The sequence below is a fragment of the Cynoglossus semilaevis genome, chromosome 17 (assembly GCF_000523025.1).
Source record: "Cynoglossus semilaevis isolate Cse_v1.0 chromosome 17, Cse_v1.0, whole genome shotgun sequence".
NCBI lineage: Eukaryota > Metazoa > Chordata > Actinopteri > Pleuronectiformes > Cynoglossidae > Cynoglossus > Cynoglossus semilaevis.
Window position 1 is genome coordinate 835,968 of NC_024323.1, and position 122,333 is coordinate 958,300.

General features: G+C 38.5%; 10 protein-coding genes across 13 annotated transcripts in view; 2 read left to right on the forward strand and 8 right to left on the reverse strand.

The window, feature by feature from the left end:
* ntf4 (neurotrophin 4) overlaps window positions 1-5,541 on the reverse strand; it is a 15,256-nt gene extending 9,715 nt beyond the window's left edge. The window contains exon 1 of the mRNA XM_008329177.3: window positions 4,964-5,541. The gene's annotated coding sequence lies outside the window, so the exon portion shown is untranslated. The remainder of the gene's footprint in view (window positions 1-4,963) is intronic.
* Window positions 5,542-26,803: 21,262 nt separating this feature from the next.
* On the forward strand, window positions 26,804-43,276 carry slc1a9 (solute carrier family 1 member 9). Its single transcript, XM_008329179.2, has 10 exons — window positions 26,804-26,951; window positions 30,104-30,256; window positions 30,481-30,734; window positions 31,866-31,965; window positions 33,145-33,271; window positions 35,451-35,684; window positions 37,146-37,340; window positions 38,099-38,233; window positions 40,739-41,171; window positions 42,923-43,276. The coding sequence occupies exons 1-10, from the start codon at window positions 26,804-26,806 to the stop codon at window positions 43,094-43,096; spliced, it is 1,953 nt and encodes a 650-aa protein (XP_008327401.1). The 3' UTR covers window positions 43,097-43,276.
* A 6,484-nt stretch (window positions 43,277-49,760) lies between these two features.
* On the reverse strand, window positions 49,761-57,526 carry LOC103392567 (potassium voltage-gated channel subfamily A member 7-like). Its single transcript, XM_008329198.2, has 5 exons — window positions 56,195-57,526; window positions 55,998-56,036; window positions 54,864-54,933; window positions 54,081-54,790; window positions 49,761-51,285 (listed from the first exon to the last, which is right to left on the reverse strand). Exons 4-5 carry the CDS (start codon window positions 54,744-54,746, stop codon window positions 50,335-50,337), a joined length of 1,617 nt encoding a protein of 538 aa, XP_008327420.1. The 5' UTR covers window positions 54,747-54,790; window positions 54,864-54,933; window positions 55,998-56,036; window positions 56,195-57,526; the 3' UTR covers window positions 49,761-50,334.
* Window positions 57,527-58,387: 861 nt separating this feature from the next.
* On the reverse strand, window positions 58,388-74,316 carry bcat2 (branched chain amino-acid transaminase 2, mitochondrial). 2 transcript variants are annotated; one of them, XR_003052423.1, is made up of 12 exons: window positions 74,163-74,316; window positions 70,075-70,146; window positions 68,238-68,438; window positions 67,182-67,292; window positions 64,588-64,707; window positions 64,306-64,469; window positions 62,321-62,463; window positions 62,144-62,229; window positions 61,844-61,984; window positions 60,548-60,622; window positions 59,585-59,847; window positions 58,388-59,537 (listed from the first exon to the last, which is right to left on the reverse strand). XR_003052423.1 is itself a non-coding variant. In XM_008329180.3 (11 exons), the coding sequence occupies exons 1-11, from the start codon at window positions 74,178-74,180 to the stop codon at window positions 59,806-59,808; spliced, it is 1,173 nt and encodes a 390-aa protein (XP_008327402.1). In that variant the 5' UTR covers window positions 74,181-74,316; the 3' UTR covers window positions 59,567-59,805. The 2 variants fall into 2 exon arrangements, 1 of the variants encoding a protein (XP_008327402.1); XM_008329180.3 differs by lacking the exon at window positions 58,388-59,537 and having other exon boundaries at window positions 59,567-59,847.
* A 3,766-nt stretch (window positions 74,317-78,082) lies between these two features.
* Window positions 78,083-85,746, reverse strand: hsd17b14 (hydroxysteroid (17-beta) dehydrogenase 14). The gene is made up of 9 exons (XM_008329181.3): window positions 85,529-85,746; window positions 85,371-85,409; window positions 84,899-84,996; window positions 82,620-82,686; window positions 82,008-82,099; window positions 81,737-81,841; window positions 81,578-81,645; window positions 81,343-81,439; window positions 78,083-78,317 (listed from the first exon to the last, which is right to left on the reverse strand). Exons 1-9 carry the CDS (start codon window positions 85,608-85,610, stop codon window positions 78,171-78,173), a joined length of 795 nt encoding a protein of 264 aa, XP_008327403.1. The 5' UTR covers window positions 85,611-85,746; the 3' UTR covers window positions 78,083-78,170.
* A 2,637-nt stretch (window positions 85,747-88,383) lies between these two features.
* ifi35 (interferon-induced protein 35) lies at window positions 88,384-95,946 on the reverse strand. 3 transcript variants are annotated; one of them, XM_008329183.3, is made up of 8 exons: window positions 95,708-95,930; window positions 94,432-94,590; window positions 93,676-93,792; window positions 93,442-93,592; window positions 91,893-92,002; window positions 91,368-91,551; window positions 91,064-91,173; window positions 88,384-89,151 (listed from the first exon to the last, which is right to left on the reverse strand). In XM_008329183.3, exons 1-8 carry the CDS (start codon window positions 95,789-95,791, stop codon window positions 88,945-88,947), a joined length of 1,122 nt encoding a protein of 373 aa, XP_008327405.1. In that variant the 5' UTR covers window positions 95,792-95,930; the 3' UTR covers window positions 88,384-88,944. The 3 variants fall into 3 exon arrangements, with proteins under 3 accessions (XP_008327405.1, XP_024920470.1, XP_024920471.1); XM_025064702.1 differs by lacking the exon at window positions 88,384-89,151 and adding an exon at window positions 89,202-89,846 and having other exon boundaries at window positions 95,708-95,946; XM_025064703.1 differs by lacking the exon at window positions 88,384-89,151 and adding an exon at window positions 89,202-89,795 and having other exon boundaries at window positions 95,708-95,943.
* A 5,216-nt stretch (window positions 95,947-101,162) lies between these two features.
* rpl27 (ribosomal protein L27) lies at window positions 101,163-102,224 on the reverse strand. The gene is made up of 3 exons (XM_017040422.2): window positions 102,020-102,224; window positions 101,822-101,932; window positions 101,163-101,255 (listed from the first exon to the last, which is right to left on the reverse strand). Exons 1-3 carry the CDS (start codon window positions 102,100-102,102, stop codon window positions 101,207-101,209), a joined length of 243 nt encoding a protein of 80 aa, XP_016895911.1. The 5' UTR covers window positions 102,103-102,224; the 3' UTR covers window positions 101,163-101,206.
* Window positions 102,225-107,746: 5,522 nt separating this feature from the next.
* Window positions 107,747-115,607, reverse strand: rundc1 (RUN domain containing 1). The gene is made up of 5 exons (XM_008329184.3): window positions 114,906-115,607; window positions 112,525-112,683; window positions 110,610-110,808; window positions 110,429-110,524; window positions 107,747-108,611 (listed from the first exon to the last, which is right to left on the reverse strand). Exons 1-5 carry the CDS (start codon window positions 115,293-115,295, stop codon window positions 107,758-107,760), a joined length of 1,698 nt encoding a protein of 565 aa, XP_008327406.1. The 5' UTR covers window positions 115,296-115,607; the 3' UTR covers window positions 107,747-107,757.
* A 614-nt stretch (window positions 115,608-116,221) lies between these two features.
* Window positions 116,222-120,420, forward strand: LOC103392554 (protein O-linked-mannose beta-1,4-N-acetylglucosaminyltransferase 2-like). Its single transcript, XM_025064791.1, is given in 2 exon segments — window positions 116,222-120,286; window positions 120,288-120,420. Coding segments are annotated over 2 exon segments (996 nt in total). The 5' UTR covers window positions 116,222-119,407; the 3' UTR covers window positions 120,405-120,420.
* Window positions 120,421-120,425: 5 nt separating this feature from the next.
* The window catches only part of LOC103392569 (radial spoke head protein 6 homolog A-like), a 4,587-nt gene continuing 2,679 nt past the window's right edge, over window positions 120,426-122,333 (reverse strand). Inside the window, exons 3-6 of the mRNA XM_025064507.1 lie at window positions 121,852-122,328; window positions 121,617-121,761; window positions 120,930-121,047; window positions 120,426-120,825 (exon numbers count right to left, since the gene is read on the reverse strand). Coding sequence (XP_024920275.1) covers window positions 120,600-120,825; window positions 120,930-121,047; window positions 121,617-121,761; window positions 121,852-122,328 — 966 coding nt within the window. The 3' untranslated portion in view covers window positions 120,426-120,599. The remainder of the gene's footprint in view (window positions 120,826-120,929; window positions 121,048-121,616; window positions 121,762-121,851; window positions 122,329-122,333) is intronic.

A 122,333-nucleotide genomic window follows, 5' to 3' on the forward strand; every position in this document is an offset into this window, starting at 1 on the left:
AGTTGTTTTTGTTACTGTCACATGTTCAAACAATTTCAATCTTAAATCTTTGACTGTATCTCCGATCTGATCAATCTCATTACAAGGTAATCTTAATTTTTTTGTCATGATCTTTTTCTGCATTTTTTACTTCAATGAAGACATGTTAAAGCTTGTCCCAGATACTGTTATGTACTTTTAGGAAGCTATCATATTTTCTGCTACTAACTTAGTCTAAATGAATGAAAACATCGGAAGGGGCCGAAGGGTAAATTCCATGATGTGTGACACCTTAAAAAAAAAAACAAAAAAAAAAAAAACAATAAACGTCAAACTCCCCTTTCAAACTTGTTATTCATCAAGAACATTCTTAAGTGGCAACTTTAAACAGATTATCTTTATGCTTTCAGCTATTTTTCACAATTCTTTAGCCAAACTTTTCCTCTATCTGTATCTGTATATCTTGGAATTGAAATGGTATTTTAAGCTTGTATTAATGCAACAATGTATGGTGGACATAGTTCTGGATCTGAGCATGCCATGGAAATGATAAATCTGATAAATCACTTTTCACAATTTATTTCTGAGCATGCCATGGAAATGATCTGATAAATCACTTTTCACAATTTATTTAACAATATCATTCTGACAGCTCCATTACATAAAACATTCTGTATTGTGTGAAAGGAAATCTAGATTTGTCTATCTATCTATCTATCTATCTATCTATCTATCTATCTATCTATCTATCTATCTATCTATCTATCTATCTATCTATCTATCTATCTATAGTAAAGTCCATGCAGCAGAGTTTCTTAACCTAAGAAATAAAAAGTTTTTATAATCAATCAAATAATAATCATTACATTTTCAAAATAAAACATCTTCGAGACTCTATTCTGTTAATACGTATCAGAGTCTGAATGACCTATTATTTTCAAATTAGATTTTCTTTTGCCAGATTATCTTGAAATAAAGAAAGTAAATGGATATGACTGGACTTTCTTTGAATGAAGTAAATTAGTAAAAAAAGAAGTATGTTTTTTATTGTGTCCCACTGTGGCCCATTAAAGTATATGTATTTTATTGTGTCCCACTGTGGCCCATTACCAAATGACCTATGGACTGCTACTGGTCTTTGGACCGGGGGTTGGGGACCCCTGATCTACACAGTCTTCCAGTTACAACCAGCCTTTCGAGGGGAACTGTATTGCTGATGTGGCCCTCGGTGAAAATGAGTGTGACACCCCGCTCTACAGGCCCTACATGACTTTCACAAGATGGCCGCTTCTCTGACGTATTGTAGCAATGGGAAACGCAAAAAAAAAAAATGCATCGAGTGTGTTTGCCTTTGTTCAAAACGACCAATCGCTTAGCAATATTGGCTAGCATGTGAGGAACAGACTGCACAACAAAAAATGCTTGAATGTCTCTGTGTCCTCTAGAGAAAACGACGGCGACAAAACTGTTTTTAAAGACAGGCAAGTTTTCGAACCCAACATTAAAGGACGCAGTTACTTCGAGTAGCATAACTTCACAGTTTCGCGTCGCTGAGAAGCGCAGGGATCTTTTCGCTCACCAAAAGCAGGCGAAGGAGCTGTAAGCCATAAAATAAAAACGGATAATTCATAGTAAAATTAATAATTAAACCAGGGTAAACTTTAGTAGCATGGAGACATAGTATCTGCCGCGAAAAGGCTAGAGACACTCAGCTGTGGTTGAATCAATAATACGTGTTTATAGCCACAATCTGTACTGAAGTAGTGACGCGTCTTTTGTAAAGTAGCCTACTCTATTTGTACTCATTAATTCACAGTTAAAGCAAATTAATTGCTTTTTTTCTTTTTTGTGATTAACTTAAGTTAATGCTACGATTGTATGCATATGTTTGACCTAACGTAGTCTCCTCAACCCCCCCTTTTAACCAAACGAAATTAAAATTGTTAAAAATGTGGTTTTCATTTATCAAACTATTGGGAGAAGTCACATCCACAGCATGAATTTTACTTGTTTGTTTAATTCTATGTTCTTGGAAATGTTAGAATAAATGTTGTTGGTTTTTTGGACCTAATATGACACTAAACAAAATTGGAGCTCAGCAAGGGACATTGAGAGAAAATAAAGATCTTCCAAAATATAAATATTAATTAGAGAAGTCTGTTATGTCTTCCATCAAGACTTAACCCTAAATTTGAAAAAAGCTGAAATGTGATAAATAGGCACAATTCAATTCAAGAGTAGAGTTTAATCAAGAAAAGAATAGTACTTAAAACGTAAATATAGATTATTTCTCCATTAATTCACACATTAGAATACTGTAAGATAGGTGAAAAAGAACAACATAGTTATAACCAACCTTTTCTCTGTTCCTTTATAATTTGTGTCTTTTTGGAATGTAAATGATTATTTTACATCCCAGATGAAAATTTTATGGAAGGCAATTTAAAATATGCAAATTGAAGTGGATAATTTTGCAATATGCAATCTAAATTGGGGTGTTTATGCTTTCTGGAAGCAGCAGGTCTCTAATCGAAACTTGCACCTCACATTACATTTTCTCTGTTTCACAAGCTGATTGTCTTTAACAATTTTGGTTAACTTTGAATTAAGTTCTAACCATGTGACTTATAACAGGAAGTATATTTGTATTTCAGTGGACAAAAGCCTTATTAGCTATTTCAACAAAACTTTATTTGTTGGACAGACAGCTTCCTGTTAAATCCGCCTGGACAAATACCACCTGTAACTCTTGGATTTTCTTTTTTAAAGATATTTAAATATTTAGAGAATCATGCATTTCCTTCCAAACAAAGTCCTCCCAGCATATGAAGCTTGTTTATTTTGTCACGAATGACCTTTTTTCTGTGCTGCTGGTGTGTCTGCTAAAGCAATGTGTCATAGTGAGCAAGCAGTCACATATGTTTTGAGATCCTCTCGTGCATTCCTGGAGGCATTACAATCCAGCATTTAGCATTACATTCTTGGGTCCTGCACAACATCTTTTTAAAATGTAATGGAGTAATCATCTGAAAAAGGCAGCCTAGCTTTATCTTATCTTATCTTGATAGTAATAGCATTGCATTACTATCTTCTTTTAATGATTGGAAAAGGTAAATCTTAAGGACAAAATAATGTTCAGAGCAAGAAATATAGGTAAGCACTCAGACCTGCTGAGATGTTCTTCGTTTTTTCCCCCACACTGTACTAAAATTATAAATCATGTTTTTTTTCTCCTATTCGTTTATTTTCTATCACTCGGTGTTTCCATTGTATATAGATCACTGAGAAAAAGAGAGAAGATAAAAATAATTCTGCTGGTATTTTCAAGGCCTTATCAAGAACATTAAAATTAAAGCACCATAAGCTGCAGGTATGTTGTAAAGGTTATGATTTTTCATCACCTCACCTCACTTGACTTGACAGCCAATGCAGACAACTGCAGTGCTGCCAAAAACAACATTGTGAGCAACACGCCTGCTGTGTGTTTCATTGAATTCATACCACCCATTCACCCAGTCTGTACTACGTTAATCCTGTTCAGGGTTTCCGTCAAAACACATACAATCGACATGTTTTTGGACCTTATGCTTGATGACATAAAAAAAACACTAAGAAACAAAAACATGCAATGCTATATATATTCCACCATGTGCTGTGTACAAAAAATAATAAATACTGAATTGTAAGTGTAAAAACAGGTTTATCAATGTAAGTAGGTTTAGACAAAATAAATAAAAATTATAGATTTAAATAGTTCGAAGAGGGCATTTTCATGAAAATATTTATTTGCAAGTTTTACATTATAAAATGTAGATACATATATAACTAAACATATATATTCTATTTAGTACAACAAATTATAATAATAATTATAACAAAATATTATCATTTTTATACACATTTGACATCAAAAACATTTCAATAACACCTACATTTTTGAAATTTAAAAATGTAACGTTATGCTCTAATTTTGTATTTCTATATTATTTGAAACTACATATTACTAATTACTGTACTGAACTCTAACAGAAAAACAGCTCCCCTTTGTGGCAGGCAATAAAACAAGCACTATATGTTGGCATGTCAGTTAGGATTTTAAATCACAGATATTTACATTACTATGGATTTCTAACCTGAAGTCATTTGGGTTATTATAAGCAATCTTTTAAAATCAAGAGAGTCATTGACTGTAAATGTATGACGGTGTGCATATAGATAACATTTTTGTTTCACGAGAATGTAATTTATTTTTCAACTACACTCTTATACTTTTATATGATTTATTTATGGCTGAGATTTTTAGGTTATATTTTAATATATTTTTGGTTACCTTAAAGCGTTACTAAATCGTTTTGCTAACCTTGAGCTTTAATTGTACTTGTGTTTGCGTACCCATTGCTTTGTTAACTTATATATATGTATATATATATAAATATTTAGTTTTAATTCACATTACAATCAGTTGTCATGTAAATTGCACATTGTTACCGGAAACGAATCATTATACCTTTTCACGCAGGTACTGTATATAAAATGAGGCATATGGGGAGAATGTCGACCAAAGTTTCCCGTCTTGTTGACAAACCTAAAAATGTTTACTTTAACTGAGAAGAAAAACAACCGACATATTCACATTTGAGAAACTAAAACGAGAGCATATGTATTCCTCTTGCTAAAGACAATGCTGTACAAAAGCTAGAAATTGTAACTTTTTTGTCTATCTTTCGAGCAAATGTTGTTCTACATTTGCACAGGATTTAAAATAAATGACTGAATGTTCACCGCCACAGAAAATACTTAAAAAAGAAAATGAACATGGAGGCTGAGAAGCTGCTGGATAGTTCTCTAAATATCTGGTGTTGTTACTTATGTTGTAAAGCATGTAAGTATGAGAACTACGCAGAAACAAATAACTCATAGTGTGTGTATATTAGGGGTACACGCAGAATGACAGTGTGCTGGTGTGTAGTTCAGGGACATGTACCGTTTAGGTGAGATCCGGACCCCGCGTCCTTCCAGCTGACACCACATTGATTAAAGAGTCCTGTCGGCAGTTGCTCAACTGGTTAAAAAAAAAAAGAAAAAGAAAGAAAAGGATAACGCTTTCTCACACTCTTCGCATTTATCACACCAGAGGTTTGAAATTATGGACACTGGCAAAAGTTCAGCCAGTTAAAAAAGCGAAGTAGAAAAAAAAAAGGCAAAAAAAAAAAATGTTGAGAATTAAAACCATACAACAGTCTCGTTCCCGTGAGCGCTTTGCAAACTCAAAAGAGTACTTTTACTTGAATGTGCCTTTAAGTATAGATATCCATTAGATATTACTCCTCTGTGAGAAAACGTGCCTCAGTCCCGAAATATGTGAGTGAAGACGAGGTGAGGCAAAAAGATTTAACGTATCAACTCCGCCTGGTTCACGTAAAAAGTCGTCACTCTGTCAAAGTTGTAAAAAACTTTTCCGGGGATCTTCCAAAATAAACCCAGTGTCGCAGGATTTTTACGACCGTTTAAGGGAGACCGGTAGTGGTGCTTTTATTTGCATACCCCCAAAGATAGTATCCTGCTCTGTGTCAAGTTAGCTCCCGCCAACTTGACAGGCTAACGGCTTAGGTTTCTAAGAAGCGCAAATTCGAGATTTTTTTTTACTCATCGTTTGTTCTTCTAAATTCCAACCTTATTTACATAGTATTAAAACTTTTTTTTTCATTTTTAATGCATTAAGTTGTCTAGATAGCGTTAACATCACCTGTATGTCGTGTGATTACTTTTCTTCTAAATCAAACATGCAACATGTTGGATTTTATTAACAACTATTAAAACACAACATCCAACTAGCTAGCACCCAACTAGCATCCAACTGGCCAAGTCTAATAAAAATATTCGGGATGAAATGGGAGGATTAAAATATATACTGTGCAGACAAGTGGCTATTCTATACAACATTGTGTACAACCCCTTACCTATAAATCACAAGAAACATCCATAAATTGCTTTGTGTGCACAAATCTCCAGATCTCCACCTTACTGTGATATAATTACACAGCGTTAACTGCTGCAATTATTGTAAACAGGCTGTACTGAGACAGGACATGGCGTGATTCGTCAAACGAGCTTGATTGCAAGTACAATGGTGCAACCTGATCCACTTGGCACAATCCAACAAGAGGATGTCACTTTGTGTTTTATTGCCAAACCTGAGTCTGGTTCCAAATTGCTTTGTGTTTTCCTGTGCCAGATATTTTTGGGGTGTGCTCACTTTCTGAATATTTTGTCTGGTAGGTGTTTGCTTTAGGGGATTCTGTCAGGATAATTCAAATGACCTCACTGGCTGTTCTTATCTGTTGTAGACTTAAGGGCACAGAGCACGCTATGTTCGAATGGATTTTTAAGCAACTGGATGATAGATTACAAACAACTTCTTTACAGTGGTTCAGTGATTCTTAGTTATTTTCTGTCATGCCTCCCCTAGGGGGACAGAATGTAGATGTAAAATACTATTCAGAAGCTGATAATATGTATTCTGTTATCCGTAAAAACCACTGCATGAGTTGCTGCCACCTAGTGACTGGAGGCATGTTTATCATTCAAAGCATACCAGCAGCAGCCCACTTTAGTTCCAGTGCGTCATATTCCATTGAAGGTCTTTTACGCCCAACTCTCCGTCCCCCTGGCACCTAATTGCATCCCCCTAGGGTGTCTCGCACCACAATTTGAGAAGCACTGCCTTATAGCTAGATGTTTTCCAGTGGTAACTGTCAGTCTTTGTGAATGACTTTTTCATGTTCTCCCCATGTGTGCGTAGGTTTTCTTCAAGCACTCCCGTTTCCTCCTACAGTCCAAAAGCATGCAGGATCAGGGTAATGATTGTCTCTATGTGAGTCCCTGTAATGCACTATTGCAGGTCGCCTGGATTTAAACAAACCACTGGAAAGTCTTGGTTTGGACCTATGAGCCACGATAAACGTAGTCTTGGCAAATCAAATGTTTAAGCTAGAATAAAACCAGGGGTCATCAACCTTTATGAAAACTGAGAGCTTCAAGGGCACTTGTTTGATACAGACTTCCTGAACAATGTTATAATAATACGTTCTGGAACATACAATAATAGACACTCTTCTTACCATCGTCATTGCACCCATTTGAATATCAATGGAAGTGTAGCTGAGTCAAAAAGCACAGTAACAGTACAATTTCTGACCCTCTTGTCAACTAGTTTTATTTTTAGTTCTCAGCACATTGGTGACCCCTGGTCTAAACAATGTCAGCTTACAATTTGTAATATTCAGTTGATGCCAAAATTGCCTCAAAAAATAATTTTGTTAAAATAATATATTACCTCCCCATTACAATCCTTTTGGGTTCCAGGTGTTGATTCATGGTGCTTGATAAAAAAAATTAAAAAAATCTTGTTCTCCTAGTTAGCCATAGTCAATGAACAGAGTAGAGATTTGACTCTTCAAAATGACTCTCACTTTAAAAAGAAGTTATCTGTACTGTGCATTTAACAGTTTGTCAATTTCTATATAAGGAAATTGAAGTCTCCAAATATGGAAACATTTATGAGCGTTTCAGGTAAAGGAACTTAATAGATCTTGGCAAATGATCAAAGTTCCCTTCACTAGACCATTTATTAGAGTTCCAGGTAAAGAAAGTTAATAGTTCTTGGCAAATGTTCAAATTTCTCTTCACTAGACCTGACTTGGGCAAACGTTATGACTCATGGGCCACAGTGTGAACTAAGATAAATTACATGTAAAAGTCATAAATGCTAAAATGCTAAAAAGCTTTTATCATTCTCTACGCCATCTATTGGGGAAACATGGGTATTGCAGGGGAAAGGCAGAAGTATAATGATATAATATAAATAAATTATATAATTTGGAAAGGTTTGGTGGGCCAGATTAAAAATACCCCGTGTCTAGTGTTTGTCTGTAGAGGGATGGGGCGTTGGAGGAGCCACAATTTGTTAGACATGGCATATTGTGCCAGCGTACACTGCATAAAGGTAATGATCCTGTTTTACATAACCAGCCAATCATAGGGCACACTTACAACTTACCAACCTTAATATTTTTTTCTTAAATAAATCGTTTTAGATGTTGCCAGGTGTACTTTATATGTTTGGAGTGTGGGTAAAATATGGGGATAATATGAAAACTAAAAACAAAACAAACAAACAAACAAACAAAAAAACCCAGAAGGTTTGAGCCTGCAAGGCAACAGTACCACCCATACAGTACAGTATCACTTTGATTGTAACAGTAACTAAACTACCTTCTTTAGATAAATTTTTTTTTCAGTATTGTATGAACAAAGTATTTACTACTGTAGCTGCTGCTGTCAAGCGCTCGACTTGTTGACAGAACAACACCACTAAGCATTTATATCCCATCAACCATGATAATTTAATAAATGTGATTAATCAAAATGACTTGCGAAGAAAAAAATACCGACTCACATTTTGGAGCTATATTCCTATAATAATATATTAAGTGTAAAGTATGAAATAAAAAACAACAACTTTTAGAGGCAATCCACAATGTGCAATTGCAAGTCACAACTTGCATGCTTTTACTTTGGAATCTGCATAGTAATTTGTGTTTCTAAATTATGCTCTGCAAAGGTAAACCACAATGTTCGGCAAAACGATTACAAAACACTCTCATCTATAGGCTGTGCAAGTAGAATTCTAGACCTTTGGATTTGCCTTCTAGCTATCTGTTTAAATGCTGATGAGGATCATCGTCATCGTCGTCATGCAATTCTGAGCAGATTTCTTACACATATTAACAGAAATGGGCTCAGTTTATGGACTTAAATACAAAACCTGATGGAGTGAAGGCACATTCATGTGCCCAAAAATGGAGAACAAAATATCAAGCACTCTTATTTTCTAGAAACAAATTTCTAATTTGAATTCCTTATACCATTACCCAGCCATAAATGGACAGATGTTTTGTATAGTAATGGCTTGAAGTTCACAAGAATTTCCCAAAAGGAAATTGGTTCTACTACATTGTTTGTCTACACAGAAGTGTTTCCTGTCTGAACTTGTTCTGGGTGCACTCGCATGTTTTACACATTTACCTTTCATCTGGAAGTAAAACACTGATTTGTCCTACTGGTTGATCAAAAGTTGAAACATTCTGTGGTGTGCTTTTAAAATACTGGGAACTGAGATTTGGTATGAATCATGGGATGTTTACTGGAGACATGGCTGCCAGCAGGGTGACCTAAAATAAACCAAACAGTTACATTTTAGTTTTATAAGATTTATTGTATATAAAATCTTAACAGCTTAAACAGGCTAAATCAGGCATGGGCAAACTAAGGCCCGGGGGCCGGATGCGGCCCACTTAGCTTTTGAATGTGGCCCACCAAACGTATCCAAATTATATAATCTATTTATATCATCTCCCTTTTCCCTGCAATACCAACCTTTCCCCAATAGATGGTGTAGAAAAGGCTAAAAGCATTTTAGCATTTTAGCCTTTATTGCATGACTTTTGTCTTAGTTCACACAGATGCTCCATCTTTTTGCTCCTGACCCGGCCCTTGCGTTCAATTTTAAGACAATTGTGGCCCGCGAGTCAAAAAGTGTGCCGAGGCCTGGGCTAAACTTTATCACATCCATATACACGAAAGGCGCTCTCACAACATTCTACCAGGCAACGTTAACTAAACTTTACACATTCAGTGTATAAAAAGTGCTAAATAAATCATATTTAGCACTTTTTATACACTGAATGTAGCCCAAAGACCCAATCTCCTCCCACCTCACCCACATAAACACACACTTCATAAATCACTCACTTACTCACTCACTCACTCACTCACTCACTCACTCACTCTCTCACTCAGACAGACATACAAACATGCAGGTGAGGAACGATTTACTGGTGGGCCATCCGCACCAGGAAGTTTTGGCAAGTGATACTTTTGCATAATTATTTAAAAAGCTGCCATATTAATAAGTCTTTTTTTTTATCACAAAAAAGGTGTAAAACACAAACATTTACCTGCTGTTGTTTATCTTTATCTTCCAGAAATATACAAAACAATATACAATATATGGTTTTGTTTTACATTGATGAAATTTAGCTAGGAATCAAAACAGTAAAAGAGTGCGGAACTTGTGGTTCCATAGTGTAGTGCAGGCATGGGCCAAACTATGGCCTGGGGGCTGGATGTAGCCCGTTTGACTTTTTAATACAGCCCACCAAACTTGTCCAAATGATGTTATTAATTTATATTGTCATTACACCTCAGCCTTTTCCCTGCAATGCCCGCATTTCCCCACTAAATGGCGTAAATACATTTTTGCATTTTGGCATTTTTGCATGACTTTTACATGTCATTTACCTTAGTTTACACGAATGCTCCATTTCAATGTTACCCAAACGTTCTTTCTGGGGACCCATATTTTAAAAGTCACACACCTTGCAGTGGTGGATTAGTGGTTAAGGAAGTGGACTTCCTTCCGGAAGGTTTCAGATTCGAGTCCACTAGCTGCCAAGTTACCCCTGAGGAGCTGTGGATGACAAGTTGTTCACTTTCCTTTCCTTCGGGGCCCAAGTCAATAGTCATTATTCGTAAACTTCTGGGAAACATGATGTGAAACAACCCAAAAAAGAAATCTGAGGGTTGCGACCCAGTCTTTGGGAAAACAAAAAACTGAGGGTTGCGACCCAGTCTTTGGGAAACAATGCCTCATCTGACTCGGTCCCCCCGTCAAATATTAGGACGCATTGTGGCCCGTGAATCAAAAAGTTTCTCCACGCCTGGTGTAGTGGTTAGCACACTTACTTCGGAAGCAGAGCACAGATACTTCTGGGTTCGATCCTGGAAGAGCTACGCACTTGACGCCTACCCCTTTTAGGCGCCAAGTGTGTAGCTGTAGCTGTAGCTGTTAAGAGTTTCCCAAATGTATGATCAAAGTTCAAATAGTTATTATTAGTCACAGCTTAAACCCTGTGAGTTAAAGTGACCAATATCTGTATAGATAAAAAACATTTCCAACCAAACTCCATTGTGTAACAGTGGAAGCAGCCTTCATAAAACCTTTTTGTTGGCTCAAACACCATACTACAAAAAGTATCCCCCTTGAACTTGAAGATTTAGGTCAGCCGTTTTGACTTATGGGTTCTAAAATTTGATGGGGGGCCGGGTCAGGAGCAGAAAGATGGAGCGTTCGTATGAATTAAAATAAATGACACGTAATAGTCATAAAGGCTAAAATGCTAAAATGCTTCAAGTCTTTTCCACGCCATCTATTGGAGAAATGCAGGAATTGCAGGGAAAGGGCAGACGCATAATGATAATAGATATTAATAACATAGTTCGGACACATTTGGTGGGCCTGATTAAAAAAGCTAAACGGTTTAGGTTCTGACCAGTGTCTACATAGATTTTCTTTTCAGAAGAAACTTGTCAAGTAGACCAGGGTGTGATGCAACAGATGTCTGTGGAGGACACCTGGCCAAAATGTATTTCAACAGTTCCTTGGAGAAGTTGAGTCTGCTAGTTGACTGTTGCTGACCCAATAAAACGTCCCATCATTGCACTTCATCGTCCTGAAAGGCCTTGCTGAAAGGAAGAGCCACAAATTGACAGGGAAAAGAGACTCTTCCTCTCCTTTCCTTTCCTTTCCTCTCCTCTCCTCTCCACTCCACTCCCTTCCCCTCTGTTTCTCAAGCAATGCCTTGTTCTTCTTTAGTGAATAGTAGCTTCAATCTAACTAAACCCTTTCCCCTTCAATGTTTAAAAAGATGAAAGGATAAGGAAAAGAATGGAAACAAAAGAGAAGAGGGTTGGGTTACAACCCTGCCCCTGTGAGACTGCTCATAAAAGAGTTTGGGGATGGGAGAGGAGATAGGGACCAGAAAGGAGACAGAAAAAGAGGAGTGTGGAAGAACGTCATAAAACAGGTTTTCCAGATGGTGTGACACTACAACTGCTGTACAGCAAGGTTGACCAAACTCCTTCTTTTTTCTTTTTCTTTTTTTTACAGTAACAGATTCTTTCAAACCAATATCCTTGGACAAAGCGGAACCGGAACTCCCTTCTCGACTGATTATAAAAAAAACCATTTATACAAGTATAAACATTTGTAACTCTAACCTCGGTACAAAAGCAAAAGTAAATTTGTCAATTTGAGAACTTACTGAATCGGTTTGCCATCAACCTATCCACAACAGACACATGTACTGAGCAACGTCTCGCTCTTAGCATTCCTACCTCATGGCATTTAGTGTCAGTCACCCAGAATCCTCTGAACCCTCCCACCTTTTTCCCTATCTCGTCTGTGTCTCAACTTGTCCTGTGTGCATTTGGATATTTCTGCCTCAGGGAGCATGGGTGAGAGTTCAACAGAGAAGGAGAAAAGGGAACAGGAGAAAGTTGTTTCCTAAGTATATGGACAGAGTGATGGTGAAATACGAGTTGATCAAAGGTTTACTCTTTGTTTTTCGAGTTAAAGTAGCAAGGCCTTTTGGTACTGTATCTTCAACAAAATAAAAGTCAGAGGTTCCCAAAGTTTGGGGGGTGGGGGGCCGTGATCCCTGGGGAGGTGGAGGGTGAGGGGCAGTGCCATTACTTGGGGGTGGATGGAATGAATAAATGAAATATAAAACAAGAGACTAGAAAAAAAAACCAAACAAAATCTCACTCCTGCCAACTGACCAAAGATGGCAATGCTAGCATAAAATGTTAAAAAAGGTGCATAAAAACAGTTACATTTAAAATTTGTGAATTAAAAAACAAAATGTGTGAGTGTGTCCTGTTTTCTGAGGGTTGTGCAAAAATTTTCTTACGAACCAAAGGGGCGGCCCCAGCACTGTGTTAAGTGAACAAAGGCAACAACAGAAAATGTCTATGAAGATTCTTAGTCATTCAGGTCAGGGTCAAGGTTGAAGACTTCTGTTAGGCAACTGGACGTGAAATTCTCTCAAAGAAGACATTTCACCTCTCATCCAAGAGGCTTCTTCAGTTCTAAATGGTGGTGGGGGAGTACAGCAAATATATACTCTGGGTGTGACAAAGCTACTCCCTTGCTTTGCACTGAGCAGGTCTTTTCAATCGGTTTTAGTGTAGAACCATTTTAATATGCAGCTTTTAAAAAGTTCAAATACGTACAAAATATCTGGGCTGTCAAACATATAGCCCGCGGACTTACTTGGGGGTTTAAACTGGCCTGCTTGATGAATTTTGCAAGTGAAAATTTTTTTTTTCAAATTATATTTCATTAAATATGAATATTTTATAATATACTTGTATCTATTTGCAGGAAAAACAAATGGGGGGAAACATGGACTTATTATTGTTTATAAATAATTATATTATGATTGTACTGGTCTGGTGCACTTCACATCCAATCAGGCTGTAAGCCGAAATGATTTTGACACACCTGATTTATACATTTTCCAAGGTTTTATGTCAATTTGAATTTAAAGGGGATTTTAAAAGAAAAAAAAAAGTTGCCTTAAGGGCAATAAATACTTGAAGTGAGTTTGAGAAAGGATTCAGTTATAATGCCTCTCGGCAATGATTTGATTCCTACGGGGTCCAACTTCTCCTTATCCTAAAATCTCAATTAAATACATTTTATTTGTACTTTATTGTTAAAAAAATAGACATTATAGGAGAATTTCAATTTTATTCCCATCATCAGTGAATAAAAAGTTATTAATGTTGTGCGGTACTCCTCTTTTCTATACAATCCGACTCTATTCGCTTGGCCTCCCCAAGTTGCAAGTCACGGTGGAAAAGATGCAAAAGGTCAAAGGTGAGTCAACGAGTCAGCGGTATAGTCTGGCCTTTTTTAATGAATGCGTCACCCCCCCCCCAACCTTTTTAGGAGGCTTTGACTCTGGCTTTATTTCCTAGCAGACATGTCTGGCACTAAAGGTCAAAGAGGAGAAGTGGCTGGGTCTGGAGGCAGACCACACATACACAGTTAAACAACGCATACATACATACATACATATAGACACACACGCGCCCACACACACACACAGAGAGAGAGTGCAGAACAGGCATACACACATGCTTGGCCTGTACTGACACTTTGCAGCTGACAAACAAACAACACATGCGCCTACAAGTCCTTCCTGCGTGAAAACTGAAATTAGTGTATGGAATGTTAACCTTCGGGAAAACGGTTTGGGTGGGAGAGAGTGCGAGAAAATGACAGGGAGAGAGGGAGAGAGAGAGAGAGAGAGAGAGAGAGAGACAGCATACTAGCTACAAAGCCCTTTTCGGGGAATAAAGAAATAATAACAGTGATTCTGGTTATTGCTTAGTGAGAAACTGGCCCAAATGGATGTAGAACGCAATCACGGCTGTTACTGTTTCAGCAGGGCAGACAACCAGACTCTGTTTACATTTCTGTGTTTATATGTGCTAATGTTGGGTGAAGATGCCTAAATGGTACAGAGAAAAAAAAAGTACAGAGCTATCGTGTTGCAGAGTAGACCCTGGGCAAATGACCAGACATGCACTGCTGATTTAAGAATTAACATCATGTTATTATAAATCACAGAGAGAGAAAAAAAAAAGGTCATTTCTCATTCAATTTATAAGTTCAGCAAACGCGGTGTTCTTGATTCCCAGGTTCAAAGTCTTCTTCAGTACGAAATTGTTAATATCTTGTAAATTACAGTTCCTTTAAAGGGCAAGTAAACGGAAATGTATTCAATAGGAATCTGGTGATACCACATCAGTAACTCCTGCCAAAATCCAATCTCCCAATCGTAATTTCAGGCCTATAAGCATACATTCATACCACTAGCAATCAATGGCTTTTCTGGTAGGCTAATGTGTGCTTACATGTGCGTGGGGGCATGCAAGAGAGAGAACGATAGCTAAAGTTGACAGCAGTTTGAGCCCTGTCATGTTGAAAGCGTGAGTTGGTTATACAGGAGCTGTTAACACACTGTTTACGTTCATAAAATCAGCCACCGGGTCACCTCGACCCAAAGAGTAACACAAGGGTTAAAATGACTCGAATCATTCTACTTACCAAAACATCTAATTATTTCTGTACAAACTCCATCGTCCGCTCTTTCCTTAAGACAGAGATTCCCAAAGGGCAGAGGGTCCTCCTAGGGGTTCACAGTGCCATTGAAGGGAGGTCTCAGATGGAATGAATGAGTGAAACGTAACACAGCATATCGTCCAATGCTGTAAATGTATAACAAAAACACATTGGTTGACAGCGGTGTAAAACGGATAGCTGATAAAAAATATTGCGTTATTTTTACAATTTTCACTTTCGTTTTTGCTGTCGGCAGTTCAGTGGGAACTCCTGCCAACTGACCAAAGTTGGCAATTTTTTGGGCAAAACACAAGTTGGACAAGTTTTTAAGAGAAAGCAGTTTGGGAACCCCTATGTTTGATTAACCTACTCCAAAATCGGAAGGGTGAAGCGTTGGCGTGTGGGTCTTGTTTTAAGGAGAGGGTTGCAAAATTCTTTTATTAACCAAACGCATCCCCCCACTTTGGGAACCCCTCTGTTTGATTAACCTACTCCAAAATCGGAATGTTTTTGGACTGTGGTAGGAAACCATGTTCTCTGAAGAAGCCCCACGCACACAGTAGGTCACTTTTAACTGTGCAAAACAATGTCTACTGGCTGAATAGTATGAGAAGTAGACTCAGTTTTCAGAGATATTGGTGTTAACCACCCACCCACCCACTTTTTTTTTTATTTCACTCACCCAACCCCGTAGTACCTCATCATCTCCTCCCCCCCATCTCCTTGTGTCTCTTCTCAGTGTCTTATTACAGGATCTTGTCTATCAATAGTACCTACACTTTCATTTACATGCAACAGTTTTCTCTGCAGTCCGCTTCAAAGTGCTTGTACTAGTATGAAACTATATTCCAAGTAGTACCCCAGCGTGGTTGTTAGTTAAAGTTAGTCTTGTTTTGACATCAGCTGCTGTTCTACGAGACGGCCTTTGTATTTGTTCAGTTGACTTTAAAATATCAACCAATCAAAAATGGTTCAGCAAGCAGTGTCTTTTACTATTAAGTTACTCATTTTGAAATATATAACAAATATACTGTATATATTTGAAGTTAGGCTTTATATGTTTACCTTTATACCTAGTTACATTAAGTTTTTCATTTTTGTGTAAATTAAAAGACAATGAGTTTGTTATTTGATTTAATATTGAGGTAGTTATAGTAAAAAGTATATGTCTGAAGAGTTCACATTTTCACCTTTGTACATGGTTTTCTAGAAAATCAATATAAATAATAATAATATTGATAATGTCAATATTATTATTATTCATATTCATTTTTATGTAAGGAGACAATGTGTATGTTATTTAGTTTACTTTGTAGTGAAATTTTTCAAGTTTTGTCTCCGCTAATGTAAATGATCACTTTGTAGTGATTGTAAAGTTTTGTCTCCGCTAATGTAAATGATCATTTGTTTACTATGGTAGTTTGTTGAAAACCTTTCGCCATAACTGTTGCAGTATTAGGCTGCAGTGGAGTTTTCATGCCACTGATACTGTATGTTGTTCACGCGAAAGATGGCACCGACGTGCATTTCTTATTCAAGTTATTCAAGTGCAGGGTTATTCTTATGTGAACCCACTATGAATTACGTCACATTTTTTACATCACATTTTTTACGATGTAGTAAAAAAAGACACCTGCACATTTTTACAGGAGCAATGTTGTTTGTACTAATCAAGGGGTGGTGTATTTATTGAACTATGTAGCCTTGGTTGAGTGAAACAGATAATAAATTCAAATGTGTTTCACTATTACATCATTGAAAAACACTGACATCAGAAACCAGGCTTAACATAAAATAAAACTAAATATGTTGATTTTATGTACATCATTATGATGTTGTCTGGTCTTTGTTTTGTACTGTTAAAAATGTGAAATCTTCCTGAATGTCTGTGTTAAAACCCAAGGAAGAATTATAAGAATTAAGGAAGTGGAAGTTCCACTTGTGCGCCTGTTACACACTGACACCAGTGATATTTACAGTATAACTGTCATGTGATCCTTCAGGAAAGTTGAAGTCCAGATTTTTTTCAATTCAGTACAGAGTCAGAGCACCCTCCTGTGGATGGAAAGATAATGGTGAACCCCTTTTTAGTTGATTCACTGAAATTTGACTTAATCTCAGATTCTGTATTTTTTAAAGAATCTTTCTGATCATTAATCCAACCAATTTTTTTTTATTATCAGAAACTCTTAATCCTGTTTGGGCAGCTTTTCTCATACATTTTTTTAATCAGCTCTGCGTATCCTTCTTGTTTCAATCTAGATCCCGCTGTAGTACCAAGATTTATTAATCTTGTTGGTGTGATTGTCCTGTATATGTACGTGTACATGCCCATGTGTTAGTATGTATCCATGTACAGTATGCATGTAAATGTGAGCTTGTCACCTGGATGGTAAAAAAAAATCGGGCCTGTTTAGTTGAAGACAACACTGAGTTACTAGCAGGAATTGAAGAAGGCACTCACAAAGATCTTCTTCAGCAGCTCTGATTCTCTTTTTTTAATGTATTGACAAACAAAAGAAAAATGTTTGCAGTAAATAAATAATAGTTTTTGGACCAATTATTGAGAACAGCACAGAAGGAGGTAAAACATTGCCTAGGTAGGGAAAAGACACCTCCTCAGGCCTGAGGTGCAACATTCCTAGGACAATCTTCAGTTTTCCCACAGAACGGAGGTGGGTGTAGGCCAGCCTGTGTAAGGTTGAGTGTAAAATACAAAATAAAAATATTTTCAAATCTTACCTCATGTATGGACAAAAGCTGCATTGCTTTTATTTTGAAGTTGTTTTTTTCTAGGAATTCCTAGATGATTAGGAGACTACAGCTACAGTGGTTAGGAAGACAGGTAGGAAGGTGCTAGGTATGTCCTCTGGGCAGATAAAGGAGGACAAAGCGACCAGGTGGTGGAATGATGAGGTCCAGGCAGAGAATATATGAATGTATACAAATAAGATGCATAATGCACACAGTCACAAGCTGGGACTGGATAACTTTTGGCATAAAGTGGTCATATAAAACATCCATCCATCCATTTTCCCCCGCTTATCCGTTACCAGGTCACGGGAGCAGCAGTCTCCATGACCGCCACCCAAATCACACTACACCGTACCAACCCCCCTGAACCTTCCTGCGGGTGGTGAGTCCACTGGAAGGTACCAACCGCCCTAACTGGGATTCGATCTTGCCCAGGAGGTGAACGCTGGGTTTCCACACCTATGACAAAGACAGACACTGCCTCTGGGCCAAAGTGCCACCACATAAAACTTGATCATTAAAACAAGGAGTGGACAAAGTCAAACATCTGCTGGAGGTACAAAAAAATTGGACAAATGGCTTGGTCCAAACAAAGTGTAAAATACACTGCCTGGCCAAAAAAAAAAGTCGCCACCAAAAAAACTAATACTTCGTTGGACCGACTTTAGCTTTGATTACAGCACGCATTCGCTGTGGCATTGTTTCGATAAGCTGCTGCAATGGCACAAGATTTATTTCCATCCAGTGTTGCATTAATTTTTCACCAAGATCTTGCATTGATGATGGTAGAGTCTGACCGCTGCGCAAAGCCTTCTCCAGCACATCCCAAAGATTCTCAACGGGGTTAATGTCTGGACTCTGTGGTGGCCAATCCATGTGTGAAAATGATGTCTCATGCTCCCTGAACCGGTCTTTCACAATTTGAGCCCGATGAATCCTGGCATTGTCATCTTGGAATATGCCCGTGCCATCAGGGAGGAAAACATCCATTGATGGAATAACCTGGTCATTCAGTACATTCAGGTAGTCAGCTGACCTCATTCTTTGAGCACATACTGTTGCTGAACCTAGAACTGACCAACTGCAGCAACCCCAGATCATAGCACTGCCCCCACAGGCTTGTACAGTAGGCACTAGGCATGATGGGTGCATCACTTCACCTGCCTCTCTTCTTACCCTTAGCTAAATCCAGGTGGCGACTTTTTTTTTTTGGCCAGGCAGTGTACATACATTAGAAGAGTTCTTAGGAAAATGTAGTTTGGTGGTTCACTTAAGGCGCAGAAGGATTAACTGACAGAGTGGAGAACGGGGAATCTTCCTTTTTTTGTATTATTATTATTATAATTATAACTTAAGCTATCGTCTTTAATAAACAAAAAATGTGTTTTTTGGGGTTTTTTTGACTGGTATAGTCAACCCAAAAGGATAACATTTAAAGCTAGAAAAATACTGGGATTGAATTGATGACTCAATGGGGTGGTAGGATGGAAGAGATAGAGATAAAAGAGGAGAGTGAGATGAGATAGTGTGGCTTAGAGCTTAAGGCTCTTTTGATTAATCTGTGAATTTACTCTCATATGACGCAAAGACTTCTGTCCCTACTTGGGCTACACATCCACTTTCAACCTCTCTCAGGGTTTCTCCTCCAATGCTCACTGCTGACTGGGAGAACGCTTCTCTAAGAAAGTAAGAACTGTTATCTACTCCTTGACTTTTCTCACAAACCATTTTTCATGCATTCATTTGGTAATATATAAATATATAACACAGATTGTTTTTCCTTGATTTGTTTGGGGGCGGGTAATTATACTTACTTACCTCATTTATTTAGGGTTCATATATCTATGTGTTAAGCATGTTGGCCTTTTGGGTTGGGTTGTTGTTTCAACAAGAATGCAGTTTGTTAACAGCAATCTGCAAATGGAAAGTTGAAACTTTTCCAGAGAGAATATATGGGGAATCACTGACAATGGAGGATATGGATTTACTATGTTACAAAGAGAAAGCAGAATAAAATTCCGGCCTAATGAAAGATATAAGAATGAAAGATTTATTCGGGACTCATTGACAATTTGAAAAGAGAAAGGGGGGAAAAGGCAGTGGCAGAAGAGAAAAGACTTTAAATAACACTAGCATTAGAAGGGTGGAGAGATCAGATGTAAAAGTAACAGTTTGTGCTTCACGAGTTTAAATAACAGATTAATGCAGCCGGATTATCAAAGGAGTGTTAGGCATGTGGAAACACACACACACAAATACACAAACACACACACAGAGCAAAAAAAAAAAAAAAAAATTCTCGATTAACATTTTCTGTTCACACTCTTTGTTACATTTGAAACGTAGTTACAATTAGTTACACGTGTCTCCTATTTATTTTTATAGATGAGTATCACTTTCATTTTTAGAGATAGAAAATGAATAAAACAACAATTCCATGTTTTCACTTTCATAAGTATACACTTACCAGAACTATAAATTATTATTTATGTAACCCTAGATCAGCATTTAAGAATTATAAATTTATGTAACCCTAGATCAGCATTTAATTATATAAGACATGATATGCATTTCAATAACTGTAATTAATGTATGAGTGATTATCATATGATTGGAGCCCTAATACAGACATACTTCCACATTGCATAAATCCCCCAAAACATAAATGTCACATTACTGGGCTATTTTTTTTTTTTTTTTTACACATTACCGGGCTATTTATTTATTTATTTATTTTTTTTGAGGATTTTTCATGATCAGTCCAGATATTTTCAAAATCTTGAACATGAAAAAAATTTAACGAAAAATTTCAACATTTCAACCAAAAACATATTTTCAACAAAAATATGCAATGCTATTACTCAAAACACATACACATGCTAGGTGTTGCGATGGTATTTAAACTCCAACCGCGGTGTGTGTGAATAACAACGTGTATGTCCTCGATTTGTTTTCTGTGCACAAACAAGCACGCTGACCAGACAGATACATTTAGATAAATTAAATAAATTTCACTACAATTTAGTAAAAATAAATAAATGCTTTCAAAATAAAAGCCACATTACTTTGACTTGATTTCAACAAATAACTCTATCTGCAGGACACAGTCTCAGAGATAAGGAGTACAATGCCCAGGTCTGCTTTAAAGCAAATCTCTTGAGGTTCTGTTTTATTTACTGTTATTAACATGCTAACTTCTTATTAATATTTTATTATTTTTTTAGGTTTGTAAATCTCTGTTTTGGCCTCCTTAGGATTCTAAATATTCACAGACAGATATAAATAAACGTCCCAAATAAAAATTTAAAATTCATCAGATCTAGGCATGACAGATGTGTGTAGTGCTACGTTGACCAATATAATGTGCCCGAGATGGTCGGGAAAGGATTATGTTCAAGCCCTTTGCAAACAATCAAAGACTGAGCGTAATCCTCTCAGACACATCGCTATCTGCTTACAAACACACACAAATGCGGACATCTTCTTAGTTGCAATATATATCTAGCCAGCTTGTTGACTCATAATTAAAATCTATGGTTATAATCTTGGACAATTAAAACATTTTATTTAAAGCTCCATGAACAAGGTACTGTAAATGTAATATATATGTATAAACGCAATACTATATGAGAATCGGAATAAGCTTTTTTTGCACAAGTATGACACACATTTCTGTTCCTCTGAGGCTTAAAAAGGATACATAATAATAAAATAAACTCATCAGACGATTAGGGCTAATCACAGAAAGGATAAATTGTACAATGGGAATAACAATATATATATGATATCAATAAAAGCCAGCTAACAGCTGGAAGAGCGGTCAAAAACCACAAGGCTTGACCTTTGTTGTCTTTTATTGAAGTCTTCTAATTTTTTGTAAAACTGAAAATAGTTATAGAAAACAAAACACAATATTTTCTAGGCTTCATTCTGTTTGCACTAGAGAGAAGAGGAATGAAGGTCAGTCGCAGCAAGACAGAGTACATGCGTGTAAACGAAAGGGAGAACAGTGAAATGGTGAGGTTACAAGGAGCAGAGGTGGTGAAGGTGAGTTTAAGTACTTTGGATCAACTGTTCAGAGCAGGATGGAACAGCTGGAGAAAAGTGTCAGAAGTGATCTGTGATAGAAGAGTGTCAGCTAAGGTGAAGGGAAAGGTTTACAGGACGGTTTTTAGATCGATAGTATTAAAAGTTATTACCTACCTAAAGTATGGGCAAACTACGGCCCAGGGCCTGGATGCGGCCGACTTGGCTTTTTATTCTGGCCAGTCAAACGTATCTAAATTATGTTACTAATTTATATTATCATTATACTTCTGCCTTTTTCCTGCAATGCCCACATTTTCCCAGTAGATTGTATAGGAAAGGCTAAAAGCATTTTAGCAGTTTAGCCTTTATACATGACCTTTACTTGTCATTTATCTTACTTTATCCGAATGCTTCATCTATCTGCTCCAGCCCCGGCCCCGGAATTTTAGGCCTGCAAGTCAAAAAGTTTGCCCACGCCTGACCTACCTGTTACTCATGCTGCATTTTGGACCAGCTGACATTTAGAGATTTTAACAGATTATTGGGACAGCCCGATAGCAGAAAGTTACATGAATTGAGGGTTTCCGTCATGTCCCCTTGTGGACAGAAATGTTTTCACCTCCCCCTAACTCCCGCTTTGTCTGACCCACACCCCTGCGAATTCAAATACTCTTGAGACCCTGATAACATGTATATTTTTATCTGTACAAACCACCGTATGAGTTGCGGCCACCTAGTGACTGGAGGCTTGTTATCATTCATGTGGTGGTGTCCTAAAGAACTGCGTTAAAAACAAACCTGATAAACCAACATTCCAACATGGTCTCTTTTTACATGATCTACTATTTCACAGTCACGTAACAACATCTGTACCAATGTCAACACAAATCAACATTTTCTACTTAAATGTAATCACAATTTTGGTCACACAGTGGCTCCACAGTGTCAGACACTGCTTCTGTCAGTCTGAGTATGGTGGCTCCCACAATCTATCCACCACTTCCTACTTTGGAAGAAGTGGGAAGAAAAAAAAACATTTGACAAAAATTCATGTTTACAATTAAGTAGAAAATATTGATTTGTGTTGACATTGGTACATATATATACGTATATGTACCAATGTTACATGTTAAAATCTTTTATTTTGAATAAACAATGGCTTATCACGTATATGTCAGTGCCTGGATAAGGCAGTAAGAAAGAGACCAGCACATGTTAAAATCCTTTATTTTGAATAAACAATGGCTTATCATTACAGTCAGTGTTTGTGAAAATGTTTCTAGGATGTTATTGAAAATACAGTCATTTCCAGCCTACACTACTACTACTTTTTTCACACGCTTTGAACCCAGTAGTTTAAACAATGATGCTGGGATTTTTTGCGCAAGTTGCACATACACGCACATATACGTGAGTTGGTTATACAGGAGTTAAATGTTAAAACACTGTTTATGTACAACACTCTTATGCTCGGTGTGGCTGATAATAAAGACTCCGACTCCCCTGTTTCTGTTTATCTCTGCTGTGGACAAGCACAAAGTGAAGGGAGTTAACCCCAGAGCTAATGTTAAACCAGCCGTGTTACAGGCACTGTTCACCAGTCGCGTTACAGGCACTGTTCAGAAAATAGCATTTGCAGTGGAACCTCAAGATATGAGCAGGATCGAGCTTGTAACTCGAGGAGCTTGTATAGTGAATCATGTCTTCCCATAAGAAATAACAGAAAAAAAAATCAGTTCCTACCCTCTAAAAACTTATTCGTGCTAAAAACAATGAAAAAAACACACACAAAAAAATTATAGTATATAAGGATTCTTGTGGTGGCGCTTTGGCCCAGAGGCAATGTCTCTGTCATTGGTGTGGAACCCCAGGGTTCACCTCCTGGACAAGTTCGAATCCCGGTTAGGGTGGTTGGTACCTTCCAGTGGACTCACCACCCACAGGAAGGTTTGGGGGGTTGGTATGGTGCAGTGTGATTTGGGTGGTGACTGCTGCCCCCGCGACCCGGTAACGGATAAGCGGATGAAAATGGATGGGTGGATGGGATATAAAATAAAATGTGGTTTAAATATCGTTCTTACCTACGAGACAGACTATACAGTAGCGGCTAATGGCGACATGTGTGGAGGAGGAGGGTGGGACCTTACACATACCTAATTTACATAAACTTAGAATTAACTTAACTTGCGTATTTTTTTTAGATTTTTTTCTTGCTTTTTTTGATTTGTATTCTTTCTTTAGCGGGCACCACGCTAAAATTTATCGACAATTTTATGCTTTGTTTCCATTGCCATCGTGTGTTTCTTCTTCTCACTACCATCCTTACCACTCACTCTCTTAGGACTCATCACTATTATGAAGAATAATGCACAAAATTGAGAGAAAATTACATAGATAACGCAAACACAAGACAGAAGACTCGTGGGAGATGGTCGTACGGAAGTTGACGACAATGTGAAGTGAACGAGTGAAGCAGCGTGGGCTACTCCAACTGCTTGGCCACCTAGCGTCTGTGTCTGTAAGCGTGGTCATATCTCAAATCTTTACACGTATCTCGCAAAAATCTCGAAATACTCGTATGTCAAGACACTTGTATCTCGAGGTTCCACTGTAAAAAAAAATTCCCAGACTGCAAGTGTTGTTGCTCATTCTTATCCTATTTATGACAAGGTCCATAAACTGTTTACTGCTAAATAACCAAGTTCAGTCAATGTTAACAAAAAATAAATTAAAGTTAAGCACGCACATGACTTCAAGTGAGCTAGAACAAAGTTGAATTTTAGCATAGTTACTGTAATCAGCAAAAAAGGACTTAACATACATCTCTAGGACGTGCTGGAATGCATCGTCAGTTACGTATGTTCCTGGGGTCATCGGGGGTTTTGGGTCTGATCATACCCCCTCACACGCAAGTGACCCAAACGGGGTTGATCAAGTCCCGGTTTGCATCCCAGTCCACGGGCTCCTACAGTCCAAGGGCTTGCCCTCTTGATCTAAAGCCATTGAGTGGCTTTTTTTGCAGCTTCAGTGATGGAACGGATGGCTCCCATGTTGACAGCTCTGGTAACTCCCAGCCCTGCCAGAGCTTTGCAGATAGAATGGCCAGCAAACCCCCTGCAACCCACCTTAATTGGTTTGCAGTGAGCCCACCAGCCCCGTCTTCTGCACTCCTCCACCAGGTCCTGGTACTTTGCCATCTTCCTCTCATTCGCCTCCTACATATGCTCCTCATCAACAGGAGGTGTTGCAAGGATCCTCTTCCTGCACACAGGGGGCAGGCCGGTGTCTCGCTCTTGCCCCAGGTGTGTAGGTTTGCTGGGCTGGGCAGGGTGTCATAGACAACCTGGACCCAGTAACTGATGCGATAGCTATCAGCGCTTCTGATGATGAGGTTGTCGCTGTGCCAGAGAGTCTCTGCTATGTACCGACAGTACAGGAGGGGGCTCAGCACACAGCCCTGTGGGGTGTCAACGCGCAGTGTGTGGGTGGGGGAGAGGTGGGAACCCAGTCTCACAGTCTGGGGACGGTTGGTAAGGAAGTCCTTTATCCAGGAGCATGTGAGGGGGGGAAGGCCGAGACTGTCCAGTTTATTGCAGAGCCTGTCTGGGATTATAGTGTTAAAGGCGGAACTGTAATCGTCAAAGAGCATCCGGACGTAGCTCTGCTGCTGATCTAGGTGGTTCAGTGCAGAATGGAGAGCTACGTCAATGGCGTCCTCCATGGATCTGTTTGCCCGATATGCAAACTGGTGGGGTTGAGGTCTGGGGGGAGATGGTCCTTGATGTGCTGAAGAACTAGTCTCTCAAAGCACTTCATTATAACCGGAGTGAGGGCCATCGTTCATGGTCGGTAATCGTTCAGGCTGGTGATGGGGGACTACTTTTGTACTGGGATTATTGTGGTTGATTTTAGGCAGGGTGGGATGATTGGTAAAGGTGGGTGCCAGCTGGTGGGCACACGCTCTGAGCACTTTACCAGGTACTCCGTCTGGGCCAGCAGCCTTCTTGGGGTTCACTGCCAGGAGCACCCGTCTGACTTCATGCTTCTGTAAAGTGAGTGGAGTGGTTCAGGAGCCAGATGGATCGGTGATAATCAGCACACAGCAAAAATAATAATTTAGAGAACGTCCAAAAACACCTTAAAATTAAATAAAATGGCCTTAATTATACAACCATGTGTACATTTTGTGATAAAAACAGAAAAATGTTATATAGGGCAGTGGTGCCTTGGTGGTTAAGGAGGCAGACTTAGGTCCAGAATGTTTCAGTTTCAAGTCCCTAAAATGCTTTAAAAGGCATTTAAATGTCCAAAAATACCTAAACATGTGCATTGGTTAAAAAAAAACCCCACTGGTTGACAACAACATGAGGACGGGGGAGGGGCTAACTCACTCCACTCTCAATCAAGGTACAGTGTCAATTGAATTCAACTTCAGTACATATCAAAACAAAACGCTCTTTCTTGTTAGAATTACGGAACAAGACATTCTTAATAAATTCATACGTGGAGACGTAAAAGCGAAGGCAGTGCTTGCTTAGTGGTTAAGGAAGTGGACTTGGGACCGGTAGGCTACAGGTTCGAGTCCACCGGCTACCAAGTTCACCACTGAGGTACTCTGAGCATGGCACCCTCCTCCCCCTCCCCCCCCGGCACTTTAAGCTTCCCCCTACTAATTTTGGTGATGGGTTAAAAGAAGAGGTCTATAGCTAAGTCTCTAGCTCTTAGTAACCTTTTTGAATAGTACACAAAAACTATATTACCTTCAATTGTAAGTCGCTTGTTAATGTTGGTAAATGTTACATTTAGATACAGATACAGAAACCTCTTTCCATTTACAGGATCACACTTATTGGACCTTCTTAATTACTTTCTGCCGTCTAGTTATCTTAGGAACCTAAATACTCTCTGCGGACCCAACACATTTTGAAGGACGTTGATTTACCGTACAGAATGTTCCTTATGGTGTCTTAATGGTAAACAGTTTCATTTGTTGATTCCACAGGCAGCATGACAAATCGGACATCATCCCACAGAACCAACAAGGTCAACGTGAAAGAAGAAAACCAACGAGATGACAACACGGATGTTGGGTATAAGGATGCTGGTCACTGCAGCCTTAATACCCACAATTTGCTCCTGGGACTTACTGTTATGGGTATGAGAAGCCTGTTTGTCTTCATTAGTCACCTAATGAAAGTATTTCTTGTTAGCCAACCAAAACATTAATAGTAGTCTCAGTGTCAGCTTTCACATTACTTAAAGAAAAATATTCCACATTCAAAAAATGTTAGCTTAAACCTGTGATTCTCAAAAACTTTCTGTCATGTACCTCTTTTTTTCTAGTGTTTCCCAAACTTTTGTTCATATTTTATTCCCATAATTTAAGTCGCAAACCTTCGCGACCCAAGTCAATAGACATTATTTGTAAACTGGGAAACATGATGCAAGACAACGCAAAAAAAATCTCTTGCAACCCACCTAAGGGTCGCGACACAGTCCTTGCGAAACAATGCCTTAGGGGACAGGAATTTTTTCACACTCCCCATCTCCTGATGAATTGAAATACTATTGTTAAATATGTATTTTTTTATCCGTGCAAACGACAGTTGCTGCCACCTAGTGACTGGAGGCTTGTTTATCGTTCAATCATTACAGCAACGTCACACTTCCGTCCAGTGTACCACATTCCATTGGAAGGCTCTCATGCCCAATCCCCCCCACACACATAACTCATAAAGCAGTATGTGTAGCATAGCACAGTTCTTCTTTTGCTTTTGACTTTGTCCCTTTTTCAGGGGTTGCCACAGCATATCATTGTTTTCCATTTCACCCTTTTCTCGGCTTCTTCTACTCTGATTCCAACTATCTGCATGTCCTCCCTCACCGCATCCACAAATCTCCTCTTTGGCCTTCCTCCTTGTCTCCTACCTGGTAGCATTATTCTACCAATGTATCCACTGTCCCTCCTCCACACATCTCCAAACCATCTCAATCTGGCTTTTCTAGCTTTTTCTCCAAACCTTCCTCCTGTCTTCTGCCTATTGCTAGCGTCTCTAAACCAGGGGTGTCCACACTATTTCAGCTTGGGAGCTATTTTCAAATGACCGGGGTAAAGCGATCTACCTACATTGAAAACTACAAATATATCTTTGATTAAATGGCTGTAGTTGTAGTACACAATACCGTCTGACTAAATATGGTCCTCTGCTAACCTCACCATTTCACTGTTCTCTCTTTTGTTTACGCACATGTACTCTGTCTTGCCACGACTGACCTTCATTCCTCTTCTTTCTAGTGCAAATCTCCCCCTCTCTAGGTTCTCTTCTAGCCGCTGCCTACTCTCACTACAGATCACAATGTCATCTGCAAACATCATAGTCCATGGGGACTCCTGTCTGACCTCATCTGTCAATCTGTCCATCACCACAGCAAACAAGAAGGGGCTCAGGGCCGATCCTTGATGTAGTCCCACCTCCACCTTGAAGTCTTCTGTCCTTCCAACAGCACCCCTCACCACTGTTGTACTATTCTCATACATGTCCTGCACCAAACTAACATACTTCTCTGCCACTCCTGACTTCCTCATACAAAACCACAATTCCTCCCTTGGCACTTTGTCATATGCCTTTTCTAAATCTACAAATACACAATGTAGCTACTTCTGACCTTCTCTGTACTTCTCCATCACCATCCTAGCTTCAACTACTTTTTCCCAAATCTTCATTGTATGGCTCATCAACTTTATCCCTCTGTAGTTGTTACAACTCTGCACATCACCCTTCTTATAAATTGGCACCAGAACACGTTTCCTCCACTCTTGTCAGGCATCTTGTCGGTCTCTAAAATTGAACCACCCAGTCAGGAAATGTACCGCCACTTCTCCTAAGCACTTCCATACTTCCACTGGGATGTCATTGGAACAAATTGATTTTCCACTCTTTATCCTCTTCAGGTCTTTTCTTACTTCATCCTTTCTAACCTGATCTACCTTCTTCCTAATAGTTTCTGGCTCCTCATTCCTATGTTCCCTTTCATTTTCCTCATTCAACAACTCCTCAAAGTACTCCTTCCATCTTCTCAGCGCACTTTCCTCACTTGTGATCACATTCCCCTCTCTGTCCTTAATCAACCTCACCTGCTGCACATCCTTCCCAGCTTGATTTCTCTGTCTCGCCAATCTATACAACTCCTTTTCTCCTTCCTTTGTTTCCAAACTCACGTACAACTCCTCATATGACTTTTGTTTGGCCTTGGCCACTTCCCTCTTCACCTCCCTTGTCATCTTTGTTCCCTTCTCTTTTGTCACTGTCCAATCTCTTCTTTGCTAATCTCTTTCTCTGCACACTCTCCTGGATCTCATCATTCCACCACCAGGTCTCTTTGTCCTCCTTTCTCTGCCCAGAGGACATACCCAGCACCTTCCTACCTGTCTCCCTAATCACTGCAGCTGTAGTCTCCCAGTCATCTGGGAATTCCTCAACACGGCCCAGAACTGTCCTTACTTCCTTCCTGAAGTCTTTACAACATGTCGCTTTCCTTAATTTCCACCACATGATCTTCTGCTCTGTCTTCACTCTCTTTTCATTCACTCTTCTTTTCATTTTTTTCACCTCCATCGTCATCTTGCACACTACCATCCGATGTTGTTTGGCTACACTCTCGCCTGCCACCACATTACAGTCTCTAATCTCCCTCAGATTACTCTTCTACATAGAATATTATCTATCTGTGTGGACCTTCCTCCACTCTTGTACGTCACCCTGTCTTCCTTTTTCTTTTGGAAATAGGTGTTTACCACATCCATTTCCATTCTGTTTGCGAAATTTGCCACTGTCTGTCCTTCCCAGTTTCTATCCCTAACACCAAACCTGCCCTTCACTTTCTCATCTGCTTTGTTCCCTTCCCCTAGATGACCATTAAAGGATTGGGTGGTCCTCTACCACCCAATCCAGCTCATTCCAGAACTTCTCATAGCATAGCACAGTATTTATGCTATTTTTTAATAATGAATCTTGGTGATCATTTTCCAGTGAGATATTTCATGCTTGATGTCTTGTGCTTCTGCAAAGTGATGACATTTGTTATGGCATATGTCACACATATTTAAAGCTAGTATTCACATTTTACTGCATGATTGCAGTTTATGATTAGAAGAGGTAAGTATTTTACTTTAGAATGGAAAGAGTAAAATAGTTCTTAACGTTGTTATGTGTCCAAAAAATATACAAATGGAAAGAGTAAAATAGTTCTCTGAAAAACGTTGTTATGTGTCCAAAAAATATACTATTATTATTACCATTCCTTTAGGTGTTGTTATGGGCGTAGTGTTCGGGATGCTTCTGCGATATATGAGAGTGACTGACGGCCCCACGATCACTATGGTTTCCTTCCCTGGAGAAATTCTCATGAGGATGCTCAAAATGCTAATACTGCCTCTCATCATATCCAGCCTCATCACAGGTGTGTTATTACAGAGCAGTTTGTCTTTATGACAAGTTAATAACCTAACATTGAGATTATGTCAAAATGCTTGATATATACATTAAACATTCACTTTACAACATATTTCTTAGTTTTTCTAAATCTAGGAAAAAATAAATCAAAATTGAAAAAGCTTAATTCAAAGTTAAAACTGCAGTGACCTCAGTCCATGGGGAAAAAAATAATGAACATGTGTCTTTCAGGTCTGGCTGGTTTGGATGCCCGCTCTAGTGGTAGGATGGGTACTAGAGCGATGGTGTATTACATGTCCACCACTGTAATAGCTGCAATTCTTGGCGTGATCCTCGTGTTGGGGATCCATCCAGGGAATCCCAAACTAAGGGGGAGCCAAGTAAACACAGTATCAAAAAACCAGGAGGTCAACAGTCTGGATGCTTTCCTCGACTTGATCAGAAATCTCTTTCCTGAGAACCTGGTGCAGGCCTGTTTCCAACAGGTAAACTATTGAAGTTCATTAGTTCATTTTAAAACTAATTTGGAGGAACATTTATTAGAGATTCTGCCTTTTGTTGCAATTCAATTACCAAAGCCCAGCAATCACTTTTCTAAAGCGCAAGACACTCTACACCAGGGGTGTCAAATGCATTTTGGTTCAGGGGCTAGATACAGCCTGATTATGCCTAAAAAATATATCTTAAACATACTTTAACTATAGTGGTGCTTTGACCCACGGAGAGGCAATGTCTCTGTCATTGGTGTGGAACCCCAGGGTTCACCTCCTTGGCAGGATCAAATCCCGGTTAGGTTGGTACGTTGCAGTGTGATTTGGGTGATGGTCATAGAGACTGCTGCCCCCGCGACCCAGTAACGGATAAGCGGATTAAAATGGATGGATGGATGGCATACTTCAACTACACATATATGCGGATGGACTTTCTGAAATTTAAAAGTATGTGTTTAGGGACAAGAAATCGATGTTACGGTAAACGGAATGTACTGGCAGCAGAGTTGTCAGTGAGTACTTACATACTGTATGTACGCGCATAGTTAAGTGATGTACAAGCAGCATCTCACCCATCTCACCCCAGACTCTTACTCACTTGGGCCCTCTACTGTGCGTGAGTCTATCAATGAAGACTGAAGTTTAGATATGGTATTTAGGCTTAGTACTGTACTGTAATGTACATACGTTATTATTGTTGGTTCTCTATCTTATGTCACTTTCCATTGATTAAATAATGTTACCAGGTTTGTGTGTTTTACAGTACCTGAAAAGAAAGAGAAAAGGTAAAATACTACAGTTTAAATGGCCTATATGTATGCAAATGTACAACATTTTAGCTGGAAATTATTTTGCTTTAAAATGAACAATATGGCATTGAAGTTGGTGTGGTTGATGTCTAAATAACACAAGGAAATGAGCAGATGCAGACTTCACTAGTACTACTACTACTGTCGCTATTTATTTTTTACATCATACAAATTTGAGTCATCAGCAAAGAGTGTAGTCGATTGCCGACAACAACAAATATTTGATCAAATGCAATTGTTTGTTAGCGTTAGCAAATTTTTGTTTTTCTTTTACGCTTCTGACTTTAGGTGTCCTCCTGTTATTTTCCATCTCCAGGTTCAGACAGTGGTAAAAACTGTGTCAGTTTTGGGACTCAACCAAACGGAACCTGTCGGACAAAAGACACTGGAATACAAATGGGGCATGAACGTTCTTGGTAAGGCAATGTCAAAGGAATGCATATTTTTCTTTGCACATGTTAAAAGCAACATCTCTGCTTTTTCAACATCTGTGCACATTTGCAATGGGTCTTTTTATTTGACTTTAATAAGTGATATACTGTACAAGTGGCGCTTTGGCCCAGAGGCAATGTCTCTGTCATTGGTACGGAACCCCAGGGTTCACCTCCTGGGCAAGTTCGAATCCCGGTTAGGGCGGTTGGTACTTTCCAGTGGACTCACCACCTGCAGGAAGGTTTGGGAGGTTGGTACGGTGCAGTGTGATTTGGGTGGCGACTGCTGCCCCCGCGACCCGGTAACGGATAAGCGGATGAAAATGGATGGATGGGAGAGAGAGATGTACATAAACAGAACGGAACCCAAACAGCTCAGCAATCCCATACCCTCCCACCACACCCTAGACAGCCATTGACTATAGAAATGCAATATAAATAAACACAGAAAGAGCAGTAGTAACAGTACAATTTTGAAATAAGCAACATATGTGTGCACCCCAATCAAAGTACTTAAGACAAAAATTGAACTGCTGTGACAATGCAAAGTTCCCAAACTACAAGGCAGTCATGGATGGTTCCAAAAAGCGTTCTCTCCCTTTAAGGTATGCAGCCTTTAATGGGTAATGGGTATCTAAACCGCCTTGTAGAAGACGGTGATACTAGGTGGATATTCTTCAATCCAGTGGTTACACATTTCGTGTGGTGAGGGCCTGGGGGCGCACTGCGCGGGGCTGCTACTGCTTCTCTGAGCAGATGGAATGGGCAACAGCAAAAACAAGTGTGAAAATTAAAAAATAATGGACTTCTTTGCAATATTATGATCAAATATTCATTTAGACCTCCTTCAACCAATCCATTCCTTGCCACTCTCAGACAATATGCTATGTTACGTTTTATTCATTCATTCCATCCACACCCTCCACTTTGGGAACCTCTGACCTATTCTTTGACTAGTCATTGAATTACTCTTCATAGATATTTGCAACAATTGAAGAATGAACAGATTACCGTGATTACCCTATACATGTAAATACACAAAAATTTGAATCTCATAGTTATCAAGGAAAAGGTTTACCTCAACCGTGAGGTTTACATTGAGGTGACAAATGTAATTAAGGTGTAAATAATTTTGGTGTTCTGTTTCCTGTGTTTCTCCTCCAGGCGTTATTGGATTCTTCATTACTTTTGGGATTTGCATGAGCCGGATGGGGGAACGTGGAAAAATGATGTGTGACTTCTTCAACATCCTCAATGAAATCATCATGTCCATGGTCTCCTTGATCATGTGGTCTGTTTCTTGTCCAATGCTGATTTTTTTTTGTCCTTATTGTGCACGAGTTTGTATGTCTCCCTCTTCAAGCAAACACAATGAATGCATCTGTTTTTGCTCATGCAGCCACCGGCTACATTGCTTTGACATTCTCCAAATACCACATATGAGGGCAGCGACAGTGATTGATAATGTTAACACTGCGCAAAATGCAGAAAAAAGGTGAGAAGAAGGACCAAGTTAGTTGAGAAGAAAAGAACAGGGTTTGTCTTAGTGTTTGTGAAGGACACTGACAGCTGGAGAGAGAGAGAGAGAGAGAGATTTTCCTTTCAAAATCTTAAGTATGTGGTATGCCGAGTAGTAGCAAGCCAGAGCCTGGAACAATGTTACTAGGTCCCAGGAGAGCAAGGCAGAATATCTCCAAAATGTAATGGATCTACCAACAAAGCAGATGTCGGCAAAAGCGACAGCTGTATGTGGAAAGAAATATGTTAAGGCTTTACAGAAGCTGTAAAGACAGGGAGTGTTGTCGGAAGGAGGGCAGCAGGCAGGGCACTGGTGACATCATTAAAATTCAATTACATTTAACATTTCAAAATTAGAACAAGAAATTGCTAAATCGTTGCTAAGATAGATAGATAGATCAGACCAAAGGCTCATTGAGTGAATGCAGCAACCTTTGGAGTATATTAGGTGGCAGTCGTAAGACAAACAACAGAAGTCTCCTGCTCTCTCTCTCTATCGCTCTCTCTCTCTCTCTCTTTCTCTCTCTCTCTCTCTCTCTCTCCCTGCCATTCTTGGCTATGGGCACAAGCAGCTGAACACCAAAGGAAATTTGCCTTCTTTCCCATTGCTGGCTCAGTATAAACAGCAGATATGACATACCTCAAATGCTATACTTGACACCCAACCTGCCAAATATCTGCTGGGCAGTGGTTCCCAAACTAAACTATTTGTCAACCATTATACTGCAAGTGTGTAACGATTACAGAATTATGAAAGGCACATGCATACATTGAAGAGATTTTACATGCCTAGTCCCCACTCTAAAATCATTCACTTTTAAACTTTTGAATCCAATTGATTGTATGTAACAAATCTCTGCTTATATTAACACAGTGAAACAGCCTGGAACAAATCAATTTTACACATTTCTTGACTTGATTCAACTGCAACGGAAAAGTTGCACTAGGAAACAATGGAATGATGTACGAGGGAAAAAACAATTGTGGGAAATGTCACAATTGACATATGTTTCACCTACTATGACCTTTATGTGGAAATGTTGCAGCGTGGAAGTCATTTTTCCGATTCCCATGATTGTTTTGGCAACTTTCACTGATCTAAATTGAAAACTAAGATTAATTACATTAAGAAGAAACCCACTTTGAATTCAATCTTGAGTTATAACAATCTGTCTCAATTATTTTCTGCCATACTAGGCATCCTAGGTGACAGAAGTTTTTTCATGCCGCCCACTCCGAAATTAAAATTCTATTGAGCGCCTGGTAATATTTATTTACAGTGTTCCCTCTCTATATCGCGGTTCTCCTTTTGCTCCTTCAGTACATCGCAGATTTTTTTTAATCCGTTCCGCAGAAGTTTCGCTGTATGGTGGCTCCTACTAGTATAAGGAGAGGCTTGATTATTCCAATTGTGCTCACCTGAATCTGGGGCTGCACCTGCGTCGCCACTCCCGTGCTTTCAGATGAGCGTTAACCTGCGCCGCGCCCCCACAATGTGTATTTAATTTATTTACGTAATATATATGTCTTATATTTCCACTCTACAACTCTACATGGAAAGGTTAATACAATCTAGGGAGGGTTGATAAGAGTGTGTGGGAGGTTCGTAAAATGCTAAATATATACATAAATAATTAAAAAAAACATCTTGCCCCAACTTCACGGAATTTCTCTTTTCGCGGTGGGTTTTAGAACGCAACTACCGCGATAGGAGAGGGATCACTGTATATGTATATCTGTACAAACCACCGTATAAATTGCTGACACCAGCATTCTGCATGCAATCCCCTGATTAACATGTTATTAAGTTATAACAATAGGGCTAAATAAAGAGCAATAACCCAAGACATTATCCAAGGTGGATAACATACTGTTGAGTTTACAGGTGCAAGTACTTTTGTCTGATATCCTTGACAACTGAATGTTCAAAGCCTTTGTATCTCTATTTCTAGGTACTCACCTGTGGGCATTGCTTCACTGATCGCTGGTAAAATTGCATCCATTGGAAACCTGGAGATGGTGGCCAGACAGCTGGGCATGTACATGGTGACTGTCATTGTGGGACTAGTGATACATGGAGGCGTGATCTTGCCTGCAATATATTTTGGAATAACCAGAAAAAGCCCTCTAGTTTTTTACTCGGGGATCTTTCAGGCCTGGATCACTGCACTTGGCACTGCAAGCAGGTACACACATTAACTGTGTATCTTTGTGTGAGTGGAGTTATGAACGGTGTTTTTTCTGTTTTTGTATCTGGACCACATGCCTTTTTGACAGCATCCCTGCGTAAGAGAGCTACTGCTACTTTAGCTAGTGTGATTGGTCAGCGTATGTCATGTATGACAATGCGTCTGGCAGAATTCCTGACAAATTGGACTAGTAGAGTCAAAAACACAACACTGCATGCTGTGTTCAGAGTGAAGACTGAAGGCCATTGACGGCATTTGTGAAACAATTGTGTCCTCCGCCCCCTTTTTTTCTTTTCGTGTGCAGATATCAATTTTTAAACTAGCTTCTGTAAAAGCCTGTGAAAATTAAGTTTCACACTTTCCCCATCTAACAAACTTCATCCTGTGATGATTGACAAATGATTCACATATGAAAAAGAAATCCACATATAAGAAATCTAGTCCATACAAAAATAAAATCAAAAGCCTTCCAATACATCCAGCAATTTGTCCCTTACAATATTAGTTCCCAGGTCCCTCCCCACCACCACAGCTAGGATATCATCAGCATATAATAACACTTTTGTTACAGCTTGTGAAATGAGGAGGAAAGTAAGACCCAATTGTAGCAGTCTAGAAATGAAGAAACTTAATGGAAATTGGACAGGGCAGAAACAAACAATATGTAGGAATTCAGTATTACAGGAACAAACAAGAGTTTGAACAAAGCATGGACATAAATAATTTAATTAATTTGAACTTTATTGATACCACCATTGGGAACAGATCTACTGCAACAGGCTTGTAGCCACCAAGTATGGGGCTCTGGGAGTCAAAACCAGGACTGTTCTCTGCTTTAAAGGCAGGGGTGCTTACCATTACACTATGGAAGCACTCAGAGCAAGGACTCGGGACTATGAACACTGAACAACACAGAGAAACATGCAGTAGAGAAGGGAGACAGACAGACCTCACAGATCTGTGTTGTTGGGCCACACTCCACTCCCTTGATTCCTGTATTCTTATACTTACTTACAGCCAGGGTTTCTTAGAAAAAAATTACAAACAGTAAAAGGCTTGAAGGTGCCTCTGGAAAGGCCAAAAAAGCCTTCACCACAACTTGGGCCAGATTGAGTCTATCAAATACTCTGTTCTTCCATCATGATCACATTTTTACTGGATTTTCACTTCCATTAATATTCCAAGACATATTTAACGTATCTTGTGGCCACAATTGTTTGGATATCACCCCATAACTATTTTTCTGACTCATGTCGCCATGACCTCGTTTTCCTCCAAAGATACCAGTACACATCCACCTAATCTGTCTAACTGTCTACCACTGTATATTCTTTATATTCGTCTGTATTTCTTAATGCAGCAGCAACCAAATTATATATTCAGTTGTCTGTAATCTGTAATTACAACTGTGGATAACCTGTAAACCAGTATTAAAGTGACTTTTTTTTCTGCTTTCAGTGCAGGGACTTTACCTGTTACCTTTCGCTGCCTCGAGGAGAACCTGAAGATTGACAAACGCGTAACACGATTTGTGCTTCCCATAGGAGCCACTATTAACATGGATGGCACTGCATTATATGAAGCTGTGGCAGCCATCTTTATAGCCCAGATGAACAACATCAACCTGGATGGAGGACAGATTGTAACTGTCAGGTTTGTTCAGTACATTTATAAGTCAAGGTAAAAGAAAAGAAAATGCAAACATTCACCAGTCTTCACCACATCTTCACTACATCTTCAGAATGTTGTTTTTACTGTTAATAACAATACCGTTCAAAAGTTTGCGGTCACTTAAAAATGTCCTTATATTTGAAGGAAAAGCATTTTTTTCCCTAATGATGATAACAATAATTAATCAGAAATACAGTGTACGTGTTGTTAATATGGTAAATGACTATTTTTGTTGCAAACATCAACAAATGTTTAACTTGCGTTGTACTTTGGGTCTAGGTGACCCGGTCTCATTGCTTCCACTCCCTCCTTACTCTCACCTGTGTTGACTATGCCATACTTGACAAAGGAAGATTAACCGAGTCCAGTTCTGTTGGAAATGTAATACTGATTAAGACAGTTTTTTTTTCTCACCTCAGTAGATTATCTTGATTATTCTGTGAATTTCTATAATGTTGTCTCATAAACCAATTATGCTTTACTTTGCTGTCATAATTTCAGTATAATATTAACTGATATATTTTTGCATTTCTATGCATTTCTAAACTTTTAGGTTTGTGGCAAAGAATGTACTGTAATTTCCGGTCTATAAGCCGCTACTTTTTTTCACACGCTTTGAACCCTGCAACTTAAACAATGATGCGGCTAATTTATGGATATTTACAGGCTTACGAAGTTCATACCACTAGCGATCAGTGACTTTCTGGTAGGCTACAGCTGTGATTATGCATTTTTCCTAGCATGACAGCCACCTTGGCCAGTGTTGGTGCTGCAAGTATTCCCAGTGCTGGACTGGTGACCATGCTATTGATCCTAACAGCTGTTGGTCTACCCACCCAGGACATCAGTCTGCTCATCGCTGTTGACTGGCTCCTGTGAGTTACTTGTCTGACAGAATGTAACTTGGGCTATCCGTGAATAAGGTTTTCTTTGAATTCTATAATCAATTTGCTGTTTCTTGCTTTTAAATATTTGTTTTGTGGCTGTCTAGCCACTGAATAATGCAAACAAATGTAAATCATAGGGAATGATAAAAGATTCATTTTTGTTTTATATATAGAAATGCAAAGGCATACAAAAGATCTTATCTTCTTTGCGAGTCAACAATTTCAGATTTAAGCCCTTACACAAAATTTTTAATTTATGGTTTTAATTATGGTCCATAGATCATGTCTGACCTCATCATTGAACCAACAGCATATCTTACAACTCACTTTGCACATGTCCTGCATGACCCTCACAAACTACCACTCCTGACTGTCTCATACAGTACCACGGGGCCATATAATATTAACTGATATATGTTTGCACTATTTCTATGCATTTCTAAACTTTTAAGTTTGTGGCCAAGAATGTACCGTAATTTCCGGTCTATAAGCCGCTACATTTTTTCACACGCTTTGAACCCTGCAACTTAAACAATGATGCGGCTAATTTATGGATATTTACAGGCTTACGAAGTTCATACCACTAGCGATCAGTGACTTTCTGGTAGGCTACAGCTGTGATTATGCATTTTTCCTAGCATGACAGCCACCTTGGCCAGTGTTGGTGCTGCAAGTATTCCCAGTGCTGGACTGGTGACCATGCTATTGATCCTAACAGCTGTTGGTCTACCCACCCAGGACATCAGTCTGCTCATCGCTGTTGACTGGCTCCTGTGAGTTACTTGTCTGACAGAATGTAACTTGGGCTATCCGTGAATAAGGTTTTCTTTGAATTCTATAATCAATTTGCTGTTTCTTGCTTTTAAATATTTGTTTTGTGGCTGTCTAGCCACTGAATAATGCAAACAAATGTAAATCATAGGGAATGATAAAAGATTCATTTTTGTTTTATATATAGAAATGCAAAGGCATACAAAAGATCTTATCTTCTTTGCGAGTCAACAATTTCAGATTTAAGCCCTTACACAAAATTTTTAATTTATGGTTTTAATTATGGTCCATAGATCATGTCTGACCTCATCATTGAACCAACAGCATATCTTACAACTCACTTTGCACATGTCCTGCATGACCCTCACAAACTACCACTCCTGACTGTCTCATACAGTACCACGGGGCCTCCCTAGGCACCTTATCACATGCTTATTCTATGCTTATTCTACAGAGGTGTAATTCAGGGAGAGTCCGATTGAAACCTTAAAGGTATAGAAAGATATTTTTCAACGAGTCCAAGTCTGCAGATGAACGTGGTGATGTGGTTGCACACATGCATGCAACATTTTTCCATCAATCAAAAATTTATTTATCATAGTTGGCCAAGCCACAAGCTATAATACAGTACGGTCACACTCAAATCATAATGTCCTTTTTTAATGAAACAAAAGAAATTAGTCAAATGAATAAAATGAAAAAAAAATTAATTGCCATTGTTTTGTTTATTGACATAAACAATATCCCACCAAAGAATTAGAAACTAAAATATCGGGAAGGGACACTAAAGAATTATTTTCTTTTTAATTAAAGACAAAAGGCCTATTCATCTCAAATTATCAATAATCAAATAAGTGAAAGTAAAAAATCCGACAGGCCTATGATATAGAATGCACAGACGTTTAACGTTGGGATTTCCCTGGAATCATCAGCCAATATTCTCCTGTAAAGCATGCCAAGCCTCCTTGACTGAATGCTGACTGGTATAACAAACTGTACTTAATTAAGTTAGTTAACCACCCCCCCCCCCCCAAAAAAACAAAAAAAAAAAAAACAAAAACAAACAAAAACCAATTTCCCAAAGGAAACTCCAGAGGGATTACTAAAGTTCTATCTGTGTATCTATCTGTCTGTCTATCTATCTATCTATCTATCTATCTCTCTATCTATCTATCTATCTATCTGTCTGTCTGTCTGTCTGTCTTTCTATCTATCTATCTATCTGTCTGTCTGTCTGTCTGTCTGTCTATCTGTCTATCTATCTGTCTATCTATCTATCTATCTATCTATTTATCTGTCTGTCTGTCTGTCTGTCTATCTGTCTATCTATATATCGATCTATCTATCTATCTATCTATCTACCTACCTACCTACCTACCTACCATCCACCCATCCATCCATCCATCCATCCATCCATCAATCTATCTATCTATCTATCTATCATCTATCTATCTATCTATCTATCTACCTACCTACCTACCTACCTACCATCCACCCATCCATCCATCCATCCATCCATCTATCCATCTATCTATCTATCAACCGACCCACAGACTGTTATGTTAATGTTAACTCAGATTTGGCTAAAGTTATGTATGTTAAAGCATAGCAAAGTATGGTAAGGTCAGGACACGTGTATGGTAATGTCGTAAGGGTATATAAAATGTTTACTTTTTTGTTTTTCGTCAAAGTTTCTCAAGTTAATTTTGTTTGTTTATTCAGTGACAGAATGCGGACCTCCATCAACGTGGTGGGAGACTCTTTTGGTGCAGGAATTGTGGACCACTTGTCAAGGGCTGAGCTCGCTGAACTCGATGCAGAAGAAATGCTCAGTTTGAAGGAGGAACTCGATTTTATCCCTCCACCACCAATCCTTACAGAAATGGACCTAATGAACCCTCTCAAACCACCTGAGCTGCCACCCCGCTCTCCTCGGCCACCCAAACAAAATCATCACGGTCGCGTCCTCTCCCAGTCCCCTTCAATAACTTATTCACCATCCCCTTCAATCCGTTCCCCATCGCCTTGCTCTATCCATTCTCCCTCTCTGCACTCCACCTGCTCCCATTCTCCCCAACCTCTTTGTGCTTATTCACCCCGTCTCCTTCACAAAAGAGAGCCAGGCTACTGCGCTCTGCCTAGTTATACGAACCAGGTATTTACACATTTTACAGATAAATTCTTCGTTTTCTTTTTTATGTTTTCTATGCAATATATTATTTGCTGATTATAATATATTTTGGTCATTTCTAACATGATAGGAATTATGTTATTTAATGAGTGAAAATGAAGGATTTTGGATATACATCTGCAACAAGAACATTTTGCTGTGAGCACTTTGTCCCTCCACTTAGCTAGGTCTAAGAAAAAGGGGATGCAATCCTCAGAAAGCAAGCTCTGATTTTTCTTGTCCTAGCAATTTAGGCGATTTTCTTTTCTGGGTGGCGCCAAAACAGCTGATGTGTCTTTTCCATAAGTTCTGATGTGCGCGAGCGGCTCCCACTGGATGGGGATCCCCAAAACAGTTCCTTTGGGAAATATATGTGAAGCATCCTTGCCAGATACTCAGTCCATCTAAAATGGCACTAGTCGTTGTCCAGTCCTAGCGCCTTTCTATCTCAAAGCCCATATCAGCATGTACAGGATCAGACATTTTCAGACATTCCTCAAGTAATATGTTCTTTCTGTTTATCCTAAAGTAAAATTTTCCCTCCATTTGACAATCAAAAACTATGTTACTTCATGTTGATGGATTTTAGCAATTATTGTGCATTGTACTTGCAAAATGTGTTGAGCTCTGCTTTGACAGCTTGGGTGAAGCTTTCAAAGCAGACCAAAACACTAACCTACAGACCTTCGCAATCCATTTGGCAATGGGACTTAGTTAGCTCACAGTAGGGTCTTCATACCATCCCCGAGCATGTTTGCGAGATGTTATTTCGAGCAGAAGGTGTGTGTTAGGGCAGTGGTTCAAATGACTCGCGGACCGGCACTGCACCGTGGGTCAATTGGTACTGGGGATAACGGAAAACAATGCATATCATTATTTCTGTTTTATTTGTTATCTGATTCTGAACTATGTTTTATTTTGAAACGTTACCGGATTCGCTCTGCCACATCTGTCTGTCATGACTTACAAAGCAATACATGTCAGAATGCTTACCTCAGTCACATGTCTTACCTACATCTTCAGCTGTGAACAGTGGACATATGCCCACACCAGGTTGCCAACCATCTACAAAAACACCCCAGTGTAATTTGAAGTTCATTTGTCGACAAAGCCTGGAGCCATATAATCTGCAAAAATGAACTGATGGTATTCCAAGGCAACTTTGTTTCACACCCTCTTATGAGGTGGCCCAGAAAAGCTGTATCAGTGACAAGAGCACCTGAGCTAGGACCAAATCTAACCTGCTCCAAGAATTGTAAAACAAAGTCTTGCTATGAGGACCTGTAACCCAACGTAGCTTACCTTGTTAATACGCATGTTACAGTTGGGGAGAGATCTTGTCAATATTCCTTCTAGTCCAGCTTTTCTGTCAAAGTTAACAATATCCTATTTACACCATATATTGTTAAGATATAGATAGAGCCATGTATAATATACCTACAAATCATGCCGAAGGTTAGGCTGGAGATTGCCTTCTGGGCATGATCAATGAAACCTTGCTGATGGCTTAAGTGGCAAAGTACGCTCTGTCACACTGGCCAAAAACTGCAGCCAAAAAAGAATAACAAAGGCAGCAGATGCAGCTGGTATATGTAAATGTGAAAAAATAGCAATCATTCAAAGGTTTAGTAAGCATTGCCTCAAAAAAGCAAAGTCCCTTTGTAAAATTTAGTTGGTCATTAAGTACAACTCATGTTATTAACTTTGGTTGCATTTATTTGTCTTTCGCTCTTCAGATTCCCATGCTGCCCCGTTGCTACAGAGAGAAAGACAGGGAGCAAAGGCAGCTGAGAGGAGAAAGTGAACCTGAGGAGGAAGAGGAGAGGTTTTTTTTTAAAGTAAGCGATGACGAAGAGAGTGATGACACTGCGTACGATCGAAGGCACGCTATACCAAGCGACCTGCCCTGATTGGTTTGCCTACCAGTTTCATTCTAGCTTTTCCTATGTAATGTCAAAGCTATGTTTATTATTATTATTATTATTATTAAAGACCTAAAGGGAGGTCCACTATGAATTCCCATTTGTTTACTTTCTTATTATTGAGAGAGATGTTGCATCATAAGCATGGTATTGTACAAGTGCCATAGGAAGGACTTTTCCTGCAAGTAGTCTCATCCGTCTCTCAAACTTTAAGTAGTAGACATTTTAAAAAAAAAACAAAGAAAATTGATTAAAATAAAAAACATATAAAAACATATAAAAACAATAAAAACATACACCCAACCTTGTCTACCAGATAATGGTCACAGGAAATATCTGAAAATATTTGGGTATCTAATGTAGAAAATTTTCATGGTAAACAACTTTTGATGTGTCTGATGAATTATAAATTTAAATATCCTTATCATTTTGACTTATCAGGTAAAATTCTGAAAACATAGTAATTTGAAACACCATGTTTTTTGTTTTCAGTATTACAGTAATGAATTGTAACTTTTAAAGGTGGACAATGGGTGAGGTTGTACAACAACAAGTGTCAAACTCAAATTTGCAATGGGCCAAAATTCAAAACTGGGACGAAGTCGTCGGCCAAAATCAATATGTAATGTTGATTTTCTTTATACGGAAACAACCTTTAGGTTTTGGGCAAACATTCAATCTGGAACAAATGTGCATGCTTTCCCTTCTCTCCAGATATGTAATGTGATTTTCTTTATGCGGAAACAAACTTTAATTTTGGGCAAACATTCAATCTGGAACAACCATCTATAATTACACCGTTGGTCAAATCTGGCCCGTGGGTCTAAGTTTGACACCTGCACTATAAAAGTTTTGTTAGTCCACTCTTGAACCCCATTCTCCAGTTCTCTCCACAAAAGAGAAAGTATTTTGTGTACAGTGGTGTGGATTTTCCCATCTAATCATCAGTTTCTCCAACTGGAAAGATGGACTTAATGTTAATCTGATGACACTAGATTAAGGAACCTAAGCAACCTAAGGAACGAGTATTAAACCATAGCTTTGACTTACCACACATAAGGCTGTGTTCATTCCTTTGTTTTTGTTTATTTGTTTTTGGTTGGGTTTTTTTTTTTCATCAAAACATGTTACTAACATTGTATTTAGACAGCAAGAAATGATATTAATTGACATGAATGTTTCACTCAACATGTCCCCTTTATAAGCATAAATGTTAGCTTAAATGTTCACAGGATTGCTTCAACTTGCAATTACATATAAACACACACAGACACACACACACACACACACACATATATATATATATAATAACAGGACACGGACACTTCGGGAAATTAATACTTCACTATATTGAATGAAAGTTTGAATACAGTGGAACCTCAAATCATTTTTTCCCATAAGAAATAACAGGACAAAAAATGAATACGGCCCTCTAAAAATCGTTATTAGCGCTAATAACAATGGAAAAAAGAAAATTAATACGGCCCTCTAAAAATTGTTATTAGCACTAATAACAATCGAAAAAACATGTTTGCTATAGAGACATACACACAAAAAGTGATAGTATATAAGGATTCCTGTGATATAAAATAAAAAGTGGTTTTAACTGAGTTCTTACCTACGAGACAGACAATACAGTAGCGGCTAATGGCAGCATGTGCGGAGGAGAAGGAGGCAGGGAGGGAGGGAGGGACGAGAGTTGGCCCGTATGTAAGTAGACACTTGTACGGGCTAACTCGTAGCATAACTTACACGTACACTACGTAACTTACATAAACTTAGAATTAACTTAATTCACTTTTCTTTTTCTTTTTTTTTCTTTTTTTATTTGTATTCTTTCTTTAGCAGGCACCAAGCTCGTATTTATCGACAATATTATGCTTTATTTTTATGGTCATCACATTGCAATTATGGCACTGATGTTTCGGAATATTTCCGCTCTACCCCTACATGTCTGGTGGAGATCTAAACTAAGATACCTATAGCGGCTATACCTTTATAGGCACTCTACTGCGAGTTCTAGTCTAGTTTTCAATAATTTTGGGCCGTTTCTGTACAGATGGATTGTATACAGGGGCTGTCGTGGGAAACTCCGATGCAGCAGGTGTAGCTCCGCCCCGATTGGGGCAGTGTGGTCAAAAAGGCTTCAAGTTTTATTATATACTATATATTTAAACTTTCATTCCATATATTCAGGGTTCATTCAAAATATTCAAACTTTCATTCAATATATTATATTGGCCTTCAGGAATGAATTAAATTCGAAAACCGAGGTTTCACTGTATACATACATATATATATATGTATATATATATACATATATATATATACATATATATATATATATATTGAATGAAAGTTTGAATATATTCTTTTATCACAGGACCACATAGAAATAATAATAATAAAAAATAACAGCTTAGTCCTCTTTGTTTTGTTATCATACATCCCGGGCATCCGGCGTAAAACTTTTAGCCAAATCAAATATGCAAAGTAGGGGTGATCCTAAAGGAAGAATATGTAAGAAATGTAGTAGAGGTGAAACGAGAGTCAGACAGGTTGATGTGTGTGAAGGTAGAAGTAGAAGGAGAGATGATTAATGTTGTTAGTGGTTATGCCCCACAGGTGGGCTGTGAGTTGGAAGAAAAGGAGAAGTTCTGGAAGGAGCTAGATTGGATGGTAGAGAGTATCCCCAGGAGAGAGAGAGTGGTGATTGGAGCAGACCTAAATGGTCATGTAGGGGAAGGGAACAGAGGAGATGAGGAAGTGATAGGCAGGTTTGGTGTTAGGGAGAGAAACGTAGAAGGACAGGCAGTGGTAGATTTTGCAAAGAGAATGGAAATGGCTGTGGTAAACACATATTTCCAAAAGAAAGAGGAACATAGGGTGACTTACAAGAGTGGAGGCAGGTCCACACAGATAGATTATATTCTATGTAGAAGATGTAATCTGAGGGAGATTAGAGACTGTAAGGTGGTGGCAGGTGAGAGTGTAGCCAAACAACATCGGATGGTAGTGTGTAAAATGACGATGGAGGTGACAAAAAGGAAGAGAGTGAAGACAGAGCAGAAGATCAAGTGGTGGAAACTAAGGAAAGAGACATGTTGTGAAGACTTCAGGAAGGAAGTAAGGGCAGTTCTGGGTAGTGTTGAGATATTCCCAGATGATTGGGAGACTACAGCTGCAGTGATGAGGGAGACAGGTAGGAAGGTGCTAGGTATGTCCTCTGGGCAGAGAAAGGAGGACAAAGAGACCTGGTGGTGGAATGAGGAGATCCAGGAGAGTGTGCAGAGAAAGAGATTAGCGAAGAAGAGATGGGACAGTGACAGAACAGAAGAGAACAGACTGGAGTACAAAGAGGGGACAAGGGAGGTGAAGAAGAAAGTGGCCAAGGCCAATTAAAAGACTAGTTGTATAGATTGGCGAGACAGAGAAACCAAGCTGGGAAGGATGTGCAGCAGGTGAGGTTGATTAAGGACAGAGAGGGGAATGTGATCACAAGTGAGGAAAGTGTGCTGAGAAGATGGAAGGAATACTTTGAGGAGTTGTTAAATGAGGAAAATGAAAGGGAAAGTAGAAACGAGGAGCCAGAGACTAGTAGGAAGAAGGTAGATCAGGTTAGAAAGGATGAAGTTAGAAAAGCCCTGAAGAGGATGAAGAGTGGAAAGTCAGTTGGTCCTGATGACATACCAGTGGAAGTATGGAAGTGTTTAGGAGAAGTGGCAGTAAATTTCCTGACTGGTTTGTTTAACAGAATTTTAGAGACTGGCAAGATGCCTGATGAGTGGAGAAAAAGTGTTCTGGTGCCAATTCATAAGAAGGGTGATGCACAGAGTTGTAACAACTACAGAGGGATAAAGTTGATGAGCCATACAATGAAGATTTGGGAACGAGTAGTTGAAGCTAGGTTGAGGCAGGAAGTGGAGATTTGTGAACAACAGTATGGTTTCATGCCTAGGAAGAGTACCACAGATGCAATATTTGCCTTGAGGATGTTGATGGAGAAGTACAGGGAAGGTCAGAAGGAGCTGCATTGTGTATTTGTAGATCTAGAAAAGGCATATGACAAAGTGCCAAGGGAGGAATTGTGGTTTTGTATGAGGAAGTCAGGAGTGGCAGAGAAGTATGTTAGTTTGGTGCAGGACATGTATGAGAATAGTACAACAGTAGTGAGGTGCGCTGTTGGGAGGACAGAAGACTTCAAAGTGGAGGTGGGACTACATCAAGGATCGGCCCTGAGCCCCTTCTTGTTTGCTGTGGTGATGGACAGATTGACAGATGAGGTCAGACAGGAGTCCCCATGGACTATGATGTTTGCAGATGACATTGTGATCTGTAGTGAGAGTAGGCAGCAGCTAGAAGAGAACCTAGAGAGGTGGAGGTTTGCACTAGAAAGAAGAGGAATGAAGGTCAGTCGCAGCAAGACAGAGTACATGTGTGTAAACGAAAGGCAGAACAGTGAAATAGTGAGGCTACAAGGAGCAGAGGTGGTGAAGGTGCAGGAGTTTAGGTACTTAGGATCAACTGTTCAGAGCAGCGGAGACTGTGGAAGAGAGGTGAAGAATAGAGTACAGGCAGGATGGAACAGCTGGAGAAAAGTGTCAGGAGTGATCGGTGGCAGAAGAGTGTCAGCTAAGGTGAAGGGAAAGGTTTACAGGACAGTGGTGAGACCAGCCATGATGTATGGTTTAGAGACAGTAGCAATAGGCAGAAGACAGGAGGAGGAGCTGGAGGTGGCAGAGTTAAAGATGCTAAGATTCTCTTTAGGAGTGACAAGAATGGACAGGGTCAGGAATGAGGTCATTAGAGGGACAACACAGACAGGAAGGTTTGGAGAAAAAGCTAGAGAAGCCAGATTGAGATGGTTTGGACATGTGCAGAGGAGGGACAGTGGATACATTGGTAGAAGAATGTTAGAGATGGAGCGTAACTCTAAATCAGTCAATTGACATTTTATTGTATTTCATGTATTATATATAACATCAAGCAACATACATACGTGTTTTTATTTTTAAAATACATAATTTGGTACATTTAGAGTAAAAAACTAGATATGTAACTTGTCTTTGAGCATTGTGACCCGATTTATCAAATATGATACAAATTGAAACTTATATATGGAAAATTATATTTTAATTGTTTTTTTGTTTATTTGTTCAGAGGGACCAATAAAGGGTCCAAGTTCAAAGAATTTCTGAGTTAGGTTTAGTAAGACAATATGTCCAAATCAAGTTGGGTGAGGCTGACAAAACGTTCTCAAATGTTTCGAGTACACTTATCAAAGGAAATAAAACTTGACCAGTGGATGTTACCGAAACCAGTTTGGCAGACAGATGCTGATGTGTCCACAAACAAATGAAATGAAAACAATTAACTACAATTAACAACAGAAAAAAAAAACATTTGTTGTTCACAGTTCACAGTACCAAAGTCAAAATAACTGTTTTCTCCTCATAGTTTGATAAGCATGCTCGAGATTGTTTAGCAAATTATTGCGGCCGTCACCAATAGGGTCTCTTTGGTAAATCTGTCAACAATTTCAAACAATTTTGTTTGGATTCAGATGAATTAATATATATATATATATATACAATAACTTATTTTTATAAAGAGTACATAAGTATTATTGATTCAGTGCTGTCAGCAAGTCAAGAGTTTTATTTTGTATTCATTAACAAACAGCAAGGTAAAACACAACATCGTCTGTAAAGATCAGTGAGGACTGCTAACTTTAAATGTTCCAAATTATACCTAACATTACCACTGATCATTAGTTAATCCCCAGACTTGGCTTCCCTTCTGGAACAGAAATATCAGACAACGCGAAATGTGATCAGCTTTCAGGATTATCATAATATTTATCTCTGCTTTTAGCCAAGTACATGCAGACATATTGCAAGCCAATTGCATAAGCATAATACAAAAACATGTCTCCATCACCACCATCGTTTGTTGTACATATTTATGGATAGGATCACAGCAATGTCTTACGTTACGGTAACTTCATGTTTAGCTGACATACGAGTACACGAACAGCCATGGTCACACAGATCAAGTGTTTGGTCAACACAACCAGCTTGAGTAAAGTATACAGTAATTTGGGCTTTCTTATTCCACTACCTTGCAAATGGAGGCACCATACACCATGGCATCTGACAGGATAAAGTGGATTCAGTTATTATTATTATTGTTGTTGTTGTTGTTGTTATTATTTACTGGACTATCCCCAAAATGTAATTTAAAACAACAATAAAGTGGAAATAAATCTCAACTAAGTCGTGATAACTAAACTGTTTCCATATTTATTTTTGATTTTTTGATTTCACAGAACAGATCAGTACTTTATTGGTAGCATACCTAGTTTAACCCTTTCATGCATGACGGTCACTACAGTGGACAGCTATGAAAATGTCATTTTCTATGATAAGAATAGGTTTTGATGGCAGTGTTGCATTTAAGCCTCTACAGTGGACGCCTGAGAATCAACCAACACTGCCATACAGTGGTCAGCCTTTGCAACTGCAGAAAAATTGTGTCAACATTCAAAAAGAAAATTTGGTGTATAAAAACAGAACCGAATCAGTTCTTATTCTTATGTCTAAAAACACATAAAAACACTAAAAACACACAGTAACATTTTTTTAACTCAGTATATCATGGGTCATGCATCAAAGGGTTAAAAGCATTTTTCATTTGCAAATATCACTATAAACGTTGGAGACACAACCTTGACAGCTGAAATGGGAGTTTTAGGAACATTTGGACTATGAGAATAAAAGTAATGCAAGGGCCCTACATCAAAATTGGTCTAAGCTAGGACTTTACATGTTTGACCAGATTATTCATTTGAACATGGGTCAATAAATGTTTTTATACACAACATTTAAATCATAAAAATACAACAAACATACACATTAAAGAAAACACCACTAAACATTTCTTGTTATTTGTTTTATTTACCAAAAGGCTAATTGACCAATGAAAAAGGTGCCAAAAAATAAATGATAAAATCATTAGTGCAGTCGTCCTATGGACTAACAAGTTACATTGCCCATCAGGCACCTTTGACTCAGTTGTAGCGTTCTTCAGTCCACGTCTTTTTGGAAAGGTTTTGTTTTTTTTCTGCGTGACTCCATACTCAGAACGCATCCATTTTGGAGTTTACTTTTTTCTACGCACAAACAACTTCCATGTCGATCAGCATACTCTGTCTTTTTTACAGTCTGTCAAACTTGAGTGACCAGAGGTTCTTTGAGGTAGAAGGTAAATCCCATTACATCACCAGTCACCTGTCCAGTACAATGTCCCGTCATTGTCAGAGAGCCATTCAGCGGAGGTTGTATACCTTTGCTGTTCTGACTGTACAGGGGTACACACTCATCCATGCACTCCGGCCCCCATACATCCAGTCCATCTTCATTCTCCTCCTCACTATTAGCATCTTTGTCTTTTTCCCACAGCAACGTAGTGACGTGATGATACTGTGTGGTATCTTCACACTCCATCCCTCTGTGATAGAAGTAGCTAAAGTTGGACACTATGACTGGCACGGGCAAGGAGATAGTTAGCACGCCCGCTATGGCACACATGGAACCCACCAATTTCCCACCAACTGTCTCTGGGTACATATCTCCGTAACCAACCGTGGTCATAGATACCACAGCCCACCAGAAGGCCTCAGGGATGCTGGTGAATGATGTGTTAGGTCTGTCCACCTCGGCAAAGTATACAGCACTGGAAAAAAGTATTACGCCGATGAAGAGGAAGAAGATGAGCAAAGCAAGCTCCCTGAGGCTTGCCTTTAAGGTCTGGCCCAGGATCTGCAAACCTTTGGAGTGACGAGAGAGCTTAAAGATCCTAAAGACCCTCACCAACCTGATAACCCTGATGAGGGCCAGAGACACAGAGGGCTGTGTGCTTTTGTCTTTGTCCTTAGCTAGCTCTGTCCCAAGTGTAATGAAATAGGGAAGGATGGCAAAAAAGTCGATGATGTTCATGACGTCTTTGAAGAAGTGTATCTTACTCGGGGCGCAGATTAGACGTACGAAAAGTTCAAAACAGAACCAGCAGATGCAAATGGTTTCAACGATGAAGAAAGGATCCTGGAAGGGAGTGAAGCCAGGTGGAATCAAGAGCGTCTCATTCTCTATGGTGGGGTGTGAAATGATGGTGTATTGCTGTTGACAAATGAATAAAGCAAAGGCTGTTACTGTTATACTTAAGAAAACATCAAGATGTCAAGACACTTCTGAAAATAGGTGAAAAAAATGCAGTTAAAATAGTCCATACATATGAGAGCAATTGAAAAGTTAAACCTTTTTTTATATGATTTTTAATTTTTTAAAATCACTTTTCACATCAGGGTTAGCAACAAATTTTTGTCATTAATAAAATATATATATATATATATGAAAGATTGAAAATAGGTCTCTTTTCACTTCAGGGTTAAGAACAATTTTTTGTCATTAACAAAATATATATATGAAAGATATAAATAGAAACATATTTATGTATATCTACATATATTTACAATACATCTCCCAGTTGCCATCATGTATGTTAAAATAATGTTCAGAGGAAGAAATGCGTTCAAATAAAATGAAATTAACAAATGCGTCATAAAATTTTAATTTCACACAGCTTATAATTAAAAAGGGGAAATACAGCTGCGGAAGGAGTGCTTTTTACAGTAATTTCACGTGGTAAAAGTTGTATGGAAGCTGCAGTTAGGTGCATGGAAAGCAGTGTTAGCGGTAAGCTAAAAAAAAATCGAGCTTACAAGAGACGGGCAGTGGAGAAATGAGAAGATGTGAATATCAAAAGTGTTTCTCTTCAGCACATTCAGGGTGTGACATATGTCAACAGGATTAGTATCTAATCCTGTCCAGCAGGAGCCCTGTGATATCATGGTAAGGTCTCTCTCCTCTCCATTTCCACAGGCTTTATTTTTCCTCTCCGACTATCACATAAACGAGTTTTTCTATATTTAAACATTTTGCTCATGTGACCCTTGGGTTACATTACAGTGGGTCTTCATTATGAGCCAACAGGTTTTTCCTGCGAACTTGGTGTAGATATTGAAATGGCAGTGAGTGAGACAAATGTTATAAACAGGCTCGTGTTTTTGTACAATTTTTATGGCATTAAAATTAAATAAGCTATTATTATAAGGCAATTAATTGGTTTTCATATTGACTTTCAAGCTTAAGTTTAGCACTCTTTGGTATTTTAATGCTATACATTTAGCTAGATTTGAGCGACTTCTTTAGCAAGTTCTAGCCATTTTGATAAGTCCACGAGGTGACGGATATATTTTGCATTTATTATCCGAAAAGTCGATATTGTGGCCCGATTGACATGTGGATGAGTCGTAGCATTCGTTATTACATTGATACGTTTGTTTACCAGTTAGAGTGGTGTCAGGGATGTCCTCACTCTATATATAGACCTTAAGATCTTCCAGAGGTAATATGAGTAAGTTCATCCTCATTACACGCCTTCACATTTGCTCCTCCGCTTAATAACATACCCTTTTCTCACATTTGCTAAATGTACGTCATTTAAAAACGCACCTGTTTTTCTCAGCGTCAAAGTCTTTGTCCAAGACTTTGTGGGATCAAATTTAGAGTGTTTTGTTCAAATAAAGCTGCAGCGTTAATTTGTATTTTGAATCGGCTTAAGCACTGAAAACAGAAATCTAGCTTGGACTATAGTGCACCTTGTACTTTGTCATTGTTTGCAGAGCTAATGGGCTTAACGCCTAGAGTGCAAGTGTTCCTGGTGGAGCTGTAGGCCACTTTAGCCAGTAGCAGCACTGTGGAAGGGAAATGCATTTAGGGGTAAGATATGAAGAAACGTGAAGAAGAAATATGAAATAAATGTTTCATAACTCAGTTAAGGGTAACTCAGTTAAGCAGAGGCGTCTGCAGCGTCTGCATTGTCATTGCCGGATGGGGTGCAGATGGAATGAATGTATAATATGTAACGCAACTTATTGTCCAATGTCGTAAAGAGTTTAACAAGAGAAACAAGAGAGAAAACAACGGATTGGTTGAAGGTGGTGTAAAACAAATATCTGATAATAATTTTGTAAACAAGACTGTTGTTTTCATTCTCGTTGTAATTTTTACTGTCGCCTCTTTGATCTGCTCAAAGCAGCAGTACCAGCCCCGCGCAGTGTGCCCCCTGCCCCTCCCCACACAAAATCTCACACCTGCCGACTGACCAGTTGACAGTTGACAATGCTAGCATAAAATGAGAAACAAGTTTAAGGTGCGCAAAAGGTTAACGTATTTTCCAGAGTATAAGTCGCACCAGCCAGCCAAAGTGCCCTCTTGTGGCTGTCGGTGTGCAAATAACGAACATGTACAGGTCAATTTTCAGTGGGTTTTTCTTGTGGCTGTCGGTGTGCAAATAGCGAACATGTACAGGTCAATTTTCAGTGGTACAGGAGTAGCAGATACTGGTACACAAGCCTGGAGTGCCCTCTGGGGGGAAATTATATATTTTAATATATAAGTCGAACCTGAGTAAAACCAGCGAAAGGATGAAAAAAGGTACGACTTAGAGTCCGGAAATTGCGAGATAAAACTAGAGAAATAAACTATTCTGACAAAAAAATTATGTGTGTGTGTCCTGGTTTGTTTTGTTTTGGGTGTTTTTGTTGGGGGCGTGAAAATTTTGAAGCAAAGAGGGGCTCAGGAGAGAACGTTTAAAGATACCGGGTTGCAACACAGCATATGTGTCTAAAAATACTGTAGAAATTAGCCATGTTTTTGGTCAGATCACCTCTTTAAAGTTTAAACTTTACATGGTCATTGTTATTAGTCATTGTTGTCATTAGATTTTTATTCGCATCTTGCTGGTCTTTCAGTTCTGTTCCTTCTTTTATAAAAAAAAGACTCATCCCATCATGACCATCTACATCCCCACTGCTTTGCTTTTTTATCTGCGTCGGTCTTGAACAGCTTACCTCTCTCAGCTCCTTTTCATTTCTGAACTCAGGCAGGGTTTCCAGGCAGAAGATGAGGATAGAAATAACAATCACCATGACACTAATGATTGCAATAATGCGAGCCCCACCGGATGATTCCGGGTACTCAAACAGCATCCAGAGGCGCCGTTTTAGCTCATTAGTAGGCAGCTGCCTTTCCTCCTCCTTTGGGAAGCCCTCATCCTCCTTAAAACGGTCGATGATCTCTTCACCAAGCTCATAGAAATGCAGCTCCTCCAAGAACACATCCAGGGGAACATTGGCAGGCTTCCGCAGCCTCCCACCTGACTGATAAAAATATAGGATGGCATCAAAGCAGACACGGCTCCTATCAAGGAAGAGTTCATTTCTAAGAGGGTCGTAGTAACGGCGTCTGCGCCGTGGATCACCCAGCAGGGAGTCCGGAAACTGGGCAAGTGTACGTATTTGGGTCTCGTAACGCATCCCGGACACGTTGATGGCAAGGCGTTCCGTCAGAGCCCGACCATTCTTCAACAGGCAACGGTGGTTCCCGTGGCCGGGCAGCTTCTCACTGATTTCCTTTTCAAGTTTATTGTTTTTGTCTTTTGTCTGTTTTTCTTCTTCAACAACCTCCTTTTCTCCTCCCGTTCCATCTGTGCCTCCTAGCTTGTCTTGGTTATCCATCAGTCCTGTTTAAATATCTTTTCTTTCTTTCTTTTATCTTTCCCCTAAAGACAAAAAAAAATTCACTGTCATGTTGAGCTTCTGGAACAGCCAAATGTAATTCGTAATTTTTCCTACCTCTTTCAAACCAAAAAGCTCAAGCTTTCCTTGCTGATAGTGGAGGTCGGCGGTTCAAAACTTTAGCAACCTCAAATAAGGATAAAAAAAAAGGATTGTTTTAGTAGCTCTTTCTTGGCCAAACAAGTAATCCGCAGTGTTTCCGTAGAATTTTCTGACATACTAAAACATTTTACATTACAATACAATCGGTACTTCTCAAATAGTGGGGTGGGCCCCCATGGGGGGGCGCGGTGAGGTGTCGGGGGGTGGCGTGAGGGGCTTCCACTGGAATATGTCTGTCCCCAAGGGGGAGCATGACAGAAAACAATTGAGAACCACTGCATTACAATATATTTAGCATATATTTATCGAAAATGACTTACAATTTAAGTGAGTCAATCAACAATCAATTTTAATTTAATTTTAACATCTGTTTTCTCCTCTTGTAAAAATTACATTTTTGGGGAGAATCCAGTTCCATTTTTTCAAAATAAAACATTGTTCAGAATAATGAAGAAATAATAAGTAAGTTACGCGTTCTTTCTGTGCGGCCCAGTACCAACTGAACCACGGACCGGTGCCGTTCCGCGGCCCGGGGGTTGGGAGGCACTGATTTAAGACACAAAACATGTAAAACCTTCTGATACGGGACAACGATGATGTAAAATTTGACACCTTATCTCGTAAATACAAGAAAAGATCTTATAACTGTAACTATAAGGTTTTTCTTTTTCACGTAACTCGACCGTTACGTGAAAAAGTTTTACAAGGGAAGATTGCAGTATAACCTTTTTGTTTTCTTTTCATCAATTAGAAAACAATAACAGGAGGTGTAATAGAGGAGTGACAAGGTATCATTGACATTTGGGGTGTGCGATGCAAGCCTGTCAATATCAAAAGATAAAACTTTCAAAACCGACAAAAAGGTCTCCTTAGCTCTTTGACTGTAAGGATTTGACATTGGTCTTTCTTTTGAAAAGATATTAACTTATTTATGGATAAAAGACAGACTTATGGACTAGACTAGATTTAAGACTGAAAAGACTGACAACAATTTTTTTATAATACCTTAATAAGTCCTACGATCGATCCCCAAAATACATTTGGTTTGTCTAAAAAAAAAAACTCCAACCATTGACAATAAAAACTCACCACTGCTCCTTTTTGCTGTACCTTTATCCTATAAGTCATCTGCAAGAAAAAAGATTTTGAAAATATTAATAAATCTCCTGTTAAGGCATGTTTATTAGATTCGTTTGGGAGGATTTTTCCCCACATGCAGAATGCGCGTTTGTGTTTGTTCACCTGTTTTATCACCCCGTTTGGGAGGATTTTTTGTGTTTGTTCACCTGTTTTATCACCACGTCTAGTTCACATCATGGCTCCCTGCTGATCCTCCTCCACTCCGGGTCTTTTTCAATCTGCCTCTTCGCTCTGTCTGAGACACTACATCATAACTTAGACTCTTGTCATCGTCTCCTAACCACTCCTTCTTGTGCTTCTTCTACCATTTCTCTTTCATGTGTGGGAGGAGAAATAGGAAGGAACACCGACGGAAGGAGCAGCGTGGCTCTCGTGGCAGTTGCGGCCAAAGGCCGATGCTGTTTATAGAATGATCTCTCCTTTAAGTTTTCTTCACTTTCTTCACATTGTCTCTGACCCTCTTTGCCCCCTCGCCCCCCTACCCCACCGTCTCCACCCTAAATATTCCTCCACCAATCTCTTCCTCCATCGTAGAAAGAAAATACTGCAAGTTTGAAATCCAATCTCTTCTCTTACAGCTGTCGCTCCCTGACGTTGCGAACTCATTCGCAAACATGCTGCACTTGTTTTGGTAAGTCCTGTCTGCACCGTCATCAATGTGGACTTCCTCATAACAGCCATGTAATGGTCTGAATTATTTGAATTCTTCCATAGTACGCACAGTACCCACTTTACTTTAACTGTGGTATTGAATAGCATCTGGACATGTGACCTGTCTGCGGTTTATTCTAAGTGTAAACCTGGATGCCTTTGGTTATTTTTGACTCTTGGACGGTCATCACTTCACCATTTCTTAATGTGGGTGAGTAAGTAAGGTAAGTGACTGAATTTGTCATTGTGAAACAGCACACCACTGCACACAACCAAATGTGACCTCTGCTTTTAACCCATCAGTGCACCTCAGTGGTAACTTGGCAGCTGGTAGACGCGAACCTGAAGAATCTTCCATACCCAAGTCCGACTCCTGTACTACTAAGCCAGCAATTTGCCCTAGGTCTGTACATAATGAAACCCTGACACATGATGACAGGTTGCTCTTACTCTTTGGAAGTACTCCATGTACATTTTGAAGCCCCTTTTACCACAGCTTTGTGTGTTTACCCCCCACCACCACCACCCTCCTCCAATGCTCCTCAATCTCGTTTTTGTTCCCTGAGAAAACATGTGGTTTAAAGCAGTGGTGTACCTTTTAATCCAATCTAACTTAGTCTGAAAAATGTGTTCTAATTTTCCTGTATATAATTTGTCTACATGTGAATGATGACAGAACAATTACAAATGACTCCACTAGGTGGCAGCATGCGGCCGTTAAAATTGTCAAATAAGACTGAGGTGTTGAAAATCTTCATGTATATCTTTCTTTGATATTTCTTTTAAATATTAAATAAAGTGTATAATTTTAAAATATTAAAATATATAATTTTAACATATTAAAATATATCATTTTAAAATATTAAATTAAATACTTGATATTTCTGAACGCAAGTTGCGTTCAGCTAAACAGGCGCGGGTTTAGAGAGCTGCGTATTATGCAGCGCAGGCTTGGTGGTGGGAACAACCTGTTGCAAAAAAAATTCTAATTTCAATTAGACTCCTGGAACTGTGTTAAATGCAACGTTCCAAAGATGTCTGTTTTTTGTTCATTTTACTAGCTTGGGGATTTGGGGGTGTTACCAACTGGAGGAAACCTTTTATTTTTGTTTTTTCACACTGACAGCCGCTAGAGGGCACTGTAGGCTTGTGTATCTGCTACTTCTGTACCACTGAAAATTTACATGTACGTTATTTTCACATTGACAGCCACTAGAGGGCACTCGAGGTTTGTGTAGTATCGGCTACTCTAGTTGTAATTTTTTTTTTCATCTTTTGGCTGGTGCGACTTATAGACCGGAAAATACTGAAATAGGAAAATATGAGCGAAAACGTTTTGTAGTTTTACCAACAGCCCAACACTCCTATATATATATATATATGTATATATGTATATATGTGTATATGTATATGTGTATATGTATATGTGTATGTATATATATATCTATATATATGTGTGTGTGTATATATATATATATATGTGTGTGTATATATATATATATATATGTGTGTGTGTATATATATATATATATATATACATATATATACATACATATATATACATACATATATAACATACATACATATATATCTGAATTATTTAAATTAAAATCCAAAGGTCCTACATACAAGAACACATATATCTGAATTATTTAAATTTAAATCCAAAGGTCCTACATACAAGAACATGTTTTAGTTGTTTATTAAAACACTTTCATTTAGAGCATTTCAAATAAATTGAACACCTCAGATCAAGTTTATTGTAAAAACAGCAATAGAGGAAATGTAACAGCAGGTTAAAAAAAAAAAACCAAAAACATTACCAATAAAACAAACAATGAAATAAAATATGACAAATAATCCAGCTAGATCCCATGGGTGCGCAAACTGTGAAACTACACAGCAGCTGAAAATGTAACGAGAATATTCAGACAAAGAATCACAGAGGAAAGGCAAAAACAGGAAACTAAAATGATACGTGGAAGAAAGCAGCAATCGAGACATTAATGTAGGACGTAGGAGCGTAGTTCATCTGCATTACATCAACACAATTGCAAACAACGTATAATCATTATTTAAAACCTATATATTTTTAAAAAAAATACATCTGTTTCCAGACATTTTAGTGTTCACAGAGATAATAGTGCAGGTGGAACTGCAGGCGCCTTCCATGGCGCACCTGTGCATTTGTAACATTACTTGGACAGTACACTCCATGATCTTCAGTGCAGTAACTGCATTCATCAATGACCAAAACAAGACAAACACGCATTTTAAAAATCCACCTCTGCTTTCTCTTTACAAGGCTTAAACCAAACCATCAGATAAAATCTCTCTAGTTAACCGAAGTCGACGAAAATAAAAATACACACACACACAGATATGTTTCTAAGATACATAAGCGTATCCTATGATTACCGACAGTATCATTTTTTTTTCCTCTGTAATGCGTCGAGTTGATGATAACCATTACATACACTATCAAGTCCTATTCTGTATTCCATAAAACCTCTTTAGTATTGCATCTATGTTCACGTATGTTCATTCCTACATGTGAAATACTGATACAAGTTAGTTTATGTCCGCCGAAGATAGTGGTTTACATTTGTGTATATAAAGCACAGTTTTCTCGAGTGTCCTATGAATTAGGGATGAGTTAGGCTCTGTTGATGCAAAAGTACAGATGATGAAGCACTGAATCATTTTGTGCTTCATTATTATTTTGGTGCGTAATCTACAACAATGTTAGTTGAGGATATGACTAGCCTTTTGCTTAAAAAAAAAATCAACTGGTACAGTGGCAGTGTCACAAAATGCCATCCAAAAAAAAAAAAAAACCTTCGTCTCTAGTATTACAGCATATATGCCATCCAAAAAAAACAAACCTTCGTCTCTAGTATTACAGCATATAAGAATAAGCTACAGCACCTGGGTTGGAGAATGTAAACACAGCTACTCCGTGTTTGAACCAAAGCATTGATTTAAGAGACTCAAGGAGAGAGGAGAAAATAGGCATCCTACTTCCGTAGGTAAAGAAACAAGAGGAGTGTACTAATGGTCTTAATGTGCTGGATGAGGATAAGGAAACAGCATCAGGATGGCCAATTTATACAACGATTGGTGCCCATTCACTTTGTTTGCGTCCGTACTGTCACAAGGAAAGAAAAAAAATAGAAAACGTTAAAAAAAAACACTGTTTTAATACATAACTGTGATAATGTTAATACTACATTAAAATAAAAAAAAAGTTTGAATAGCCCAGAGGTTCCCAAAGTGGGGGCAGGGGGTTGCGGGTGGAATAAATGTTTAACAAAAGGCTGGCAAAAAAACAAAAAACAAATTGGTTGAAGGCGGTGTACAATGAATATCTGATAATGATATTGCAAAAAAGGCCGTTATTTTTCTTGTTTTTATTGTCACACATTTGATGACCAAAATGACAATGCTAACTTAAAATAGACATGTTAAGTGCATAAAAAGAATTAAATATAAATATGCAAAATAAACAATTATTAACAAGTCCAAAAACAAAATAGGTGGGAGGCATGAATATTTTTTTTATATAAATTTGCTGGGGGCCCAGCAGAGAAGGTTTGGGAACCACTGGACTAGCCACAAGAATATTGTTCTCAAACTTTTGTTTGAGAACAATTATACAGTATATTGCAGGGAATTGTATTGCACACATATTTTGGACTAAAGAATTAGGGTACACTTAATGCCAAGCTGTGTGATTAAAAAAAAATTTTTTTTTGCAACAGGTTTTTTTTAAGTAAAAATTGTCTAGAATTATATGAGCAGCTTGTCAGAGTCAAAAACCTTACATGTAGTAGTAAAAATCCTTTTACCTGTATATCAGTCAGTTCTTTGTGGAACCTCTTTGTCAAATCTGGACCATTCTCCATCGTGGGGATTTGATAGGTCTGAGAAAAACAATTGAAGTTATGAACACATAAACAGTGACACAAACAGGCATCTTTGCAAAAATTGCAACTTTAGCATATTTGATTTTTTTTTTTTTTTTTTAAATCTGCCTTTTTAGATATTATTCTGGAAGCATTCAAATGTATGTACAGTGGGGCTTTAAGATATGATACGTTTTTCCAAGTTACGAGTAAGCAACTTTTGCAAGATTTTCCCTCGTCATACGAGTTACAAATGCTCAACCGAGCTCCATTTTTCCACTTGACACTGTTGCACTCAGTGTCCCTCGCTTGGTTATTTTACCCATTGCTTTATTTGTCTCTTCCCCTTTCTCTCTCTCTATTATCTAAATTCAGTCCTCACTCCCAGCCCTTCTCCTACCGCTAGTGGCCCGACACGGTCTAGCTCACCGCCCCTCGCTGGGTTATTTTAACCATTTTTTATTACAATAATATAAATAGTTTTCTTAATTATAATTAATTTTTATCAATATATTTGTTTATTTGTTTATATACGGGCCGTATATGGCCCGCCGGCCGTAGTTTGCCCATGCCTGGGCTATACCAACTTGTGTTCGCAGTGTTGCGAAGACTGTCACATGTGAAACGGGTGCACTGACAACACCACCATTAGCATTTGGTACTTTCCTCCTGAAAATAAATTAATTTTTTTTTAAAAAAAATAATCGATGTTAAGGCTTTGGATAATTTACACTTTTTGGGTAAGGACCTCCGCTTCTCAGTCTAGTGTTATAAAATTTGTCTGCTATGCACTGTGACATGTCCCACACAACTGGGAAGCCAGGCTTTTTGAAACATCCGAGACAGTAATGCGCAATCATTTTTTATTTTAATTAACACTCCTAAATTTTTTAAAAAAACAACTTAAAATTATGACAGTTAGGACACTGCTTTTAAACGAATAACAACCAGTCAATTCTATATCCGTGACTGAGCTTCTCCGTACCGAGTACAGCGGACCCCCGTAGATATGAGCTTCCCAAAGTACTCCAGTATTCCATGTTACGAGTCTGCAACTACTGCAAGATTTTGCTTGTGATACAAGGAATTGTCTAGCTACAAAAGTGCTCAACCGAGGACTGGCATCGATTCAGTCGTACGGTACGGGGATACGAGTGGATCGAGTCCCGAGTGCTGTTGTAAAACGAATTAAACTCGTATCTCAGGGCTCCACTGTACTCTTATCCAATCAACTCCTACCTTTTCTTTATAGAGGAGGCTGCCAACAGGACAGACAACACAAGCTGTCCCTGCTCCAAAAACCTCCAGAACCCTTCCAGCATCCAGAGCTCCAAGCAGTTCCTTCATATTCACCGTGCGCTCTGTAACCTTAAACTCTCCCTGGAACACAGAATAGTAAACAAAATGTATTTGATTTAGACAGTTTTGGTTCAGTTTTATCTATAGGGTTTATATTTTTTAGCACCATTTTCCAAAAAAAAAAAATCCCTAAATGTGAACTAATATGTACTAATATCTTACTTGCTTTGGTGTACCTACCCAAGATCTGGCAAGGTCCAGCAGAGACTGTCGGGTGACTCCTGGCAGGATGATGCCATCTAGTGGTGGAGTTACTAGCTCTTTCTCTGTAGAAGAGAGTAAAACCGAATTTTTTTTTTTTTTAGACTTTTGTGTTATTCGTGGTATTTCCATACATTTCAAGTCTTCAAGTCTTACCTCCATTTTCATTGGTCCAGTAAATGAAAAGATTCATAGTTCCGACCTCAGTGATCTCCTCTTCTTCTCCATACAGCCACAGAACCTGCTGACATCCCTGCTTCACTGCCTCATTCTGAATCATAATAGTTGGGCCATAATTACTGCAAAAAAAAAAGTTTTAAAAAAAAGTTAAAGCTGGAGCGCTGGTTTAGATGCCCGTAACGATCGCAAAAGGAAAACAAAATTATCCCTGATTAAAGGATACAGTTAATAATTAGTTGCAAAACTATAATTTTGAAAAAAAAAAAAAAAAAAAAACTTCACTTGCATCAGTGGTTCTCAATTATTTTCTCTCATGCCCATCCCCTAGGGGACAGAAATTTTTTCACGTTTTTTTCTGTCTGTTTGACTATCAAGTGTAACTAATCCAAAAAAGAACGATAACGGTGCATTCTGTGAGCCTGGTTTTGACTAGTTGTATTTTTAGAACATACCCATAGGTAATGGGGGCTACCAGGTGCCCCTACTACTCCTACTACCTTTATCGTTCCGCTCGCCTCGCTCTCGTTTAGGCACATGCGTTTTGTCTCGCTTCGGCTGACCTTAATTCTTCTTTGTTCCTAAACCAACATCCAGTTCTCTGTTTTTGCTTTCGCAGTAATCACAGTATTCTGATGTGTAGTGTTATATGTCTGTGTGTCAACATAACCGCCAGACATGGACCAATATATAATGGGAGACATAAACATCTCAGTTAGTGGTATATGAACACACACTCTTTAATAGTAATCATAAATGAACAGACACACAACTCACTGCCAACTAACGACGTAGCAGCAAGCTCCTCAACCACTGAACCGAGAGACTCTGTCGGTACTCCCCACCCCCTAACAGTAGGGGGCATAGTTCTGCACCCAACTTCAACGCAATGATGATCGATATTTTTACTCACCTCTAAATTCACCCCGTACTGCTTTGACTTTCAGACAAACTACAATCTCAAAATGATCCCAATAAAAGAACTTGAAACCACCTCCAATGTTCAGAACCTTGCTTTCATTCCATTTGTTCTCACAATGTTGTCTCAGAAGACCAAAATGAGCTGATTTATAGTATCCTGAGCTCGGTAAGAATTTCAACGAAAATGCATTCGTATTTACAAAAAAAACGAAATTCTAATAGGACAAATTAAGAATTTGACCCTCGAAACATCTTATTTAATTTTAATTTATTCTTTATATAATTATTTAATAACACTAATGGGTAAACTATTTTTATTTTGTGTATTTTTTTTAGTGTTTTTATTATACTGTAAATCTGTGATCAGTTTAATAAAACAATAATACATGGTAATAGGCAATAGTGGATTGTTGTCCTATTTTCTACAGTGAACATGTTTAATAGTGTAATTACTCAGATGTCATTTGTTTTTTTGTTCAGCTGTCTTGGATTTCCTCCGTTGGTTGTTCTTACTATGGAAACAATGACAATGACACATTTATGCACCTGCCTACTTTTGTTTAAGTAATTATTGCACACTTTCTGTAAATCCTATAAACTTCATTTCACTTCTTAAATATCACTGTGTTTCGTTTGCTATGTGATATATTTAATTGAAATTGCCGTTCCGAACAACCAATGATCCATAAAGGAAAATCTTGAAAATGATCATACCACTGTATATCATATATAATAGAATATAGCGTAACCACATATATGTTTACAATTCTTATTATATATACGTTTTAGCTGAATTTCTGGCTAACTGGCTAACATGTATAGTTATTTTGGAGATTTAGTAACGGCAATGTAGACAGAAATATTGTCGTACAAAATTTTGGAAGTTGTAGTGATTATTAACTGTAAAATTAACACAGGGAACAACAAATGCAAGCAGTATGACTAGTTAAATTATCTGTTTTCTACATTGCTCTCTGGTCAAAATATCTCTCAGGAATAGCAGCATGAGTGGAAAAAAAAATGTTTTTTGAATTAAGACTCACCCTCCCATCTTGTAAGAACCAACGCCACCTTTACAGGCTCTGACAAATGAAGGGTCTGCCAGAAGTGACACGGGGTTAAAAAAACCAGTGGCAAAATATGGGCCTACGGGACCGATGATGACATAGAGGAGAGCTTGTCCAGTACGAGAGACACCAAGAGATGGCTGGTCAAGACAGGGAATTAGAAGCAAGAACCTGGTTAGCATTTTTTTTACCTCTTTGGTCCAAGACACCAGATACATTTTTTTTTTAAAAAAGGGATTTGATTGCTTCACAATTCACCTCAGTTCCTATGAAAGTGGGTCTGATATAGAGGCTTGTATCCTGAGAGTACGGCACCCACTCCTGGTCAATCTCCACCAGCTTTTTGATGCAGTTCAGCAGTTCTCCTTTATCAAAGACCTACAGAGAAAAGTGGGAAAAAGACATTAAACTTCTAAGTTCCTCTCCAGACAGCATACGGGGATTACCTTTGCATGAATATTTTGGCCAAATCACAAAGAATGGTTATGATACTGATTGTTTAAATGCACTGACACATGAGTTGTACAGTCTAGATTATACTTCTATTCAGTCAGTTGTATAGATTGGTCACTTTAAGCATGACTCACACATAAGAGATAAACGAGTATGTTCCTGTTTGAGTAACAGATTAAAATATATGACACGTTAGAACATTATATTACATCCCAAAGGACAACAAAGAAAAGTAAACTTTATATACTGACGACCCCATGTTATATAGCTATCATAGTTTATCAATGTAATTTTTTTTAAAGGATTTTGAGGTGTTTTTAAAAAAAAATGTTATTAATGAATTGAAGTTTGGTACAAATTATACAGATGGTTACATAATTTAGGGTATTTTGGTGCATTTTGAGGTGTTTCTGTGCAGGGTTTTCACCCCAATAATAACTTCAAAATAAAAGTTTGTAGAGATCTATATTGCGGTTTCTTTTTAAGATAATTCAACAGTTGATAAGTAGGGGCAGGGGTGGACTGTTGGTAAAGGAAGTGGACTTGGGTCGAGAAGGTCACAGGTTTAAATACACAGGCACTGAGCTTGGCACCGTCCCCACACACGGTGCAGGGTTAAAGGGTTGACGATTAATTTCATTGTGCACAGTGAAAATTCACCTTTCACTTCATGTACTCTTGGCCTAAAATTATATTTACATGTTAGAATAAAATCTATTTATATTATGTCAATTATTTTGTATTATCACATAACAATATATATTACATGGCAGAATGGTTATAATACATTTGTTACACTGTATGCTGCGACTGTGGCGGTAAAGCCTCACTACTTCATTGCTCTCAAAATTAAAAAAAAACAACAAAAAAAAAACACTAAACTGTTAATAAATGCAGTGACCTTTAAAAGACCTGGGGAGAAACAGGACAATATTACAAAAACAGTGACATAGAAAATAATAAAAAAAAAAAAGGATAACATTTTTAATCTGATCAATCAAACAATGGCTGTGGATTAATCACAATTAATCATGATTTGTGCCAACATCACTTGCACGAATATTCCTTGGGGACTATTCGTTAGACACAGTATTATATATAATACATATATACATATATAATAAAATATATCTATAATAGTGCTTGTAACCAGAAGCAGGTGGTGGAAGACTTTAAATGGTACAGATGTGGTTCAATAAACCTATATCTAAACAGCTTCTTTTAAAAAGGGTTTGGTCAAAAATAATGTTAGAAAAATGTGTGAAAAAAAAAAAAAAAAATCACAGTAGCAGGCAAATTAATCTAGCCTACCAGTCACACATCAAGGCCCATGTGACCCCACCACATCATATGATGTGGCTCGCCAGAGCTTATTATGTGCATGATTGTCTAAAAATAAATTATCTTAAAGAGCCTGTACCTGTATGATTTGTGGATGGGTAAAACGCAGTAGTGATGTTCGATACCACCAATTTCCTTTCCGATCCGATACCGAGTAAAATTCGGGCTGGTATCGCCGATACCGACATCGATACCGATATTTTATCATTTGTCTTTTAAATAAAAAAAATGTATTTCAAATCATAGCTTCTTTAAGAATCCGAGGCTGAGGTTTTTATTTATTTATTTATTTTAAACTCTGGAGTGTACTGAGGTAGCTGCCTCATTTACTATACAGTCAACACAACAATAGAAAACCTTGAGAACACAATCATATAAAATATGTCAAAACAATGTTTCAAACTCTGAAAACATGTTATTTGTAAAACAAAAATAAATAAAAAAATAAAATAAATAATCTGAGGAGCCATTTGGGACCCGAAAGAGTCGGATTTTTTCAGTGAACCGAGCCAAAAGAACCGGTTCTCCAAAAAAGAGCCGAAATTCCCATCAATAGTGACTGAGTGAGAGCACGGAGTAGAGCCCCTGTGCTTACGCATGACGCACACACCCAGGCGGAAGAAGAAGTAGTCCCACCAACCGAGCGTCACTTAGACAACATCTCAATAATTTGGATACTTTTCACCATGTTTCTGTTTAGGATACACCTCATCTCAGAATGCGTAAGTATCAAAAGTATCGATATTTTGATTTCAGAATCGATTTCAGAGCATAAAGATCCAGAATCGGAAGTATCGATATTTCAGGATCGATCCGCACATCACTAAAACGCAGTGGTTAAATCCTGTGCAGGGCGAGTAACTCACAATTCTATGTTCTTGAATACACATACGTGCAAATGATTATCCCTGTTTGGCTCACAACTTTGACTGCATTTTGAAATTTCGGCCCCTTGAATGATCAACTTTGACCACCCCTAGATCATTTGTGTTTGAGAGTCAAATGACAGGCAAGCAAGATGCTTGTCAAACAAAGGAATGAACGAAACCAAAACTCACGGGAAGGCAGCATCTTTCTGTGCCACGATGCAGCCTCTCCATATTAAGCGTGGGTCTAAACAAACGAATGTGGTTGTCAGCTCCACGAAATGCCTTCATGCCTTCGAACAGCTGCAGAGAAAATAGAGGAGGAACAAATAGGAAAAAAGGGGGTTAGGCATTTTACTGTCACAGTTTAAAAAAAAAAAAACAAAAAACTTTTAAACATTTTTATTTTTCAAAACTTGCCATTATTTTAAATTATTAATTTTCCAAAACTTGCCATTATTTTAAATTATTATATAATTGTTGCACACAGACCTAAATACAAGTCAACAGTGAATGTCTTGGTGTTAATTAAAAAAAATATGTCTTCAAACAAAACAGACAAGAAAAACAGACTTAGCTACATAAGCAATTACTGGTCCACATCTAATTGGCCACATGACCTTTTGCAGTAGATGATCATGTTCTGCTTGCACACGATCCCATGATCAGCCATGATTAAATTTCTTTGAATAAAATGCGGATTTGACTTGAGGTTGCTAATCTTCTGTAAGTGATAAAGTCTGAGGTCATTTCCTCAGAACCTTCTTGATTATCTTTCAGTTCTAAAAACAGCTTCGGATCAGATTCCCCTTTGCTTTTTTTTTAGGGTGCACTCACACTCGGGCTGTTGTACTATGTCTAAGCGGAATTGCACCCTAACGTGCACATAACATATGCACATAACTGGTTACTGTAATTTCTGGTCTATGAGCCGCTACTTTTTTTTTTTTTTTACACAGGCTACTGTGTGCGACAATAGTAGCGTACATGTATGTCTGTGTACTGTGTGCAACAATAGTAGCGTACATGTATGTCTGTGTGCAAATATGTGTGCGGGGCGCACCAGAGAGAAAACGATAGCGAAAGTGGAGAGCAGTTTGAGCTCTTTGAGCATGAGTCGGTTATACAGGAGCTGGTAAACTGCTGTTTATGTACTGTTGTGCTCAGTGTGGCTGATAATAAAAATACCTTAACTTCTCTGTTTTTGTTTACCTCTGCTGCAGGCAAGCTTAAGATTCATTTTCTTACCTCAATGGAGTAGTGCAGGGCTGAGCTGGCAGGATGCAACGACAGGTTCTGGAAAGGTTTTATCTCAGGAGCAGCCCAGCCATTTTTTTCGGACCAGTTGATGGTCAACATGTGGTCAGAGAACTGTTTGCCGAACACCAGCTTGGAGGGATCCGGCTTTGGTTTGCATGTCTTACTACGCTCAATGGTAAGATCTGCTGCCTGAAGATGAAGATAGATAAGCAAAGGAGAAAGGAGATGCAGAAACGGACAAGGACAAGGACAAGGCAAGAGCAAAGAAGGCCAGCAATTGATTTTAAATTGGGCAATTAGTGGAATTATACTGTAACGTGAGACAGGGAGCTGAAATCATTGACTCAGTTAGATATAAATAATTAAGTTTAATAAACTGAATTAAATTCACAAGTGGTTGATAGTAAGGGAAAGGACAGAGAAGAGAATGACATAATTATTGTTGTGAGAACATAGAGAATAGACACCTTTTTTTTTTTTTTTTTAAATGAACAACTCTCCAGAGCAGTTACACTTGCAACTAAGAGCTTACACAAACTGAATATATAATAAATACCTAACTCTCTTGGAGAAACGTGGATGGACCAGAATATAAATCAGTGTCACTGCTGCGGTACTACATGAGAACGAAATAGCCCATTGTCCTTTAGTGGTGCTAATTTGAGTACCATCTTACGCCGTGATCCCTTCTTGTCAGCTTTTTTTGTAATACAGAGGACTTTGAGATTCCAATAATATAGGGCTGCACAATATTATCAAATATATTAACGAAGTAAATGTAAACGAAGTTTGGAAGCAGGAGCACTGTAAAGTATGAATGTAGTTCTCACTTCTAAAACTTAGCATGCTGAATATTGGTAATGTTTATTAGTACTTTTTTTTTTTTTTTTGCTTTTTTATAATTGTTTGACCACATATAACTCCTTCATAAAATATTATTTGCTCCTTTTGCCCAATTCATGTCTTTATTCATTTGGAATTTGAAAATTAAAAAAAGGGTCCCCTCACTGTAAAGTACTGTCTATCTAACTATCAAGTTTAAATATAATTACTAGGCCACCAACACATGGGCTAAGGTGGCTAAAGTGGCTTAATAAACCACATGACCTTGTAATCTGGACCTACCTCACTACACGCTTTACTTATGTTCCAAGTTCCTGAGCCTACATTTTCACATACAAATTATAGCTGTACTAACTGTAATGTTAAGCTTTCTTTAAAAATATTTCAATTTTAATTATATTATTAATAATAATAATAATAATAATAATATTAATCTCTTAGTCTTTTTCACTTTTTCAAATATTTGCATATTTTATCCCTATACATATATAAAAAAACACTATACATTAATTCACTTTTACAATTCAAAAACACTAAAAAGAAACATGTAAAAAGATGTAGCATTGCTGGAGCCGTATGAATCCATTTCCTGCGATGTATGTTAGCTGCCTTCTGCAAGCAAACCCTAAAGCAGCAATTCGTTTTACATTGGTTTGGATTTTCAATAACACCATATTCCAGTCACCAAGAACAATTTTAAAAGTACTTTACTCTTTTTTCATTTGCTGTCAACTGAAGGAGCCTCTAAAACTAAACAAGTCCCAGTGAAGCAGCTCATTTTCAAATGCCATAAAGACATTTTGTGTGTATATTTAGGGGAAGTGTTCTGAACCCACCAGTCACCAGATGGTTGTGATAGGTTAACGGCAGAGGACACATTTCATTGTGTGCATTGGTGTGCTGGCAATGACAATAACTCACTTTCACTTAGATGTCGGGCCGGGTGACAGTCCACTAAGAAATACAAAACTTTTATAATTACCTTAAAGGAACTGGCAAATCTCAGTGCCCTAATAGAAAAGGGCGAGGCCTGGAGAAGTCTTGTATGAAAAATCTGCAAATGAAGTATGACATCCAGGGTGAAAAGTTAGATTATGATTAGATCATTTACAATCCACCGGTTGAATAGCAGGTACTTTGAAATAGTCACAAGCATACATTTTAATTTTTGACTTCTGTGCTGTAGGAAAGTACAAGGATGTGACAGCATTGCAGTGACTCTAGACATTTTTATTTCATTCTAAACGTGTTCTTGTACTAGCACAAAAGGTTGATCCAGTTCCCCTAAAACTCCATAACTTAGATAACAACGAGCTGCTTGACAAAGAAACATGAATATAGTGCTAGACAATTTAGTGAAAGTTCTGCCTGTAATATCAATTCAGAAATTAAATTGTGTTTATTACCATTTATTCTTTCTACAGAATTCTTATATATAATTATATATTCATATATATTCTTATATATTTATTTATCTGTAATATGTCTTAATTTTTAGATACAACTTTAATACTTTTTAATTAATACATAATGATTCTATTTATTTTGGCTTGGAAAATAGAAGTATTTTTATCTGCTGGGCCACTTTGTGTCTTTTATTGCGATTAGGTGACGCACTGTTCAACTGGCTGATGATGATTGGAATCAGCCATTTTTCATAACATAATGAGCCATGAGTGGGTTGTCTACACACGTATTGCCAGTTTTCCATCCCGTCATTTGTGCTCAGTTCTTTGAAGCTCACACTGTGTGAGGCCTAAAAGGCCTAAACTTGCTATTAGTTTCCTACATAACAATGATGTTAATCATGGGCGAGCCACTACAAAGCTGTTTGAAACAGCAAACCTTTATGAGGTTTGAAGGGGTCAGCTGAGTCACCCTAAAGCAGCATTTGGTTTTACGACTGACATTTGGATGAGTAAGATTACTTTTCATACTGAGTTAAACCGATCAGTGGATAAGCACAGGTTATCACTTTTCTTTTCTTTTGTCAACTAAAGAAATTTGAAATAGTCAAAAATTCATTCAAAAAGTCAAACTAAAGAGGTGTCAGTATCAGAACTTAGTCTACACAAGTTCCCAAACAAACAAAAAAACACGTCATTTTCTGCAGTATATTTTTATACAATATATTTCCGTTTACGTTAAAATGTGTTGAAAATTATAATGGCTTACAAAAGACAAACTTTCACACGCGGTCTGATAATATTTCGCAACCACGTCACCTGTAGATTTTGGATGTGGTCCTGTTGACAGTATTTAGTATGATCTTTTCTGCACATGTTGACATTCCAACAAGCATGACGTCATGCTCAGAGCTCTAAGCTTTTCATTTGCAATACATCGTTAGATTAGTGATTAAGAAACTGACAGGTTTTTGGTTGTGATGTCATATTCTGAATATCATGTTAGTTCAGTGAGTGAGTAAGAGAGAGAGGGAGAGAAAAAGAGAGAGAGAAAGAGAGAGTGTGTGTTGTATTGGAAAAGTGAGTAGTGGCTGTGACATTGGTTCTGTTAGAAGTTCTGTCATATTTCTGGTAATAAAGCTCTCACAAGTTAAATTAGTTCCGCAGGTTAGCTGGGTTGGGGGGACGGGGGGTGGGGGGGTGCACTGCAACATCCTTTGAATCATAGTTGTCAATAAAAGACAGAACAACAGCAGTTCTGCCAGTACATACTGTGTATGTTTACTGTTTGCTCTGGGATATAAAGGACTCAACTTCATGGTTTTGGATTCAGTTACTGACTGGAATTTATTAAACATAGTTTGTAAATGTAGAATACGTAACATAGGATCAGTCAGTATATTTTAGTGCACTGCAAAAGAGAGCAAATATATTCTGGTATAATATTTGTTCCTAATATTATTTGTTGTGATAACTGTTGGTACCATTTTAGTTGTATTTAGATTATTGTTGCGTTATATATATATACTATATTATATATATATATACATATATGTATATATATATATACATATATGTATATATATGTATATATATATATACATATATATATATATATGTGTGTATATATATATATATATTTATATATTTATTTATTTATATTAAATAAACAATTATTTTGAACGTTGTTAAGGAGTGAGTGCGGTTTGTGGGAAATGTTTCATAATTACTAGTGATGAGGAAAAAATTGGTATCATCAAGTCCTCTAGTTATCTCTCTTGTTGTGTTGATTTTGACATAGTGCTCAACTTATACAGTGAGTTGTGTCAATAGCTAAATTGTGTTATATATAAATTAAACTATTTTTTAAAATTCTTTTTAACACATTTCTGCTCAAGTCATATTTTGTTGTAAGATAACATGGTTACCTGCCATGGTCACAATTTAGTTGGAATACATTGTAACACCAATACTAACACACAAGATGCTTAGTTAGTAATTCTAAATTAAAAGAAGTGTGACTGCAGACCTTCCTATTTATAAATTGGTCCAATTTATTGAGTGAAGAGCTACTGTATAAATTTAAAAAAATAAAGATTTAAGGTGTAGGATACTTTTTGGCTTAATTGTACCTTGTCTTGCCACTAATGCATTATACTATACACTAGAGTCCTTCTAAAGATGGTTTTTATACAATCATGGCGTGGGTTCTTAAAACAAGGGCATTATGTTTGCACCAATTTTCTAGGGATTGTTTTTAGAAATAAAACAAAAAATTAGAATATCTAGATGGATGAACTTCATTAACTCCAGGGCTTTCTTGGCACACTGTAAAATACTTTCCATCCAACGACATACTAACATCAGCTAGTGAATCTTCTTTTTTTCTTCTTTTTCTTTCGGCTTTGTCCCTTATTCAGGGGTTGCCACAGCAAATAATTGATTTCCATCTCTCGGCTAGTGAATGTGAGCTTCAAAGAACTGAAGAATAAAAAAAGGAATATCTTGATACTTTAAAACAGTTAAAACAAAAGAGGTCTATTAGGTGTTCAAGATTCATCGTGGTGTTCACATTAACAACTGGTCAGGACTTAATTGAATGAAATTAAATGTTATAACCAGCAGCATAGTAGTTAGGAGTAGTTATAGTAGTTAAGTTTCTTGGGGGTTTTTTTTGGAAAATGTTGAAAGAAATTCAAATAAAAACTGTCATTATCATTTCCAAAATATAGTTGTTTTGTTGTTGTTGTTGTTTTAGAAATATGCCCTTCATGTTATTGCATTTGAACTAAGGGTTTGGGGCCAACTGGTGTTATTAATTCTCTCTGTGGCTAAGTGCCAACTACTTCTAGTCTTTTACTTTTTACTTTGTTTTAGTGTCTAAAGGTGGGTTATCTCTATTATCATGGTTATTGTTTTATATTGTAAGTATTAGTTTATTGCACTATAATTACGGATTATTTAAGGTATGGTGAGCAGTTTCGTCAAACTGTGGGTCACAGCTCGTTTTGTATGACGCAACTCGATGCATTTTTTTCCACAGCACAACTGCGTACAAATCACGTGAAATGTATTACATGATATAATTATACAACATAGTAGTAAGCAGAGGATTAAATTCGAGTGGAGTTGCTTCTTACTCGTATATCTTACCGACTAAGAACGCTGAAAAGTCTGAAACAATGGTGGAATTATTTTGTTATATATCAAAAAAGAAAACGCCCCGAGTAGCAATTGGCCAGTTGGCCAGTTTACTGGTCTTGTGTCGGCATGGACACAAAAGGACACATGTCCTTTTTTGTGTCGCAATTTTACTTCCTCGTCGAAAACTCTTGTTTAAAGAAAATAAATGTATTTACATTTATTTGCTGTCACACTTGGTTCAAACTGGACCAGGATTTCAGTTAAAAACACACAGAAGACCATAAAGTCGCGTTTCGTGTCTTGTATGCAATCGCTATCTTGGAAAGATATTTCTAATTTAATTTTGTCCCAGCGAGGTTTTGCTCCTTTGTGGTGCAGTTTGTTCAGCGCAACACCGACGAGGGTGTCTGCGATGTCGGCGTTGTGAGTACTTGATTCACTGTTTGGCGAAAAGGTAAATGATTTACCTGCTGTATGATTGTAAACAGAGAGATAACACAGGATAGATCATTAAACTTACCGTCCGAAGTCCTGCCATTATCTCCAACGCGTAATGACGCCCCTGTTTATCTGCTCGTGTGGAAACTAACGCAGCTCAAAGTCAAACTCAGTTCCGCTTTGTAATATGACGCGCGATTCACGTCGGAAAACCGAAAAGTGTGACACGTCATTGGTGGACAGAGTCAGGCCCACAAAAGAAGGTTATATGAGGTTAAAGAGAGACTGATTGGTTCAGAGGAGGGGAGTGTTTCAGGTGGTATTATAGTCGGTCGGTCACATGTCGATAAGCACCGTCACCAAAGTAATGTAATTAAACAATGGATTTTCCAAATCGGATAAGATAATGATTTGGCCTGGAGTGTTGTGGTGGAACATGAACTAGTGGTGTTCTTTTCGGTTCATTATATCTTATATATATTATAACACTCATTCACTTTGCAACTTGAGTTTTTGGCAACACTGCAATAAAAAATAAAGAAAACGTTTGCTTTGTTAACTTTGTTAAGTTAACGAATAAATGACAGGGTATGCAACAAACTACACTTAATAACATATGACTTAATGAGAATTGTTTGTCAACAGATAAAATGCGCCCTGCAGTCTATCTGTTTTCCTGGGTGCATTGAATGCACCATGGTTCTCCGCTGTCAGGCGCACAGTTTAGAATTACTGAGTATGTAGTCTCGTGATAATTACGGTTCTTTAAGCGAGCTCGGCTCGCTAAAAGTATCCGACTCTTTCGGCTTCCAAGTGGCTCCCCGGATTAGATTTTTACAACAAAAAAAATACATAAAAGATTTTGTCTACAATTACTCATGTATAAAACAGACAAATATTTCCTATTTACAGTATATGGATCCAACTCAATATGGAAGTGAATTGCTACAAAATTATTTTAAATTAAAATACAAACACAAGTTTCTATTTGATTAAAAAATAGTCATTCTCATATTGTATGTATATCAATAAAATATTCTATTTACATTGAAACCTTTAGAGAAAGAATCAGACAACAAAATATAAAATCCGTAAAGCAAAATTACTTTTTAATTATGTGAAATTAGTTTTACAAAAATATTTTAAGTAAAACTACAAAAACAAATGCCGATCTAAATTTCAAGAACAAGAACCAATCTCTTATTGTCTTTATTTACAGTAAAATAAATAGATGAAGAATATATATATATATATGTGTGTGTGTGTGTGTGTGTGTGTGTGTGTGTGTGTGTGTGTGTGTGAGAAAAAAAGCATTGCATTTGCAAAACATTTGTAGCAACTGCATTTGTCTCCCTCCCTCCTGATTCTTTTTGTCTGCGCCCTGTGACACCTCAATGTCTAAATAAACAACCCATGATACGCATAAATGTAGAAAAACAAGTCGTGGCATGTGGCCTTAACAATGCCATTACTAAAGCAACAAACCCAGGAAGCATAATACAGCCACAAATGCAACACAAAGTACATTAGAGGGTTTCAATCTGTCCTGGTTTATGAATTATGTTAAAAAAAAAAGGACTTCATGTCATTATATGTTTTGTATGAAGTAAGAAGATTGTCTAAGCTACTTCAGGTCCCTCCAGTTGGGTGGGCCGTTGGGGTCAACTGGGAAAGTTTTAGTAGTCATTAGGAGTCTGATGGGTCATTGCAATCCTCATTAGAGTGGTTTCGGTTACATGTCTCTTTGATGAGTGAAACTGGCAGATGGGAGGTGAATCTTCTGGGTATTGCTTCTAAGAGTGCCTTATATTCAGGTGATAGGTTGTGTCTTAGCCCACCTCCCGTGTTAACTGATGTCTTTTCCAGGTTGACAAAAATGGCTTATTTTAGCCCTTTCTCAAATCATCTATCCCCCCAGGCCAAAATGTGAACATTGTTGTCCATGAAGGAGTGTGTGTTTGGCCTTGAGGTGTATATGAACAGAGTCCTGTCTTGAGGAGTTTGCTCTACTTTGTTGAGCCATGTGTCCGTGTAGCAGTTGTTTGGTCTCCCCAAACAACATCTGTAAACGGCATATACCACATTGTCCAGCTTGTTTCTCTGTCTTGTCTTTGGGATGAACCAGTTTTTGTCTTAGGGTATTTCCAGGTTTGAATCTGGTGCTTGTTAAAGATCCTCCCAAATTTTTCCGAAACCCCTGCAAAGTATGGCATGGTGATGTTCCCCCTCCTGTTGTCCTCCCTCTCTGCGGGCCTCTTTTTGTTGGTTTTTAAAAAGACCCATCTGGGATAACCACAGGTCTTGAGGGCTGTCCTAATGTGTCCCTGTCCCTTGTCTTTCCTCTGTTGGTGGTGGGAATGATGTCTGCCCACTACTGTAGGGTTCTGATTACTCCTAATTTGTGCTCCAGTGAGTCAAAACTGAGATACTGGTCAGTGTGGGTTTCCTGTACACCTCGATGTTGAGTTGCTTGTCCTCAGTGATGTGAACCGCACAGTCCAGGAAAGCAACGTTGTTGTTTTTCATCTTCTCTGGTGAACTTGATGTTCCTGTCCACCACGTTGATTTGAACGGTAAATTTATTGACCTCCTGTATGTACCTTAATTTGACCCAAGTGTCGTCCACATATCGGAATCAGTGACTTAGTGCTTGGCTCTCTACTTCCTCCATGTCAAGATTTGCCGCTATTTATCATAAAGTAAGAAGTTTTCAGGTAGATTTGGCATGAGACCAAGTAACATTTCAGTCAAAAGAGTAAGACATTGGTCATGATAAAAGTGTTAGTTATATTTATTAATTTGTAAGGTTTGATCGGATGCATGCAGTTTTATTATTTATTTTATTATTGTAAATGCCTGTTGCTTACTGCTGCGTCACTCACAGGCACCGGAAAAGAAGAGAATTGACATTTCAAAAAATCCTGCCACCAGATTGCCATCATTGTCCAATCATACATCCTAAAAACCGGTACTATGTGAACAATGTCCTACAAGCTGGTCCTCTGACAGGCAAAACAGTGAAGCAACATGTCTTACTAGTGAATGGATTTATGCCAGAAGGAGCTGCTTGTTTTGGAAATGGGATAGGATAGTACTTTATTCATTTTCGAAAAAAAAAAAAAAAAAAAAAGCTCAACCGACGCAGTAGAAAGGTACAGAGAATAGTTCTTCCATGTTTCTGTGAACACCAAGATGCAAGATGCGGGGTGGGTGGGGTCCTTCATGATGCAGAAGGCCCGTTTCCACGGATATCTGTGTGAGCGTGTTTTGATGGGTATAGTGTGGTTGACCTTTGTGTTATTATTGCAGTATGGCTGTATCTTATTTATACAACACAACTCATTATAGTAATGTCCTAGTCAAATTATGGAGACTAAAGTCACGATTTCGGTGTGGAGGTGTTACATCCCTCTTTCACCTATGGGTGGTGTAGCTTCCAGTTTGTTTGTTTTTTGTTGCTCTGCCTGTGTTCTGTCTCATTATTGTTGTCAGGTGTTTCCTGTGTGTGGGGGTGGAGCTACCTGGCAGGCTGCAGGCCTTTTATTTGAAGCTGGGTGTCCTCCATGCTTACTAGACCTCACCAATGTTTGCTGTTTGTGGTTATCTGTTTCTCATATCAGCCAGTTCTCAACTTTTCCCTGTCATTGCACCTACATTAAAAGTTCCAAACTTCAGACCAACACTTCTATTCTTCGTCTTTTCTCTTTTTCTCCTAACCAAACGCCCTCCTCTTCTTCTTTGTCTTTGACCAACAGTAGCCCAATTTCCATCAGTGCCCTGTTGGTCAACAGCACTGTTGGCGGTCGTTGTTAACCCGGGCCTCGACCGATCCGGTATGAAAACAATTTTAGTGATTCACTTATTAGCAGTGTTGGCTAAAAGTTTTACGTCGGATGCCCTTCCTGACGCAACCCTCGCCATTTAGCCGGGCTTACATACACACACATATATGCTGTATAACATGAATTATGATGAAGCAGTAAACAGTAAACACAAAATAAATTTTCCTGACCATGTGTTTAAGGCTTTTATTGCTTGCGAAGTGTATGACCCCAGTGAGATTTATATTCAGATCTTGATCACAGCTAGGTCAGGACAGAATACGTGTCTTGTAGCCATAGTTGAGTTCAGCTCCTCCACTGAAGAGGAGGTCGATGCCTGTGCAGAATGTTGCATCAACTGCAAGAAACAAGATAGCCCGTCCACATTCTTCCTCTGTCCCCATTCGACCAAAGAGCTGTTAAAAACAAAAACAAACCAGAATTGTTTTAATCAACGTTGGGGGGCACTAGGAAGGGGCAAATGTAAAACAGATCAACTGATCAATACAGGAAAAAAAAAAGAGCCATAGCTGTGGCACGTGAAAACTCGCTCCACTTGTTAGCAGTGATCTACAACGTGAAGAACACATGGAACCCATGACTATCTCTCTGGATGGCTTCCAGTTTGGTCTGTCTGTCAATGAAGTGGTTTACATGTCCAACGCCCATGACCTCATCACCTTCCTGGTCGAGGCTAGTTCATTTGGCCCTAGACTACACTAACCAGGTGATCACACCATCTGATGTATCCCATGTCAAAGTTTACCCACAAAAATGTAACCACGCCTGCACTAGAACAATTGGGTCATACAGCCCACCAATCTGGCTCAGTAGAACATGACCAGTCGGTGGATCTGGTGTCTTTACTTCCACTTCTTCTTCACTGAAGTCAATTTCAGTTCATCAGCTCATCTTCTTCCTTCTAGAGCAGTTGACGAAAAGAGCTTATCCTCTTGCACTAGGTAGCCAAACCCCAGAGCTTTGTTTTCTTCCACCCCTAGCTGGTTAGGCAACACATCAGAGTCATTGGCTTGTACTCTTCCCCCACCCCACCTCCCACTTTGACTAGATCGCACCCAGATCCTGTTTTCAATCTCCTCTAATCTCCTCTTATCTCCTCTAACCCCCTAGGATCTCGTCTAGGCACTGCGGGTCATTGTAGACTTAAGGAGATTATTGACATAGTAGTCTTCCTCGATGACTCGTCTCTCCTCCTCCATGTCAGGGGTGGTGAGTCACTCCACAGAAACCTGGCTTCTATTCCAGACGAGGCATACTGGCGTAGTCACTCAGCAGGTGTTTGGTGCAGTTAGGTACAGTGCCCCTAATTGCCCAAAACATCCTTGGTGAGCTTAGCAGCAGCTATCCTGCTATGCTAGGGCTTATTGTTTCTCTTTTATCTATATGACTTTGGAGCCGCATCTCAAATTCCTTTTCCACTGTTATGGTCAGATGATAAAAAAAATATAGAAACTCTTATTAAACAGGGATACACAAATGTGTGTGTAGGTTCACAGTCATCCAGGTCATCACAGTCTCATGAATTGGTCTCATTTAGGACTATTTCTACATAGGTTCCTTCGTGGGCTGCTTTTCAGTTTTCAGGAATGTTGCTTCCACAGCTTTCGGTTGTTGTGAAGAGAAGCCGATGTGTCCATGCATGCCGCCATTATTGTCATAGATATAGATATAGATATGTCAAAAATGAATTGTAGACAGAGGTCTGCATCTGTTTTAGGGCTTATTGTTTCTCTTTTATCTACATGACTTTGGAGCCGCATCTCAAATTCCTTTTCCACTGTTATGGTCAGATGATAAAAAAATATAGAAACTCTTGTTAAACAGGGATACACAAATGTCTGAGTAGGTTCACAATCATCCAGGTCATTCAATCCAAAAATTTACATTACATTGAGGGCAACTAGACAGAGTAGTTTTTTGGGTATTCTTGATGTTTCTCACGAAAAGGTGTGATTCTTGTGAGATTACCAGGGAACCAAGGTGACCTTACTAAAGAAACCTGAGATGAGTACCTGTCTGAAGAGCTTGTGGTGAGGCAATTGAGTTATTTAAGGAGTATGCTCATCTGGGTAGCATCAAGTTCCACAGAAGCCTCACACACACTCCAGCTGGGGGTGTAAGCCCTGGAGAATCACTTTTTCTGATGAGTTGAAACATCTTCAAAAAAAAAAAAAAAAAAAAAAAAAAGGTTTTCGCCATGTGCCCCGCGTTGAAATTTTTGTAATCAAAAATCGATGCAATTTTATCGTATGGTTTCAAACAAAGAAGTTATAATTCAACGTGTAAAAGTCACATTTTATTTTGTTTGTAGTAGAGAAAGAAATTGACCCCTAAAATTAAAAATGGTTGAGTGTTTGATGCTGTTCTCTTATGAGGTGCAAAGGTGCACTTCTCCAAATTGAGTTTTAGGTTGTATACAGAGGCACTAGATATTGTATATGTACATTCCTGTGCCTACAGTTCTTCTATTGGCCAGTTCAGCCTCACAGTTACATGACAAGGTCTTGTTGTTCATAACTCTTACAAATCAGCTTTTTTTTTTTTTGCGACCTTTAACACATAATTCTTTTTCAAAAACATACTTCATGCGCCTGTTGCTTACCACAACCCCGACTGACTTCCTGACATCTGTTCATCGGTTCCCAATTTCTCCTAACCATTTAATGGAACAACTGTCGTGCCTCCCCTTATACTGTACCTTTTGCCCTTTTGCCATGTGCACCGTCAGCTCATCAAATAAACAACTCAATTCATTAGACGATACAGAATTAAAATTTGTTGTAATTTATCTCTTGAAGATACAATTGAATTTGTTCACTAAATAACTTTAGCTTAGTTTGCCAGAAAATTTGATCAACACACTGTCCATACCAATATCAACTCTTATCTAATCGCAAAACAAATCCAAGTTTCCTCATCATGAAAATAAGCATGACTTTTAGATAAAATGACCTCTGATCACCTAACACGACATACTTAGTATGTACATGTGATTACAGTGCTTCCATTGGTCTAGTTTTTTGACAAGTGATCTTACTATGTAAGTCTTTTATCACTCCATCTTTTGCTCATATTGAAGTTAGTTCATCTCAACACAAATCTTGACTTTTTGGAACTGCCTCGTTTTGAACACGTCAATATTTTCTGCAGTTTGTCATCTTAAAATAATCAAAAAAGCACTTTATTAAAAGAATAAGAGTCAAAAGATTTGTTTTCTAATACATTGTAAAAATGTTTTGGTAGAGCAGCTAATGTTACATTTTATTTGAAGACATGTTCAAATTAATGTCTTTTAAACTTCATTAGAGACCCCCCCCCCAGCAACCATGGTAGTATCAACCAGGTATTAGCCAAAAATGTGCCAAAGTAACTTCTAAAAAAAAAGGCTCCTCTGTGCATCTGTAGGGTGCGTGAACTTACCTGACAATTTTGTCCATTTTTAATGGCAGCTGCAGCATCTGCCGTCTGCCCTGCTAACTCCTCCCACAGAGGTGTCATCACGTTCCCTGGTGAGATGCTGTAACACCCCGCACAAGAGTTTCATCAGTATACACGCAAAAAGACAATACATTTAAAATGTACAGACAGAAGTAAGTATTTTGATTTTGTCTTGAACAATGTGCTGTATTTCATTTACACATTTAAGGTTTCTCACCAGTTGACTCTAACATTGTATTGGCTTTCATCTACAGCCATTGCCTTCGTCATGGAGATAATTGCCCCCTTGTACAAAAGACAATACATCACATCATACGCCATACACAAGGCCTAATTGACAATCAGACCATCAATCTTGCCTCGTAATTGTACTCACCTTAGTGGCAACATAGCTCACAGCATCAATCTGCCCAATTGTAGCCACCAGACTGGAAACATTGATGATATTCCCCTGGCACTTTCTCAGGTGTGGCAAAGCATACTGAAGAATACACAAGACCTTTGTTTAAATCAGATCAGTCCTAAATTCAGTGAGCACATTTGTACTATAGAAGCAGATCATGGTTACAATGTTCTAAATATTCATAAAGGTTTAGATCATTACATTGCATTACATTTTTATGCATACAATTTACAAAAAATATTACTTTAGAAGCCAAGAAGTAGCTGACAACGTTCAGGTTCAACAAATCCCGAAATTCCTCTGCTGTGGTCTGGTCAATAGGTTTATGAGGTGGGTCTAAAATAAAGAGAATACAAAGTGGATGAAAGATGAAACAGAATGGCGTAAGGATGTAAGATGAATGTTGTCATTGCTTCTGCCTGAACACCCTAGAGGGCACTCTAGGCTAATGCATCAGTTTCTGCTACTCCTGTACCTCTGTAGATTTACATGTTCGTTATTTTCACACTGACAGCCGCTAGAGGGCACTAGTGCAACTTGTATTTTAGGGCGATTTATGTGTTTTTTGTCTTCTTCATTATGCATTTTTAGGCTGATGCGACCTTCCTGTACAAAATCTATGGAAATAAAAAAAAAAAATTGTAATTGGACATAAGTTGATCCACCACTACTTTCATTGGCAAATTTAACTTTGTTACATTTTGTTTTTGGTTTACCTGTGTCTTTGACCAAAAAAAGTCACACAAAATAGAAAGAAAAATATGTATATATGTACAGTATATATATATATATATATGGTATTTTACTGACAGAAGTTTTCAAAGAAGGAAAAAAGTATTTAGCAGTAGAAACTCACGCCACCCTGCATTGTTCACAAGGCAGTCAATACGTCCATGACGTTCTACTGTGAAGTTGATCAGTCTCTGCAGAACAAACCATACATACACATTAAACAAGGAACAGTAATATATACAGTATATAATATTACTTACTTTCTTAAGAAACAATTAACCTTGCAGTATATATACATATCAAAGCACAGAAATCCATGTTGTTGATTCTTAACCTAATATGCAATAAGACATCTGGCTTGCTTTTGAAATAATCCCGGCTACTTTCAGCTACTCCTAGGATAATGTTTGTTTTTATGGCAAACATGTTATTGCTTTGTTACTTATTGGAGGTGGCCAAGCGTCCGTTTCTTGAAGCGGAAGCCGGAGAGGTCCAACTCTGACTTTCCTGTTGAGTTAAGTTGTGGGGCAGTGGTGGCTTAGTGGTTAAGGAAGTGAACTTGGGTCCGGAAGGCTCCAAGAGTCCAGCAGACAAGGTGCTCTGAGCATGGCAATGTCCCCACACACACCGCTCCCCACTGTTCACTTTGGTTCACTTTCACTTTCACTTTCACAAATTAGTTCATTTGAAGAAAAGAAAAAAAGTCATGGAAGAAATCCTTTTGAATGCCTATAACAATTTCGCTACCCTGTTAAATAAAAAGGACTTACACCGTTACAGCCACCAAAGAAAGGGAAAAGGCTTCGCAACAAATGACAGTGAGTGACTGAGTGCGTACCGATGAGAAAGTGATTCATCCTCGTTAATTGCAGAACTGTTTAGTGTACAAAAATATTAATACATATATCTCTGTGATTTCTCTCACCCCACACCTGCCCATTTTTAAATGTCAATCCAGGTGTAACCCAACAGGGATGTAAAGGACGTGGCAACAAATTAAGACCAAATACAAGTACAAACAAATATAGTACAAACAGGGAAGCCTAACTTCTGCACCACACACAGGGAGGCTCTGCTGGTTCTGCTTAAGGTCACTGACTGACCGACTGACCAATGGCAGAGGGCATTCCTCACAACCGGCAACCCTCCCCACCCCCCTCCCACAACACGAGTGCTTATGTATGAAGTGAGTGATGCATATTAATGACAATAATTTGTCCAGCGTTGGCTCAGTGACAGCTACTCATGCTATTGCCATCACAATCTATTAGAGACAATAGATTTGTATGATCAGCTTCCTAGACGTTAGTTGTCTCTTTATATGTCTGAATAATACTGCAGTGGCCTGTGTACTACTAGGAAAATGTCATTCAAATTACACAAGGCGGTTTCTGTGTGAAATTATAATTTAACTACTAATTTAAATACTCTTTGTATTTATTCAAAAGTCTCTTTGCTGACGTGTTGCAGTAGTGATGTACCAATGTCAAACATACGCTCACTTCACAGAGCACTGCTGGAATTGTGCGTTTCAGTGCAACGGCCAATGCTTTTTCCGCATCACCGATAATATGAGTTCTTCTTTTTCCTTTTAACAGAATTCATTCTAACTCTTGGGATTATTTTAGAAGTTCTAAAATGGGCAACATGGGTAACACAAAGTGTTCAAGACGAGTTATAAAGTAACCTTTTGTATGTTCACAGCATTTGACCTTTACAGACTTGTTTTCAAACCAGCATAATCTGCTGAGGCACATGTTTTCCAATCAGCTTGTTATAAAAGTAGAGCAAAGAACAGAAAGATAAAAAAAGAGAGAGAGTACACACATAAAACAGTCAATGGTAAGCAGATAAAAGCCTCATCACCCGCTAAGGCAGAGGTTCCCAAAGAGGAGGGTGCACCCCCTATGAGTGGTCCAGTGCCATTGCAGATAGGGTAAGGATAGAATGAATCAGCATACTGGCGGTCCAGTGCCAGTAGATGGGGTAAGGATAGAATGAATCAGCATACTGTTTAATGCTGTGTCAAAAAAGGATTAGTTAAAGGCAGTGTAAAAGGGGCGGGCATTAATTTTTATTTTATTACTGTTATTTTTTTATTATTCTGGCTCTCATTTTTGCTGTCGCCTGTTCAATCTGTTAGAGCAGCAGTAGCAGCCCCACACTCAGTGGACCCCCCGGCCCTGCCCAGACACAAACTTTCACCCTTTAAACCTGTCCTTTTTATGCTGGCATTGCCAACTTTGGTCAGTGTGTAAAAACAGTTCTATTTCAAAAGAATGAAATAAACAGGTTTTTAAAACTAAATTCACATATCATTGTTTTTGTTTAAGTCTTTTAAGTCAGCCTTGGACGAGAAGTGAAACAGGAACATGAGGTCCAACTGGCTTGTCCGCATCTTACCTCGATGTTGTCTTCTTTGGACATGTCACATGAGACAAATGTGCAACTGCCAGGTCCTTCTTTGTTTAGCTCTGCCTCAAGAGTCTCGCCATCTGCACCTGTAGAAATGGTAGAGAGCCAAAAGCCAAATTAGGCTTCAGTGTTTGAGTCACATTCAACAATCTACAATCGTGTTAATATAAACATCAACACAACGAATAACCATAATTAAAACTGGATTTTAAAATTGATTTTTAAATACAGGACTAAAACAATGTTAACAGGTGTAGGTAACAGTTTACAAAAAAAGAAAAAAGTAGAATAGTAGAAAATGTAAGATTAAAACAAACTACCCATTAAATAGAAACATAAACATATAATACATTTAAAGTCAAAGACAAAAAATGATTATTGACCTCATTAAAAAAAAGATAATTTATTGACCCTCTTTTTTAAAAGGAAAAATAAAAGAAATGAAATCTATACAACTCACGTCCTCTGGCGCAAAACACCACCTTGGCTCCATTTTGCACTAAAATAAATGACATTTACATAATTAAAGACCTGAACTCATGTTAAGGGCAAAACTATAATTTTATAGACATTTTATAAAATATAAAAACATTTAAAAAAAATCTCTTCCTCTCCTACCAAACACTCGAACGGTGCCTTTGCCAATGCCTTTCGATCCTCCAGTTACTATGGCCACTTTGTCCAAATACCGCAGCGACATTTTTACGGTAACAGCTTCGTGGGTCTCACGGAACTTAACTGTATCTTTACCGAGACAGAGTAAACTTTTTGTTCTTCTTCATCGTATTGCACAGCTGCTAGACAACTGTAAAATCTGCGAACACCGCCACCTAGTCTGCTGGAAAACGTTCCCACCCTTTTGCAATTTGCACACTCGATTAGTGACGTAGTCGTGTGCGAACGAGACGGCTCAAGGAGCCGATTCTTTGTTGCGAACGAGAGGAGTCGATTCCAGTCGGGAACGGGGACTGAGGCTCCTGTCCTGCTCTGCTGATAGTCTCTTAAGGCGGGATGTTATTTTAGGCACACCATCTGGCCAAGGATAGACTCGAATCATACTGCAGCCGCTGTTATCTCCCCCCACCTCTCTTCGGTTTGTTTTTTTTTTGTTTAAGCCACAAATGTCTCTAAGTCGGCACTGAGGAGGAAGGGTCTATTATAGACTCTGTACCCTTCCTCCTTAGGTAGGGGTGTCAAACATACCAAAATCGGCCCACTAAGGGGTTCAATCCGGTCTCCCTGATGAATTTTGAAAGATTTGAAGGGAGCACTGTTTTCATCAGAAAAGAAGAGGCAAAACTCTGGTACTAAAATACCTATGACTTAAAGCTTTTTGTATTTGTGGAAATACTTGTTTAAAGAGTAAAGTTGTCTTTACACTTGTCTAAGTGTTATATAAAATGTTTTGTTAGCTATGAAGATTTTCTAATATACTTGTACTGTATAAAATGTTTTATTAGCTATGAAGATTTTCTTGTACTTCTTTGCTTGAAAATAGGTAACTATTAGATATGCATGAACACGCCATGTGGTGCGTGAACACCACATGGCTGTAAGGCAACCATTAGATATGCACCGATGTATCTGACGAACACGGGTATCGGCTGATGTTTGCCTCGTTAACTGATATTGTAAATACATTTATTCAAATATTAACGATGACTTGTGACTTGTTTTTTGTTGACCATATCGTAGTTTTTAAATCCGAACAACACGATCTTTGGTATCGTTTTCTCTAACCCGCGCACTGTTCGACAGCTCTTTCTCATTGGTTGTCCCGCAATTTGATTGGCTCGATATTATCGCGTCAAATCCAACGACAGTTAACAAAGCAGACCACCAATGGTGAAATATAAATATATACGATGATCCCTCTCCTATTGCCGTAGTTGCGTTCCAAGACCCACCGCGAAAAGGGAAAATCCGACGAGGCGAGGGCGAGATATATTGGATTATATTACTTACATATATATTTACCCTTTACAAACCTCACCCACAGTGTTATCAACCCTCTCTAAACTGTATTACCCACACAATTATATGCACAGTATAGTTGTAGAATGGAAATAAAAGACATACATTTGGATGGACCGTATATGAAAGCCGGGCAAAACTGTCTTTTAGTTTATTTTTTTGCTAATTCTTAAACAGTTTTTAGGTTAGAAAATGTTTTTTTTTACCCAAATATAATGAATCTGTGATGTACTGAGGGAGCAATAGGAGATATAGAGAGGGACCACTGTAATTATAGGGACAGAGAAAAACGGAACATATGCCGTCCTGTATGGTAGCGGCCCCCAATTTTTTTGAACCAAGGACTGGTCGGCCAGTATCAGCCTTCACTGCGGACTCGTAATAACAAGCCATTGTTGACGGATCATTATATTTTAAAAAAAAAAGAGAGACTTTATTCTGTTAGTAATGACGTCTGAATGACCTATTGTTTTGAAGCATTGTCAGATTATCTTTGGAAAGTAAAAGTACAGGGATATGACTGGATTATTTTTGAATGAAGTAGTTTAGTAAAACTGAAGTAAATTTTTTCACTGTGTCCTGCTGTGGTCCGGTACTAATGACCTACGGATCGGGATTTGGGGGACCCTCCCGTACAGTACAAAACATAGACATAGACATCTAGCCCAAAACTGGAAAGTTGACAACCCTAGCTGCAGGTGTGTCAGTGGTGATAGTGTTACTATCATATGAGTACATGAGGTGCGCAACCACGTAAAACGGTTGACATGGTTGTCATGACATAAAAATAAAGAAGCTAGTTAGATGTTTCAAAATCTCCCCAATACTAATATGCCAAATGAAGAAAACATAATAATGAATGTTCAGGAGTCTCAAAATCCGATCCCAAGTCAATTCTGAAGTCCCTCACACCGCAGCAAATCCTCAAGTTTAAAACATAATCTTAACCATCACGTCTGATGCTCAGTTTGCTTCACCACTTATCAAATCAGTTATGAGGCACTGGTAAATATAGTTGAGGACAATGACAACGAACCAAAATCCAGATGCTGTCATCTACTGATCAGCTATCATCATATTCTTAACATTTTGCCATATTTATACTTCCATCATTTGGATTACTCGCAAAAGAGGAGGGGTGAAACTTGGGTTTATTCATCCGCAGCTACCCTGCAGTCATTCTGATTAAAACATATTAGCTACTCTTCTCTGTAAACAAACTGATGTACAGAGGATTCCTGTTTAAAGACACTAAATGTTGTGGCACCTACTATACCTACCAGAGGTGGGGCCAAGTCATTGCTTTGCAAGTCACAAGCAAGTCTCAAGTCCTTGCACTCAAGTCCGAATCAAGTCTCAAGTCAAAATAGGTAAAGTCCAAGTCGAATCCAAGTCAAGACTGAAAAGTGTCAAATCCTAAGTCCTGCCGTTTCTGTTTCCTTTCGAGTCCTTCCACTCAATGCCACTCGTTTTTTGTTGACCATATCGAAGAGGACACATACTGTATACATATTGTTTATTTCATACATTTTTACTCTGTTTTGTTCAGAGTAGCTGACCTGAAAAGAGAGTCAGTATTGCAGGAACAGAGGAGGTTGCTGTTATGAGTGGGCAGACCGGAACCAAAAGTAGCACTCATGTGACTGGGATCAGGTACAGTTTTCTTTAATCACAAAGTCTAATACTCAAAACAGGATATGGATATCAGAACAGGCAGGAAATGCAACAAAACTGAACTGAGTAATTAACTCAGGAAACAGGACAGACAGGAACAGGATTGAAGGAAACCCCCATATACAGTGGTGGCTTAGTGGTTAAGGAAGCAGACTTGGGTCCGGAAGGTTGCAGGTTCGAATCCACCAGCCGCCATGTCAAATGGCATTTGGTCAAATGTGACTGGGGCTCATATTGTTAATAATAAAATCGTATCATAAACAAAACAAAAAACGATGATTTGTAGCATATCGTGAGTTGACAGTATCATAACACCCCAGAGCAATGCCTGTAAATCGTGTCTGTATTGGTCAAAAATGTTTTATCATCAAACACAATTTGTTTGTTTACTGCTCCTCCTCATTTGGATCAATGCTCTCAAACACTGCTGAGGTCTTCTGAGCCACTGGGTTGTAGAGTAAGGCTTCAATCTCTCCCCCACCGTTGCTGCTTCTTTGAAAGTGGATTTCTAACATGTCTTGCAGGGTCTCTTGGGCCATAACAGGAGGGATTCCAGTCAAAAGAATTGTCCGAGGACACTGAACCATCTTGGCCTAGAGGGGATGACATCATGACAAATAATCGCTGACAAAAATGGTCTGACTTTTTTTTGTGGGGTGTTACAGTAGGAGGAGGGGATAAGGAGTTGACAGTGTACTCTATGTTCTAATGAACAGTAGAATGATATTCATACATACATCTATTGTCTGCTAATAATTCTAATATCATATATATACATATATACATACATACATATATAGATATATACACAGGTGGAAAGTAACAAACTGCATTTACAGTAATTGAGTCTTTTTTTTTTGAGTAATTTTTCATTTTTTGAGGAGTGTCAAAAACTGAGTAAAACATTTAATGCGGGGAAAAACAATCTGCGTTAACTGAAAAATAAACCACTGACTGACAGTGAGCAAGACAGCGGGACAAAGTGACCACTAAGCGTAAGAGAAGGACTGGCAGGAGGACTCGATTTAGACAATAGAAAGAGGCTGTCTGTTTTCCCTTTCCTGTCTTGTTTCCGAGCTGGAGTTAGTGCGATCACATTCACCTGTGTCTCTGTTCATTAGTCTCACTCGTTTCACCTGGTGCCCTTGGTATATATTCCTCTCTCCCTCACCCTTGTTTTTCATGGGATCATTGTAGCTGTTCGTAAGCAGTCTTTTCAGTTCGTGTTCTGTGGTTTTTAGTAATTCAGGTAAAGAAGAAAGTCCATGATGATTGGAGAAGAGCATGCCTGTGTTCAATGTTTTATGTTATAAGTTTGGAACTCTGAATGTAGGTACAATTACAGGGAAAAGTAGAGAACTGGCTGATGTGATGGAGAGAAGAAGAGTAGACATTTTGTGTGTGCAGGAAACCAGGTGGAAGGGCAGCAAGGCTAGAAACACTTTAGGAGGTGCCAAGGGAGGAATTGTGTTTTTTTATGAGGAAATCAGGAGTGGCAGAGAAGTATGTTAGTTTGGTGCAGGACATGTATGAAAATAGTACAACAGTAGTTAGGTGTGCTGTGGGAAGGACACAGGACTTCAAGGTGGAGGTGGGACTACATCAAGGATCGGCCCTGAGCCCCTTCTTGTTTGCTTTGGTGATGGACAGATTGACAGATGAGGTTGTTTGCAGATGGCATTGTGATCTGTAGTTAGAGTCGGCAGCAGCTAGAAGAGAACCTAGAGAGGTTGAGGTTTGCACTAGAAAGAAGAGGAATGAAGGTCAGTCGCAGCAAGACAGAGTACGTGAAGGTGCGGGAGGAAAGGTACTTAGGATCAACTGTTCAGAGCAGAGGAGACTGTGGAAGAGAGGTGAAGAATAGAGTGCAGGCAGGATGGAACAGCTGGAGAAAAGTGTCAGGAGTGATCTGTGACAGAAGAGTGTCAGCTAAGGTGAAGGGAAAGGTTTACAGGACGGTGGTGAGACCAGCCATGATGTATGGTTTAGAGACAGTAGCAATAGGCAGAAGACAGGAGGCGGAGCTGGAGGTGACAGAGTTAAAGATGCTAAGATTCTCTTTAGGAGTGACAAGAATGGACAGGGTCAGGAATGAGGTCATTAGAGGGACAACACAGACAGGAAGGTTTGGAGAAAAAGCTAGAGAAGCCAGATTGAGATGGTTTGGACATGTGCAGAGGAGGGACAGTGGATACATTGGTAGAAGAATGTTAGAGATGGAGCTACCAGGTAGGAGAAAGAGAGGAAGGCCAAAGAGGAGATATATGGATGCAGTGAGGGAGGACATGCAGGTAGTTGGAGTCAGAGTAGAAGATACAGAGAACAGGGAGAGATGGAAATCAATGATCGGCTGGGGCAACCCCTGAAAAAAAAAAAGGGTATATTTTAATACTTGATCAACAAAAGCTCAGCTCTGCTTTTCCCACTCAACATTACATATCGTTAAGTTTATATTCACAATAAAAATGACAAAAAAAAATTTAACTGATTTCAACTGATTTTTACCTGAAAGTCGGAAAGTCCTCCATTCATAAAATGAGTCACTCTTATTCTGTGCACCTTATTGTTGTTCAGCTTTAGATCGTGGTACTCGGCCTCTATCAAACCTCCAGCAACTGCCAATACAGACAGTTTAGGATTAGTGGATGAACAGAAAATGGATTCTACCTTTTAAAGTATAATTTCCTTTATAGCCTACAAATTATTATATTTTAAAGATTAAAGACTTAAATACATTTAAGACAACTAAGTTTAGAAAGTATTCTACAGACATTAATGATATCAATTAAAATAAAAAATTGCTACTGACTGTTTGGATTAACAAACGTGAGAACCACAGTCCCAGAATCGGCCAGAAATTCGCAGCTCTCCACCTCCCCGCCTCCACGTCTACTACTGTGGAAGTGGATGTTCAGCTTGTCGAGAAGAGTCTCAGTGTTCATTTCAGGCAGATTGGATATTAATATGCGTCTGGGACAAACCGCAGTGTCAATCTGCAAAGGGAACATTTAGATTTGGTTCAGTTTTATTGATTTATTTTATAAATATATTCATAAAGCCTATTTTAATAGTTAAATCCCTACATTCATAGCTCCTGGTGGACAACAGCGGTCTTGCAAGAGCATCTTTTGTTTCCAAATGCATGGAAATACATCAATTATGCATCATTTTTGAAAGTAAAAGCAAAACAAAACACCGCCCCAAGTTATAACTTCTTGAGCTACCGGCAGCATTAAGTCACTAGGTATGATTTGCAATAATGAATGACTGCAGGAAAACAGAACTAGGTGTGGAGTTGTGGCATCAGTCTATCTATCTATATGAATACAGTTACCTCCACCAATGAGGGCAGCAGCAAGTGAACAGCACGTGCCTCCAAGGTAATAAAGCATTCTTTCTCAAGAACCACCTGGTGCTGCTTCAGTTTCAGAATGTTCCCAGCCACTGGTGATGGAAAGACACATGGTCTGTGATTAAAAGTATTTCACATCAAGTGTTTTGTATCAGACACTTGTGAAACACAGATCTAGAATCAATGTTTGACATGAATGCAGGGATACTGGTCATTTGAAACACTTGTTTAACTGACGATAACATTTCTGACATTAGTTTTACTTTGGCAGCGACTCAACGCACGGGAGGCAAAGACGACCTCACATAGCGCTTCTTCTTTCTTCTTTTCCTTTCAGCTCTGTCGAATCATTGTTTTCCATCTCTCCCTGTTCTCTGCATCTACTACTCTGACTCTCCAACTATCTGCATGTCCTCCCTCACTGCATCCATAAATCTCCTCTTTGTCTCCCCCCTCTTAGCTCCACCTCTAACATTCTTCTACCAATGTATCTACCACTGTCCCTCCACTGCACCATGTCCAAACCATCTCAATCTGGCTTCTCTAGCTTTTTCTCCAAACCTTCCTGTCTGTGTTGTCCCTCTAATGACCTCATTCCTGATCCTGTCCATTCTTGTCACTCCTAAAGAGAACCTTAGCATCTTTAACTCTGCCATCTCCAGCTCCGCCTCCTTTCTTCTGCCTATTGCTACTGTATCTAAACCATACATCATGGCTGGTCTCACAATACCACCTCCGTGATTCGACAGACGGTTGAGCTCATTATGACAGGGTTAACAATGGAGTATTGCAAAATATAAGATGATTATTAAAACATATACATGATTTCCCATAACTAGAACACAACCAATAACTATATACTGTATATTTTCACACATCTATAATCATGACAGAACCCACTAAAATTTTGAGCAATGATAACGACAAACAGATAATCACTCACCCACTACACCGAACGAAGTTTTTCCTGTCGCAAGATGTAGCGCAAAAGAAGACCTCTCGCATGCGCGGTTCTACTGGGACACTTTATGCTGCCGGACTAGGAAGTGCAGTGGCGCGGGTGTGAGTATGTGTGTTTTGTATTTTGAATAGCTCACTGTCCGCAGTGATGTTGAAATAAAATCGGTTGTGTCGAGGATATACTATGTTGTGACTGTTTGTGTACGTGGGTTTAACTTTAAGCGGGTTAGCGTGTTGCATATGTGTGTGTATATCCGCAGTGTATTGTGGGTAGTGTAGTAATGTGCACCTTAGGCGCCAACTCTGTTCAGAACATTGGTCTCGGGGGAACGGAAAACTGTTTAAAAGTGCCCATACTTTTACAATGCAAAATAGACATGTTCAGCACAACTTGCTTAAATAAGTAATATTTAAATGGTGGAGAAAGATCATTAAGGTGAACCGGACCAGTCAAGTGTAAATTTGGTGGTTGGCACTGTGTTAAAGTGAGTACCTGGGGCAGAGATTTATAAACTCAAGGTCTATTTAACAAGTTTTTGTTTTTTTACATTACACAAAAAAAAAATCTTACCCACTTCCTTCTCAAACGTGATCAGTGCTGTACCTTCTTCCATTGGATAAATAATATGTGGTTTAACGTCAAACTTTTTCTCTTCTTTGGCTACGTTGTTTGTCTTTTTTCCGGTAAAAACTACCCTTTTCTCTGGCAAGCAGGAGAAGGCCTGAAGACATAATAAAAAAATATCATGAACCAATTCTGAAGAAAAAAAAATACAGTACATTACATACTGATAGTCTAACACACAAGAGCCTGGTGTTTCAGATGGTCATTTATATTCTTCTCCTCCTGAAAGGCCTTCTCAACATTCTTGATTTCCTCCATCAGCGCCAACTCCTCTTCCTTTAGCAAATTCGATTTTAACTATAAGAGAAGCATTGAAAGAGTTAATTCAATAAATGATTATGCCTTCCCAATAATAAAAACTCAAAACAAAAAAAAAAGTTAGTTATAAAAACTTGATGATAAAGTAGATTAGCAGTAGCTTAAAAATGGCCAAACTGTCGGCCATTTTTTCAAAATTAGCTCAGACACTAAAGTGGCTTGGAGATTTTTTTTACTATAATTTTGCTAAAGAACAATTCAAGTTAGCAGACACTAAAACATGGCAAAGAACAGATGCTAGTTCAAATAGATCACATTCGAAACAAATGGTAAAATAGCCATAAATATACCAGAGAGCTAAATGTTAGCCAAAAGCAAATTCAAAACATTATATGAATATTAGTCAAAATGTTGTCCACCTTGCTAGACTTAGTTAAATAATTAGTAGATATTTGCCCGATTAAATTATAAATTGAACCAGAAATGGCTAAAGTGAGTACCAAATAAAATCAACAGTTTAATGCATCCAACAAAACTGGTAAACGATAAATAAATGAAGACTTGCAGTTATCAAGAAAAGAGGTTACAGTAACAAAAGGCTAAAAAAACAAACAATTGGGAAATTGTTGCCAAGGCATGTTGTATACTTTAAAAAAAAAAAAAAAAAAAAAGCCTTGCCAATTCCTTATCGAGCTGCTCCTTGTACATTTCCTGGTTCTCCTCCACAGTCTGGGCAAGTTTAAGGGAGCGCTTTTTACACTTTTGAATAATCTCCTCATTATCCTTTTTGGTGTTATTCAGCTCTGTATTTTCTTGGATCAGATTGTCATACTTTGCCTGTGGAGAAAAAATTATAACTTTCACTGCTGGGGTCAAGGAACAATATCGGTCATTATTAGAGATATTATATATTATTATTAGAGATAAAAGTCAATATATCAATATTGACTTTTTTTCCTGATATTCTGATACTCTCCAGCACTAAATTTCCAATTCCGATACCTACAGATATATGCTTCCTTCCTTTTTCCAAAACTAATTTTGAATGGAGAAATGAAATCAACTCGACCGAGTTTGCTAATCCGATTAGGTTGAAAACAGTATCTCTATCAGACTCCGACAAAAGTTAATTTTGGTAATATTTGAGTTTGATTCACTAGCCAACATGCTCTACACCACAGGCTCCCAAAGTGAGTGGCACACCCCTGGGGGGGAGGTGGGCAGGGAAAGGAGGTGGGCGCAGTGCCATTGCGCAGGGGCCACGGATGGAACGTAATGCAGCATATTGTCCAATGCTGTAAATGTTTAACAAGAGACTGGCAAAAAACTGATTGTTGAAGGCATGTTAAAATTAATATCTGATAATATTGCAAAGAACGCATATACACACACTATACATATGCAGTAGAACCTCGGTTGTCGAAAAACCTCCCTTTTCGAACAATTCAGTTCACAAACACATTTTTTACCAAAGTTGCCCCGGTTGTTGTACCATAACTCGGTTGCCAACAATATCAGGCGGGCAGCAAGTGATCACTGAGTGGCTGAGCGTGTTGCATCAGTCTTGCCTCAGCCAACGCTCAGGATATTCTAAATTGATGAACTATTGACCTTCAGATAAATTCATTATTTATTTTGACCTAATGCTTACAAATGCTGAGATGTAACTCTGACTGTAAAAACAATGAAAGCATACAAGTTTGGTTGCACTGGGATAAAAAGACAAAACAAAACACATGTTCAAACTTTACAGGAAATAAACTTGTTAAAATGACATTTTATAAGGTACTGCCTTGCTAGTGGCAATGCTGCAGGTAATGTTGCTTTACAGTAACTCAATAAAGATTCTTAATGGTGGCAAACCGATTACTTATTAAAATTATTAATCAAATTGGACTTTTTTTTCAGCTGGCAAATTTGTTAGATATTATTTTGCAATCCTAATTGTACGCACCTTGATATTTTTGATTGATGTCAGGACTTCCTCCAACATGTTGTGTTCCTGCTGCGGTTTTTCCATCTCAAGGGAGGAATCCATCTCAAGTGTTTGGCTGTAGAAGGTATCTATAACAGGCCCAACAATAATTAATAAAACGTTTAAAAATGAAGTTAGTCAAAATAAGTGTATTTAAACCAATGACAAAAGCAGCCAAAACTAGGGATGTCCGATAATATCGGCCGACTCATTATTAGCCTGATATTAGCATATTTTTTAATATATGTAAAAAAAAACTCATATTAGGCCGCAGTGTGAACCACGAAAAGTCCTTTAGAAATTGAATTCCGCTCCGACGTCTGGGAACTACACGATCTCAACTTCATAATACCGAGTTACGTTATACTTTCCGCAAAAAGTTCGTCGCAAAATATCCTGCCCGTTTTTTGTATCGATGCATTTTATAAAGAACTAGCGTCTTCGGGGCGCAATAAGATTTTGGTGCGCGAGCGGTGGCACGGTTCGACACGTGATCGTGCTACACCAATCGAGTAGCTGATTGATGTCAACACTTCCGTGATTGTTGAAGGCATGTTAAAATTAATATCTGATAATATTGCAAAGAACGCATATACACACACTATACATATGCAGTAGAACCTCGGTTGTCGAAAAACCTCCCTTTTCGAACAATTCAGTTCACAAACACATTTTTTACCAAAGTTGCCCCGGTTGTTGTACCATAACTCGGTTGCCAACAATATCAGGCGGGCAGCAAGTGATCACTGAGTGGCTGAGCGTGTTGCATCAGTCTTGCCTCAGCCAACGCTCAGGATATTCTAAATTGATGAACTATTGACCTTCAGATAAATTCATTATTTATTTTGACCTAATGCTTACAAATGCTGAGATGTAACTCTGACTGTAAAAACAATGAAAGCATACAAGTTTGGTTGCACTGGGATAAAAAGACAAAACAAAACACATGTTCAAACTTTACAGGAAATAAACTTGTTAAAATGACATTTTATAAGGTACTGCCTTGCTAGTGGCAATGCTGCAGGTAATGTTGCTTGACAGTAACTCTAAGATTAACTAAGATTCTTAATGGTGGCAAACCGATTACTTATTAAAATTATTAATCAAATTGGACTTTTTTTTCAGCTGGCAAATTTGTTAGATATTATTTTGCAATCCTAATTGTACGCACCTTGATATTTTTGATTGATGTCAGGACTTCCTCCAACATGTTGTGTTCCTGCTGCGGTTTTTCCATCTCAAGGGAGGAATCCATCTCAAGTGTTTGGCTGTAGAAGGTATCTATAACAGGCCCAACAATAATTAATAAAACGTTTAAAAATGAAGTTAGTCAAAATAAGTGTATTTAAACCAATGACAAAAGCAGCCAAAACTAGGGATGTCCGATAATATCGGCCGACTCATTATTAGCCTGATATTAGCATATTTTTTAATATATGTAAAAAAAAACTCATATTAGGCCGCAGTGTGAACCACGAAAAGTCCTTTAGAAATTGAATTCCGCTCCGACGTCTGGGAACTACACGATCTCAACTTCATAATACCGAGTTACGTTATACTTTCCGCAAAAAGTTCGTCGCAAAATATCCTGCCCGTTTTTTGTATCGATGCATTTTATAAAGAACTAGCGTCTTCGGGGCGCAATAAGATTTTGGTGAGCGAGCGGTGGCACGGTTCGACACGTGATCGTGCTACACCAATCGAGTAGCTGATTGATGTCAACACTTCCGGCAACACGGCTTCTTCCGTGGTTCTACATAACGTTACCGGTAGAGAGGAATTCTCCCAAAAGTCTTCTAAAGTGGGCCAAATGGATTCTAAATAGTGCTTTATACATAGCCGTATGCACGAAGAACAATGAGGCAAATAGACGATAAGATGAACTTTGCATGTTAAGTCATTTTGATCAATAAAAGGACCATTTGTTTATTCATTCGTTCATTTATTCGGTCCTAACTAAACACAACACCGATAAATCACAAAAAAAACTTTATTAAAACATATATACTGTACATACAGTGTGTACAATATATAAAACAATACAAAACAGCGTAAGAAAATTAATGGTAATATTAACCATGCAACCATTGCAAAATAACGCTGAGGCTACACATGAAATGTTAGACAATTCTGGCGAGGCTGATGATGCCATACAGAAAGCCTTGTGCCTAGCCACATTGACATTTTCAGCAGCCAGCTGATCATACAGGTGGCATACATATTTGCAAAGTAGTGCAAGTGTTGAGTGGTCCGAGTTAAAGTTAGCGCCCAGATTTTTAAAACCCTTAAGGTACTCTTCCCGCTCTACGTTAAGTAGAACCACGGAGGAAGCCGTGTCGCCGGAAGTGTTGACATCAGCTATTCGATTGGTGCAGCACGATCACGTGTCGAACCGTGCCACCGCTCACGCACCAAAATCTTATTGCGCCCCGCAGACGCTAGTTCTTTATAAAATACATCGATATAAAAAACGGGCAGGATAATCGGGTTTACCTTATGGCCTATATACCGCAATGCCTGGGCTTTTGCCAAATTATGTGCTCTAAAAATAGTGCCAGCGACAGACCAGTAAGATGTCTCAGTGCTTTGAAGAACTTTTATTGAAACACATTTGCAGTAACTCATTCTAAATTTCTTTATTGCTTTCAACACAGCTTCTCCAAAACGCCTTTTCCGCCTTTCACACTCCTTTCTCTTTTCCTCATACGTACACTTGCTCTCACCACGCCTCCTCACACCCTCCCCCATACCTGTAACTGTTTACTCCTTCATAATGTAGCGGGAGCAGAGGTAGCTTTTATTTTTTTAATCAGAAAGCGGTCTATTAACTAATTAGCTCACACATAATCTACACTGTTGTCGGCTACAGCGGACGCCAAACCGCTTGGAGCACAGCTTCAACAGTACTAACCGAACCAACTTGCACAAGGAACAGAACACACTGCGCATGTGCGCTACATCATGGTGCGTTCAAGGCACCCAAAAAACGTAGAACATTATACCAGAACATAAACATTTATTCCCCAACCGTCACAATAACATATTTACACAGAACATTATCAACGCTAAACAAGCCCAGTGCTGGTGCCAGCAATTCTTAGTGTTTTGTACAGATTTTTTTTAAGTGTTTGGACAATATCGGATATCCGTAGCTAAAACCCAACAGAAGAGCCAGAAGAAATGTGAGCCAGAAGAAAACATTCAACTATTTAAAAAATCATAAATAGAGTTTTGATTTTCAAGTATAGCTTTACAGTACTTATTTTTTCAAAAGTTAGGTCAAATATTATTTGTTCATTATTAATAGTATAATCAGAAAAAAACTAAAGGTTGGTGGGACTTAATATTCCTGACAGAATGATTTGTATTTTGTTGAACAATTTGTTCAAAACAAAATTTTAAAAAGAGTGACGATGTACTGTTTTTATTTTATGCCCACAAACTTAATGTAGAAGAATACAATTTTAAAAGCAATGAAAGAGATATATTGATTATTATTATTGATTAATTGGATACCATATTAACAATATCAATGGTACAATAAATAATGCTTTTATCGTTAATGCCATCTATAATAAACACTACTGTTTTGTTATGAAAGTTGTTATATTACAGTCGTTGCAGCCGTATTGTTGATATAGAATTCATAAGTGAAGACACACAAAACCGAAAACATTCAGACCCTCCTTTATCTGAACGCGTCAACATGTGACTCAGATCGAATTAATGGTAAACTTCAGAAAAGTAAATGTACACACATATTGGATTAAACTAAACAGTTTTTTTCAGTATCTTGTATCGTATTTTATGAACACTTACTTCTTACCTCTGCCGATAAGTGCCACCGTTCTTTCTGTTTCTGTTTCTCAGCTGCAGGAAGTGGTAAACGTGTAGTGTGTTTTTGCTACCACTAGGCGGTATTAATGTGCAGATGCAGGTATGCACGGCGTCCATTGAAACACAGGGGAAAGCAATTTCTCTTTTCAAGGAGCCACACGAGAAACGAAAGCTGTGTTGATAGAGGCGAACCATCTTTAAGTTGGACATAACTCTGCTAAATATAAACTTTTTAAAATACATACAGCACACAGCTGGCACCCTCTTCACTTATACTTACCACCACCAAAGAGGACACCCCAAACTTCCATTGATGTATTATCAGAGATTGTATTGAGGTAGGGTCATGAGGACAGCACCTTCGCGATATATATATATATATATATACATATATATATATACATATATATATATACATATATATACAGTGGGTACAGAAAGTATTCAGACCCCTTTAAATTTGTCACTTCCCAAGAAGACTCATGGCTGTACTAGCTCAAAAGGGTGCTTCTACTCAATACTGAGCAAAGGGTCTGAATACTTATGACCATGTGATATTTCAGTTTTTCTTTTTTAATAAATTAGCTTTTTTTCTGTCAAGATGGGGTGCTGAGTGTATATTAATGAGAAATAAAATGAACTTTTTTGATTTTAGCAAACGGCTGCAATGAAACAAAGAGTGACAATAAAACTTGATGGCTTTTCTTTTTTTTTAAAAAAAAAAAAGATGATAAAGGAAACCATACTAACAAACAAAACAAGTAACCAATCGGAAGGTAGTAGCTAGAAGAAGGTGAATTACTTGTCATTGTGAGCACACTATTGCACATACAACCAAATGTGACCTCTGCTTTTAACCCATCACCAAAGTGAGCAGGGGCCTTGGGCAGTGGTGGCTTAGTGGTTACAAATGCATACTTGGGTCTGAAAGGCTTCAGGTTTGAGTCCACCAGCTACCACTGAGGTGCTCTGAGCATGGCACCATCCCCACACACTGCTCACTAGACACTTAAAGCTGCCCACTGTTCATTTTGGTGATGGGTCAGGTCACATTTGTTGTGTGCTGTGTCACAATAACAAGTAGTTTACTCTCTAGTTAACTTGGTAGCTGGTTTCTTTTTCCAGAAAAAAAAACAAACAAACAAAAAAAACACAAAAAATAATTTCACATGCCTCAAGTTGGTTTGCAATACCTGCAGCTCATTCTTTAGCTAAACAGTCCTAAACTGCTTTTCATTCATTATCTATGACAATTAACCACAACAGATGTAACACATATCTGGCTACTGTTTTCCGCACAGCAAACATTGAAATAAACGTTTTAAATATTTAAAACTACTTTGGAACTTAGTTGAAACACACTACATCTGAAGATGCTATGCAAAATTAATTCTGGGTTTAGAGTTCCAGAATGTACTTTCAAAACTGTGCAACTGCCCTGACTTTGTTCAAATAAAAAAACAAAACAACTTCACACTTATTTCCTGCAACATATATATATATATATATATTAAAAACAGATTGCAGACTGTTTTTGTCACAAGCTTTGTAAGAAACTATTTCCAGAACACCCAAGTTAAATCAATTTCAAGAGATGTTTTTTGTTTGTTTTTTAAACATTTATTGTGAAACCATGCGACTTTAGAATCTGAGCTTCTGGAAGAACCACTTGTTTTTCCCCGTCTTGTACCTAGGGCAAATGGAAAGAAAAAAACATTTTTTAGAAGAGTATTGTGGAAAGCCACACTAAACATGCTGCATTAACTCCAGCACCTAGCAAAATATAAAACATTAAAACAATTGGTATCCAACCATGGTCTCAGCAATGCTGTCTCTCATCCACTTCATAATGTGTTGGTCAGGCACCAATAATGTGATATTCTGACTATTCTGTCCAAAATACGGATCAGTGTAGGCACAAATATGATTAAATCTGCAATTTCATAAATTTGTGCAATATTTGGCCAATATGGTTATGACTACTCACATTACTCTGCAATATTATGGTCAATACTTTGGACCCTTTTGATTTACTGTTAAGCATTATTTCCAATTAACTGCTGAGAGTTTGGCGGCCCGCCAGTCTTGTTTGAGGCTCATGGGTTTGGCTGTGGAAATTCTCACGACAGTTAACAAGTCGTCATATAACTGGGACTTGTGACCAATTTGTTGATGTCCACTTTCCTTCACACCTGCCATCACAGGTATAGCTAATCAACAATCTTTTTTGGAAATTTGACTTATGATGACAATCACCTCTCCTCAAACTTCATCTTTGCCTCTCGTCTAGCTTTGCGCTTTAGAGCAGGATCTCTGAAGATGTCTTTGTTGACAACAGTCTTGTCCAAAGGGATATCTACAGAGTATCTGAAAAAAGAAAAAAAAAATTAAAGTGAATATGAATTTTGAATACGATTGTCTAATGTATTCTTGCAGGTGATGAGCTTTACTAACCTGGTTGGCATAAGATGGTTGTAGTTGAATACTTTGACAAAGGCCTTGATCTTTGACCTTTTGGCAATCTTCTTCTTGCCCATGGTCGTGGTAACCTTACGGGGATAGCGGTCAATTCCAGCAACCAGAGCATGACTGTATGGGCGGTCAGTGGTTCCATCGTCTATGTTCTACATAGAGAGTAACAGCTGTGAAAATCTGACAAACACCTATCTAGGTAAAATTAAAGGATACATTAAAAAAAATAGCCTCAATAACCCTAAATGCAAATCATAACCAAGGTCATAACCAAATGGTCATTGAAATACATTAACTGTACACGCAGACAAATCTGTTCTCCATAAGTTCAAACCAGTCTTCACATGCTTTCACTGAATTGTTTGTCAGGTTCTTGTAAAGTATAAATGAACCAACTCAGGAAGATGAAAAAATCAAATTCCTTGCTCTACAAAATGACCTCTCTTTTGTACTGAATGTTTTCCCATGTTTGTAAATGTGATTACATTTCAGCAAGAATGATAATGATTTATTCTTATTAAGATTAGCAACAGTCCATATCCGCTTTAGTGTGCACAAACTGGATTTGATCTCATATGGTTGCTATAGAGGGCAAGCTATGTGGCATCATCATCATCCCAATAATCTACACAATAATAACAATCAATAAAATAATGTATTGTTAGACTTTAAGACTCTTTGCCCAAGGTTCATGTTAACCTATTACGTTTGTGGTTTAACAGATCATTAGTCAATTAACACATTCTCAATTTCAAACAGTTAATATAAAATATCCATGGTTAATATTTGCTAACTTCACTACGTAACACAAGTGCGACTCAATATTTTACAGGTAACAACTGCTCATTTAACTCGCTAAACAATGGCTTCAGTGTAATTTAAAGGATGCTTCGGGCTGTGTTGGCAAACTTAACCACTAAGACTCCGATTTTGTTCAGATGCAGCAAAGATGCCTGTCAGATTTGTATTCCCAATTTGTATGATTTGTCTACTATGAATGCGCATAAAAGCAAAACCAATGGAATACACAATCGCTTATTCAACCCTACAAAATCAGTATACCCCTGGAGAAAGAGAGTATTTTTCATGAAGTTATACATTTCATTTATTTCAACTATACAGCAAATGTTGTGTAGCCTATATAAACTTCCAGAACGCAGTTCAATTATGACAGCGCGTGTTTTCACTTGTAACGGTCGGAGGAAAATTGAGATGCCATGTTGAGGAAAATTGAGGGCATTTCGACAAATCGACGAATGTACTAATTTAACGATTTTCGTGTGTACGTGTATACCTCATGTGGCCTACACGCATGATTAAAAAGAAAATAAAAAAAAGTACATTAATCAAAATTTCCTCCACGATTAAAATCACTCAATTGCGCATGTTCCTACAAACTTTAAATTAAGCATATGTCTGAGTAAAAGTAATCAATAATGGGGAAAAAACAAACTGTATTACATAATTAAGCTAAGTGAAGATACTTGCAAAGTAGGTTAATCTATTAAAATGAATACTTGGCATACCTACACACATTGACCCACCAATGCAGATCATTCTCATCCACAAAAACAAAACAAAAAAACAAACATTGGGAAATTATCTGGAATCACCTGGAATAATACATTACGAATGGGTATGTATGGTTTTGTTTTAGGTATCCTGTGTCCTTTACACATAGAAATGAAACTTACAACTGTATCATTATTTTAAAGGTCTCTGAATGCGACCTGTGTCAAAAGATTGGTCCACCTTTGAAACCCATTAATACACTGGATTGCATTAAGTTACCACAATTATCAATATATTATTTCTTTTAATGTACTTCAGTATTTGTTCAGTGTAATTAAATATTGTTTTATATTACTGACAGGTCCACTCCCTAAAACATCGGCTGCCGTTCAATCAGAGGTGGATAAAGTGCTAAAAAAAAATGTAATTAAATAAAAGTATCTTTACTTTGCTTAAATTGTACTCAAGTGTATCTACCTAAAAATCTACTGAAGTACAAGTAATCTAATCACATCCTTTACATAAATAATGCGATATTTTACAGAGCATGCTGATGATAGACTAAAACACAACCCCTATTCATTTAATCAAAGTAGTAAATATACATTATAGTTTTCAATGTAGGTAGATCACTTTACCCTGGTCATTTGAAAAGTAGCTCCCAAGCCGAAAAAGTGTGGACACCCCTGGTGTAGGGATTTACTGAAAATATGTTGAATTGGCCGACAGCTCTGACAAGGAGCAATCAAAAAAATGAAGGATCATGGTATAACCTTCCATAAGTAAGATTTTATGTTGTATGTTATAAAATTTAATGTTCGACAATTAAAGTCATTTATTTTACTTTCCATTAGGGTATTGCATCGACCACAAGGCAAGGGAAGTTAGCCTGCACCAGTCCAAAAATAGTTACATCGAAGGCAGCTGGACAGGGTAGGTTTTTTTTTAAAGATGTTTCAACTCTCATCCTTCTTCTTCAGTTCTGACTGACTAGCCTCACAGGGACTGCATACCCGTAACGAGGGTTCTTGCAGAAAGCCCGGGGGGCGGGGGGTGTTGTGCACCACACCCTATTATAAGGAGGAGGGCAGAATGTAGAGTCACAAGGTTAGAGGTGTGAATGAGGAGTGATACCATACATATGGACTAATAGTTTCACCTGAGCGAAACTTTTGGCCGGGTGTCCTTTGAAATGAAACTGTGGTCTTGTTTTCAGAGAGGGGGTTGAAATTCTTTGGGGAGAGAACTTAGGACGACATTATAGGTGGATGAAAGGTTGTGTCTCAAACCACCTCCTCTATTGAGAGATGGTTTCTCCAGATTAACCCTCCTGTTGTCACAGGCAGGTGCTGTCCGCGAGAAGACCACCTGTCTTGTCTTGTTTATGTCCGCTACTGATTGATCTGAGACAGAACTAAAACATTCTCACATTCTGTGGTGTGTAACTAACTCTGTGACTGTGATTTCAACTAAATTTGACTGTCGGGTCATTTTGACCCAAAGACAATGTTTGTACCTTTTTTGGACCCGCCACTGTGTTGGTTTTTAACACAGTGGCGAGTCAGTTTGACAGGTGGTCTTCTCGTGGACAGCACTGCCTGTGACCCGATCTGACCCAAATGTAACAATATTGCCCCTTTGTCTGTGTGGACTCCCACAGGCTATAAAGGTGCTGCAGATGACAGTGCCCTGAATTCTCTCTGTGTTGAAGCCATGTGCGTTATAACGTTAAACGGGCTCTAGAGCTGATTTTTTCAGATATCCAACAAGACTTCTCTGATTCGGTAGAAGATGGGGAGCAATACAACCCAGAGCATGATGAATCATCTTCTTCAGAAGAAGAAATCCCTGAAGCTGAGAGACTTTCCTTTAAAAAAAACCTCAAAATAACATGGTCCTTGGCAGCATTTGACAAAATGTCATGAGGATGACCCCAGGACCCACAAGATATGCCACTTCTCATCCTCATGACATTGTCTCAACATTCTACATGTTTACCACATCAGCAATAGAAAAAAATAATCCTGTAGGTGACAAATTTGGAGGGTTTTTGCAAATATGGAGACAGCTGGAAAAGGACAGATGAGACTGACCTGCATGCCTACTTAGGGCTGCATTCAAAACTCCTTTTTGCACAATTCTTTCCAAAGCTATACAAATGCTATACAAATATGCCTTACCACCTATGCAGTAAACAATACTACAATTGAAAGTGTCATAGCAAGTTGTTTTGAATAAATGTAGTCTTTCTGCTAGGTGAAGAGGGGATTTGTGGTGAATGTCAAGTTGTTTCTTACAATTTGTGGTGAATGTCAAGTTGTTTCTTGAAGCAAAATAAGAATTGGTGTTTAAAATTCAATTAAGCTGCTTATATTAACGTAGATGGCTTCCTTCACCCCTCTCTCATACCATCTGTCTTCTCTGGCCAGGATATGTACATCCTCATCCACAAAAGTGTGTCCTTTGTCCTCCAGATGTAGATGAACAGCTGTGTCCTGCCCTGAGGAGCTGGCTCATCTGTGTTGTTGCATACGCTTGTACAGTGGTTGTTTGGTTTTCCCAATGTCCTCACTGTAATGCATATACAATGTTGCTCTGTTTGTGGTGAGGTATTTTGTCCTTTGGATTAACTAGTCTTTGTCTGAGGGTGATAGTGGGTTTAAAATGTACAGGAATTTGGTGCTCCTAAGTTTTTCGGAGGTCCCGGCAACATAAGCAACATTAGGGGCAGTGGTGGCTTAGTGGTTAAAGAAGTGGCCTTGGGTCTGGAAGGCTTCAGGTTCGAGTCTACCACCTCCACACTTAGGAGATATTTCTTGCTTACATCAGGATTGACTCCCTTTTGACTTTTTTTTTACAGCCTTGATTCTTCAAGGAACATGTCATTGTTGTGGGAATTGACGTAATAATTCATAGCTAATTTGTTAATCATTGCCAGCTTTAAAATTCAGGATCTTGACTTTCACAACTCTGCCCTGGCCCATAATTAATTGTGAATTAACTAATAACAATTAGTCCAAATAATTCTCCATTCTCTCATTTTTTTTAATAAGGGTCAGCACCCCATTTCTGGTCTGAATTGGGTCATTATGATTATTGTGTTTAACTGAAACCCACAAAAAGCTGAAATGACATTGATCTGCCTTAGATTTGATGAAACCTTTTTCATAAAAGTGACTGAGAAATAAGTGACAGATAATGTTTATAGCCTTTGTTTTCCAACATAGCTTGGGTGGTACATTAGTTGTTTTTTTCTAAATAATTTGAAGCGACAATACAATGTACAGATAATTTACCACATTTGATGTTTTCACAACAGCAACATGTTCACATTAAAAAGACACAATTTATACCACCCGATATATTACTTTTATAAAGTAAATTAAAAAAAAAAAACAATTAAAAAGACCCACCTGCAGCACAGCAGTTCATTAAATAGCCAACATTTCTTTACTTCCTTACTACAGACTAACTGAAGTATCTAATAAAATAATATATTCCATGCTTTGTCCTTAATGTTTTCAACAAAAATAATCGCTTTAATCAAATAAATAGAAAGAAATCGTAGAGTATGTCAAACCTTCTCCATGTACATTCAGTATATAAGAGTGGTTGTATTAGGCACTGTAACGTTCTGGCACTTTTCAGTAATGTATTCATTCGTATCCTATAATAATATTTAAAGTGAAATTAAAATTGATGTTCATAGACTAAAATTAAATCAACTTGTGAGGAATGACTATCACAACTTGAATGTTGGGCAAAATAAAATTTGCCAATAATGTTAAGCAATTAATTATAAATGACTTTCACGGTTATACTGGAGCAGCATCAGTTCCTGCCATACCACGTAAAAGTAGTATGACTGTGAATTAGTGGTTGTTAAATGTTGTAAAAGAAAATAGGATGTAGTGTTATTTCAGTACAGTAACAATAAGTAGCTACAGCATACAGTGATCTACTGACTTGTAAAATGTGTTTGTTTTTTTTTTACAATATTTTTGGACAGATACTTCTAATAGGGGAGACACACATGGCCTCTTATTTATCCAGGAACATACAGCGGCTTGACTGATAGCTGCTGAAATTCGCTTTAAAATTGAACCACTTCGTACAAACACAAAAAGGTACATTAAAACAATGAGTTACACTGTTAAAACACTTAACCTTTGAAACTCAATTCTTTCTTCTTTTTTCTTGCTGCTTTCTCAAAAAGCATCCTTGATATTTTTCAGCTGTCGAACAGCCAGGTCAACGGGGAGGTTAAAATGAAGGTGACTAATACGGCCCAGGATGCGCAGGGCCCCTTCAAAGCCAGTTTGGGCCATGTAGCTCCAGGGCTGATAGTGCAGTTGGATCAGAGTTCCTGACTTACACAATAGGTTGAGCCAGGACACCAGCCGTTGCTCATTCAGAGCAATGCAAACCAATGCTTTAAACGCTGTATCTGGTCCTCGCTTGTAACGACAATGCTCCTTCAACACAGTGTGGATAGCACACAGTAGCGATTGTGTTGGCGTTATGGTCACTTGGCTGCTCCCTACGGGCAGCCTGAAGGACTGTGAAAGCTGCTGGGCTGGTGTTTCCACAAAGGCCTTTCCATTTTTGGAGTTGTAGTATTTGAGAAAGAGGTCCCATGGGTGCATAGTTTGTTGTTTGGGTACATAAGGCAGCAGGCATGAAATGGGAGCCAGCATTAAGCTCATGGTTTGAGAGGGCAAGAAGAGGCCATGAGCCAATAAGTCTTTTATAGCAATTGCTAGCTCTTTCCTAACAACCATTGTCAGCCCATCTCTGGGCTCCATGCTCGAGTTGCTGACAGTGTGTTCAACGAAGACATGACTTTGTGAACCTAGCAATCGCACTTTCTTCACTGCAGCCTCCAGACGTTGCAGCAGAGGGCCATAGTCCTGTACCGGGGGCTCCCCAGGCCACATACTAGGGGGAAAACGTCCAGTCGCACAGCCAAACTGGCTTGAAGCAAAAATCTGGAGCACAGTGATTGCTCTTTGGATTAGTTGCAGGCCAGTCTCTTGAATTTTCTTAGCTTGTTGGGGATCCACTGTAGAAAGAAAAAAAAAATATTTTAGATCGATTATATATTTCAACTAGATTTAAAAATAAATTGAAAAAAATAAATATTTTAGATTGATTATATTTCAACTAGATTTAAAAATAAATTACAAAAGCACATAGCTGGTCCTTAACAATGAAGTTACTTACTATACTGTACTATTTTTTACCTTTTGCCCTTTCTTTACTATTTATCTATTGGATGACTGTACTATTTTCCCCTTTTCCCTTTCTTTACTATTTATCTATTGGATTACATCATATACAGGTACTGTAAAAAAAAACACAATCGTGGTAACGCTATTTTATTAACAAAGTGACATATGATACAGAACAAACAATTTTACAGTACAGTACCAAGCCCAAATAATGTATCTGAAGATTCCAAATCAAATTTCCTTTGCTCCTTAACAGCGGCTCCAGCAGGAGAAGTTGTAGTCATGAGGGGGTGAAGTTACTCTATACTGTAATTACTTTGCAAATTAAATTTAAATTTCGGAAAGCCTGTCATAACTTTAAGTCGTGGTTAAACAAATTGCATTATTGAATACAGCTACAGAATATTAACATATCAAACAGGCATCATTAGTTTATTGCAACCCTAGAGAAAAAAAAACTGCAAATGTGGCAATTCGGCAAGAAAGAAAAAAAACCAAAACTCTTGGGCTGGGTCAACACTGAATGCAAATGTTATTCTTATTTACTTTGCCTCAATTAGTACTACAGGTACTGTCTTTATGCCTTATATCCACGCACAATGCTTAAATACACAGGTTGTCCGTTCAGCCAACCGAAGAATACACAGTAATCTGAATTGTAAAACCGAACCAAACCTCTTAGCAAAAGGGAGACGATGATCTCTAGATTAAACATTGCCAGTACCAGCATCGCATTCATGTAGTGCCTAATCTGCAGATTGTGACTCAATCTGAACAACAAATTCTGGAAACACAGCACACTGTTTACTATGGGATAATCATTTATGTTTTGCAGCTTTATTGTCTATTGTAAAAAAAAACAACAACAAAAAAAACAAAAAACAAAAGATGCCAATAAGCCTAAAACTAAAACATGCAGTGATGCTATGGCAAAGAAATACAGCTTCTAGGTTTGCATATTTTAGAATTAGCTAAGGCATTGCAGAGATACCTATTATGAAAATTTGACTTGGCCAGGGTTTTGGAAGGCTTTAGGTTTAGGTAAATCTGGGATTTACAAATCCCATTTGTTAATTTTTTTTAATAAGCTGCACAGAATTTCTTGTGCGCTGACAATGTTCTAGCAGTGCACGATTGCAGGAACATTGCTGACAACATCTAAATTGGTCGTTTGACTGATCTTTGTCTTGGCAGGAATACAAAGAATAGTTTGAGTTTGCATCTACTGCATTTCCCAAACCATAAGTCACTCCAGAGTAGAAGTCGCACCAGCCAAAAAAAACGCATAATGAATAAATAAAAAATCAATATATAAGCCAAAACACGTATGAATAAATGAAAAATCAATATATAAGCCAAAACACGTACATTTTCAGGGGTACGGGAGTAGCAGATACTGGTACACAAGCCTAGAGTGCCCTTTCACGGCTGTTGGTGGGAAAATAAAGGTGAAATTATATATTTTAATATTTAAGTCGCACCTGAGTATAAGTCGCAAATCCAGCCAAAGGATTAAAAAATAAAAAAAGAAAGTGTGACCTATAGTCAGGGAAACACAGTACATTTCATTTAGCTGGCACTGTAACACCGCTGTTAAGTACATAACTAACCAAAATATTGTAAGCCAAAAATATGCCATATTACTGACCTTGTCTCTTTACCCCTGGGATTCTGGCATTGTTTCCCGCTGTTGGATTCTGTTGGTTTTGTCCACTCCCTAACAAGAGAGGGTTCCCCATCTCATCTTTGGGAAGAAAAAGCACAGAGTTGGTTACAGAATAAACTCAAAAAAGCAAAAAAAATGGCTAATGCTATAACAAGTGGTCTACCTTGGATGAAGTTGATAAACATTTCCAGGTCCCTAATCTGGGTTTTAAGTTGTTCAACCAGTTGCTCTTTAACTCTGGCTGGGTTAACAATCTGTGCGATGGCAGCATCAACTCTTTGCCTCAGCTCTTCTAGAGGCAGATTTCCAATGTCTTCATTCAGGTTCACATCCAGCTTCTTAATCAGCTCATCAATGATAACCTACGTTTTTAACAAAAGGTTAAACTTAAGGTTAAACTTGGTTTGTTTAATGGAGATTCGCAAGACATATTGATGAAAAGTCCACATGAGGAAATGTTATGAAAACTCCAGACTGAGGACATAAATTAGGCCTTGTCAAATCTATAAGGTGATTAACAGCAGATCTAAAAGGAAGGAAACTGCATTCCACAGCAGTTAGGCCAAACTAAGAAAGAAAAGATGAATCTTGGACTCAGATCATCACAACATCACAGGAACACATTCGATTTAATTACACAGAAGCAAGAGCATGCAAGAAAATGCATACGACCGTGTGCTGACAAACTGTGTACTTTTCATCGTTTCCTCTTTGCTTAGAAGACGCTTTAGTGTTACGATTAAAGGAATAACATCTGCTACAGATTTGGGATAACGGTACACGGTTCGGTTCGGTACATTTTCGTTACTGGTTCACAAGTCACGGTTCGGTACATTTTCGTTACTGGTTCAGTACAATGGGAAACAAGCAACAAAAACTTGCACATGTATTAGACTACCTTTTTTGTCATTTATTTTGTACAGACATTAACTGACTGCTAACTAAAAACCTGTTATAAAAGTGAAAAAAAAAAAACAGAATAAAACATAAAAAATGCATTAGGAGGGTTCTCATACCATTTATTCATTTTGGTCATACACAGGAAAAGAAAAAAAACAATTTCTAGTAGAAATGAGGTAGTCAGGTAGCAACGTCACTGTAAGAAACTAAAATTAGCAATATTTCTATACTGGCACAAGTCAAACAAAAATTTCAAAAAGTACAACTAAAATCTCTTGAAAATATTACAAAAATAAGTGTTTCAATGACTCTAGGCTTGGGCTAATATAAAATAAAAGGCAGTACAGAATTAAATAGTATCTCCTGGTGTGCAAATACAAAATACACTATAAAATATTAGAAAAATAAAATCTGTCTTTTAAGAGTCTGTAAGGTCAACTATGCATCTCTTGAGAAGGTAACTAAAGTATCATTAAATTTTGAGTTAAAAAATGAGCTTATGTGCGTAAGTGATGGGACACTGTAGCGTGGCTCAAGCATTTTCAATAAATTCTTGAAGCTGGTTTCCCCTACTATGGCATATGGGCACATAGATGTGGATATGCATATGCCAATTGCTTCCATTATCTTTTTGGCCCTGTCTGTGCTAAAACCAAGAGGCTGATAAAAAAAAAAAACAATGGGAATAAGTTGCTGCATACTTGCATATTCGACGTGTTCCCAGTGTCGTACTGCACGTCAACGAAACATCACCGGCAAACATTCTTTGTCCGGTCCACTCACATGCCATCATCGCATTGTTGCATCAGGAAAGCGTGGCGGCTCGGCGGCTCTTTAAACTCCACACTCTCACCCACGCACGCCATCACTTTTCTTCTTTGTCTGTTTTTCTTTTTCTTCTTCTGTGGTCTATTGACAGTTGCTGGTGGCGTTTAGGCTCATTACTGCCACCTGGATTAAAATGAGGACTCGCCTTTTTTTTTTTTTTTTTAATAGGCTACTCACTCAGACATATTCGCCGTGTGACGGCGTGCACCGAACCGTAATGCCCGTACCGAGACAATGCACATATACCGTTACACCCCTACTTTTGCATAAAGAGGCTTTCCTTCCTCTCATATTCAGCATAGGGATTGGGGTGTTTGGATTTCAGGTGTATTGCAGCCACTTGTCCTCACCTTCTGTCTTTCCAGGACAACTGATTGTGGCAGCGAGTCATAGCTGCCCTCCTGGTAGGCGAATTGCTCTAGGTCATCCAGCTGGGTCTTTAGTTGGAAAATGAGATCTTTCTGTTTTTCCCTCCAAGCCTCGAGGCACTCCCTCTCCTCTCTCTCAGTCTGAAAAAAAAAAATTATTGTGTGAGCACAACAATGAGTAATCATTAGTATGATTTTTGTTCTGACCTGCTTGGTATGCCCACTTCACTAATAAAGGAAAGTGAAGGAAAGAAGGCTCAGTATATATTTTTTTTGTTTCTGTGATTTTATTCATTTAACAAAGTTACATTTTGTTTTATGCTGATCAGTTTTTGTAAAATATACTATAAAAAAAAAAAAGACATTTTGCCCTTTATTTAACTATTGTAATTGAACACAATTGAAGGCCAACAAAATTGCATATTATTATACCATGGGTGTCAAACTCATTGTTTCCCCTTTTTTTCATGTTTTTAAGAAGTACATTAGATACGTCTTCATATTAATTGAAATATAATTTTACAGAACATATCCTGAACATGAAGTGTTTGTGTATTTCTTTTTCATTTTTTAAAATTCATCAAGCGGACCAGATTGAAACCCTAAGCTGACCAGTTTTGGCCCGCGGGCCATATGTTTGACGACCCTGATTTATACATTTATATGTTTCTAAAAAACACCTACTGATGCTCACATTCACACTTATGTTTGATTTCCAATGCCTGATCAATCCATACAAAAACATCAGACCAGCATTCTAGTGAAGTCTTGCTATTAAGGCAAGTGTTATAGCTACCTATTTTTATATCGAGGATATAGTCCAAAAGGCTTAGCTCAATATTTATCATACATATGTAATTCATGCCGTAACACAGTTGAGAGTACACAAAGTTTCTTACAATGTATTGGAAACAAGACGAGGTTTGCCAAGTCAAACAACAGCACGAACAAAGCGAGCTGTTTCAACACCGCTACGTCCAAATATTGAAAAAAGGTCATAATAACAGCCTGCAGTGCATAGCCTGAGTCACATACGCTCGTGGCAGGATTCAGCATTTTCCACAAGAGATAAGATCTGCATCTGCTATGATTGTGAGAACCACACTCTCAGCCATATAAAAGAAAACAAAAATTAGTTGATACTGATACTGCCTGTGTTGCTTTATTAATTAGTGACTGTGAAGTAACAAAATTAAATTAAAATATAGTCTTTATTGTCCTTGTAACACGGGGATACAATGGAATTGTATCTTTGCTTTTAGCCCAAGTGAGCAGTGGGCAGCTTTAAGCGCATGGCAGCTTTAAGCGCCCGGGGGTGTCCAAATCATGAGTTAGTGGCAAGAAAAAAAAAACTGCTGTTAAAATGTCATGTGATCTTTATTTGCATACTAGAACTGAGTCTAATCAGATCTGACATTGACAGACAATTCTATTACAATTACTGTATAGTAAAGATGAACACTGAAGGCTGATTTCAGAAATTAGAGGTAGCAAAATGTTACTTTTATAAATCAATGTCTGCTATGAAATTTGTTGTTCATAATATTTCTCTTCAAACGATCTTAGATTTAAATCAATAAATACTTTTGAACTATATTGTTTCCATACTGAGGTAATTCTTGTGTTAACAGCAGATACGCTGTTGCATATGAGCATGTGATTTCACATGCTAACCTCTGCACTACCAGAGATCTTTCATTCATTTTTGGTTCAAGGGCCACATACAGCCTGATTAAATGTCAAGTTTGCAGTAAATTCATAACATATTTTCATATAAATAATATAAATACGTCCATGTTTTTCCCCATTTGTTTTCATGCAAAGATGTACAGGTATAGTTAGATAGATAGATAGATTAGATAGATAGATAGGATAGCTAGATGTTTATTAATCCCCTGGGAGTTCACGCCTGGAAATTAGAAATATATATATACAGTACATATATTAAGAAATATTTATATTTAATGAAATATTTGAAAAAACATCACGGACATGTGTTTGTGCATATTTTAATATCAAAACTCATCAAGCAAGCCGTATGTTTGACACATCTGATTTAAACCTTGTTATCAATATATCGATGGTCAAACTGAGACGTCGTGTTTTAACTAATCAATGGTCTTCTTAAACACGGCGGAGGTCTCGATCACATTACATTTTCTTAATGAAACTAGTATCCACAGATCAAGTAGCTCTTTTATTTAAACGTCACATTTTTAGTGTTTTATTTGACATATTTTGGCCATTTTAAGTGATTTCACACACGAGTTTAACTATCCACTGTGCTATATAGAATAGCGAGACCCTCTGTCGCCACAATACCGAATAGAATAATTTTATGGTGTCGTCAAAGCAGTCCTCACCGAGTTCTCCAGCTGTTTAGCGTCCTGAGCCCGACAACCAACAACATGAGGACAGCCCTTGAAGGCGAACTCTTCCAACTCGGCCAACATCCTCTCCTTCTCCTCGCTCTGGGCGTGAACTATCTGCTTGAGTCGGAATTGAACCTGTGCGAAGTGAGAGGTGAGTGCGAGCAGAGAGGAGTTCAGCAAACCCTGCTCCTCTTCCAGCCTTCTCAATCTGGCGGCCATTTCCTCGTCGCTGGCCAACGTGAAGCCGTGAAGCGAATTTTCAGCGCAGCGGCTGCGGTTCTCATCTTCTGAACTCGCCACGGCGCCCACGGGTGCCCAGCGCTCTCCAGCACCGGCTAGTGCGACCTCGCTGTCCGAAGCATAAAGCTCTTCTGTTGACATTATGAACGGGAAGCCTGAGAGTATTAAATGACGCCTGTTGTGTATTTCTACGAGTACTACGCAGTTCGAAAGAGGGATCACACCAGGAACAGCAGGTGTATCGCCATTTTTAAATTAACGTTTCAAACGTCATAGCGGAAATAGGAAAAGATCAGAAGTCCGCCTCGTTTTTCTTCAGAATAAGAGCACGTTATTTGCTCCAGTAGTGCAGCGTGATTCAAACGCTGTAGCTTTTGTATCTAGTAAATACAAATACATAAATATATAAAGTAAAACGTGAATAGTAGAAGTGAATGGTTTTCTTTTCATTTGTTTTACATTGTAATCTAAATATATTATTGGTAAACTTTTAGGATGTCTTGAATGTTCTAAATAGAGTGATCACCTGTCCCGCTGTATACACAGGAACATATTTGTCCTACAACGAACATTTCTTTTATAAAAATGGATATAGCACCCTTGTCTAAGCAATTCAAATTTACTGTAAACAAATTAAAGTATAGAGATGAGTGCAGCACAAATTTAATTCAACTTTAAATTCAGTTGCTTTAATAAAAGGTTGTCTATCAAAAATGATAAGAAATAGATATATATTTTAGGCCAGAAATTTAGTTATCAAATACTTTTTTAATTTTTGTACTTAATCCCAGATTATTTTTTAAAAACAAAAACATAAAATCATTTTTAGCCTTACCTTCACTTATAGATGAAGTCCATGGTTGTATCTCCCGGTCACTTTAGCATTGTGGACGCCAGAGGTTGGACCAAGTCATTGCTTTGCAAGTCACATATGAAGTCCATGGTTGCATCTCTTGGTCACATTAGCATTGTGGATGCCAGAGGTTGAACCAAGTCATTGCTTTGCAAGTCACAAGTAAGTCTCAAGTCTTTGCACTCAAGTCCGAGTCAAGTCTCAAGTCAAGAAAGGCAAAGTCCAAGTCGAGTCCAAGTTAAGACTGAAAAGTGTCCCAAGTCCTGCCGTTTCTGTTTCGAGTCCTTTCAAACAAAATAATGATATATTTACACAGATCACTGCCACTTGGTTTTTTGTCGACCACCTCGTAGTTTTTAAATCCGAACGTCACGATCTTTGGTGTAATTTTCTCTCACGCGCGTCGTTTGACAGCTCTTCCTCATTGGTTGTCCCGCAATTTGATTGGCTCGATGCTATCACATCAAAACAACGTGGGTCTAATTTGATTGAATGTTGTGCCGACAGCACAGTAGGTTATTAAGCGCTCCTTAATAACTTACTTTATCACCTTTGGGTTTTGGGTAAAGTATCAAGTCTTGTCGAGTCAAAGGGCTCGAGTCCAAGTGAAGTCACGAGTCACTGATGTTCAAGTCCAAGTCAAGTTGCAAGTCTCTTTCTATTTTGTCGAGTCGAGTCCAAAGTCGTCAAATTGATGACTCGAGTCTGACCCGAGTCCAAGTCGTGCGACTCGAGTCCACACCTATGGTGGACGCTAATGTTTAGTGTCCGTTTGCCAAATTAAGCCTTGAATTTCTAAAAGTTTTGAAAGAAATATGGCTTTGAATGTATGTGGCTGAACTTTCATGAGGCTTCTTTGCAAATTCTTCTTTTGCAAATTTTTCAGGTCACAGTATCCCGAGTTAGTCCAGACGTTATCACATGATGAGAATAAAAGGCAAGGAAAGCAGTAAAGACGGTTTCTTGCAGGACAGCCACACAGCCAGTCCTTTCGTTTGAAAAGAACAACTGTTCTGTCCTTTAGTTTGAAGCAAACCTTTTAGCTCCGGCGTTAGTCTTCCATTACTTATCACTTTCTGTTTGGATTGGAAGTCCAGTTTTGAGAAATGTTTTAGTCTTGAAATACAATCCATGGGCAGTTGGATCAGACAGAGCATAAAAACGCTGTTCTTCACCCACTTGCTTGGCGCTGACTTTCAGTTGCCTGTTGAAGCCAGCTGGAGAGCACCTGTCAGTTCACGTACGACCCCTAGAGGTGAGGCAGAGTGCTGTTTGCCTCCCCTGCTGACTTTTCTTTGCACGTTCTTGTACGATTAGCAGGAACAGTTCTGCGCATGCATTAAAGACATTACACAGACTGTAGAGAGTCATTCTGTATAACATATATTGGCGATATGCTGAGGAACAGAAACGGACACGTGTCAAACGATCCAGCTTGTATTGAATTGGGGATTTCTGCCCCTATATTTGATCGCGAAATACTCAAATTTGGCTATTGTTATTTAATAAAATGTCAAAAATGTCATACTAAAAAGGCATCTTTAACACAGATCAGTGGAAAATATTAATATTTATTTTATGTACTTTTTTCTTTTTTTTTTTATCATGATGGAAGGTGAGGCACTGTCTCCCCCGACCGCACGTCACTACTGTGAAGACGCCCATGTGTAGTGTGCTGAAAAAAGAAGACGCCACCTTTTGGCTGAGACTGGTGGCTGGAGATTCTGAACCAGCATTCTGCAATTTGTGGGCATATTAGCGAATCTGATGGAAACTACACGATGCACTTGAGTTTTACACAACAAGCACACAACATCCAAAAGTGTGTAGTATTTTTTATGCAAACCAAATGACACTGAGTTGGATCAAATTACTGCAGTAGAAGTTCATTCATATCGGTCAACCGACTGCAGAGAATCTCAAACGGAACTACAATCTCTCAAGAGAGATTCAAGTCAAGGGCCACACATAGTTGTAGAGTTCTACAACGATGCAGAATATATGTTCAGCCATTCCATATTGTTATAGCCTAGTTTTTAACATCTGGTTGCTTTTATGACACCAATGTGTTTCAGAAACCTGATGGCCTGCCACCTGCTGGATTATGATGCCAAATCTGTTTGGTGTCTATTTTTTATTTTCATGTTTTTCGTCCCAGATGGCCATATAATCAACAGGAATTGTTGGTTTTATAGAGACCTATTTACACTAAAAATGTTTAATTTTATATGAGGTCATATTTTGTTGCGCCATATCTGCTTATTTTATGTTAAGTGTGGTTTTGGTTATGTTTTGGGTACAATAGAGTTTGGTTTGTTTTGTTAGGGCAAAAGGGGAGATACGTGCAAAAAACCCAAAACAAAACGTCGGTTTAGAGGTAGTCACCTTAGTTTGAGCCCTGTCATGTTAAAGCGTGAGTTAGTTATTCAGGAGCTGATAAAACGCTGTTTATGTACTGTTGTGATTGGAGTAGCTGATAATAAAGACCCCATCTTCCCTGTCTCTGTTTACCTCTGCCTTCAAGCACAAAGTGAAGGGGAGTTAGCCCCAGAGCTAATGTTAGCTTCAGCTCTGGAGCGGAAGCTAACCCTCCCCTGTGCATTCCAACTACGGTCGGGGCGCCAAAGCAGGAAAGAGCTAACGTGTAACCAGACACTGTTCAAATTAATTTATTTAATTAAAAGTAAAAAAAAACAACTATGCAAATATCCCATTTTACAATGTGGACACCTGCAGCTTATAGAGGAGTGCAGCCTATATATGTACAGTTTTCTTTTTAATTTTAGTGGGTGCCGCTTATATTCAGGTGCTCTCAAAAATCGGGAAATTACGGTAATTATGATTGAACCATAATCAAAAAGTAAGTCTCCACTAAATGGTTCATAATTTTTTTTGTTTAGTAAAATAGTGTGTTTTATGCAAAGTATGATTTTACAAGCATCGGAATAATCATCATCAAGTGTTTATCGAGCACAAATGGGTTTTTTTTAATCGCAATTATCCAAATGTATGTGTAAATTCCAGTTGACAAAAATGTCTTGTAGCTGGCACTACTGACTTGCATCATCTTCCAGGTCATTGCTTGTTGGTGCTTGTATTTGGGGTTAATTGACTTTAAGTCTATTCCTAATAGAAGTTTTGACAAGTTTGTCCCAAAATTAAAATAAATATCAGTTTTTGAGCAATGAGAAGGTTGATGCTTGATTAAATCTCATCCTTCCAAAGTGTTACCTGATAGCAGCAAAAATGGCGGCAACTGTAAAAAACAACAACTGTGAAACACACAAAACAAATAAAATAAATGCTTTGCATATTGTTAGCAATTCTACATTGACTGGGCGCTAAAAATGTCTTAAAACATGTTTGACTTTTGTGTGCAGCAGACTAATGAATAACCAACATGGTCTGCACTGGCAAAATGCACACTGACCGCATCTGTCGCTTCGACTACCTGTGCTACTGCTCAGAGGCAGACGAGTTTATATTTTTCCACTCCAATTCCTCCGTCATGTTACCTAACCTGGGGTCGCGACGCTTCCAGCCTGCCCTTCTGGACTTGTCATCAGTTGAGGATCACAACACTCAGTACTTTAACTTTTTGGAACTCCCAGCTGCAGCTTTAAAATTCATGCCCAAGCCTGTCTTTGTACCAGACGTGACACTGATCCTAAACCGGTTTAACCCTGACAACTTGATGCATGTATTCCATGATGACCGCCTCCCAATCTTCTACACCATGAAACAGTATTCAGACTTGGATGATGAGGCTCGGCTAGGGTTCATGGAGGGCTGGGGGGAAGGACCACACTTTGACCTCTATAAGCTTCTCAGCAGCAAGCAGCCACTGCTTAAGGAACAGCTCAGGAACTTTGGCAAGCTAATGTGTTTCACCAAATCTTGTATTGGTCTGTCGGAGATGACCACATGGTACCAGTATGGGTTTGTGCAACCGCAAGGGCCTAAAGCCAACATTTTGGTCTCAGGGAATGCAATTCAGCAGTTTGCGAGGGTGCTAATGGAAAAAATGAACATAACTAGGGCAGAGGAGGCAGAGAAAGATGGTGGAAGTGTAGAACGTGAAAAGGAAAAGGAGAAATACGATGATTACGCCGTTGTCTTCAGCCGTTCAACAACAAGGCTAATACTCAATGAAGCAGAGCTAATACTGGCTCTGGCCCAGGAGCTTCAGATGAGGGTGGTCACAGTATCACTGGAGGAACAGTCATTCCCCAGCATAGTCCAGGTGATCAGTGGAGCTTCTCTGTTAGTCAGCATGCATGGGAGCTCAGCTGATCACGTCATTGTTTCTGCCCGGGGGTGCAACTGTGTTGGAGCTGTTCGGTGTGTTTTTGCAAGCATATTCTCTATCATGCAAATCCAATAAATACCCAGTTTGATGAAGATGGAGGAGCCAGTGGTTGAAGCCTGATGTTTGCTGAAGTTGCTACAAGAGAAACTTGTGGTCATCAGGGAAGAAGTCAGTGTTTGATGTGTCTAATCCAGGCTACTCTACACACCAGGGTTCACTCCTGGGTTGTGTCATCATAGGTAGACAGTTAAAGTATTCTTCTGAGGGATCCTAAGAGTCCAGTTTAATAGTCGTCATCAGATTCGTCCTCCCGATCTGATCCCTCCATCTCCTCCTGCGCGGCCACCAGAGCTTCTGCCAGTTCCCTCTCATCCCTGGGTGTTGGGTCTGGAACTTCTGTGATCTCTTCATCTCCAACATATTCTTTCAGTGGCGTTGGAGGGACAGACGGGCTGAAGCCGTCTCCAGCGGTCTTCAACCCCCATCCAACATATATGTTCTCAAACTTCCTACAATAAAAGATGGCACAGGATAACACTGTTTATATTATATATTCAGAACTAAAGTGTTGTCATTAGAATAAAGTATAGTATATCAGATTATTCTCCATTACTTTCCACTGGCATACGCATGTCCTCCTTGCCAGAGGTTTGAGCGCAACACAGCTATAGCATGCACGGAGGTGAGGGTGGAGGACATCTTGGAGGTCCAGGGAGGAGTGTTGAACAATTCTGTGAGACAATTCAAAGTTAAAATTAAAAGGCAAATAAAAGTGGATTTCTGCTGCAGGGATTACCAACTAAATCATTATGAAGGTTCTCAAACAAGAGCTTGCAAGAAAGACAGGACTGTAGAGGATGCAGACTTTCCTGAATACTAAAGAGCAGTTTTACCCAATCTGTCCTGCAGCACCCCCTATTGTAGGAGGACTATTGTTAAGCCCCTCTACATCCACAGCGTTTGATTCAAAATTCCACAGAATTTTTAAAGACTAATTCAAACAAAACCATTTTTCTTGCTATCGTGGAACAAATGAAGAAAACATGTAAATTAAGGTTATCTGAAAGCAACCTCAAAACCTCCACGTCATCTTTAGGAGGACACACTCAGTTTTGGGGACCACTGCTCTGGATCATGACATCTGATGAACAGAATCAGTAAAAAAATTGTACACCTACATCCAAATTCAAATGTTGTTGTTCAGAGAGAAAAAAAACGTATCGGATCATTAATCAACTACTAATTCAGGTAATAATGCATCAGTTCATCCAGGAATGTAAGAAAAAGTCCAAATACTGACCGGCATCTTGACTTAATGGAGTAAGCAGAGGAGGTCCAACCTCTGGCTCAGGCTCATCTGGCTCCTCTTCTGCTTCTTCCATGTCTTCGTCCTCGTCTATGTCTTCACTTGGTTTCATAGACAGATTCAGCCAAGTACAGCGACCCTAAAATATTCAGATTCACATGGTGAACCAGAACCCATTCATGAGACGACGAGAAGGCTCCTGCAGCCTACAGAGTTCACGTGTGCTCACCTGTGGCAGGATGTGCTGAACATGATGCACCCAGGTGGACAAAGACTCTGCCATCTCAGAAACTGGAATGCCCTCAAAGTCTGGATTTACATCATAGCTATCCTGAAGTGGCTCACCTTCCTCATCATCTTCCTCCTCCATAATGAGAAAAAATCCCTGGGGGCTGACATGTGTCCCAGCAGAGATCCGAGCAATCTGCGCTCTCAGATAGTTGGCTTCATTCCCGGGAAAAGGAGGGTAACTCTTTACCGGGGCTTCAAGCCTTCCTGTGAATAATTTACGAATCTGACGAGAAACGTCGATTTGTGCGGGAGTGACAGATGGAAGTTTTATCCATGGAAGACCTGGCTCTTTGCAGACATAGTAAAGGAACTTGTTTGCACCTGTTCCCACCGTCTCTTTGGGCACCACTGGAGGAGGTTTGTAGGTTGACTGAGGGACTGCATTCTCCTGGAAAAAAGTTTGGAAAGAGTTCAACAAGA

Excerpts from the sequence above, each read along its gene's own strand:
- slc1a9 (XM_008329179.2), top strand. The coding sequence starts at position 26,804 with ATGACAAATCGGACATCATCCCACAGAACCAACAAGGTCAACGTGAAA. Across the intron at positions 31,966-33,144 it reads ATGGGGCATGAACGTTCTTG|GCGTTATTGGATTCTTCATT; the intron begins GTAAGGCAATGT and ends TTTCTCCTCCAG. Across the intron at positions 35,685-37,145 it reads GCACTTGGCACTGCAAGCAG|TGCAGGGACTTTACCTGTTA; the intron begins GTACACACATTA and ends TTCTGCTTTCAG.
- ifi35 (XM_008329183.3), bottom strand. The coding sequence starts at position 95,791 with ATGGATTCCTCCCTTGAGATGGAAAAACCGCAGCAGGAACACAACATG. Across the intron at positions 92,003-93,441 it reads CACGTTTGAGAAGGAAGTGG|TGGCTGGGAACATTCTGAAA; the intron begins GTAAGATTTTTT and ends TTCCATCACCAG. Across the intron at positions 91,552-91,892 it reads TGCTGCCCTCATTGGTGGAG|ATTGACACTGCGGTTTGTCC; the intron begins GTAACTGTATTC and ends TTCCCTTTGCAG.
- hsd17b14 (XM_008329181.3), bottom strand. The coding sequence starts at position 85,610 with ATGTCGCTGCGGTATTTGGACAAAGTGGCCATAGTAACTGGAGGATCG. Across the intron at positions 84,997-85,370 it reads GGTGTTTTGCGCCAGAGGAC|GTGCAGATGGCGAGACTCTT; the intron begins GTGAGTTGTATA and ends CCATTTCTACAG. Across the intron at positions 82,687-84,898 it reads CCAAAGAAGACAACATCGAG|AGACTGATCAACTTCACAGT; the intron begins GTAAGATGCGGA and ends TTTGTTCTGCAG.
- LOC103392567 (XM_008329198.2), bottom strand. The coding sequence starts at position 54,746 with ATGGATAACCAAGACAAGCTAGGAGGCACAGATGGAACGGGAGGAGAA. Across the intron at positions 51,286-54,080 it reads ATGAAAAGGAGCTGAGAGAG|CAATACACCATCATTTCACA; the intron begins GTAAGCTGTTCA and ends ATTTGTCAACAG.
- rundc1 (XM_008329184.3), bottom strand. The coding sequence starts at position 115,295 with ATGTCAACAGAAGAGCTTTATGCTTCGGACAGCGAGGTCGCACTAGCC. Across the intron at positions 112,684-114,905 it reads CTAAACAGCTGGAGAACTCG|ACTGAGAGAGAGGAGAGGGA; the intron begins GTGAGGACTGCT and ends TTTTTTTTTCAG. Across the intron at positions 108,612-110,428 it reads CCCAGGGGTAAAGAGACAAG|TGGATCCCCAACAAGCTAAG; the intron begins GTCAGTAATATG and ends TTCTTTCTACAG.
- bcat2 (XM_008329180.3), bottom strand. Across the intron at positions 67,293-68,237 it reads CCCTGCACTACTCCATTGAG|CTGTTCGAAGGCATGAAGGC; the intron begins GTAAGAAAATGA and ends TTTTCTCTGCAG. Across the intron at positions 61,985-62,143 it reads TGGACCTTGCCAGATCTTGG|GGAGAGTTTAAGGTTACAGA; the intron begins GTAGGTACACCA and ends TCTGTGTTCCAG.
- rpl27 (XM_017040422.2), bottom strand. The coding sequence starts at position 102,102 with ATGGGCAAGAAGAAGATTGCCAAAAGGTCAAAGATCAAGGCCTTTGTC. Across the intron at positions 101,933-102,019 it reads AACCATCTTATGCCAACCAG|ATACTCTGTAGATATCCCTT; the intron begins GTTAGTAAAGCT and ends TTCTTTTTTCAG. Across the intron at positions 101,256-101,821 it reads AAGATGAAGTTTGAGGAGAG|GTACAAGACGGGGAAAAACA; the intron begins GTGATTGTCATC and ends CATTTGCCCTAG.